The sequence below is a fragment of the Schistocerca piceifrons genome, chromosome 6 (genome assembly GCF_021461385.2).
Source record: "Schistocerca piceifrons isolate TAMUIC-IGC-003096 chromosome 6, iqSchPice1.1, whole genome shotgun sequence".
NCBI lineage: Eukaryota > Metazoa > Arthropoda > Insecta > Orthoptera > Acrididae > Schistocerca > Schistocerca piceifrons.
This window is the reverse complement of record NC_060143.1, coordinates 131,229,959-131,374,137: the sequence shown is the minus strand read 5'-3', so window position 1 is coordinate 131,374,137 and position 144,179 is coordinate 131,229,959. Positions and strand designations below refer to the sequence as shown.

General features: G+C 42.5%; 1 protein-coding gene across 1 annotated transcript; it reads right to left on the bottom strand.

Moving 5' to 3' along the window:
• Nucleotides 1–31,763: 31,763 nt before the first annotated feature.
• LOC124803188 (orexin receptor type 2-like) lies at nucleotides 31,764–99,203 on the bottom strand. Its single transcript, XM_047264371.1, has 6 exons — nucleotides 99,129–99,203; nucleotides 97,102–97,249; nucleotides 70,334–70,610; nucleotides 66,720–66,866; nucleotides 58,496–58,608; nucleotides 31,764–31,972 (listed from the first exon to the last, which is right to left on the bottom strand). The coding sequence occupies exons 1-6, from the start codon at nucleotides 99,201–99,203 to the stop codon at nucleotides 31,764–31,766; spliced, it is 969 nt and encodes a 322-aa protein (XP_047120327.1).
• Nucleotides 99,204–144,179: the final 44,976 nt, after the last annotated feature.

Below are 144,179 nucleotides of genomic sequence, written 5' to 3'. Positions count from 1 at the left end.
CGAAGTTGTCAGTGTCCATTGAACCTAAATCGTCGGCATCCCTTGAACCTAACCCTTCTAAGATCAGTGTTAAGCTTCCGGTTCAAAATGGTTCAAATGGCTCTGAGCACTATGGGACTCAACTGCTGTGGTCATAAGTCACCTAGAACTTAGAACTACTTAAACCTAACTAACCTAAGGACATCACACACATCCATGCCCGAGGCAGGATTCGAACCTGCGACCGTAGCGGTCGCGCGGTTCCAGACTGTAGCGCCTTTAACCGCGCGGCCACTCCGGCCGGCGTTAAGCTTCTGGAAAAATTATAAAATATTACTCTGATTACTTGGAAATCGGTTTTACGTTCACTGGACCTGAGCAACAGCCTAAACCTCAATGCTATGAAAGACCAAAACACCGGCGCCATCTTGAAACAAAGCACTGTGAGTACAAAAGTAAGTCGTTAGATTTTTCAAAAATAAATTAGGAGAGTTGAAAACATCTCTTAAAACAATTACCAAACACTGTGGTGCAAATTTAAATAAAAATGCAACCCTTGCGTCTTACGAGTTGGCTCAGCTTGTTGCTAGATGTGGGAAAAACCACACAATTGCTGAGGAACTTATACTGCCATCAGCAATAATACTTTGCAAGAAAACGTTAGGTGATGCAGCTCTCAGCCGCTCTCCAATAATACTGTTCAAAGACGAATTACTGATATGGCAGTTAACATCGAACAAACATTGCTGGCTAGACTTTGCATGGGTGACATGTAATCTCTACAATTGGATGAAAGCACGGACATATCAAAAAAAGCTATAATGTTGGTTTACGCACGGTTCTTGTGGGAGAACCAAGTTTTCGAAGATTTTCTTTTTTCGTGCCAACAACTTCATACAACAGCAGACGATATTTTTACTGCATTAAATAATTATCTCAATGAACACGATCTCACCTAGAAAAAATGGGTAGGCTTGTCGGCGGCTGGCAAAAAAAACAGGACTTCTAGCTCGTATCAAAGCAGCAGCCCCTGAGGTGAAATGGACTCACTGTTGTATCCATCGTGAACTCTTAGTAGCCAAAAGATTGCCTGAACCTTTGCAAAAGATACTTAACGAAGTAGTTGAAATCATCAACTACATTAAAACTCGACATCTGCAATTCAGATTATTTTCTTTGTTGTGTAAAGAGATCGGCAGTGAGCATGAGCAACTTCCTATTCATACGGAAGTAAGATGACTTTCTCGAGGTAGGATCTTGTCAAAATTTTTTGAACTTAGAGACGAGTTTTGTGTCTTCCTTCTTGACACAAAGTACGCGGATTTTCTTACTAACTTCTCTTGGCTTTGTTCATTTGCGTATTTAGCTGATGTGTTTGAACACTTGAATGTGTTAAACTTGAGTTTACAAGTAAAAACTGTAGACATGTTCAAAGCTGAGGATAAGATTAGTGATATCGTCAAAAAGTGTCAGATCCGGACGTCAAGGATAGAAAACGAATCACTAACTAACTTTTCTACTTTAAAACAATTCTTGGAGTTATCAGAGGAGAGTTTGCCTGACCAGATCAAGACCAATGTAGCCGAGCACATACGCCGACTAGCCACCACTTACAGAGAGTATTTCCCTGAACCTGACCCTGACGACAGATGGATTCGAAATCCCTTCAGCTGTGAAGAAATAGACAAAATCCAAGCTCCCTGAAGAAGAGCAAGATCAACTTGTGAATCTGTCCAACTGTAGTACGATGACAAACATTTTCATCGGTGATAAAATTGGCATCAGCACGCAAGGACTACAAGAAACTTGGAGATAACGCATGAAAAATATCCTTCAATTTGCAACACATATCGGTGTGAGCAAGCATTTTCTTCCATGTGTTTCATGAAAAACAAATATAGGAATCGGCTCGACATACGGTCAGATTTCAGAGTGAAAGATTCAAGTTTGGAACCTAATATTTCAGAAATAATGTACTCAAAGGTCAGATTGAACTCATCTTATTAAGAACTGAAAAATAAAACTAACTGTATACTGATGGAGTACTCTGTTGTAACTTTTTTTTTTCAAATTAATAATACCTTGTATGAAATTAGTGTTTTCTTATTTTTCACACATGTCTACTCAATGCAATCTCAAGTGTAGTACACTTGAAAGACCAACACACTCAGTTTTAATTTTTTCCTGTCATTTTCAGTTCATACTCAATTTTTATTTCTTTAAGGAGTTGGTTATACTAAGCACACAGATTTGAACAGAAAGATTTCAAGCAATAATCAAAAATTTAACAATAACAATGATGACTAAATTGAAAAAGTTTTAAGCTCAATATTTTTTCAATAATGAATATGTCAACGTTTTTTCTAAGTACCAACAATAGAAAACGTATAAAAAGACTCTTAATTTGGCTTTTTAGGTACTTGATACTGTGATATGACAAGGTACCAATCATGGTCGATGAGGGAGTCCTCGAGAAAATTTTGCTGGGAACCCCTGCTCTAAACTGAAGCTCAGCATATGAGAAGGATTCTCTTGTGGAGGTGTGAATAGGACACACATCGCTGGTGAGCGTTTCGAGACGTTGCCGGCAAGGTGTCAGTAAATAGTCTCATTATTAGATTTCATAAAGTGCTGATTTCACCACTAGGAACGCAGAATCGATTTTGTGCCTCATTTTGGAGACTGAGGCATTACAAAGTGCTTCTTTACGACCACATGCTGCTGTCAAGTCTCTGCTTCTGGCTTATGAGCAATTAGAAACCTTGATTCCAGTTTGACATTGTGATGAAGTAGTCTTCAACACTAGGAGTTTTTGGGCGCTATTTTACGTTCTCTGTGTAGTCAGAATTAGCAGCTATGCAACGCACTTCACCTGGATGACGGCCGGCAACACTGTAAAGATTGGCGTTACAAAATTGCACTTCCTAGCACTGAATTCGGCGATACACACACCACAGCTTGGCAGATAGAGAATCTTTAATATTCAATGCGTGATGTTCCATTTCCTTGATCTCTGAGTCTTTACTGTCAATGCCAGCCAGGGTGGATGCTTTCTTAACATCGATGCTAATCAGTACCAACTACTTTGGGCTTATATCGAGTAAACGGGGATGTGATTTCGAGTCAACTGATGGATGTCCTGCCGAACTCAAAGCAATATTAATAAGTTCTATGTGCAGAACCCGGTTGTTCAACTTTTCCTAGTGTTATATACCAAATATCGATCCTGATTAAGTCAGAGTAGAGTATTATCACTACTTGGGTACTTATTGACATGTTATTCCCAGTTACAGGTTGTCAGTAGCAGGGCTGATTTATTTCACTTTTAGGCGTGAGCACTGCAAGCACAATATAGAGGATCATCACATCCACACACACCATATGTACGACCACAATCGGAGTAGCGTTTGGTCATTTAAGGTGTAACACTGAGACGTCAATTTTTTTTTTTCTTGTTTTACTCTAGGCAGGTCATTTCCTCAAAGAAACTGTTACAAATCTCGCATTTAACATTACTAATTATCTCCTTTAATCAACACTACCACAAAGAGACCGTACACACACTCTAGCAATTGCAGCTCGCTAGCTAATTGGTAATGTGGCCGATTTCTGCAGGAAACACTCTGTTAGGTCTTGGTTCTAATCTCGCTACTTCTTCTTTTACAGAACTATAGCCGGCCGCGGTGGCCGAGCGGTTCTAGGCGCTTCAGTCCAGAACCACGCTGCTGCTATGGTCGCAGGTTCGAATCCTGCCTCGGGCATGGATGTGTGTGATGTCCTTAGGTTTAAGAAGTTTTAAGTCTAGGGAACTGATGACCTCAGATGTTAAGTTGCATAGTGCTTAGACCCATTTAAACCAATTTTACAGAACTATAAGCTTCCAGATTGAAAACCATTAAGGAAATCTTGACTTCACAACCTTAAACCTCATCACAATTTCGATGTCCTATGCCGTAGATCCAGAGGTAAAATAAATTAAGTAGTTGTCTTCTTGAATCCTTGTTAAAACCTATATTTGTTGCTTATAACGACACATATCATAGTTTTTTGTGAATACACAATTCGAGTGATCATGCATAGCGTTGAATAATTTTATAACTGGGTTCCTTTTTGGGTCTACTCTCGCTACGAGATTTATATATTTTCGGGGAAGTCCCGAAATACTTCTTGAGTAGAACACAGGAATAGGACACAGGAATTCACTAGACCCAGACAACATCAGGTTAAAAAGTGCGTAATATCTTGCCATTACGCGAGATTTGAAGAGGCACCTTTACAGATACTATTTGTTTAATTAAATTAGATTTTTATCATAAGGGTGTCCTGGTGTAAGCCATTTGTTTTAGAACAGATCAAATTTTTATAGAACTTCTCACTGGTTTACTGGATGTAACTGAAAATGTAAGAGACAAATTAATCATCAACAATACTTCCGCCCGCTATAAATAAAATATTGTGATGATTGTCAGGCACTTCTGGATTCCACGCCAATAGAAAGCTCCCGCTGTAACTAAAACTGTTTGATGATGATCAGGCAGTTCTGGATTTCACGCCTGAAGAAATCTATTGGTATGGAGATAAATATGTCGTCAATCCAAGTTTAATGTGGATTTTCATTCACAAAGAAATATCCTTGATTGTTATCCAACAAGGAGTGAGAAAAATAAACCTTTAAGGGCGCTAAATCATAAGAATAGGTGCGATAGGGATTACTTGTCAGCCTCGCTCCTGAGTAGGTTCTTTTGTGAAATCAGTAGAGTGTAGACGGGCTTTGTCACAGAGTAGCAACTCTGTATTTTGCGACCGTAAGACGCCTCACTTGCTGAAACAGATGCCAGCTGCGATAATCATACCAGTGGGATACATTTCTTAAAAAAGAACATCTTCTTCCTACTTTCTACAAAGTGCATAACGCTACATCTTAAGATCTGACGCTGGTCTATCACCTATGCTTCTGTGTTTCTTTCGTTTTTTTTTTCATTTTTTATGAACAAACCATAATTTCCTGTTTATAAAGTGAATATGCAACTGTTCAAATCCCCGTCTGACTGTCCTGATTTAGGTTTATGTTTGTTGGTCTGGCTACCTGTCCGTCGATTAAGACTTCTTTTTCTCAGGAACGGGTGGAGGTATTGAGTTGAAATTAATGTCAAATACTCATGTGTACGGTCCCTTGGAAGTGTAAAAAAAATTAACTTTCTAAGTCAAAGCAATCAAAAGACACGGCCATATGACACGTACTGCGACACTCGCAAAAACACTAATCCAAGCCTACAGGTAAACAATTACTGTAAATGTAAGACATGGTGTCTGGTGGTAAAGTGCGTGTCTGGAAACAGGTCATCGATTTTTCGGTCCTCGTTTGTAACGTAGCCTTCACCTCTCAACGCTGTGAGGAATAGCCAGAAGCAAAACAATATTCGGATTCCACGTTATCCCGAGCTGGGTAATAGGTGTATTTCGGGAAACAGAACTAATCAAGCTGGTGCCCAAAAGAAACGCTTGCACCAAAGGACTCTATCATTATTATCATCTGTGAATATATTTAAATTTGTAATGAACACTCAGTGCGCGAGTCTTACCCTCACTTGCCAGCTTTTTTAAGTAAACATCGCCCTGGAGGATCACATACATCAATATGCTTCACATAATATGCTGAATGACAAAAGGCCACTACTCCACAATCTATGTATAATAATTATATGAGGCGAAATGCGGTTTAAAAACGTAAAGATGAGTGTGTGCTCGATATCTGGACTTTGCGTTAATATGCACCGTACTTACGAGTAGACCATAAATACATACAACAGTACAGGATCACAATTGGAATGTAACACTTGCAGCAGAAATTTCGACATCGTATCCTATTGCCAGTTCGTCCAGCTAGCTCTTATTTGATTTTATGTCAGTGATTACAAAATCAAATCAAAAGCATGCATTGGTGGCCAAGGCAGCCAATGAATGTCGACGTGTACGAACAAGGAAATGAATGTTTCGAACAGTTGTCATCAATCTCCAAGGAATCATAATTCTCTTTCAGTGTGGAGCGTCCTCCTTTACGACGCAATCAGAAATCAATGCTCTGTGTATATTGGTGGTCCATTGAAATGATTCTAGCTACGAGTGCTTAACGTACAGGTTCGACTCACATATCGGGCAACAACTTTTTACAAGCGTAAAGAGGCTCTCTGCTCCTGTGTAGCGCAAACTTAGCAGCATAGGGTTTCAGGCTGGCTCAAAATCAACGTTAAATATGTCATCCCTTCACTACTTACCTTAGGAGTGTCGGTGTGGGTTGGGCCACGACAAAGGTGAAAGGCACGCCAGGTAAAAACATTCACCAGTTTGCTTTCCTAAAATGGTTCAAATGGCTCTGAGCACTATGGGACTTAGCATCTGAGGTCATCAGTCCCATAGACCTTAGACCTACATAAACCTAACCAACCTAAGGAATCACATACAGCCATGTCCGAGGCAGGATGCGAACCTGCGACCGTAGCGGTCGCGCGGTTCCAGACTGAAGCGCCTAGAACCTGTCGGCCACAGCGACCGGCTTTTGTTTCCCTACAAGAGACTTTTTTTATTAATAAGCCAATCGTCGTGTAAGGTCACAGGTAACTTATTTCTCATTGTATCTGAAACAGATGTTGAAAATACTGGTGCTGGAGTGAGATCCAAATTTAGATATCTCCTTTCGCTAATTCTGAACCCTTTTAGACGATGCAGTTCTATAGTTCCATTCTTTCCCCAGAATTCCTAACTCCCCAAGGTCTCCAAGAAGAATGTGTATCTCAGTTCGAATCCTGGTCTGGAGGAAAACTTTCCATCATATCCTTTCAAGTTGTAGCTAGAGCACACCAAACTACATGTGACAGATGGTTATGATTTTTAAATATCTCCGTACATTTTCAGCAATAACGATTGGTACCGTTTCGATTCACAGTCAGACGCAGGAATTTTCGTCGTATCATTTCCAGTTCAAACATTCCACTCTTAGTTACTGGTGAAAAAGAATTCGGTAGTGAAACTCGCAGTGTGTGTAGTCGACATCGATGCGGAGTTGTGATGGTCAGTTGGGATTATATCATATTGCACCACTTTACATTTCCACAGGGGCCAGTTAGCCACAAGTACTATCGAAACATTTTAATTTTTCTCGTGCAGCCACCGCTCATCTGATGTCTCTGACCTCAATAGTCCCCGAAGTGTTCCTCCAATTACTAGAGCAGCTTCATTTAATAAGTTTTCCTATTATTCAGATTTTTTGTGAGTGGGAATCTCTTGGTCGACAGATGTATTTTTAGGGGAGAATATTGTACCTTGGGACAATTTCCGCACATTCGGCTCAAGTCAACCCTGCATTAGAAGTTTAGTATACATATTTTTATTCCATGGTGATAACATTCACTTTATGTGTGTTCCATTCTTTTTTTGGTATTGCAAAAATTATCCTTGAAACGTACACATAGGAGATGAGTCATTGGTGGAACTGTCATTTGCACTTAGATGATTCGAGTGAAATAGTTTGCAACGTGATTATCGCCGCACGACGGAAATTAACAGACTTTGGACGCGGAATGGTAGTTGGAGTTAGATACGTGGAAAATTCCATTTCGGGAATCTTTAAGGAATTCAATAACCCGAGATACACAGTGTCCCGAGTGTGGAGAGAATACCAAATTTCAGGTGTTATCTCTCACCATGGACAACGCAGTGGCCAACGGCCTTCACTTAACGACCGCGAGCAGTGGCTCTGAGCTGAATTGCCATTTCTAATAGAAAAGCAACACCGAGTGAAATACCCGCAGAAATCAGTGGGGGACGTACGACAGACTTATCCGTAAAGACAGTGCGGCGAAATGTGGCGTCAATGGGCTACAGCAGCAGACGACCGACGCGAGTGCATTTGCTAACAGCACGACATCGCCTGCAGCATCTCTGCTGGGCTCGTAATCATATCGACTGGACCCTAGATGAATGGAAAACCGTGGTCTGGTCAAATGAGTCCCGTTTTCAGCTACTAAGAGCTAAAAGTTTGGTTTGAGGGTGATGAAGGCATGGACCCAAATTTTCAACAAGGTATTGTGCAAGCTAGCGGCGGGTCCATATTAGTGTGGGCCTTGTTTACAAGGAGAGAACTGTGTCCTTCGGTGCAATTGAACCGATAACTGACTGGAAATGGTTGAGTTCGGCTATTTGGAGACCATTTGAAGCCATTCATAAACTTCATGAGAAAGCGCCATGTCACCGAACTTCAGTTTATTCGTGGTTGGTTTAAAGAACAACCTGGAAAATTCAAGCCCGTGATTTGGCCACTTACATCGCCCGACACGAATACCCACAGAACATTTGTGGGACATAATCTGAAGTAGATTTCGTGCACAAAATCCTCGCCAATGCTCAGTATCCCAGCAGGAGATTTCCAATTACTTCTTCAATCCATACCGCGTCGAGTTTCTGCGCTACGCCGTGCAAAACGAGGTCCGACACGTTATCAGGTGATATCCCATGACATTTTTCTTCTCAATGTATGTCCAACTTTGGAAACTGTTCCAACATGCAACATGGACATTACAAGTACCAAAAAAATTTGCTATTCAAATTAACAAGGGTATCAGTCGAGTAAAACTTGTCAGTATTGTATACAAAAGCCTTACATAATTACTCTACTACAACCCAATAATCAGAAACTGAAGTCAAATTACTAAAAATTATTATAAAAAACCGATTAAAAGTTAAAAATATTTTTAATAGAAGCAGTTGGCAACTAACACAAATTTTCATATTCAAGAGACGGAAAATAGCAAAGACATTAAAAAGCTCAGCTTACTTGCAAATATCACTTATTCCGTGGTAGAAGACCTTCTTTCCCTTTACGGTCGACGAAATATGGCTCAACTGCCTACATATGATGTAACTAGTTTTAAAATTATGCAAGATATTACTCATTACAAAACCATGTAACTAAAGGATAACAATATCTTCCAAATAGCTTAAATACAGGGTTACAGTTATTGAACTAGATGAAAAAAGCGGAAACGAGGTTATTACATGTTCGGTATGCTTGCCATCATTAGCGATTATGTGGCCCAAACGAATAGCGAAATTCTGTATGACCCGCTGAAGGGTCGGAACATCGATGCTGCCGCTGACCTACTGAATGGTTGTTTTCAGCTCAGCAATGGTTCTGGTGTTACTTCTGTAGACCTTATACAGCCCCACAAAAGGGCTGGCATGTGTTCAGATTCGAAGAATATTGCGGCTAATCGGGGCTCATGCTGGTGACCTCTGGGTCCCCCACTGCGAGAATGCGGGGTTCAAAGTTCTCCTCCATGACACCATGGTCTCTGCTGCTTCGATGGGGTCGCGCTCCGTTTTGAATGTACCACGTCTTGCAGGAATCAGGGTGACTTTGGATAATGGGAATGAAACCATCTTCCAAAGCCTTCATGCACCATTCGGTACCCACCGTGCCATCAAGGAATGTGGCACCGATTATTTCGTGACTGGACACTGCTCACCAGATTGTCACCAATTGAGGTTTAAGAGACTTCTCTACTACGAAATGCGGATTCTCAGTCCCCCAGGTCCGCCAGTTTTTCTTATCCATCCAAATTAAATTGGGCTTCATCGCTAAACCAAGCCATATAACGCATACTAATTCCGGTTATGTTCCGCGGCCAACCGCGCAGTTTGAACGTGCTAACGCAAACCGTTCAGAAGGTATGACAATTTTATATCATATACTTCAATAAATGTCACTCTGTATATTACAGAGTTTCTAGTAAGCCTTCCTTTATATGATTCTAAATTCAGCCACTCGATTGGAACACCTTCAAGGAAACATCATGTTTTTCTAGTTACACTGTCCTCCAGTTACAACGTCCTGCCGTGCTTGAACGATACACTCACCTTTTTCGAGCTGGAGAACACAAAATGATAGTATTCATAATGTTGAAATTATTAAAGAATTGTAAACGAAAACCAATGCTCTATCGTTTCGATTAACGACGTGACTGTTAATTAGTGACACTTAACAATGTATAAATTTAATTAACATAAAAGATACAGTGGATTTTCACGTGGCACCTTTTCTGCTGCTCAGTAAGAACAAAGAATATATATATAGTAGCTCAACAATCTGTACTGTAGCTATTTTACATACAAGATGTTAGAACTGTAAGAGCAGATGTTGAGGTCTTTGGTACCGACTTCAGTGTGTTACTAGTTTCCTTTGAGTGTAACAGTCGTCCCACAAATGTGCCACATAATTTACTACCTGATGCTTTGTGCACTGTCGTAACTGCACACTAAGTGGACTACTCCTGTCAGTCTATACTGTCCGTTATGCGTCCATGTGTCAATATTTCTACACGTGAACTGCTGCCCGGGGGAAAGTAAGCATTAATGGCCTGGTTTTCCCACATGTTCTTGGATGTACTAACAACCCTAAAAACATACTGCTCCTAATAGCTATGACTATTATTCTGCAAATGAAGTAGATTTTAATGTCATGTTGTCCAGTATACTGTCCTGCCACCAACAAGAATATATCCCTAACACCCTGTAAGTAAAGCATTAAAACTTTTGGATTATTTGAGGATATTTGTATATTTAAAAGCTTATATCTGTAACCAGGCGTTATACTATCAGACTTCCGGTAAAACAGCATCCACATAATCCCGAAGAAAGCAAGACCCGTCATGTGCCAAAATTATTGGACGAGCAGCTTAACAGCTCATACAGCCAACTTGTTGACAAGAATAATATACAGGAAACTGGGAAAGAAAATTGAAGCTCTGTAACACGACGATCACTATGGCTTTAGGAAAAGTAGAGGCACTAAGAGGCTGTTCTGACATTGTGGTTGATAACGGAAGCAAGACAGAAGAAACATCAAGACACCTTCACAAGATTTGTTGAGCTGCAAAAGCGTTCAACGCTGTCGCATGGTGCATGATATTCGAAGTTCTGAAAAAAAAAATTGATTCAAATGGCTCTGAGCACTATGGGACTTAACATCTGAGGTCATCAGTCCCCTAGAACTTAGAACTACTTAAACCTAACTAACCTAAGAACATTACACACATCCATGCCCAAGGCAGGAATCGAACCTACGACGTAGCGGTCGCGCGGTTCCAGACAGAAGGGCCTAGAGCCGCTCGGCCACCACGGCCGGTGAAGTTCTGAGAAAAATAGGGGTAAACTATAGGGAAACACGGATATACAATACCTACAAGAACCAAGATGGAAGAATAAGTCTGGAAGACCAAGAATGTAGTGTTCAGATTAAAAACTGGTTAAGCAAGGGTGTAGTCTCTTGCCCCTGCTGTTCAATCTATATATCGAAGAAGCGACGACGGAAATAAGCAAAGATTGGGACTAAAATGCGAGGGAAAGGAGATCAATGACATCATTCGCTGACAACACTGCTACCTTCAGTGAGAGCGAAGAAGAATTACGTTATCTGTTGAATGAACGAACAGTCTAATGATACAGAATATGGACTGAGAGTAAGTCGAAGAAAGGCGAAAGTAACGATAAGTACCAGAAATGAGAAAAAGGCTGAAACTTTTCAGAATTTGGGATCACGAAGCGGACGAAGTTAAGTAATTCTGATAAGGTACGAAGTTCTGCTACCTAGGCAGCAAAATAACCCATGACGGACGAAGCAAGTGGGACGTGAAAACCAGACTAGAAGGGGAAAAAAGGGCATCCCTCGCCAAGGGAAGTTCGCTAGTATCAAACATGTCCTTATTTTGAGGAAGAAATTTCTGAGAATGTACGTCTGTGTGAAAACCGGAACACAAAAGAATCAAAGCTTTAGAGATGTGGTGCCATAGATGAATGTCGCAAACTACGTGGACGATTAGGTAAAGAACTGGGAAGTTCTCCGCAGAATCGGCAAGCAACGGATGGAAGTGTCAGTGATAGATTCATTTGTTTTTGCATAACATTTATAGCTTGAGGTTAATTCATGTCATGGTATTTTACTGTATGCTACTTGTATATACATAAAATCTGTGTGCCTTGATGAAACTTATGTGCGAACTTCACCGTTGGAGGGAAATCAACTAAATAAATGAACTGTCCAGGAAAGACCCGCTTCCATGTCCTGGCTTGTTACAGTTTTAATCAATCAGGAAGTATCACAACAGCAACCAACTTATTCTGAAACCATACACTGTACCAGTATGAAGATAATATAGCAACGGCGCGTGATACTTGTAACGAATGTTGTACACGAATAGAATTTGTTGTGTCCCATTTCCTTCAATGAGGATATCATTGAAGCCTACCACCGATCTTTTCATAAATATATTTAATGTTTGCACGAAATGTTCGAAGTATGCTAGCAGTATTCATAGTTGTGTCTTCAAGAGCTAAACGTTCACCGTTTAAATGTGTGTGAGTTGTCTTTCTTCAGTGTAGGTTTAGAAAATGGGAGCACTTCTTAAGTAATAACACTCCTTACAGTATATTATTTATCGATGACGATTTCCTAAACACAAAGAACGGTGTCAGCCTTTTGGGTAACTGTGGAATCGTGTCTCTTTATTAAGAAATGGAACGTACTTTTAGTATGGGTGATAAAATAGACTCGTAGCCGGTTGCTGTCGCTCGTTGTATTCCGCTTCAATTACCAGCGACTGCGAGGAACGAGGAGCTCAAATTGAATAATCCACTTCCCCGGCGATTCCAATCTCGTAAGATCTCTTCGCTGGTATCACTTGAGTTGTCAGTGTTCCGGAAATAGGGCACGGTTTATTTGAAAGGACGACATTTCAGTTCTCAAGTAGCAAACACTGAGACAGCTATCCGAAACTAAGTTTTAGAGTTTTTGTCGTTTCATTAACGGAAACTCGTAGCATATAAAACAGACTTCAGAATATGAATTTCGTTACAAGGTACACGCCAATCTTCGACTAGGCAACAAGCGCGCTGAATTCTATTGCAGCGTCGAATGATTCCCGAAGCAGTTTAACGTTACTTACTTAGAAGAGCTCCCCACACACGACGCATTTTAGAGCTCTTTCACCAAGAGCGATACATGTTCAGTATAGCACATATGTTATACGGAGTTGTATTGTAGTTGAGTACTTGCCTCACCTGACGTGTTGCGTTCACATTCCGACTATTTTCGTTAAAGTACTACATCCAAAGCCTGATTATTTACGGGCTATGATAGGGGAGATGAGTAGATGAGCCACAGCAACCCCAGCACCAAGAAGGAGTTGTGCGAGATAAAAGGAAGTTGGTAGTGGTGATTCCATATCTGAAAGATGACGCCTATTCAAATTTCGCGCCAGTTGTATAAGAGCGACGCAAGTAGCGCCACTATGAGTATGCAAATCAGGCACGCTTTAAATGAGATCATGAGCGTTACTTATCTTTGAGACTAGACGATGTGAATTGATGTTAGTCAAGAATGCCTTTAAGACGACGAAGACGCCATTATTGACCGATGTCGTGTAACAGCGTTACGAGAAGCTGGCTGTTCCATTCGCGATATTGCAGGAACGTAGCCACTGCACAGCGATTTCTGGCAGCGGCTGTCACGGGAAGAAACAGTCGAAAGAGGGCCATGCTCTGGACGACTACTTGGCACTACCGAGAGGGAATACCGTCGTGTTCGGCGTGGCGCATTGTTGCGTCTGCAACAGCAATTCTTGTAGCCAGAATGAGATTTTTCACTCTGTAGCGGAGTGTGCGCTGATATGAAACTTCCTGGCGGATTAAAACTGTGTGCTGACCGAGACTCGAACTCGGGACCTTTGCCTTTCGCGGGCAAGTGCTCTACCAACTGAGCTACCCAAGCATGACTCACGCCCCGTCCTGACAGCTTTACTTCTACCAGTACTTCGCCTCCTACCTTCCAGACTTTACAGAAGCTCTCCTGCGAACCTTACAAAACTAGCACTCCTGAAAGACCGGACCGAGAGCTGTGAGGACGGGGCGTGATTCGTATTTGGGTAGCTCAGTTGGTAGAGCACTTGCCCGCGAAAGGCAAAGGTCCCGAGTTCGGGTGTCGGTCCCGCATACAGTTTTAATCTGCCAGGAAGTTTCATATCGGCGCACACTCCGCTGCAGAGTGAAAATCTCATTCTGGAAACATCCCCCAGGTTGTGGCTAAGCCATGTCTCCGCAATATCCTTTCTTTCAGTAGTGCTAATTCTGCAGGGTTCGCAGGAGAGCTTCTGTAAAGTTTGGAAGATAGGAGGCGAGGTACTGGTAGAAGCAAAACTGTGAGGACGGGGCGTGAGTCGTGCTTGGGTAGCTGAATTGGTGGAGCACTTGCCCGCAAAAGGCAAAGGTCCCGAGTTCAAGTCTCGGTCCGGCACACAGTTTTAATCTGCCAGGAAGTTTCAATTCTTGTAGCATTTCGAATCGAAGTGACACTATGAATCGTTACAAATCGGTTACTTCAAGGACAGCTCCGATCCAGAAGCCCTGCACCGCACATTCCACTGACCCCAAACCGGCGCTGTTTGTGACTTCAGTGGTGTCAATCGAGACCTCATTGGAAGGCGTAGTGGAGGTGTGTTACTTTTTCTGATGAAAACCGGTTCTGTTTCGATGCCATTGATTGCCGCGTGTTGTTTAGTAGTAGGCCTGTCTGTTTGCGGCCTAGGCACACTGCTCCTATACCTGGAGTTCTGGTCTGGGGTGCGGTTTCGTATCACAGCAGGAGCGCTCTCGTGGCTATCCCGCGCACCTCCACTGCAAATTTGTTGGTCAGTCTGATGATTCGACCTGTTGTAATATCTTTCATGAACACCATTCCAGGGGCCACATACAGCTGTTGTAACCCAACATGGTGTAGAATGTGTCATCATGTCGCCTTGCCATCTCGACCACCAGATCTGTCTCCAGTCGAGCACGTAGGGAACCTCATCTGTCGACAACTCTAGCATCATCCACAGTCCGCATTAATCCCTGCACGGCCAAGTGCAAGGCATGGAACTTATCCCACAAACTGATACCTGTCATTTGTACGAGACAACAAATACACTTCCATTTGCTTTTATTCAACATTCTGGCTGTTACACCGGTTGCTAACGTACCGGCATTTCACATCTGCAATGGTGGCCTGTCACAAACTACCCATTTTCAGATGAGTCAGCTTCCTTTGAACCGTGGCTTCCGAAATCATTGTTCAATCGTCAGCTGAGCTTTATTTTTATATGGTGTTAATTTATGTTGAAGACCTATTTATTGTGTGGTTAAGAGATTCAAAATATCAAAGGTAGACGATAATAGTGTGTAGAATTTTTATGGGTTCCAATAAAGTTAGTGAGATACTGACTGGAAATGGTTAGCATGAGGACGGTAGTGTTAGAAATATAATAAATTTTTTATCATAATTTTATGAAAATAAAATTTTAATGGAATGTTGTGGTTGCGGATATCAAAGGATTGCTCAGAGAAAATTCGAATGTGCAACTGTATTTTATGTAGATAACGTATGTGGAATGTAATCGGAGTTCGTGTAACGATGTTTTAAGTCATAGTATTTACAATATCGACGTGCAGGTGTTTTAGATATCTGAAATTATTTTGACTTTCTTCGTATAAATTGTTTCAGCTATTTATATATATTTTAATTGTACTTGCGGACCACAAAAATATTTACAAATCAGGTTTTAGGTTTCACAGGTAATGACCCTCTTCAAACCTGACCGTGATTACAAACATTACGCTAATCATATCGAATCAACATTTTTTGATTTGTAAATATTTTTGTGATCCTCTACTAGAATAAAAATGTATTTTCTGTAATTTCTGTAATCATCGAGATAACTGAGAAGTAGAATACTTCTAAAGAGTTCTTAAAATCAATTTTTGCACTACTTTTGATACCAGCTTTGATGTGATTAGCTCATGGAAGCAGAAAACCGATTATTTAATTGTAATAAAAGATTCTCCTGACTGTCAATATAAGTTCACAATGTCAGGCACAATGTCTAGAAAGGAAAAAGAAAGTTAAATTGTGGATCATGTGTGGACAGCTGATTGTGCAAGCACGTTTAATGTCTTTGACATGAAGTAAATCAATTTCATGCGATCTTATGTTGTGGTCGAAAGTATGTGTTAAATTTAATATTTGAAAATTAGGTTAGGTAACAAAGATATCCCTCGCATTACCAAGCGGGGTATTCTGACTACGCAAGGTTGATTTTTTCCCTATAATAATGTTATCTGAAGGGGCACATGCCTGTGGTTTCATGACTTTGTACTAAAATGATTGACGTTGAATGCACACTCACGACTGTCTAATTTTTTTGGCTTTATCATGGTTATTCAAGTCATTTATTGGTGGGGTTGTGAGACTACCCCGCTTGGCATGAAACGTCTTATTTTCTTATTTGTAGAAGAAGATTTTTGGAAATATATCTGTCATTCATCTTGTTTGTTGAGTTTTGCCAAAGATCCAATGTTTGTAATTGTTGCTGGTTACTATTGTTGAGTTGAATTTGACGTTCACTGTTGAGCTGAAATTACACGAGTCAGTGTTTAATCTGCAAGTAAGGATGTCCAAATGACTTTCTAGCGAAGAGATCATGGAAATTCTATACAATTCTGATGCCAGTGACGATGAAAATGAATGGGACATTGATAACGAACTGAATGAATATATGGAACCTCTTGACAAAGACCATATCATAGCATCAGGTGAAGCTGATGATGAAATATCAGAAGACACTACACATTCACCTGAAGAAGAAGAAGAAGAGGATGAAGAAGAAGAAGAAGAAGAAGAGGATGATGATGTTGAAGAAGAAGAAGAAGACACTGTAGATTTTTTGTCTCTAGAAGTGGATTACAATTTTCTAGTGAACCACCAAAAGATGGACGGCGTCGACGTCGCACCATTTTGAACGTAACACCTGGCTCAGTGAATGATGGAGAAACAATCAAGACAAAAACAGAGTCATTTTTATTATTTATCTCACAGGAAATCGTGAGCATCATTGTAGAAGAAACGAACAGGGAAGCCAAATGAGAAATTTCTTTGTGGAATGCAACTCATTCTTCGAACAAAACGACATGTAGAGGTTTAAATGCAACTGAAGTGTACGCTGTATTAGCAATTCTAGTAGGAACTGGTCGAACTCATGGACATCGCACAAGTGCTTCCGATCTGTGGGGAGGTAATGTTGCCTTTCGTCAACCATTCTTTTCTGCTGCCATGTCAAGAAACCGATTATTGTCCACACTGAAATTCTTGCGATTTGACAACAGAGACACAAGAGCACAGAGAATTGAAGAAACCAAGGACAAGCTACAAGCCATCAGGGTAGAGTTCGACAAATTTCAATCTAACTTGTGCAAGAACATCTATCCTTGTGAATACGTGACTATTGATGAACGATTAGCAACGTACAGAGAAAACTGCCCTTTTATGGTTTATATGAAGAGCAAGTCTGGCAAGTACGGCATTAAAATTTGGGTTTGTGCTGATTGAAGACATCTTACTTATTACGGATCCAAATTCACACAGGAGTGGTAAGCAATACTCGGGAAGTGAATCAAAGACAGAGAGTTGTTTTGGATCTGACGGAATCATTTCTGAATAACGGTCATGGTGTAACAACTGATAATTTTTTCACTAGTTTTCGATTGGCTGCTGAACCACTGAAACGAATCACGACATTGCTTGGTACCTTGCCTTCCAATAAAAAAAGAGATTCCCAAGGAATTCTTGCCATACAGAAAGAGAGTACTCACTCTTCAATGTTTGGTTTCACAAATGACTTGACCCTAGTTTCCTATGTTCCAAAGAAGAAAAACTGGCTCTGAGCACTATGGGACTTAACTGCTGAGGTCACCAGTCCCCTAGAACTTAGAACTACTTAAACCTAACCATCCTAAGGACATCACACACATCCATGCCCGAGGCAGGATTCGAACCTGCGACCTAGACCCACTCGGCCACTCCGGCCGTCTCCAAAGAAGAGAAAGGCAGTAATACTGCTCTCTACTCAGCATAATGAGAGACAAGTGAGTGGTGAAGATAGTGAACTCAAACCGGAAATCAAACTGCACTACAACAAAACCAAAGTAGCTGTAGATAATGGGTACAAAATGAGAAGAGAATACACTTGTGTTAGAAGAACGAGGCGGTGGCCACTAAGAATCTTCATGGAAATGATAGATATTGCAGCACTGAATGCATATATTCTGTATACTCAAAGATTTCCTGAGTGGCAGATGAATAACCGAAGCCGACGTAAACTCTTCTCGACTGAACAGGCATTTGGACTCAGCAAAGGCAACATGGAAGAAAGAGCCAAAAGTATCAACGGTCTTCATGAAGATGTACAAGATGCACTGAAAGCTTGTGGTATTGCGATTCCTACTGCAGTGATCCAGACCTAGTGTTCAAAATTACCAACACAAAACGATGTCAATATTGCAAGAGAAACGAAGATCGGAAAACCAGATTTTGTTGTGTAAAGTGCAAGAAACCTATTTGTAATATACACAGAGAAGAAACTGTTACTGTGAAGTGCATGCAGTTCAAAAACGTACTTGACTGAAAAGCTGAAAAAAGCCTTGTGTTATTTTATTGCAGTGACAGTTGAGGTACATAGATTACTAATTTTCTGTTCGTTGAGTACTGATTAAATACTTCAAATAATCTGGAAACCTGTTTTTCAATGCTAAATAAACCCATTCAATGGAAATAATGAAATCTGAGAACAAATTTTACAATAAACCACAAAACTCTTTTGGGGTAGTCCAAATACCCCGCTTGATAAAATAGAGGTGTGAAAAAGCTCGGTAACGGGAGGGATATTTAAGTCGTAATTAATCTATAAAATATTGGTCCAGTGCTGCTATCTATGAATGTGAAAACAGTAGACGCATGGTAACTATATCATGAAGTATGCCTTTCAGATATTCTGCAAAGCAAAGTACGAGATCTGCGTGTCTTTACATCCACACACAACCGTCTGTAATATCCAATGATATCTTGACAAAATATGTACTCGTTTCACTTTATGAGACGGAAATTACGTTATCGTTTTACAGCTGGATGATATAATGAGAAGAAGAGAAAAGTGGAATGATTACTTGGGCTCAGCTGTACGTAAAGAAAATGGCAGAACTGTAGCTCACATACGAAAGAGAACACTCGCAACACACTTGTACAGTCCGTACTGTAATATTGCTGACGTGTTTGGGCTATGTATTTGTCCTTACTAACTATGATTGTTTATAGAATAGAGCGAAGCAAATGGCCACAGCTTCGTTTGACTGGCAGGAGAGAGTAAAAGGATTGCTCAAAGTACATAGCTGGCCGCCACTGGAAGGAATACATTGTGCAGTTCGTTAGAAATTGCTTCGAAAGTTCCATGAACCAGTTTTAACGCTAAGACAGCGAACATTTTACAGTACTCGACACATAGATCGCATACGGTCACTAAATAAAGTTAGGCTTATAAAAGCCTATAACTGTTCATCCATAACTTAAAATTCTTTTGTTCCAAGTAAGTCACGTAACTGTACAATATTGTTATTTATGGATGAGTGCAACCAGTCACAGACTTTAGTATCAATTAAGATAAAATTGTTTTACAGGCTGCGACGTAGCCTTGAGAAAAAACAGTGATTATGAAAGTATAGACCTTGTTTCTTTATTTTCCGTTTGATTACAAAAATTGTCGTCAGACGGTACGTGGTGGCCATCTTCTGATGTTTAAAACACAATCTCGTGAAGAGATATAAAATAATGCTTTGTTTTATATTTATAGACGATGTAGTGATATGTGGTTAGTGAATACAGCTGTCGTTAACCACTGAGTACTATATTGGGAGTAGATGTGCAATTGATCTCTATCACATTCCAGTGCGATTGTCTACTTTGGTTAAGAGGTCCAAAGATTTGAAATATGGGTTTAGTGACTGACAGCTGTCAGCTGCTCAATTCTTTGTTTTCCAATTAATTACCTAATTAACTTAATACGCAGGACTTCTCGGTTGCTACAGTTATTCCTCCTACATACACTTCAGTTTTTGTTAGCTGTCACTAAATTACTTTCTTTCTCTAATTCGCTATCTTCTTTCTACGCCACCAGGATCTGTTTTTTGTGTATTTCAAACAATGTTGCATTCGTGGTATACAATATCAGCTGAAACGAAGAAATTTCATTTATGATACAATTGGAAAACAAAGTAGTGCTTCAATATTACAATTAATGTAATTCATAAACATTTATTCGAGGTTAAAGAGATAACAGACATTAAAATACATCTGTTGATATGTTCAATTATAACGACACTTCAGCGTAATATCCCCAGATTGTATCTGTTCGATTTTGTGGGTGAAGAATGATGGCTCAATTGACTCAACATCGTTACAGAAAAGTAGTAACTACACCATCAGCTTTAAACATAAAATTAACTTTTACATAAGAAGGTTACACAGTACAACCATACATTAAATATGATCCACCACAGACACTGAACAACAACTATGTCATTATTGATATTAGTACATTAACAGCACGAAAAGTTTATATAATCTGTCAAACCGTGTCAGACTGTTTAGCAAAGATAACTCTTTCGGTTATCATACATGATTCATTCATTATCTTTCGACAGGTTCAGCTGTACTATGAGAAATATTGTTAAAGAAGAGTAATAATAATATGATAATTTAATAACAACTCTGTATAAAATTCATACCATTGATGTTTGAAGAGAAGGAAATCCTGCCTAGCGCACGATCGTTTTGAAGAGAGATTAGCTCGAAAATATTTTTATCAGTTATAAATTTTACAACAGCTCAGCACATACATTGTACACCGTAAACAGGAGTGTACGTTATAGAATAAGAGAAATGTACACACTCTTTTTCTTACGATAGTGCTAATAATAAAAATAAATTTAACGTCTTTGAACGACGTAGTTCTGATGAATAACGTATTTACATATAAAAATATTGATTGTTCGTAAAACTAAACATTAAATTATTTTCATTGTTTGCACATAAATTCTTAGCGATATTTCAATAAAACGACAACTACTGAGATAAGTATTCCAAGTGCATTAATCATTTCAATCAGTACGCAGAGATAGTTCTGCAACCATATTCTTTTCTTGAAAACTTTTATTATTAATAGAATAAACAACATCTGAGATTCAGTGCAAGCACTTCCGGAAAATAAATTTTTCGAACACACACGCACACACACACATCAGTCCTTTCCAAATAGTGATTTCTCCCCATATATTCTCGTCTTTCTAGTTTAATTTAGTTTCCAGTCTATTCTGATGCCGTTCTTATGGCACATTTGGAAAATAGCATAGCTCTGCAAAGCAGTTTAATACTGGTGATCATAGTTTATTAAAAATTATATATTCATTTCCACTCTGTGACAAATTTGGCAGTCAACAGGTTACTACATAGTAACTTATATTGCTAAGATATTTGTCAAACGTCACTTTGCGTAGCCAATACGGGATGATTTTAGTTTTGGTCATGTCTTCTGAAGAAAATACTGCACTGAGGTAGATAGCATAATGGAATAACACTCTGCTGCAATCTCGTTTCTTGTTAGTGAATAACCAATTTTATATGGATTCAAGACATCGTCGTCAAAAATCGTCCTGTTAATTTCCATCCCGTCGACAAGATTTTTAAGCTAAACACTGCAAGAACTCTCTGTGTTTTGAATCATTAATAGTCCTTTTACTAATTGTTTTAATTTAGCACTTTACTCACCGACCCAATTCGAACTTGTAACGTTAGATGTATCGTTAGAATGTATCTGATAGGATATGTCACGAACGATGTCAACTATCAGTTACAACCTTTTGTGAACCCCTGGACACCTCAACGTTTGTGTTCTCCTTCGCTGAAGGAGAATCGGAATATTGATTATTTGCGATAAAATAATGTAAGTCACTATCTTGTTAGAAACACATTTGTTTTATATTTCATTGTTAACACAAGGCGTGTTTGATATGGTGTAGTAGCCCACACAGAAAACGTTTGCTTTCATGTTCGTTACTTTCAGGATATATGTAGTGTTTACAAGCAATCCACTTGTGTAGAAAACACAAATTTTACCACCGTTTCATAAACTCAAAGCACACAAATCAGTAACTAGAAATGCTGCTACTGCACATTCCATTAACCAAAGACAATGTGGACTAGAAACTTCAGAAAGTAAAAATTATAAGGAATTTGTCGATGTATTCGTATTAGACGTAACAATAACTACGCATTTGATTTGTCTAACACATTTAAAAAAAAATGGGTTAAAATCATATCCTGGAGACTATCTCCAATAGTTTTCCTAGCGAAACAGAACTTAAACATCACAACTGAGTATAGTGACTCCCACTACTAACAGTACTTTCGTTCAGTGTTCTTGGAAATTAAGAATGTTTCAGGAAAACGTGTAAGAACGTAGAACGTGGAAGCTGGTAATGAGGAAAAAGGGAGGGTCCGGGAGCTGTGGTTGAAAAATGCTGTCGCTAACGGGCAGTGAAAGCCAAAGTTTAGCGCTCAAGTCCCAGTCTGGCACACCCATTTAATATGCCTGAAAATTTCAAGGATGTGGTATGCTTCTACACTGTTTCACTTTTTAACGTACCACGTTTTAGTACTTAGTTAATAATTTGCTGTCATAAATTTAAGAAGTTTACGGTTCTGAACGCCGTCTGCGATTCAGCTTTTAATGGATATTATACTATCCTGAATGAAAGTGAAGAAGAATTACATGAACTGCCGAACGGAATGAACGATCTAATGAGTACAGAGTACGGATTGAGAGTAAATCACAGAAAGAGGAAGGTAATGAGAAGTAGCAGAAATGAGAACAGCTAAAAACTTAACATCAGGATTGATGGTCACGAAGTAGATAAAGTTAAGGAATTCTGCTACCTAGGCAGTAAAAGAACTAATGACGGACGTAGCAAGGAGAACATCAAAAGGCGACTAGTAATAGCAAAAAGGGCATTCCTAGCCAAGAGAAGTCTACCAATATCAAATATCGGCCTTAATTTGAGGAAGAAATTTCTGAGACTGTTCGTCTGGAGTACAGCATTGCATGGTAGTCAAACATGGACGTGGGAAAACCGGAACGGAAGAGAATCGAAGCATTTGAGATGTGGTGCTACAGACGAATGTTGAAAATTAGGTGGACTGATGAAGTAAGGAATGAGAAGGTTCTGCGCAGAATCGGAGAGGAAAGGAATATGGGGAAACACTGATAAGTAGAAGAGACAGGATGATAGGACATCTGTTAAGACATCAGGGAATGACTTCCGTGGTACTATAGGGAGCTGTAGAGGGCAAAAAGTCTAGAGGAAGACAGAGAATGAAATACAACCAGCAAACAATTGGTGACATAGGTTGCAATTCGTACGCTGAGATGAAGAGGTTAGCAAAGGAGAGGAATTCGTGGCGGGCCATGTCAACCAGTCAGAAGACTGATAACACAAAAAAATTGCTTTTCTAAATACAAATATTAAATTAAGGATCCTGTAACTTAACCAAGTTGTTCATTTAGTAGCCTACATCATACAAAATGTCTACTGAAATGGAAACCTAGCCTGGAAACTGTAATTGTACCGAGTATGGTTTATTTCACAAAACCTTTTATTCTTATGTCTTGGACACGGAATTTATGTGCGATAACAATTTTTAGCGCTTGTCAATTTTTGAACGAGGTATTTCGGATGGTTACGAAGTCTTTCGCAATTGAGTCCTTGGATAAAAACTTCTTGTTTGCCATGTCACATTCGAATAACATCCCAAGCTTTCGGTGATTGCCTCCATCAACATCGCCAGAGAGTAAGTGAAGGGTACGAATAAATATTGGTAGCATTAAGCGAGATATGTAAAGTTCTGAAACTGCAGTAAAAGTATCTTATAAATCTTATAAACACAGGAATGGTACTGAGCTCTGGACCAACTATAGGCAATGGCATGTGCATAAAAATGGATGTGTGTACACAAACACACACACACACACACACACACACACACACACACACACACACACACACACAAGACAGTATTTCAGAAGAAAACTAGAGGCATCCTTATTTGTGAGGGTTGGGGGTGGTAAAATGGTAACATGTCACCACAGCTCTGGCGCGGTTGGAACAATTTCAATCGAACACGCCTTGTACTATTGACTAATTGGAAGCAAATACTGTTTGGACAAAACAAACCTAAAATTTTCAAGGGTGAGGTTCGGGTGTACAGGAGGTGATGTGTAAAAATTACCAAAACCGTGCGGTATTAGTGTCGCTAAATATTTAAAGATAATAACTGCTTCTAAAACACGCCACATTTACATAATCATTTCACGTATAGCGAACATGAAGTAAAACGAACGTGCCTAACGCACCTAAATATAGCAGATGGTTTCTCAACCTACTAACAACTTGCTGTTATGGGAAGTATCAGTGCTGTATTAAAAACGCTCTATTTCCTGAATTACCACTTGCATGACATTAAGCAGTATGTGTCCTCGGAGTCTTTCATAGAGGCATGTCTGAATAAAATCTTCTCGGTTTTTTATTCGAATTGACGCCGCTTGAAAACGGAGTAGATTTTAGTAATTAATCAGTACGCTTTTCAGAAATTCACTGCGCATTTGAGCGTGAGATGAAAAGAATCTGCCTGAAACTGTATGCTGGAATGGAACTCGAACTGGGACTCCTACCTTTGAAAATAAAACAGGGGTTCATCATTCCGTCGTAGACGATGTTACCGAGCACAATGTCCGATGGGGGGAGGAAGTAGACCGTGACTCTTTGATTGCAGCCATGCGGTTAAGTGACTTAGTCGAACTACGGAAACCACGGATAACATGAATGGGAAGGGCATGACGGGGATTTGAAACACGCTCCTCCCAAAGGACAACCCATTCAGAAAATTACGGAGCCACGTGGTATGGAGTTCATTTTTGTTACCTTTGCAAGTCCACACTCTATCATTTATTTTCATTGATGCCTGCCAAATATGCGTCATGTATACGTGGTACAAATAGTAATAAATTCCCATGAAGAAAACTGCAAGAGCATAAAACGCATAGTAGGTATAAATAAACAAAAAATTGATGTCATCCTCTCTAATGCAAGCTCAGCGTCTTACCCACCCAGCCACCTCTTTCTGTCTTGTGTTTGATGGGAAATTCATTAGTCACAGAGATACCCAGACATGTCTCACTGCTCGTCTTACAGCTTCAGTCCCTCGGTGTCCCTCCACTGCGTCCAGCACAGAAGTTCTCACACCCGCCTTCGTAGAAATCGAAAGGTAACAGCCGCCTCCCGTCTTGTCATGTCGTTTCTTCGTAGGTGAGTAATTTATATTTAATAGTAACAGACAGATTCTTTATTACTGCTCTTTAGTGAAATACGTGCGTTAAACTGCCACAAGTTGAAACGATGTGACAGAGAAGGGTTTGAAGTCGAATTCTCATGTGTACATTCAGTAACCATGCCCTTGTTGCTGATACTGTACTGAAGAAGCACTGAACATGGGGAAGGGAGGGTTCTCGATCCAGCAGGAAGCAGAGACATCTTTTCTAATCTTGGGAACCACTTCAGAGGATCGTGGTAAAGCAAAGAAGGAAGACTTGGATTTTTCTGTCGATGACAGGGCCATTAGGGAAGGAGGACAAGCTTGAATTGGTTAAGACTGAAGAATGAAACTGGTAGCGTCCTTTCAAGGAAACAACGTCAGTATTCAATTAAAACTATTGGAGAAACCATGGAATCGTACTGTGAATTCGTATGAAATATGCGACTCCAATAAGGTTTCGTGTATGAATGGAATGTCAACGAGCGCTATGTAGCACCCTCATATACCGATCTGACATACATATGGGGTAGTGCTGGTTAACTAACGAATTCGGTTACCTGACAAGTAAAAATTTGTAACTAAAGTACTAACTACAACCAAACTGAGTAGCCATTGTGACATGTTCATGATGTGACGTCATTCATACGCAGTACGTAGGTCTACGTTGTCAGCACTAAAAAACTACATCCGTTTGGCATCCTAAGTGAGCGGCAGTTGATCCCCATCGGTCGCTATCCACGTGCTTCGGTCTGATTTACTTCCAGGCGGGAGAAAACTCTGACTGCGACCTAACGAGCGCTTGACACCCAAAGGGAACATGGCGGATAGCTACGCAGCCCAAGTCCTACAGAACGGCTTCGAGCTTGTGCACACTGCGACTTTGTCGGGGCCCAACCGAAATACAGGGTCCGAAACGAACGTGTGACATCACGCTAATTGCCTTGCCCGCCATACTTCGCGAACGCTCGGCACCCTGGAGGGCCCAAGGGAAATCAACATGTCAACGATAAAATACCCAGTGAAAGTCCTTCCTTTGTCGTATGTCATCGAGCGCCAGCACGCATTTAAATGTGCAGTCAGGAGTTGCTAACCTTGTTTGAAATAGTTACTCGTTCCTCGACAGAGATTGCTGCTAGCATTACCAAGACTTGCAGCGTCACGCGCTGTGACGCACGCGTCGCAGCCTGTCTTTTTTGTTGGCATCGAACTTTGCGGCCTATGCGCATCTGCGAGACACCGCACTGTTATGCATGACGTGCAGGTGTCTCTCGGTCGATAGGCGAGGTAGTGTCGATCATCCTTGGTCATGTCTACTAAGCTGCGCGAAGTTTATACGCCCTGTCTTTCGGACAGCGAGCGGATCAGCCATGCACTTCCAGTGATCTAGTCGGAAAGCCGTTCCCCTGGCCGCTGTCGGTTTCACAGGCGTGGAATCCGCTATTTCTCATTCAGGTAGTTTCTCAGCTCTCATCACAAGAGAGAGGGGAAGCTATACTAGTCCTCCAACAAGGAAGCATCCACGACAGTACCTGCAAAGTGACCCCGTGTCCTCAGAATCGCAGTCAGAGGCGTTGACCACTCAGCTACGGAAGGGGACCCTTGCATTGCCTTCGTATATTGCCGGTACTTCCGTAGGAGTGAAGAAGAAGTCTCAGGCTCGACACAGCAAACAAAAAAGCTAATAATTTGACTGAATCAAATGTGGTTCACTCCGAAAGGTTAATTTTGATACTTTCGTGGGATGCTGTGAAGAAAGGCAATAGGCGCTCATTTGAAGAAAACATAGGAATGGACTATCATACTGCGTACCGAGGTATGGTTCACATACCACGTATGGAAGCACTCTCTCTGGGAAAACTATTCCGTTTGTAATCGAGAGTTGAATTATGTTTAGATATGCTAAAATTGGGAATTTAGAAGAAAAGGAATCTATCACTCAACTTTCCTAATGAATATATATATATATATATATATATATATATATATATATATATATATAGAGAGAGAGAGAGAGAGAGAGAGAGAAAGAGAGAGAGGGGGGGAGCAAGTTATGGCTTGGGTAAGCAGATTCAAGCTCGTGTAGGCTGGAGTAGTTACGCAGAGTTAGAGGATAAGCTGTCATGGAGACCTGCTTTGAGATGAAGACCACAACAACGACGTACCAGACATTCTGGCTAAATACCTTAGAGAGTAAGTGCCACACTACGAAGCCAAGGCTCTGGGCTTTTGCTTGAAGTCAATTCTATGATTTTTTTTACTGTCATTTGCACTTTCTTCATATTTGGAAATTATTTTGAGGTGAAAAAGTTCAATGCATAAAACATTCTCGGACTTCTTGTCACGTCAGTTCAGGGCAAAACCTTGAGCTTTGGACGATTACTTGCGTCGTCTTAATCAGGAGCAACTGGCAACCTGAATTGGTGCTGTGGTGGCCTTATGTAGCCCATACAAGGCTTCTGATTGGTCGGTAATTACATAATGCTGTCGCAGATGGTGTCAACGTCTACGCAAGCGGTGCCACCGCTCCAGTAGTACCGAAGAATGTCTCTGCTCCTTCTCTGCATCGAGGACTCGCTTGCATTGAAGCGGCTGAAGCTCTTTCCGCACATTCTTATTTCTGCAGCCTCTTTAATTACAGAAGTTCATTTGTAGAACCATGGTCCAAAACGTTTGTTTCGTCCAATAGTATTTTGTATTTTTTTCATAATCCTTTGCTCAGCAACTGCAGGTTTGCCCAATTCTCGATTTTTAATATGCCGTTGATTTTCTACACAGCGGGCAGAAATAGTAGGGATGGATAGACCGACGTAATTGCTTCAGCGTCCACAGGGATCCTGGTGCAGGAACTGTCCTTAACTTGGCGTTGCATCTCTTTTACCTTGTTAGGAAGTCGGAAAGTAGTTCATGCGCTGTCTTCCTAGAACTCTATCTATTTTGCTGAATGTAGCACCGTAGAAAGGAAGGAATACAATAGATATCTCATCACAAGAGTGTTGAATATTTTCACGTTTTCTCTTCTTGAAGAATGCTTACATCATATGACGTAAACCATAGCCGTTTTTTCGGAACTCGTACTTCACAGGAACGGCTATGGCTCACGTCATATGAAATCAGAGAAAACGTGAAAATGTTGAACAGTCACGTGATGAGCCACCGATTATATTCCTTTCTACGGCATTACATACAGCAAAATATGGCGAGTCATAGGAAGACGAGGTATGAGACCTATTTTACGACCTAAGAAGATAAAGGAGATGGTACGTCCTGCTAAGGACAATCTCGGCCTCAAGATCTTTGGGATTTACTTGTATAAAATCCCTTGTGAGTGCGGTATCAATTACATCGGCCATTCCATCGGTACCATTTCTGGTCACTGTGCAGACCATCAACGGGATATTAAAACTCAGGCACTGGAGAAATCTGCAGTTGCTAACCACAACCTTATGAATAAATAAAAAATACTGTTTGACGAAATAAAAGATTTTTCCCATAGTCCTAAGTATTTAAATTCTGTAAAGAGGCTATACAACTTTAAACATTGCTGTATGCAGCAACCGTAAAATAGTTTCTTTTTTCAGTCTAATGCCACCTGTTTCAGTATATACAAGCAGACCTTGGCGGCAATCTTGAATTTTTAACTAGAAATGACAGTAAAACTTTTACGTAGGATGTTTTATTATGTGACGTGGCCTTTTTGGTGTTAAAATTGTATGACGAGAGCAGCAATGCTGAGCCTAATATGTATGTAATTACAAATTCTGATGAAGACTCCCTTAGTTTAGGAGTCGAAACCATGGTCAATTCGACTATATGATCCATTGCAACCAGTGGGCTGTCTTTATTACAAAAATAAATAAATAAATAAAATAAAGAGGCTATAGAAATAACAAAATGCGAGAAGAACGTCAACCATCACAAAGGATATGATCTTTTGCAGCGCATGGAAACGAGTTCTCGATCCAGCAGGAAGCAGAGACATTCTTCGCGATGTTTCTGCTACTACGGTAACCGTCGCACCACCAGTGCAGACGTTGACACGATTGCGACAGCATTACGTAATTACTGACCAACCAGAAGCCGTCTATGGGCTACATAAGGTCAGCACAACAACAGTTTAGTCAGTTGATCCTAACTTTTCATGAGCATGAAAAGTTTGAGGTTTCATCGTGAACTGACGCGGCAAGAAGTCCGAGAGTGTTTTATCCGTCAGTGCCGTCGTGGAAGACTTCGTTCTCAAAATAGTTTTGTGATCAAAATGAACAGATGAGCTCGTCTCTCTTTTCTGAGGCGAGAGATTTGGAAGTGATCCTATTTTTAACTGTATTTTACATGCAAACGGTACATTTCCGAACATAGGTTTGTTGTAAGACTTCATCTACTAAGTCCGCTCTACAACCCTTACAAACCTGATGAACCTGAATATTTTCCCCCCTTCTCTTCCGGCTCTGTAACACTGACATAAAATTCTGCTGCAATCGAGGCGGACTAATTAAAAAAAAGTTACACAATTTCCTCAGTACTGAAGTTGTGGAACTACCATCTCGTGGCAGCACGCCTCGAATAAGCAACCTTAGGATCTGTACAACATCCTGTATAGTTTAACCGAAAGGTTGCGAAAGTTTAGTAAGTGCGTTGTCATTACCAAGCGACCTGGAGCAGTGTTAATGAAGTGCTCACTTAATCGTATCACGTTCGCAGATCTCCTACATGGCCTTGTGTTGCAATTTTGCCGATCAGGAATGTCCAGAAGACATGCTGGTGATGAGCCATGTCGGAAACGCCTCATTAATATTTTTGTAGCAAGTGGATTCTTATTATTTAGCTGTTGAGTGGTACTTAAGATAGGTAAATAAATTAGTGAAATCAATGTGAAGTGAAACAGAAATTAGAAAATAAATGAAAAACTTAGCTTAGTTTAGAAGAATTACACACTGGCAAACAGCGGTCAGAGGAGCAGTGACAGAAGAGCCAATGACCGTGAAGTCAGCACGTTCAAGAGAAGCCATCACCCTCCCCACATAAGCGGACGCTGTCGATTCAGCCGTCAGGGCATCGCCCGACCGGCTCACGTGTTTCTCAATTGTCACATGTGATCACAGGCCCTCGCCTACATTCCACGAGCCAATGACCGACGTTAAGAAGATTCTTGGAGCTTTTCAACGTGACAGAAGAGGCAATGACCGGCTCACGTATTTCTCAGTTGTCACATGTCATCAAAGGCCCTCGCCTACATTCCAAGAGCCAATGACCGACGTTAAGAAAATTCTTCGAGAAGCCTTTCAATGTGACAGAAGTGGCAATGACCGTGAAGTCGTTCACCTCCAGTAAACTGAAGTGAATAAATACGCGAGACGCAGTGGGCCCGAGAGGAGTAGTTTTCAGTTCAGTTTCGGTGCTGAAGACCGTCATGCAGGAAGAGATTACATCGTACACAGAAGCACCAAGTCCGTCGCTGTAATGGAATAGCAAGCAGCAGCCTCGCCGCCAGTAGACAGAAGTCAGAAGGTATTTGAACACTGATTGTTACGTACCCAGGTGACTCGTGAGGACGGGAACGAGACGGCCTCACATCAGCAGTCATCTGTGTGCTTGGATGAAGATCTGACGGCCGAAGACTGGCAAGCTGGAGTCCGTTGTTCGAGTCCGGGACACTGACCTTCCCCCGCCGCGCCGCTCCGCTGGCCGACGCACAACAGACGCGGCCGCTTAGAGAAGAGAAACACTGGGACGCCACATCCAAGGTATCACCATCCGATTCACGACTTCGTTCTCAATAATTAAACGGGCCACATCGCGATGCGCATCTCCAGTCAACTGGGCGAAACAGCGACACGACATATACGCCGCCGCTCACGCAGAAAGGCACAGCTGCCGCTCTCCCAGCCAGAACAATCCAGTAAGAAAACCGTTGTACAAATCTTCAATTAAAGTTATCTTATGTAAAAACGCTGTTTCATTCTACCTGATACCCGAGCCAGAGAAAAAGTAATTCATTTAGTGTTTTTTCGCCCTGACATAATGCTTTAGAATCAAATGCCCTATGCAGTAATGCCCATCCTGACAATTGACTAGCATCAATAGAGAAAACCCAGTTACATAGCGACCAGTGTGCTCAGTTCAACAGGTACTTACGTCACAAGCACTTAAAGGCTTAAGTACAGCGTAGAATGTTGTGATCGTGAAGGCCAGCTTATTTCAGCCGATCCAGTTTCTTGTAAGTTTCTATCCACGGCGATAAATTTCTTTCAGTTAGGTTGACGCCCGCCTGCTCTACAGTTCCCGGACGCTACAGCGCAGGAGAGTGGGCGGCGCCCCTCTGGCGCTACTCGTACTGCACGGAGCCGGCGGAGGCGGAGGTGGCCCACGTGAAGCGGTGCGGGTGCTGGAGAGGCGGCCGGTCGGCGGCGCACGCGCCCCAGCTCTGCAGCACTACGCGCCGCGGCGGGGGGTGTCAGGCGGCCGGCCGGTACAGCGAGCGCATCTCGAGGCCGGAGCCGGTGGCCGAGGGGCACGCCGTCGCCGACGCCGCCACCGAGGCCGAGACGCGGAGGCGGGCGCCGCCGCGGCGCAGCACCAGTGGCGCGGGCGCCGGCGAGTAGCGGCCGCCGCCGCCGTACGCGCACTTCCAGAACAGCCGCCTGAACTCCAGCCGGAACTTGCCTGCAACACGGACCGCGGATTTGTTACAGTCTCGCGCACTTCTCAACATTCAACACTAGCAATACCGAGGCATTTTCCGTAAGATGCATTACCAAGAGTTTGGGGGGCGTGGTATTTTATCCCAACCCCAAAAAGAAATTTAAAAAAATAGTAAATTGTTTTTGAATTACACTGAGGTGACCGAAGTCTTCGGGCATGTTCTAATATCAAAATATAGAGTTCCACAGCCGGAAATCTCATGTCCATTATAGTTATCTGGGCTGTTATGCCACGGTATGCTGTTGCGGAGCATGCTTTCCAGCCAGGGAACCATCATATTCGTTTCAAGGATATTATCAAAGGCTCTACAGGGAGGCAATCGAAATCGTTAAACACCCTAATAATTTCAATCGAAAGGAGGAGGGCGTGAAATTAAACGGTATATGGATGCCGGTTGTTGTGTACATAGTTCCGCGTAGTCAGTGCATACACAACTTTCCCACTAGAGCGCACCCTGCTAAGCACAACAGCGCAGGCGCAGCGCTCGTCCGTCTCCGCTCTACGAGATGGCGCTGCCTTAGAGACAGACCAAATTCTGCTTCTGCCGATCCGCGTATTAATATGTAACGCAGCCAATGAGATTGCTGCTAACGTAGAACCTTTTCTCCTCGCGGATCACACACGCGCAGTGATACCTGAACGTTCGAGGTATTATAACGAGTGTACAGACCTCCAATTAGTAAGTCTGCATTAGTCTGCATTTGTCTGTAGTCAAGTTTCAGTCTGCACCTAATAAGATTATCATATTACTGTACATAGCCATGAAGAGAAATGTATAGACACTCTGTCAAGTATCAGAGATATGTGAGAATAAGATTAACGTACCAAGACCAAAGGAACTTCAGATTGTCAATTGTAAATAGCATCCAGAATCAAGTTAAGTAAGGTTTATGCCACGATAAGACCACGAGACATATTGCTGACACTCGCCTACTTCGCTAGAGCGACAAGTCAAATAATCTGATGGTGTGTGTACCGAAGGTCCCGAAGGTCTTACACTGCACACACCACACCGGTGTTAAAGAAGATGTGTACCACCCGTCTACTAGTGGGTGATGGAAACGTCCATCGAGGGCAGCGGACAGCGGCCAATTGCACTGACGTTTCCAAAACCGTGACGTCACGCCGTGGCGTGGGAGCGTGCGGACACGGAATTTAGCGGCAGTCAGTAGCGAGCCAGTGGGTGTGTTGGACCTTCCATCGAGCTATAGACGCTCTTGAAGATGTCTCCCGCAGACGGGGACGAAACGTTGGGAAACAACACCGAAGTCATCAGCCGACCACGGCATAACAGCCCGGATAACTATAACGGACATGATCTCCTAATATCATGTCGCACCTCGTTTCGCCCGGCGTAGTGCAGCTTTCCAGTCGTCTAGGGTCCAACTGACGAGGTCATGAGCCCAGGGGGGACGCTGCAGGCGATGTCGTGCTGATAGGAAAGGCATTCGTGTCGGTCACAAGCTGCCATAGCCCATTATCGCCAAATTTCGCCGCACTGTCCCAACGGATAGGTTCGTCGCACGTCCCACATTGATTTTTGCAGTTATTTCACGCAGTGTTGCCTTGCTTTAACACTGATAACTATACGCGAACGCCACTGCTCTCAATTTCTCACCGAACAAGGTGGCGCAGTGGCCTCCGGGAGGACCCTGGTTCAATCCCCTGTACGACCGTCCTGATTTAGGTTTTCCATTATTTTCCTAAATCGCTTCAGGCAAATGCCGTGATGGCTACTTTGACAGGCCGACTTCCTTTCCCATCCTTCCATAATCCGATGAGACCAATGACCTCGCTGTTTGGTCTCATCCCACCAAATCAACCCAACCCCTCTCAATTTTTCAATTTTTAAGTGAATGCCGAAATGGAAAGTCCCATGCATCTAGCTCAAACTACCATTCAACGTTCAAAGGCTGTCAATTGCAGCCGTGCGACCATAATAACGTCGGAAACTTTTTCGAATGAGTCACTTGACTACAAATGACAGCTCCACCAATTCACTGCCCTTTTATTCCTTGTGTGCGTGATACTACTGTCATCGGTGTATGAGTGTATCGCCATTCCGTGACTTTTGTCACCTCGGTGTATATTAACAACATACATTTTAAAGAGCTATTGATCTGTAAGTTTGGTCCAGAATCTGAAAATACTTTTCAGCACATTCTTAGAATTCAAAGCATTTTCCGTAACCTACTTTATGAGAAACATAATTTTTTTTAAATGTAAATTCAGTTCCTTGTTGTTAACATGTACTGTTCAAAAATGTGTGAAATCTTATGGGACTTTACTGCTAAGGTCATCAGTCCCTAAGCTTACACACTAATTAACCTAAATTATCCTAAGGACAAACACACACACACACACACACCAATGCCCGAGGGACGACTCGAACCTCCGCCGGGATCAGCCGCACAGTCCATGACTGCAGCGCCCTAGAGCCGGCCGGTGTAGCCGTGCGGTTCTAGGCGCTACAGTCTGGAGCAGAGCGACCGCTACGGCCGCAGGTTCGAATCCTGCCTCGGGCATGGATGTGTGTGATGTCCTTAGGTTAGTTAGGTTTAATTAGTTCTAAGTTCTAGGCGACTGATGACCGCAGAAGTTAAGTCGCATAGTGCCCAGAGCCATTTGAACCATTTGTAGCGCTCTAGACCGCTCGGCTAATTAACATGTACTCTTAACATACTTTTAAAGAGAAATTGATATGTAAGTAAGGCCCTCAACCTGGAAAATTGAACTGAATACAACATTCATTGCGGAAAGTTAGATTTGCTATGGAGAGCTAAATTTTGGCGTTAAGTTTAAATGAAAATTTTAAAATACTTATGGAATGTGGTATAAAAATTTATCAAGAACAATAAATATTTTTTTCAGAATTGTAAAATATAAAGTAAGTGGCTAGATTACAACATTTTCAGACTTGGACGTAAAGTAGCCCTCCTCCCCGCAATCCCGCCTTGATATTGCGAGAGTTAAGGGTCAGCGCACAAGTTGTCTGGCGATGGCTCGACACCGACGTCGCATCGGCAAAGTACACTGGACAGGTTTGCAAGGAAAAGTGAGTCGAAATTGCTGCTAGATCAGACCGAGACAGGCATGAACTCGATATTTTACTGCTCATAGATGTTCAACAGTGAAGAAGTTATTGGACATTTCCAGTGTCATTGAAAAAAGAGAAGAAATATTAACATATAGAACATCAGTTCCGATCACTTCTACTATATTGGCAGGATATCTAAAAAGAGTTTCTATATTATGACTGACAAAGTGAAGGACATCATTCAGAGCTGCTTGCTGCCAAATGAGATAAAATTTATGACGATTATTACACAAAGCATTTATCCAGAGAGACAGAAATATTCCATTATCTAACCCCTCCATAAGAAAGGTTGTAGGAGAGATGTCAATAACTACCGGTCTGTTCCACTGCTGACATCATTCTCCGAATTTTTTGAGAAGCTGATGTATTCCAGTATAGTAACTAACCTGAGCAACAATAATAAAGTCAGCAAATCACAGTGAGAATTTCAGAAGAGCTGTTCTACTGAGAATACTAGTTACATTTGCACTCACGAAATTTTACAAGCGTTAAACAATTAAACGGTGCCAGTTGGTATTTTTTGTGATCTAAGACATTTGACTATGAAAATCACAATATTCTCCTCGATAAATTATAGGTTTATGGGATTGTTGGTCCAGCATTGTTGGTCTAGCCAACCAGTGGATAATGCCATATCTGACAAAAAGAATGCAGAAAGTTATACTTACTAATTCAACCAATGACGTCGGAGGAAACTATTCTGACTCGGGAGAAATCATGTATTGAATTTTCCTTCCATCTAACATACAACAAGCAAAACTCGTTCTTTTTACCCATGCCCCACGTATTGTAATTAATCGAAGCAGACATGAAGAAACAGAAGAAATTGTAAACAGTGTTATTAAAAGTATCCTTGACGATTTTCTGCGAATGGTCTCGCCCTGAATTTTGAAAAAAAAAAAAAAGACGTACTCCATTTCGCACATCTAGAGGTACTACACCAATCATAAGTGTAACACAGTGTGAGGAAATAACAAATAGGGTGGAAACTTCAAAATACTTAGATGTTCACATTGAAGAGAATTTAAACTGGAAAAAAGCACATTTTGTAGCTCCTAATATAGCTTAGTCCAACCACATTTGCACTTAGAATAATTGCAAAACTTAGGGAGAGACAAATCAGTAAGTTGACATATTTTTCATGTTTTTATTTAAAAGTGACTTGTGGAATAATGTACTGGGGCACTCATCTTGAAGAAAGGTCTTCATTGCTCAAAAACATGCTGTAAGAGTAATATCTAGTGCACGATTATCTTCTATTGGCATTACGACTACTGTTTCACAGTATATTTAATCCCTCATGAAGTTTGTTGTAATCAATCCACTACGGACAAAAGTAATAATGATGTACATAATTACAATACAATAAAGAAAAATGACATTCATTACTCCACACTAAGATTGTCTTTAACAAAAAATGCAGCAACAAAAATTTACAGAGATAGATAAAATCTCTTACAGATATAGAAGCAAATATTGAAAACAAACTTAAAAACTTTCTGCTTGACAATCCCTTCTCATCTATAGAAGAATTTCTGTTATTGTAATTTGGTGGGTAGGAAACACTAATATCTCATATTTTACAAGAAATTGAACGTACAGAATACAGAAATATTATAAAAATAAATTGCGTATGTAAAGTGACGCATTCCTCATGATTACGAATTATCACGCAAATGATCCGTGGCACATAAAAATAATACACTAAATAAACTACGCAGTGTGGAACAAGTCCAACTGTGTCGTCGGGCTGGACGGTAAACACACAAAAAATGATCGTACCTGGATGTTCGAGACGCCTCATCAAAATACACACGATTTTATTTTAGATATGTTGTTCACATTCACAGATGATTTACATTTGTAATAGTAGAGATAGCTGGATACGGAGTTTCATGGCTTCAACGATTAGTTCCGCTCTTCCGGGAGTTCTTCCAGACGAAAGAGTTCGGAGATTTTAATTTTTCCTCATATTTCCTACATGACACTTGTTATAACACTCCACATCTTCCTGGGTGTAGGCTGCCAGTTCTTATGCCGCACATTCTTGTGGAATTTCGGTATAGATCTTTAAGTTGACAACTTTTGCGAACGAATTGTCATTGAAGGTTTTTATCGCGTCGGTTTTAAGCTCTACAAACGGTTCTTCTGTTGCTAAGTGTATGACAACAAGCCCATCGCATTTCGATATAATTTATCCAGCCTTTTTAAGCTGATCCAAGGGGGAATGGAGTTTGAAAAACAGATTTTTCATGTGTCCTTTAACATAGAAAACGTGCTGCAATCTGCCGTTTTCGACCAGGACTCCAACATATGGCGACTTACCACTGATCTTTACAGTAAATGCTACTAATCTTGAATTCCCCACTCGTAGCCAGATATCTCTATACACTGTGTTTGGAGCTATACGTAAACCTGGCCTGCACATCTGCAATGGCCTCTTCCTTTCCCATTTGCTGCTTATGTTCTTCCTTTATGGCAGTAGTCTTCACCGTTTAGTCCTGTTTTCTCTTATTTAGTTCTATGTCCTCCGTTTCTAGCATCCTTTTCCGTGCACATAAAATATTAACTGTATTTAAAGGTGTAATTTCTTTAATGGGGAATGGCTTTAAGTCACTGTGATAAATTTACTCTTTTGCTTAGAACTTGTGGAATAATGCTTCTCGTGTCAACCAGACCCAATTATGCAATATCTATATCAGATGGTGTTGTGGAGAAGAATGTTTTGGACCGAGGAAAATAAGTTTTTCCTCCTTTGACATTAAACTTCTTTATAACAGTTATATCGTCTTTATTGGAGTCAGAGTTAAGAAACACCACGTAGTTTACAGGCGGATAATTAAAACTGTATGCAGACAGAACATTGGTGATAAGCTCTCTCGCTCTGGAGTGTCTGGAAGACTTCACTTGTACATCCGTCAATTTTCGGGTATTCTCATTGCCCCAGAACACAAACTTTAGTACATTATTAAACATAACACAACAATTGTTCTGTATATTATCCGTTAATTGATGCCACATGGAAGCGAGTGCTGGCCGGGGTGGCCGAGGGGTTCTAGGCGCTACAGTCTGGAACCGCGCGACCGCTACGGACGCAGGTTCAAATCCTGCCTCGGGCATGGATGTGTGTGATGTCCTTAGGTTAGTTAGGTTTAAGAAGTTCTAAGTTCTAGGGGACTGGTGACCTCAGGAGTTAAGTCCCATAGTGCTCAGAGCAATTTGAACCATTTTTCTTTTAAGCGAGTGGCACGGAGCAAAGTGGAGCACATTGTAAAGACTGTTAGTTGGTGTCTAACACACGTAAACACTCTTGCATGGGGTCGAATACACGATCCATTCTGTACTTGTATATTGTAGCCTCCAACTTGGTAGTGCTGTGCTGCTTAGCCAAGGAAGACCTAAAAGTTTCTCGTAGTCCCATGTCAGGACACTTTTATGAAATGTATAATGTGTTGTCAATATCTTTCTTCACTCCCAAACTTGTGATTTGACATATAGATTTGTTTCATATCTTTACTCCACAGTTGGGGCTTAACCACATTGGACAGTCTATTCCACCAGTCTTATCGCTATCCACAATCACATGGCTGTTTCCCCTCTTTATCTCCGTCCATGCAGAAGTCGTAGGTTGATGTTAAATAACCGCACATCTCCATTTTGGTAAAAATGCTCAGTATAGCTTTCTAGAGGTTTATAGCACCCACTGATCACACCTGAGCACGGTTCAGAAATTATACTATTCTCGTATCAGTCCTACAGAAAATGATCGTTAGTAACGAGGAATACCTCTTACAAGAAAATTGAGAAACGCATAGCGCCGGCGTTTGACATGCGAAGTTACACTTCATGCCACCAATGATTCCGTAAACAGGATGTCTGTCAAGCAGATGTATACACGAGGATTCTAGTACCTCACAAACACATGTCCCTAACTTAGAATCACCGCAGTTATGAAACTGAAGACTCTATTTTATGCCCAAGATGTGGGAGGGGATGGAGTACGTCGCATAAATCTTTGTTCGTCTAGAGAAAAGCGCCGAAACAGAATGGACATGTTTAATCACAAATGAGCTGGAAGTCCTCTGATGACTGAGAGGTTTGCTGTTAAAGACTGCAAACGCGAGTAGACATGCTCTAAGTCACACACATAAAAAGCAGTTGTATACGAGTGAAACGCAGGTTATTTCACACAACTGATGCATCTCAACAGCAACAACAGAAAAAATGGTGAAATGATCTGCAGACACATCTCCCTCTCTCTCTAGAAAGCATCCTCGGTCTACCATTAAATCACAGCTCGTTCCAACTCCATGTCAACCAATCACTCTAACCACTCTCGGTTATCATTTAATGCAGATGCAAGTAAGTTAAGAGGAAAATGCTTCTCTTTTTTCCAGGAAAGCATCAACGGCAGCAGTCACGTCGACGAAAAAATTTAGTGGTTTCCGGTGCTCTCATGTCAACGTTTTTCGTATTTCTCTTGCTGTCGCATACTCATCCCCATGTACAAGAACTGTTCTGTACCAAGCACAAGACACGCGAGTACTACCCCCATATCGACGTATTTTCCCTCAATTTATACATATTTTTCGTCATTATTCTCAATTTCGTCGATTTTATGTCACTTCTAGCCGTGCGATCATGACATCGCTTCTCATATAGGTACAAAAAGTGGGTTAATCTTATTTCAGATACCTAGTTTCAACTACTTTTCAAGGTCACACGGCTACCCACTGCTTTACAGAACATGTTGCCCTACCAAAAATTCATAAATAGTCTGCTATTTAGATAATCCATAAGCGTATTTTGCATTCTTGGTGTTCAAAATAGCAGAAAGTGGGTGGTCGGGTGACCTTGGAAAGTAGTTGAAACTAGATAGCCTAAAGTATAGTAACCAAGTTTTCGTATCTATATGATTGTTTTATTCAATCTGTTTGATTGCTTCAAGCTGTTAAACAATTAATTTGGAAGGGTAGTGCAAATGGCATAGGACGACAATTTCAAAGTTATCTGCAACAGCATTAACTGACCCTGTATTGACCGAACAAGTGCAACAGGCACGTAACTTCATCCCACAAACTGATATCTGGCACATGTACAACAACACATGCACGTCTACGTGCCTGCATTCAACATGATGGCGGTTACACTGGTTATTAATGTATCAACATTTCACATCTGCAGTGGCTTATGTCGAGCATACATTAACTTGCTATCTTGTAATGTTAATCATTTAAACCTTTTAGCTAGAGAAATGTATTCCCAAAATTTAATTGCTGTACATAATTACCTATTGGTGTTGCCATTTTTTTCGTCTGTGTATCGTTTACACGTGACACAAGTTATTCATAATATATTGTTAAAATGTGTTTACACCTGTTCGCCTTGTGGCTCGTCACCGTGCGGCTGCAGCTTGCCCCACATGACAGTTAAGGTACCCAGGGTGAACAGAGGCGTGAATAGAATCACTCGCACGTGCATGTTGAGGAAGAGGCATGCAGCTACACATGGGACACTATTTGCGAGTGGGGCAAGCACAGTACACGACGACGAGTTGCAGGGCGCACAGGTGTGAACACACTTTCAGTGTCGTAGAGAGCGACGTTGTCTGCTGCACTGCATTGTATACTCATTTCTTGTTTTGTGAGAATTCATTCTGGCAGTGGGTGGTCGATCTCATTTTGCTTTCGCTGATCCTTTCTTTATGCGACTATTTTATTTCATTTCTCTAGTGAGAAACAGTCGACCTTGGTTTATGTTTGTCGAAATGTTGATCGCATTGACAAGACCAAAGGATCATTTGCAGACTTCACTAGCTATAGCTTACAAACCATATGAGACGTACATTTGTGCATAGGCTTCAGCGGTCATTTTGCACATGCCCTATCGCGCAGTTGTCCTTTAAAAGGGAGTTCCCATCACGTACGTTGTCTCCTCCCCTACGTCGTCGTCCGTGCAGTGACACGTCAAGTATTTTACGTGCTTTTTATTTGTCGCGACAACATTGCTACCAAGTGCACACAGAAGTGGCGTGGCGCGGACATGTGGCAGAGTCGTTGCGGGTACGTGGCTTTGTTTCGAGTCACTGGCGTTTTAACGCAGTGTGCACAGAGGTGGCGTGGCGGCGACACGTCTCTTCGTCGTCTGCACCACAGCCGTTTGCAGTCACCGGTGGTGCCTGAAGCGACGTGTAGCGGACTCGTACAAGTAGCGCGCTGCTGTTTTCAGTCTCGGGTGAAATGGGGTGGCGCATGGTATGACGGATGTGTGGTGTGCGTACGGTAAGACCTTCGGTAAACACACCATCAGATTATTTGACTTGTCGCTCTAACGAAGTAGGCGAGTGTCAGCAATGTGACTCGTGGTGTTATTGTGACGTGTTTATCTTCTGCCGTTAGGTCAGACGATAGAAATGCCACTTGCACGCTCAGAGTAGCAGATTGACGGTGACCAACTTTAAACAAAACTTGATTAATTTTCACACACATTTATTAAAATAATAACAAGCCTAAAAATTACTTAACTTGGTTCTGGATGCTATTTACAATTGACAATCTGAAGTTCTTTTGTTAATCTTAGTCTCACATATCTCTGATACTTGACAAAGTGTCTATACATTTATCTATTTATCTTCATGACTATGTACAGGAATATGATAATCTTACTAGGCGCAGACTGAAAATTGACTATAGAGTGGTACAGACTAATGCAGACTGGTACAGACTGGTGCAGACAAATGCAGACTGACTAATTGGAGGTCTGTACACTTGTTATAAATACCTCGCGCGTTCAGGTATCACTGCGTGAGTGTGATCCGCAAGGAGAAAACCTTCTACATTAGCAGCAATCTCATTGGCTGCCTTACATATTAATACGCAGATCGGCGGAAGCAGAATTTGGTCTGTCTCTAAGGCAGCGCCATCTCATAGTGCGGAGACGGACGAGCGCTGCGCCTGCGCTGTTGTGCTTAGCGGGCCCGCTCTAGTGGGAAAGATGTGTACATGCTGACTACGCGGAACTATGTACACAACAGGATGATACCACTGAACAGAATCTTTTTTACTATAATTACGATCAGTTTCTTCATCCATGATACCGTCTGGCGCACACAGAGTTTATAAGTTACATACGCAGCTGAAACCATAAAACGTGTTTATCTGATAAAATCAGTTCTTATCAGACACATTTTACTCTAACACGCTGATATGTTGGTTGCAGGCCATCGACCAGCCTCCTTCTTAACCATCACTGGCATCGAAATACACTCCTGGAAATGGAAAAAAGAACACATTGACACCGGTGTGTCAGACCCACCATACTTGCTTCGGATACTGCGAGAGGGCTGTACAAGCAATGATCACACGCACGGCACAGCGGACACACCAGGAACCGCGCTGTTGGCCGTCGAATGGCGCTAGCTGCGCAGCATTTGTGCACCGCCGCCGTCAGTGTCAGCCAGTTTGCCGTGGCATACGGAGCTCCATCGTAGTCTTTAACACTGGTAGCATGCCGCGACAGCGTGGACGTGAACCGTATGTGCAGTTGACGGACTTTGAGCGAGGGCGTATAGTGGGCATGCGGGAGGCCAGGTGGACGTACCGCCGAATTGCTCAACACGTGGGGCGTGAGGTCTCCACAGTACATCGATGTTGTCGCCAGTGGTCGGCGGAAGGTGCACGTGCCCGTCGACCTGGGACCGGACCGCAGCGACGCACGGATGCACGCCAAGACCGTAGGATCCTACGCAGTGCCGTAGGGGACCGCACCGCTACTTCCCAGCAAATTAGGGACACTGTTGCTCCTGGGGTATCGGCGAGGACCATTCGCAACCGTCTCCATGAAGCTGGGCTACGGTCCCGCACACCGTTAGGCCGTCTTCCGCTCACGCCCCAACATCGTGCAGCCCGCCTCCAGTGGTGTCGCGACAGGCGTGAATGGAGGGACGAATGGAGACGTGTCGTCTTCAGCGATGAGAGTCGCTTCTGCCTTGGTGCCAATGATGGTCGTATGCGTGTTTGGCGCCGTGCAGGTGAGCGCCACAATCAGGACTGCATACGACCGAGGCACACAGGGCCAACACCCGGGGATCGTCGAGGGGACACTGAATAGTGCACGGTACATCCAAACCGTCATCGAACCCATCGTTCTACCATTCCTAGACCGGCAAGGGAACTTGCTGTTCCAACAGGACAATGCACGTCCGCATGTATCCCGTGCCACCCAACGTGCTCTAGAAGGTGTAAGTCAACTACCCTGGCCAGCAAGATCTCCGGATCTGTCCCCCATTGAGCATGTTTGGGACTGGATGAAGCGTCGTCTCACGCGGTCTGCACGTCCAGCACGAACGCTGGTCCAACTGAGGCGCCAGGTGGAAATGGCATGGCAAGCCGTTCCACAGGACTACATCCAGCATCTCTACGATCGTCTCCATGGGAGAATAGCAGCCTGCATTGCTGCGAAATGTGGATATACACTGTACTAGTGCCGACATTGTGCATGCTCTGTTGCCTGTGTCTATGTGCCTGTGGTTCTGTCAGTGTGATCATGTGATGTATCTGACCCCAGGAATGTGTCAATAAAGTTTCCCCTTCCTGGGACAATGAATTCACGGTGTTCTTATTTCAATTTCCAGGAGTGTAGAACCGGCTGTCATCAGAAAACACAACAAATCTTCATCCTCGTCTCCACACCACTTAAGTTGCAAATGGCAGTGGTTCGCGGTCCGTGGAAAGCGCGCTACAGGAAGCCTGGCTGGCAGCTGTTCTTGAAGTGACCGCTTTGGAACAGTTCGGTGTGACCGAGCGAGGTGGCGAAGTGGTTAGCACACTGGATTCGCATTCGGGAGGACGACGGCTCAATCCCGCGTCCGGCCGTCATGATTTAGGTTTTCTGTGATTTCCCTACATCGCTCCAGGCAAACGCCGGGATGGTTTCTTTGGAAGAGCATGGTCGACTTCCTTCCCCCTCCTTCCCTAATCCAATGAGAGAGACGACCTCGCTGTTTGGTCTCATCCCCTAAACAATCCAACCCCAACACAACAGTTTGTTGTGTCATTGCGGTGCCGACTGATGCTCAACTTGCTGAAGCATAAGCAGTGCGGTGCGCCGGAATCATACGCCGAACGCGATGGTCTTCCCTTTCGGTAGTACCACGTGGCCGTGCGGAGCCTGGTCGTCTCGCGACCGTGCATTCTCCTGGCCACAGCTGCCAGAATTCATGTACCGTGGCTACATTCCTGCCAAGTCTTCCTGCTTCTCTTAGCTCTATTACACGACATTTTCAAAGTCAGTGAGATGTTGATAATGGCGTCTTTGTCCACTTAAAGACATTCTCAACTAACATCAAGCCCACCACGTCCAGTCTCAAAGGTAACTAACGCTGACGACCGTTACCACCGCATCCTTGTAGTGGTGCTACTAGCGCAAATCTTATGCGACCTTTAATAGGCATCACCCTCAATGTAGAAACACGCCTACAAACTTTAGTTCATCTCGCACAACTCCTTCTAGGTGCAGAGTTTTCTTTCCGTCAGTCTGTTCCTGTCCCTTCTTCTTAGCCCAAGTCCCATAGTGCATAGAGCCATTTGAACAATCTCTTTATTAAGCAACTCAAGCAGCTCTCTCAAACCTCGTTGCTGATATTTTTGCTTCTTTTTCCGCCAAAAATGTGGAGGCTTTGCAACATAATCAAAGCGTTTGATAATGAACTTTCTGAGCCCCTATGCTGCGTGAAGACAGTGATGCCAGGCTATATAGTAAACAGATGGCAACGACAATGCTCGAAGGATGCAGATCGACAGGCGACAGGCAACGTGGCGGCTGCCCCTTTCAAACAGCGGATTGGAATCGGTCAGCGCTCACGACAAGAAATTGTTTCTGTGCCGGTGCCACATTATTTTGTGGGAGTTTCACTGCCTGCACGTAGCCGCCACGTCACTTCATTCTCCGTAGAGATAGAATAACCCTTTAAACTCTGTATATCTCACAAAAATCACATACAAACTCACAAACGATCTCTACAGTACACTAAGTGTGTCAAAAATCTACTCTTATTTTAAATAGAACCAACATATTTTAGGAACTTGTCAAATGTTACAGCCTAGGAAACAGCTTAAAATTTATATCATATCCTCAGAACAGTTCAACTCATGGAAATACTTTCACCGCCCCCCCCCCACCCCTCTCCCGTCCGATTATTACCACAATACCACCGTGCGCGGTAGTCGCGTGGTCAGGATGTTCTGGCAGTCGACTCAGCAGTCCACGATCTGGCATCCAAATCTGCGGCCTTTGCCTTGTGATGCCTCCAACATGTGTTGGGAGCCAACAAGACTCCCCGCAGTAGCTAGCCACGACGTGGCCCGCCACTGGCTGGCTGCGGACCCTGCATTGGTCTCAGAGAGTCGAACCAACGACCTGCCGTGCACTGGAATGTTGTCGCTCCATCTGCTGCCGCACGTAGCCGGTGGTGTGACACTCCCCGCCATCCAGGAGAGCTATGACGCTTGAATGCCTTTTTAGTAAATCGGTGCTTATTTATACGCAGCTGTGCACCTCTGTTTTGCTAATGCGTCGCTCCGAGTCACGAACTCATAACAGGTGGGTTGGGCCAGTGGGCCCTTGTGCCTGTAACTTGCGCCATGCAAACTGCTGCGTTTACTCTTTGCAGTGGGTCTATAGCCCTGTGGCCTCCATTCTACTTCGATGCCACTGGTAGCGTAACTTACTGTCAACAGGCCTGCACCTGGCTGTAAATTGTGCGCTCCAAAATATTGCACCGAAGCTAACCCTTTCCCATCTTAAACAGGTGCCGCTACACTTTGCTGTTTGAAGCATCGCCAAGCTCGAGGATAATGTCGCAGGGTATCCTGCCACACTTTTGCACCACTGCAGAAGAAGGACGTCGGCACCTTCGAGCGAAATTTCTGCAAATGTATGTGTAGCAGTGAGAGACAGTTGCAGAGTTTCTAAAAAGTAATACTTTTTTGTGTAATGTATTTATACATAGTCTGTTATTAAAGGTCCTACATATTACTAATTGTAAAAATAAAAGCATTTTAACTCTTTGACAGACGGAATAAGAGTAAGAGTACAAAAACATTAACTGCGTACTTTCAATCTCACAGGTAGCCAAGAGTAAGTATTCAGTGGGAAAAAGAATTCATAAATGATATTCTGCAGCAGTGGTCAAAGAGATAACAGATAACACCGTTCACCTTCCTAACTTGCACAGTCCTCGTTCCACTATTCTTTAAGTTTAACACTATCATATGGACACAGTTTTCTGCAGATTTATGAAAAAAATCATTGTTTCCACAATGAAGATATTTACATTTCCACATTTATAAATGCTCCTGTGGTCTAGGGGTAGCGTCTTCCATTAGTAAAGAAAATTTTCTGAGTCCCGAGTTCGAACATCACCAGTGCTTATAGTCTGAATAAAATCTATCATCAATGGTGGCCGAAGACTACCGGCAGAAGCTATCACCCTCGTTCTACCAACGGCGTTGTCAAAAGGGGTGGAGGAGCGAACTGAAGATCAGGACACTCTCTTGCTCTTAAAATGGGAAACTGCCCCTAAAAGGTGGAATAATCAACAATGATCAACGGCAAGAGGATGCAGAAGGCAATGCAAACCAGTGCATTAAAGACATATAATCTGCATCTACAGGATATATGGCATGTGCAAAAGTATCATGATCACTTCTTCATTGGCAAAAGATTCCGGACTAGTCCCTCATTCCAATGTCTGGGGAGGACTACCAAGGGGATGGTGCCCATGAGCAAAAGATAAAACAACCAAGGGAAGGGTAACGTTCTACATATAAGGCCATGAAAGCTACCAGTTTAAAGACGGTAAGGAAGCTAGAAATTCTGAAAAGGAAAACGTCAATCTTCTGTCTGGATATAGTAGGGGTCCGTAAAGTAATGTGAAAAGAATACAAGCTTTTCTCGACAAATGAGTATAGTGTAAAGCTAGCAGCAGCAGAAAATTATATAATGAGAGTAGGATTCGTTACGAATACGGAGGTAGAACGCAAAGAGAAATACTGAGAACAGTTCAGTGATAGGGTCGTTCTCATCGCAACTGACCTCAAACCGACACCACCAACGATAATTCAGATATCATGCCGACGTAGCAAGCAGACGATCAATTGATAAAGAATGTTTACGAGGATACTGAAAGGATAACTTTTAGTACTTAAAGGCAGACGAAAATCTAATAATTGTGAGGAACTGGAATGAAAGGAGTAGAAGAAAGGTTATGAGAGATTATGAGCTTGGTAGCAGAATCAGAGAGGAGAGAAACTGGTTCAGTTCTACAATAATTTTCAGATAGTAATAATGAATTATCTGTTCAAGAATCAGAAAGGGGGAAGTATGCCAGTAAAACTCCGAGATACGAGAAGATTCGAGTCAGATTACATCACGGTCAGGCAGAGATTCAGGATTCAGATACTGGACTATAAGGAGTACCCAGGAGCGGATATAAACCGAGATCACAACCTAGTATGAAGTTTGATTTGTTAGGAAGAATCAATGCGCAAGTAAGTGGGATATGGAAATACTCAGGATTGAAGAAAAACGCTTTAAGTTCTCTGAGGCTATAGATACTGCGACAGCGAATAGCTCAGTAGGCGGTCCAGTTGAACAGGAATGGGCATCTTTAAAACGGGCAGTCACAGGAGTTGGAAAGAAAAACATAGGTATAAAGAAGACAACTGCAAAGAAACTACAGATAACAGAAGAAATATTTCAGTTCATCGACGAAAGGAGGAAATGTAAAAATTTTCAGTGAAATTCAGGAACACAGAAGTACAAGTCACTTAGGAACGAAATAAATAGGAAGTGCAGGGAAGACAAGTCGAAATGGTTGCACAAAAAACGTGAGTAAATAGTAAAACAAATGATTGTCGGAAGGGCTGACTCAGCATACAGAAAGACCAAAACAGTGTTGAAAGTAAAGGCAAGGGCGGTGACATTAAGAGTACAATGGGTAGTCCACTTTCAAATGCAGAGGTGAGAGCGAATAGGTGGGAAGAGCACACTGAAGGTCTCTATGATGGGGAGGATGACGTGTTAGAAGAGAAAACAGGAGTCGATTTAGAGAAGATAGGGGACTCAGTACTAGAAGCAGAATTTAAAAGAGCATTGAACGACTTAAGATAAAGGAAGTCAGAGATGATAGATAACATTCCATCGAAATTACTAAAATCATTGGAGAAAGTGGCAACAAAACGACTGATTCTTCACGTTGGTCTCCATAATGTATGAATCTGACGAAATACCATCAGACTTTCACAGAAACATCACCCACACAATTTCGAAACAATTGCGAGAGTTACCACACAATCCGCTTAACAGCTGATGCAAGCAGGTTTCTAATAATAATATGCGGAGAACGGAAAATAAAATTAAGGATCTGTTAGACGATTATCAGTTTGGCTCCAGGAAAGGGAAAGGCACGAGAGAGGCGGTTCTCTGTAGTCATGAACTGTGCGGCTGGTCCCGGCGGTGGTTCGAGTCCTCCCTCGGGCATGGGTGTGTGTGTTTGTCCTTAGGGTAATTTAGGTTAAGTAGTGTGTAAGCTTAGGGACTGATGATCTTAGCAGTTAAGTCCCATAAGATTTCACACACATTTGAACATATGAGGCGGTTCTGGCGTTGCGTTTGATAATGGAAGCGAGACTGGAAAAAATAAAAACACGTTCATAGGGTTTCTCGACCTGGAAACAGCGTTCGGCAACGTAAAATGGTGAAAGGTGTTCGAAATTCTGAGAAAAATAGGGTGAGCGATAGAGAAAGAAAGGTAATTTACACAACGTACAAGAACCAAGACGGAACAATCAGACTGGAAGACCATGAACGAAGTTATCGGATTAAGAACTATGTAAGACAGGGATGTAATCTTTCGCCCCTAATGTTCAATCTGTGCATCGAAGAAACAATGATAAAAATAAAAGAAAGATTAAAGAGTGGGATTAAAATTCAAGTTGAAAAGATGTCTCTGACGAGACTCGCTGATGAAATTGCTACCCTCAACGAAAGTGGGAAGAATTAAGAGATGTGTTGTATGGAACGTACAGCCAGATGAGTACAGAAAGTAGACTGAGAGTAAACAGAAAAAAGACGATTGCAATAAGAAGTGGCACAAAAGAGAACAGCGAGAAACTTCGCATCAAAATTTGGGAACACCAAGTAGACAAAGTTAAGGAATTTTGCTACCTAGGCAGCAAAAGCGGACTAGGACTGGCAAAAAGGCCATTTCTGGTCAGGTGAAGTCTACTAGTATCAAATATTGGTCTTCATTTGAGGAAGACGTTTCTGAGAATGTACGTTTGGAGCGCAGCATTGTATAGTATTGAAATATGGCCCGTGGGAAAAGCAGAACAGATGAGAATCGAAGCATTTCAGATGTGGTTCTACAGGCGAATGTTGAAAATTAGATGGACTGGTAAGGCAAGACATGCGAAGATTATTCGCAGAATCGGTGTGGAAAGGAGTATATGGATAACACTGACAAGAAGCAGGGACAGGATGATAGGTCATCTGTTAAGATATCAGGGAATAGCTTCGAAGGTGATAGAGGAAGCGGTAGAGGGTAAAGGATGTAGAGAAAGACAGTTTGGAACACATTCGCAAATAACTGAGGGCGTTTGCTGCATTTCGTATCCTGAGATGAAACGGTTGTCACAGTAAAGGGTTTCTTTTTCTCTTCTTCCCTTCGGTTTCTCTTTCCCCTTCACTGTTTCTCTTCGAGAACATTCTTCACTGTCAATAAGGATTCCTCACGATCTGTTCATCCGCTTCCTTCTGTCATCTTTGCCAGTGAACATATCACATCGGGCATATGCGCTTGTCCATTTGCGTCAGATATGCCCAGCACTCACGTATTGGTTGCTGGATTGATTTCATTCGCTGGATAACTGATAGATGTTGGTATCTCCGATGATCTGCATTCTAGTCTCATGTAATTACACAAGAAGAAGAAAATCCTCCGCCGAATAAACATCAAGATTGTATGGACCATGAAATTCTTCTGCCGCCTTCTCAACTGTTCCTGTTCAACTGCAAGCACTTCTGAATAAACCATCACAGTGGTAGATACCCTTACCCGAAACTTCACTGGTTGAGAAATGTACATCTTACGTCTCCCGACACGACAGGCAGCTGCCATCGTGTGAAGACAGACTCAATAGCTAATTCAGTTAGTTAAAAAATAGTGACTGCTTAAAACTGCTTAAATTATGAACTTGTTACTTTTGAACTCATTAAAAATGTAAGAATAGTACAGCACCAGTATATGTTTCCTTAGGAAAGAAAGATTATAACGAAAGCAAGTTGCCTTCCTGATTGACGTACACCACAGTAACGTCATTCGGACATTTTTCCGCTGTCGTGAGACACAAATCTCTGAAATCCTGTCGCCAGTGGTCAACCACACGAGTACTGAAAATAACGGTAACAGTTCCGCTCCTCGAATGAGGCCTGGAATTAATAATTGGATGAGCTGACAAGAAAATAGAATTCTGCTTATTTTCTCTCTTTCATTTCGTTCTCGTGCAAAAAGGCGACCTTGAATTAAAAATCTAATAGACCGACCAGGTTCAAAATCAAATAACTCTAAGCACTATGGGACTTAACATCTGACTTACAGCTACTTAAACCTAACTAACCTAAGGACATCACACACAGCCATGCCCGAGGCGAGATTCGAACCTGCGACCACAGCAGCAGCGCGGTTCCGGACTGAAGCACCTAGAACCGCTCGGTCACAACGGCCGGCAGACTAACCAGGAAATCGAGCAAAAATGTACAATGAGTTTCTACAGAAATACGTAACATAGTTGTTGCATTCCTGCAGTTAGTGTGCAGTTGTCGTCTGACACAGCAGTCTGACACGGTATGGTGAACTTATAGTGTGACAAAAAGTGTTCGGACGCACCTACGTAATACAGAAGGGCGACTAGATGGTACGAAAGGCGGACCCAATATAAAAGGAAGCGAGAAGTGCTGTGTCGTCAGCATAGAATTTGTCACAACAGATTATGTCGGACAGAAGAGCTCAGCATAGAATTTGTCACAACAGATTATGTCGGACAGAAGAGCTCAATGACTTAGAACATGAACTAGGCACGAAGTGTCACCTGAGTAGTAATAAATCCGTCAGCGATATTTCAATCTTTCTGAAGCTGTCTATGGCGACTTCTGTGATGTGACCATGAAGTGGAAATGCAAGGAACAATCATAACTGAACCACGACCAGGCAGGCCTGATGGGCTGACGGACAGTGGCCGTTGAAAATTGTGGAGGCTAGTTGTAAAAAAATCGAATGAAATGAGCGAAAAAACCATTCGTGAGTTCCAAAATGCTGCCAGCAGCTCAACTAGCACAATGACTGTGTGTATGGGATGAAAAAGAATAGAATACAGTGGTCGAATAGCTCCTTATGAGTCACACATTTATATAGTCAACGTTAAACACCACTTGCAGTGGTGTAAAGAGCAACGGCACTGTACAGTCGATGACTGGAAACGAGTGATTTGGTGTCATGAGTCACGCTGTCACGCTATATCGTTAGGCAGTTCTGTGGAAGAGTCTGAAACTGGCGAATGCCTGAATATCGTTATTTGCAATCGCATGTAGTGCGAACTGTGAAGTACAGAGGTGATGGTGTTACCTTAGAACGCTATTTTTTGTGGTTGGTGTGTAGTTCTCTTACTGCGCCCGAGAAAACGTTAAATACAGAAGGATATGAACACATTTTACAGCAGTTTGTACCCCGAATAGTTCAGTAATATTCAGGCTTCAGTATGACAACGCATTCTCTCGTATAGCAGCTCATCTGACACAAATGACAAATCACAAATGGACAGTAACGTTGCTAAAACTGACTAGCCTGCCCCGAGTCCCAATCTGAACCCAATGGAATATCTTTGGGGTGAATTACTACGTCGACTTCGCTCGTACTGCCAAGATAGATACGAAGCCCACACCTACTACAGTAGTACAAGTTTATATGCCAACTAGCTCTGCAGATGACGAAGAAATTGAAGAAATGTATGATGAATTAAAAGAAATTATTCAGATTGTGAAGGGAGACGAAAATTTAATAGTCATGGGTGACTGGAATTCGAGTGTAGGAAAAGGGAGAGAAGGAAACATAGTAGGTGAATATGGATTGGGGGACAGAAATGAAAGAGGAAGCCGCCTGGTAGAATTCTGCACAGAGCACAACATAATCATAACTAACACTTGGTTTAAGAATCATGAAAGAAGGTTGTATACGTGGAAGAACCCTGGAGATAGTAAAAGGTATCAGATAGATTATATAATGGTAAGACAGAGATTTAGGAACCAGGTTTTAAATTGTGAGACATTTCCAGGGGCAGATATAGACTCTGACCACAATCTATTGGTTATGACCTGTAGATTAAAACTGAAGAAACTGCAAAAAGGTGGGAATTTAAGGAGATGGGACCTGGATAAACTGAAAGAACCAGAGATTGTACAGAGATTCAGGGAGAGCATAAGGGAGCAATTGACAGGAATGGGGGAAATAAATACAGTAGAAGAAGAATGGGTAGCTTTGAGGGATGAAGTAGTGAAGGCAGCAGAGGATCAAGTAGGTAAAAAGACGAGGGCTAGTAGAAATCGTTGGGTAACAGAAGAAATATTGAATTTAATTGATGAAAGGAGAAAATATAAAAATACAGTAAGTGAAACAGGCAAAAAGGAATACAAACGTATCAAAAATGAGATCGACAGGAAGTGCAAAATGGCTAAGCAGGGATGGCTAGAGGACAAATGTAAGGATGTAGAGGCCTATCTCACTAGGGGTAAGATAGATACCGCCTACAGGAAAATTAAAGAGACCTTTGGAGATAAGAGAACGACTTGTATGAATATCAAGAGCTCAGATGGAAACCCAGTTCTAAGCAAAGAAGGGAAAGCAGAAAGGTGGAAGGAGTATATAGAGGGTCTATACAAGGGCGATGTATTTGAGGACAATATTATGGAAATGGAAGAGGATGTAGATGAAGATGAAATAGGAGATATGATACTGCGTGAAGAGTTTGACAGAGCACTGAAAGACCTGAGTCGAAACAAGGCCCCGGAGTAGACAATATTCCATTGCAACTACTGACGGCCGTGGGAGAGCCAGTCCTGACAAAACTCTACCATCTGGTGAGCAACATGTATGAAACAGGCGAAATACCCTCAGACTTCAAGAAGAATATAATAATTCCAATCCCAAAGAAAGCAGGTGTTGACAGATGTGAAAATTACCGAACTATCAGCTTAATAAGTCACAGCTGCAAAATACTAACACGAATTCTTTACAGACGAATGGAAAAACTAGTAGAAGCCAACCTCGGGGAAGATCAGTTTGGATTCCGTAGAAACACTGGAACACGTGAGGCAATACTGACCTTACGACTTATCTTAGAAGAAAGATTAAGGAAAGGCAAACCTACGTTTCTAGCATTTGTAGACTTAGAAAAAGCTTTTGACAATGTTGACTGGAATACTCTCTTTCAAATTCTAAAGGTGGCAGGGGTAAAATACAGGGAGCGAAAGGCTATTTACAATTTGTACAGAAACCAGATGGCAGTTATAAGAGTCGAGGAACATGAAAGGGAAGCAGTGGTTGGGAAGGGAGTAAGACAGGGTTGTAGCCTCTCCCCGATGTTGTTCAATCTGTATATTGAGCAAGCAGTAAAGGAAACAAAAGAAAAATTCGGAGTAGGTATTAAAATTCAGGGAGAAGAAATAAAAACTTTGAGGTTCGCCGATGACATTGTAATTCTGTCAGAGACAGCAAAGGACTTGGAAGATCAGTTGAATGGAATGGACAGTGTCTTGAAAGGAGGATATAAGATGAACATCAACAAAAGCAAAACAAGGATAATGGAATGTAGTCTAATTAAGTCGGGTGATGCTGAGGGAATTAGATTAGGAAATGAGGCACTTAAAGTAGTAAAGGAGTTTTGCTATTTGGGGAGCAAAATAACTGATGATGGTCGAAGTAGAGAGGATATAAAATGTTGGCTGGCAATGGCAAGGAAAGCGTTTCTGAAGAAGAGTAATTTGTTAACATCCAGTATTGATTTAAGTGTCAGGAAGTCATTTCTGAAAGTATTCGTATGGAGTGTAGCCATGTATGGAAGTGAAACATGGACGATAAATAGTTTGGACAAGAAGAGAATAGAAGCTTTCGAAATGTGGTGCTACAGAAGAATGCTGAAGATTAGATGGGTAGATCACATAACTAATGAGGAAGTATTGAATAGGATTGGGGAGAAGAGAAGTTTGTGGCACAACTTGACCAGAAGAAGGGATCGGTTGGTAGGACATGTTCTGAGGCATCAAGGGATCACCAATTTAGTATTGGAGGGCAGCGTGGAGGGTAAAAATCGTAGAGGGAGACCAAGAGATGAATACACTAAGCAGATTCAGAAGGATGTAGGTTGCAGTAGGTACTGGGAGATGAAAAAGCTTGCACAGGATAGAGTAGCATGGGGAGCTGCATCAAACCAGTCTCAGGACTGAAGACCACAACAACAAACAATATTGTCTATTCTTTCTAAATGCTATTCCGATTTGCTTCTACATTCGTCCAGCATTACAAGAATTTGTAAATGGGATTCCGTACGTCCTGGCAAGGAGTGTGTGTCACAGAAGTGTACTAAAGAATTTCATTTCTTTGGCTATTAAATGACTGTGATCTTTAATGTCCACGATTCACTACCATTTAGAATAACCGGCACTGTCATCATATAGTACAGCTTCAATTGCGTTTCGGTCGGCTCTGTTCTCAGTTCTCCGCACATTGCCTGGTATCTTCTTACTGTGTTATTTACCTGCCCCTTGTAATTAAACGACATATTACAGCCTACATAATTATGATGTTTAAACTGTTCTAAAATTCTGTCATCCATAATGATCTTTGTTGTTAGTGAATGTCTGACCTGGAATGCTGTGATTACTGATTTTGAGCTAGAAATTTGAGACTTACATTCCTTACAAATATTATGTTGTAAATGAATAGCTCTTAGAAGACTATCTTACATTTTTGCATAATAACTAAGTCCTTAGCATGTGGCAGCGCATTTGAAGTGGTCCTTCTACCTTAAATCCAGGTGACGCCTGATCCTTCCAGCCATCCACACAAATGTTACAAAGCGTGTGTGACACCAGAAACCCTCGTCTTACTCACTGATTAATAATTAGATTTCCCCCACTAATTACTCGTATAGAAATTAAATCTGAAGCAGGTGCCTTTATATAAACTTTTTTTGCAGATTGCCTGACTTACTTCATCGAAAGCCTTCTCCAGATCTACAAAAATCACATAGGTGTGCAAATTGTATTCTCTTCTCTTGTCTGTTACCTGCTACGTAGTAAATACATTGTCAGTACCAGTTCTTTTACAGAACCCTTCGCCGGCCGAAGTGGCCGTGCGGTTAAAGGCGCTGCAGTCTGGAACCGCAAGGCCGCTACGGTCGCAGGTTCGAATCCTGCCTCGGGCATGGATGTTTGTGATGTCCTTAGGTTAGTTAGGTTTAACTAGTTCTAAGTTCTAGGGGACTAATGACCTCAGCAGTTGAGTCCCATAGTGCTCAGAGCCATTTGAACCATTTGAACAGAACCCTTCGGTTTTTGCAATAGTGCCTCTGTTATTGACTTTATTTAATTACCAGTGTATAGTTTATACGTTGAATTTAATATACTTATACCTCTGTAGTTTTTGAGTTTATTTAGAACAACAGAATTCCTGACTGATAGAACAAAATAAGTTTTATGGTCTGTTAATAACGAATTCGTTTCGCGTTCATATTTACAGACTGAACAGACTTACGAAAAAATTTTTAATTTCATTTCCAAATTAAAAACACTACATGATGCCTGGAAGATAATAAGGAATTTGAGAAAACTTAACGCCTAATGAGACACCACACAGGACAGCGAGCGTTTCAGGCAACTGATCAATACTACAAACTTTCCTGACCAACAACAAAATTTACAAACTAGGAGGGTGATGTCAAATGGACAGAGGCAGGTCATCAGCCAACGAACGAAGAAGTTCTGATAAGATTAAAAAATGTAGCTTTGTCTTAGGTTCCAAGCAGTCTACAATTGCGAAATTCCGTTATAGGAAAAAAGGAAGAATCATAACCCGTATCACCTACGTACCGTTGTGGGTTGACGCCTGACGACTGCTATTTTGACGATGATATCGTGAATATAAAAATCAGTATCAGTACAGGATGTAGTCTAGAAAGACACTAAAGTACTGGATGGTACCTGTAAATTCTACATTCTCAGCTACCTCATCTTGAAAGGGAGATACGGGTGTTTATTTTCCCTGTGAACCAGCTAATATTAGCAGACTATCTGGAGACACGCAGTTCCGTCGCCTGTGGACACAGTTTGCTATAATTATCCGCTGTTTTGCAGACCGCTACATGCGATACGACCGCGCTATCGTGACAGACCGTACAATTGCGTAGCTAAACTTAGGATGATCTGTGTATGTCCCGTTTTACTTGGGCCACGAGCCAAATGTCCAATCATTGCTCTGAAGTTTACACTGCCCTGAGCTCCGTCTGCTGGCTCCATCCTGTCTTAATCTAAGCTGCAAGTAAGGCTTAACTCTCATTACATTATCACTCTTTAATTTTGCTTTTATGAGTAATGTATTATTATTGTATTTATTCTATCGAAAGCCACCGATAGCTGTCTTCCCCCAGGACCGTATTACGAAGAAATTGCTCCGATGTCGTCATACAGTAGTTTCTAAGCGAGCTGCGGATTACAGTCATGTCCTTCGTGTCCAACCCATGCCTCATTATTCTCAAGGACTCCATTTACTGTAGTTCAGATGTTTCAACTCCTAGTGAGACCAATGGTACTAGCCCCCGTTGAATGTACCAAACCGTACTTGTCCTGCGTATCTCTGATGCTAATCGCCTCTTACGACCTACATCCCTCCTCTCGGCCTGTCCCAAAACGCACACCATATTCTCTCTTAATCCCTTCACCTGTAATCGAAATATTATCAGAAGCATAACGTACCGTCATCCTTATAATTCTGGATACAAGATACGCCACCATTTCATCGTTTTCATTTATTCAGTTATCTTATGTAAAGGCAGAAAATCGCTGCTCGCTGTCATCCCACCGACTTATTGTGTAAAAATCAGATAAGTAAAAAAATAAATCGAATCGTACACTCCTCAAGTTAGCCTTTGGGCCCTGTCATTCAGTGATCCCAATCAACTCTTACAATTTGACATCCGTCAGTAGCCAACTATACCAGCCCATCAAACATGCAAAAATCCAAGCAAGAATGTTAGGAAAAGATAACTCGTAAACTCGGTCCTCTAGACCTTTACCTCACAATTCACAGACGTCCACTCTAAAACAACTCGAACTGACACTCCATCAAAAATTATCTACACATATAACAGTATATGCCAATTTCGTACGTCTCCAAATACTCCAAATCCTATCCCAGGACTTACCCCATCTTCCAGATTAAAAGCCCTGAACCATATCTATCCTACCAATTAAAACTAAAACCTACTTCCACCTATCCTGCTTATATGAAATCTTACTAATTTCTATACAGCAACAATTAGATCAGTCATAAATCTATATCTATCTCCCATTCTTCATGTAACAGTCTCTCCTGTACTTACCATGTATTAATTTCTTATCTACAGTTACCAGGAACCATCACAGTATCATCTTGAGTGTTCAAGGTAAGGTTACAAAAAAATTCTGTTTGTGAATCGAAGGTGAAAATGTCGCCCTGTGTTACATCTTCTAAATCACAGCCATCTCACAAAACAAATAATTCCAAAATCTTCAGCACAACTATAACTGACAGTTCCCGTCCAAGCACCGCCTTATCAGTAGATAACCAGTATATCCAGAGCTACATCTATGCTCTAAAAGCCAGCTTACGATTTATATATGAGGCTACTTCCGCTCTCTAAACACTAACAGTTATCTTCTCCGTAATGCACAGCACTACTCTCGAAGCGTCTGCCATTGCTAGGAAAATCTCAAGAACTCCCGTGTTTGCTCCACGAATCTCCGACAAAACACGCAGCCCTTCGTTAGATCTTCTCTACGTACTCCATTAATCCCACCTGCAAAGGCAGCAACCAAGAATCAGTCTTCCAAACTTTTTTTAAGTCATTTCTTTCGTGGATGAGACACATGTCCTTAAGATTCTTCTAGCGAATCTCAGTCTGGCATTTCGTTTTCCTATAAACCGTAGTTGGTGAACTATAGAAAAATGCCAGAAATCACAAATACAGTAGGCCATTTCAGTTTGTGGGATGATGGGAAAGGCGAAAAAAGTTTGTACTCACCGCTCATGAAGTTGTAGATGATGGGGTTGACTGCTGAATTGGCGTAGCACAGCCAGTGGGACAGCATCGAAATGACGCTCGTCGCATCATTCTGCGGGATGTCCATGGTGTACCTGTGCGTGCAGAGAACCAGACTGAGTCATCTCTTCATACTGAACAACAGTTATTTCACTGGTACATACTGAGGGGGTAAATATTCTGAGTGAAGTTAAAAAATAGTAAGATGAAATTCTGTATTCGTATGCTCTTTTCTTTAATTGATGCACTTTTCTGAGATCACCAGGAATTTGAGAACAATTTCTGACCAATGTTCTAAGCAATAATCAAAAGTATCTCAAAATTCCAGGAATATATACACTAATCGAAATTTCAGTATACGTCAAAATTAGCACACATACTTTAAGGGATGAGCTGAATTTGCTAATTACCAAAGTAGTAAGAACAGATGTCTAAAAATATAGAAGGCTAATCCACTATAGATAGCATATCTGACAGTGTTCACCAACTGTGAAAATTACACAGATTGTACAGTTCATCTGAAAGTAAATAATCATCATTTTAACTTTTTGGAATGATCGTTGTTATGTAAAGAAATAATAGTGAACAACACTTAAGTAACAATTAAAAAATTCAGTATTCCGATGGTGAATTGAAATATTTTTTCAGTAAGTTACTACTGTACCAAAAGCGTTCTCCAGTACTCCTCCAGTCGACATTCAGGGAAGACGGTAACAGTTTAGCACAAATCGGTCTCATGATTACTTCTGCATGTGAGGTGAATCACATACCCCATGCCGCGCAGAATGGCCGAGCGGTTAGAAGCGCCATGTTACGGATTGCGCGGCGCCTCCCGCCGGAGGTCGAGTCGGGCATGGGTGTGTGTGTTGTTCTTAGCATAAGTTAGTTTACGTAGCGTGTGAGTCTAGGGACGATGACCTCAGCATTTGAACATATACACCAATACACCAATGATCGTCAACATTTTTTGTCCAAGAGCCGATACTGACATTGTGCGGCGGTATCTCGGGCCGTATATGTACCAATTTGATTATTATTTGGTAACCTCCAGAAATTGAGATATTATCAGCCCCAGTAGACTACCAACAGAAATGTGGCGATAAATTGGCTGCCGGCTCCCAAGTAAAATGTCAGCACTACTGGGAATAATTTTTGTCACCTTTTCACTACTTCTGAATGCTGCAACCCTCAGTGATCGCAAAGTTGTGGCACGGTAAGTGCCTGATGAAGTGTTGGTGTCTGTGTGAGTAGATGATTAATTGATTAATAATAGTAATTCACTTATATTTAAATGCATTATGGATTATGAAGCACGCTCACAAATGCTAACTAAACGACTTGAAAGTAATTCTTCTTTTAGCTCATTGCTTTTTATTGAAACTGCCTGAATTTAATTTCTATTCCTTGCTCCAAATGCACCGACGCAGAAAAAATCGCAACACAAAGAAGGAGTTGTGCGAGGTAACCGAAAAGTAGATAGGCCTGTTTTTACATCTGAAAGATGATGTCTATTCAGTTTTCTTGCCGGTCGCATAAGAGTGGCGCTAATAGTGCCACTATCAGGATGCAAACCAACTTCAAGTACACTCATGATCATAAATTAAGGATAATTGCAGAATGTAGTGCCACACAACGTGGCACTGCACAAAACTGGAGCTAATAGCGTAGGCACATAGGGAACACACATGACCCAGATCTGTAAGTCCACGGTATTAGTCATAAGTTGAGAAAACCGTCCAGAAACATATGTGCTGGAAAATGCCTCTGTTTCCTGGGCAAGTACCCCGACATTAATATGGGATATGATCACCATGCACACGTACACAGGCCGCTCAACGGGTTGGCATATTCTATATCAGTTGGTCGAACTGTTGCCGGGGTATAGCCTCCCATTCTTGCACCAGTGCCTGTCGGAGCTCCTGAAATGTCGTTGGGGTTTGAAAACGTGCAGTGATACGTCGACCGAGAGCATCCCAGACGTGCGCGATGGGGTTTAGGTCTGCAGGACAGGCAGGCCACTCCATTCGCCTGATATCTTCTGTTTCAAGGTACTCCTCCACGATGGCATCTCGGTGGGGCCGTGCGTTATGATCCATCAGGAGGAAGGTGGGACCCACTGCACCCCTGAAAAGGCGGACATACTGGTGCAAAATGACGTCCCGATACACCTGACATGTTAGAATACCTCTGTCAAAGACATGCAGGGGCGTACGTGCACCAATCATAATCCCACCCCACACCATCAAACTACGACCTTCATACAGGTCCCTTTCAAGGATTGGTATCTGGTTCCTGGTTCACGCCAGATGGAAACCCTGCGAGAATCACTGTTCAGACTATACCTGGGGTCACTGTTCCAATGACCATGTGCTGTGTTCTTGACACCAGGCTTTATGGGCTCTCCTGTGAGCACGGGTCAGTGGAATGGTCCTTGCAGGTCTCTGGGCGAATAGACCACATCTGTTCAGTCGTCCGTAGACTGTGTGTCTGGAGACACCTGTTCCAGTGGCTGCGGTAAGGTCCCGAGCAAGGCTACCTGCAGTACTCCGTGGCCGTCTGTGGGCATTGATGGTGAGATATCGGTCTTCTTGTGGTGTTGTACACTGTGGACGTCCCGTACTGTAGCGCCTGGACAAGTTTTCCTGTCTGCTGGAGTCGTTGCCATAATCTTGAGATCATACTTTGTGGCATACGGAGGGCCTGTGCTACGACCTGCTGTGTTTGACCAGCCTACAGTCGCCCTAGTAATCTACCCCTCATAACGTCATCAAATATGTGTTCTTTGAGCCATTTTCAGCACACAGTCACCATAGCAAGTCAGAAAGCGTCTGAAAACTTACCCGCTGCACCTTACTCTGACATGCACCAACACACATCTGCGTATGTGGACTGCTGCCAGCGCCACCCTGCGACGACCGTAGCTCAAACGCACGGCATGGTCATACCCCGAGGTGATTTAAACCCGCAAACCGCCCACCAGAGCGTTGTTTCATCATGTATCAGCATTATCTTTAATTTATGAGCATGAGTGTATATGCCGTAACTGCCGTGAGCGTTAGTTTCCTATGACATTAGACTTGGTGAGTTGATGTTAGTCATGAATGCTTTTAAGGTGGCAATGACACCATTATCAGCATCGCACTGAATTCAACAAGGTCGAGAAACTGGATGTTCCCTCTGCCTTACTGCAGAAAAACTCGGCAGAAATGTAGCCACTGTACATGACTGCTGGCATTACCGAGAGTGAAGACCATCTTGTTCGCCGTATGGCTATGGCGCATCGTACTGCGTCTCCATCAGCAACCTGAGCAGGAGTTGGCACCACAGTGACACAACGAACTGTTGCAAATCGGTCACTTCAAAGCACAGCTCCGAGATAGTCGCCCTATAGAGTGCATTCCACTGACCACAAACCACCGCCATTTGTAACTTCACGTGATGTTAACCGAGATCTCACTGAAGGACAGTATGGAGATCTATTATGATTTCTGATGAAAGCTGGATCTGCCTTTATGGCAGTTATGATTGTGTGTTGTTTGGAAGAAGGCCAGTTGACGGCTTGCAACCAACCTGTCTGTGTGCTAGCCACACTGGACCTACACCTAAAGTTATGGTCTGGCGTGCGATTTTGTATGACGGTAGGAGTCCTCTCGTGGTTATCCCACGCACCCAGACGTCAAAATTGTAGGTCAGTCTGATGATTCGGCCTATTGAGCTTTTTGGTGACGTTCATGAACAGAATTCCAGGAGTGTGTTTTCCAACAGGATAACGCTCTCCCACACAGCGCTGTTTTAACCAACATGCTCTACAGAGTGTCGATATGTGGCCTATGTCTGCTCGATCAATGGATCTGTCTCCAGTCCATCACATGTGGGACATTATCAGACGGTAACTCCAGGGTCATCCGCAAACAGCAGCAACCGTCCTTGTACTGACCTACAGTACAAAAGGCATCGACCTACATCCCACAACCTGACACTCGGCACCTGTACGACACAGTGCACGCACGTTTGCTTGTGGTATCAAGTACTGATACCACCCCACTGGCGTCATAGCAACGGAAGTGCAAGTTTACTTGAAACTCCAGTAACGGTCTTGCGGGATCCGGCAGATCCAATGGAGCACGCCCGCTGGCCCACTCCTCTAACGGCTCGGTACAACGACCGCCCTCTGCTGCCGTAATATAGGATGATCGACGGCAGCGTGTCACGCCCACTCGCTCTCGGAGACGCTCCGCAAAGTGATGCTACCCAGACCCCGCCTGCTCGCGGCTACTTCATCACCGTCTGTACTTTAGGGCAGGGATACTTCGTCTTGTGTACATTGTGATAGCGGGACTCTGTTTCTTGCTGCCCTATTTGCACTGAGTTTTCCTTCAATTGAAGAAATACAAGTGAATCTTCTGTTTGCCGTGTCACTTATTCGCTAATAATTTCTGCTCCTGTTCAGCTTTACTACGATGAAAGTTGCCGCACAGCTCTGTACCCCATCACTCCTCACCGTTGTGTAAGAAGTCGTACTCAACGTCGTTACCTTGCATTCAACTTTCTGGTGGTTACACCAATTATTATTGTACCAGCATTTCACATTTGCAATGGCTTATTTTGGACTTAACATTACCCTGTGATCTTGCAATGTTGATCATTTAAACGTGGTACCTACACAAATGTATATTCCAAATTTCATTACTCTACATAATTCGATTTTTTTTGTTTCGTTTTTTTCTCGTCAGTGTATGTACAGTATTTGAAGAGGACCATCTATATAATACGCATTCAAGAATCCCCATTACTTCCATTTTAAATTTGTACCATAGCAGTTGTAGGTGAAAGTCGCATATGCCCATGAGTTGTTCGCTATTGAAGAACAAAAAAAAGTAAGTTCTCCTACTGACGTCGACTAATCTCTCAGTGGATGCGCTGCTTACCCTTCTGCCCCTGAGATAAGCGACCAACCCTACTTACCTCACTAACATCAAATAAAATTAAGCACATCTTAAAATATTACTGTCTCTGCATTCTTGTTCATCCTGAGCAGGAACCCACGCTCCTAAGAAGCTCTTGATGTTTTCGGGTTCCAATATTTATTATAAAATACGGCTGATAACCACGAACCGCACTAAAAGTTAACTCTGGCCGTTTTGATATACGAGTACACTATCAGATTAAAAGGAGACGGACATCTATTAGTTACATTCTGATGGGGATACGCTCACCCTTCAACTTTACGATGACTTTTATTTTTCTGGGGACACTTTCAATGAGGTATCTAAACGCCTCTGGAGTAATGGCAGCCCATCCTTCCTCAAGAGCCAAAACTAGATAAGGTAGTGATTTTGGGCAGAGATGTCCTGAGCTAAATCGACATTCTAACTCACCTCAGAGGTGTTCCAGTGGGTTTGTGCAAGGACTCTGTGCAGACCAGTCCATTTCAGGTCTATTAGTATCCACAAACTATTGCCTAATAGATGCTTCCTTATTACAGGGTGTATTGTCATGTTACTACGAACAGACATCGTCTTCGAACTATTTCTTAACTGTCCACATTACACAATGCTGTAAATTGTGTTCATATCTATCTCCATTCAGTGTTTTGTGAACACATTTGTATAACAAATAAATGGTTCAAAACAACGTTTTACGAAGGTACATTATTCAGGTTATCCATCGATCGGAACGCTGCTATTATGAAAAGTACAACCCAGATCAGGTTAGCACTCGACTCGTGTTGTCTCTGCAAGTCCACCTTAGAACAAAGTGGATGAGCCGTGTGCAGCTCGCGTTCATGCCTTTTGATCTTTGGCATTTTGTCACATCGAGTGGCGTCTTGTTTATTCCTTACTGGCGCAACGACGTTGCTGGCTTGCCTCCTTTAGTGGCAGCAGCTGCGCTTATCGACACTAGTACTGTCGTACTATCAGTGGTGGGACCGCTAGTATTTCCGGGTGGTGTTGGTGTGTGTGGCAGTCAGTCGGTAGGGACGGAGCAGCGAGGAACTCTCGGCGGCGCAAGGCCAGGCCAGGACCGCTGGCGGCGTGCATGCGCTGTCGAATCGTGAGGCGCTAGCTGCAAGAGCTACAAAGTTTGTTGGTGCTCAGTTAACCTGTTATGAAGCCTCAACTATTGTGACACCTCTTCGTTCATTTGCGGGTTGTTGGTTCCCGGGCTGTTCGGGCTAGCAGCAACGTATGATGTGTTGGGGTCAGTGAAATCTTGCAGCTGTCTTCCTATATTGTCATTAATTATTAAATTGAGTGTTACTTACCAGTGAAGTGCACCGGCGGTATTTTCTGCTCTGTGGCCGTTAACGCCCTTGTTACCTGCCCTGGTCGTTAGCGTACATTTCCGGCAGTGTGCCTTTCCTTGTCGTGTTGGTGCTGTCCGGCACGGCGTGTAGTTCCACAGCTTTTTAAGTTGTTTCGTTTACATTTGCTTAGAGTGTTTATTGTTCCCTTGGCTGTTTTTAAACGGCAATTTCTGAAGACCTAGTGCTGTTCGTATCCTCGTCCTCGGCCAATATTTTCGATCGTTGTACCGTTGGTCGGATGAGAGGAATTGGTTAAATTGTTGGTCGGTCCTTGGGCCATCCCTAGTTTTGGTTGCCATCCGATTATTTAGCTTCAACTTTTGGCTGCCTGTCTCACCTCACATTACGTTTGAGCTGCCTTCTCAGGCCGACCCTTGGAACACTTCTGAGCGCCACTTGTTCTGTTCGTTTCAGATTGTGATTTTCATTTTAGTTTGAAGTATTGTGCGAGTCCTTCGGCCGTGTATTAATTCACTTCTTTTATATTTTACATAAAGGCCTTCAGCCGTGTTAAATTAAAATTTTGAAGATTGATTTTCTTTAAAAAACTTTTTCCTTAAAATTTGTTCTATCTGAAATTGCTTGTAATCCAGGCCCTAACCCGTTAGTTGATCGATGTGCTCTGAGCCTTGAGCCGTGTGTATTCTTTAAAGGGGTTTATTTGAAATTGTTTGTCTGACTTGTGGTTCAGGCCTTCAGCAGTTGTTTCAAATTTGTTTGTGGTCTTCAGCCGTACAATAAGTTAATATTTCCTTAATTAGGCTTTTGACCGTTCTGTTGTAAGTTTAAAAAGAAATTTCTTGGTTAGAAAATTGTTTATTAATGTGTTTTAATTATGGTTGTCCTTCAGACGTGTAGTGTAGGGCTTCAGTCGTATTTGTTTTCAATTTGATGTTTTTTATTTTAATTTTACCTTCTATTTGTAATTGCTTTTGATATTTGAGCCAGGCCTTCAGCCACTCTTGTTTTTGTTGTGGTTTTGGGCCTTCAGCCCAGAAAGCATCTCAAGTTCTTTAACTAGGCCTTCAGCCGTATTGTTTAGTTGTGATCTTTTAAAGCACTGTGTAAATGAGTGGTTCTTACAAAAATAAAGTTGTGTGTTTGATTGTGCAAGTCGCAGTAACTGTTTACGGCCCCATCCACAATCATAACCTTATCCTGTGCGCTCTCTGAGTAGCTACCAACCTGGTTCCAATGGTTGAGGGACAATGTAAAATTATGAAGACCTTCAGCTATCTCTGTTTCGAATGCTATTTATTTGATGGTAGGTTTCGAGGTTCCACTACGCCATTTTCGGGCCCACTGACCAACGTGCAGGAGAAATCCAACCTGATGTGCAGTCTAAATTGGGGCTATCTTCAAGTAATCGGTACTCGTAGTGTTCTGATTTCAACAATCGACCTCTTTGTTCATCAGTTGAAGATTGCTCTTCAGTTAACAGACGAAGAGAACGAGACGGTGGAATGCGCTTTCAGTTCTCAGTTTCATAGCCAGAATTGCTATGACCAGCCCGGCCCTCGTGGCGCTGTGTGTTGCACTCTGCTCGCCACGAGAGGATTGGGCGACGCTGAAGCAGCACCGAGCACCACCCTACTCTGCAGACGTACCTGAGGATGAAACTTCCTGGCAGATTAAAACTGAGCTACCCAAGCACGACTCACGCCCCGTCCTCACAGCTGTACTTCTGCCAGTATCTCGTCTACCTTCCAAACTTTACAGAAGATCTCCTGCGAAGACCCGGAACGTGAGTCGTGCTTGGGTAGCTCAGATGGTAAAGCACTTGCTCGTGAAAGGCAAAGGTCCCGAGTTCGAGTCTCGGTCCGGCACACAGTTTTAATCTGCCAGGAAGTTTCATATCAGCGCACACTCCGCTGTAGAGTGAATGTCTCATTCTGGTACCTGAGTATGTTGAGCAGGTGGACGGGCAGGTAGCAGAGCGCGAACATGACGACGACGGCGACCAGCATCTTGGCCGCCTTGCGGCGAGACCGCAGCTGCACCTCGGTGGCCGCGTTGCTGCTGACCGTGCTGCGCCGGCTGCTGCAGCTCGCGGACGACGGGAGCGCTGCAAAGAGGCGACCGCCCACACCTGAATCCATTCTGAATGTGTGATTGTATACAGTACTCAACATTTGTTCTTACAACGGAACCTCCCCATCGCACCACCTTCAGATTTACGTAGTTATAAGTTGGCACAGTGGGTAGGCCTTGAAAAACTGAACAGAGATCAATCGAGAGAACAGGAAGGAGTTGTGTGGAACTATGACAAAAAAGCAAAATATACAAACTGAGTAGTCCATGCTCAAGATACGCAACATCAAGGATTGTGTCAGCTCCGGAGCGCCGTTGTCCCGTGGTAAGGAGCGCCGTGGTCCCGTTGTTAGCGTGAGCAGTTGCGGAACGAGAGGTCTTTGATTAAAGTCTTCCCTTAAGTGAAAAGTTTATGATGCAAAAAAATTTTTAAAAATAAAAAATAAAAAAAAAGATTGATGTGCGAAGGATCAATGCCCGTCTGCAGTATGTGAGGAAATTTTTCCTCGAAGCAAGTTATCTTAGTGACGAAATCAGAAGCAACATATGTATCACAGCGCGCGACATCATACTTGAAAGAAAGTTAAATGAGGGCAGAAACAAAACTGAAACGAAATTCCCTAATTGTGATTGGAAAGCTGTATGGCGGAACATCAACTATGCCGAGCTATCTACAGATGCTATTTCCGCATGGTACAAAACAGTTATCAATGTCATCAGCAGCAACGAGAGACTATATGGCGTCGGTTTAAACCAGACACACCTTTGTGCAAAATGCAATCTGGTGCATACACTCATCCACAGATTCACCTGTGGCGGCAATGTGAATAACTGGAATTGGATCAGGCAACAAATCGCCTTTCTCACCAGATCCTTGACGGCATTTACAGGGTGTTACAAAAAGGTACGGCCATACTTTCACGAAACATTCCTCACACGCAAATAAAGAAAAGATGTTATGTGGACATGTGTCCGGAAACGCTTAATTTCCATGTTAGAGCTCATTTTAGTATCGTCCACCTGCGCTCAATGGAGCACGTTATCATGATTTCATACAGGATACTCTACCTGTGCTGCTAGAACATGTCCTTGTACAAGTACGGCACAACATGTGGTTCATGTGCGATGGAGCTCCTGCACATTTCAGTCGAAGTGTTCGTACGCTTCCCAACAACAGATTCGGTGACCGATGGATTGGTAGATGCGGACCAATTCCATGGCCTCCACGCTCTCCTGACCTCAACCCTCTTGACTTTCATTTATGGGGGCATTTGAAAGCTCTTGTCTACGCAACCCCGGTACCAAATGTAGAGACTCTTCGTGCTTGTGTTGTGGACGGCTGTGATACAATACGCCATTCTCCAGGGCTCCATCAGCGCATCAGGGATTCCATGCGACGGAGGGTGGATGCATGTATCCTCGCTAACGGAGGACATTTGGTACATTTCCTGTAACAAAGTGTTTGAAGTGACGCTGGTACGTTCTGTTGCTGTGTGTTTCCTTTCCATGATTAATGTGATTTGAAGAGAAGTAATAAAATGAGCTCTAATATGGAAAGTAAGCGTTTCCGGAGGCATGTTCACATAACATATTTTCTTTCTTTGTGTGTGAGATACGTTTCTTGAAAGTTTGGCCGTACCTTTTTGTAACACCCTGTATAACGCCATCACTCCCCCTGAGACCAGACATGACATACTTTCCGAAATTAAAAACGAACGCCATTAACTGGTTACTGGGAAAATACGTTAGTTATGTCATCAACAAATTTGGGTCGGACAACGAGATAGAATTCCGCTTTTACATGAAGTGTGAATATGCAAAACTCAGCACGTATCGCAACCACAAGAAGCACTACGGCAACATGCTGAAGATCATTTTTGAAAGAATGGGTGTCGGTTAAATATGTGGAACCACTACAACACTTCGAACGAGAACGAACAGAAGAAAATTAAAAGTCACTTGTGTTCTTATTATTATTTACTATTACCTTGCTTCCGGAACTTCTATGCTACACGAAGAGTTTTTTCAAAAAATCTTGTTCAGAATTACTCGTGTTCGACTTACAAAGTATTTGTGTGATTCAACAAGAATTGTTAAGTTTTATCTGTGTTCAGTTTCTACTCAGAGAAGAGGTTTCTTTGTCTTTCTTACATCATAGAATGGGAGTTCTGTGTAAAAAAAAGTGATTAACGTGAGCAGCTGCGGCACGAGAGGTCCTTGGTTCAAATCTTCCCTCGAGTGAAAATTTTATTTTTTTATTTTCAGACAATTATTGTCCGTCCGTCCGATGCGAGGTAACTGCGCCGTAGTATGGGGACACATAATCAACATCGCTCTCCAAAATTCCAAGACATGTTCAAATTTGCTTGGACATATGCAGGATTTGACGGTCTACACACAGAAAAATTTGAAAACGTTAAAAACATATGTTTTGACAGAACACAGGGAAAACTGTGCGACTGTGAAAGTGTTGCATTCATTTGTTGCAGTTTATGTGACACTCTCTTATGTTTTCATCACTATTTTGGGAGTGATTATCACATCCACAAGAAAACCAAAATCGGGCAAGGCAGAAGAATCTTTTTATCCATTCGCCAAGTGTAAAAGTTAGGTCGGTCGACAACACATTCCTGTCATGTGACGCACATGCCGTCACCAGTGTCGTATAGAATATCTCAGACGTGTTTTCCTGTGGAGGAATCGGTTGACCTGTGACCTTGCGATCAAATGTTTTCGGTTCCCATTGGAGAGGCACGTCCTTTAGTCTACTAATCGCACGGTTTTGCGGTGCGGTCGCAAAACACAGACACTAAACTTATTACAGTGAACGGAGACGTCAATGGTTCAAATGGCTCTGAGCGCTATGGGACTCAACATCTGAGGTCATCAGTCCGCTAGAACTTAGAACTACTTAAACCTAACTAACCTAAGGACATCACACACATCCATGCCCGAGGCAGGATTCGAACCTGCGACCGTAGCGGTCGCGCGGTTCCAGACTGAAGCGCCTAGAACCGCTCGGCCACACCTGCCCGGTGAGACGTCAATGAACGAACGGACAGATCATAACTTTGCGAAAATAAAGGAAGTAAACTCAAGGGAAGACTTGAACCAAAGACCTCTCGTTCCGCAACTGCTCACGCTAACCGCGGGACCACGGCGCTCCTAAACTCACAGACTCCTTGATTTTGCCTATCTTGCGCATGGACTAATCAGTTCCACACAACTTCTTCCTGTTTTCTCGATTGATCTGTGTTCAGTTTTTCAAGGCGTATCCCTTTTCCAACTTATAACTAAATCTGAGGGGGTTGCGGTGGGGAGGTTCCCTAGTTAGAGCTTACAAGCATGCACGTGTTCGGTTACATTTCTCTTGTGTCAACAGAGTTTTTGAAATGCAGCTGTACACTCCCACTTCCCTCAGCGGTGGCGTAGTGTCTTGTTCAACAAACAGTAAGTGTATTCACTTGTCAGACAGTTAGGACGTACCGTAGGGATTGGTGCTCCGGCCGTTGGCGCTGACACTTCGCCGACTGGACGTCTCCTGAGCCTGTCCGGGGATGGTGTCTGAGCGCCAGAGGACGCGCACGATCTGGTAGTAGGCGACCGACATGAAGAGCAGCGGCAGCGTGTACAGCAGCAAGCTCTTGGCGCCGTGGAACACCATCTCGGAGTCGTAGCTCCAGGTGCTCTCGCACTGCGTCAGCAGCACAGAGTCCCAGTCGCGGCCGCGGGCCCTCAGCACCACCAGCTCCGGGATGTCTGCGAGCAAAGAGTTATCGGCCAGAGTCATATAATCAGCTGATTCAGGCATGCCTAGTATCATATTGGAGCCCCATTCGAGATGCTGATGATGCCCAGTCATCGAAACGTGCATTCCATATTAAAAGCTTCTGATAGCCAATCTGATTCCTGACCTCTAAGATGCCACCTAAACTAATGAGGATTGGTGGAAGATGGGTAAGCCCATTGAGCCGTGGTGCGCCTTTTCCGGCACAGCAGCTCTTTGCCACGTCACTATCGATTACCCGCCTGTACTACAATCTTTGCCCCTGTTGTGATCTGGGGGCTGTTTTGCCGTCGCGGCTGTTGGGGTCGGACTCGCCACGAGGCGGAAGGACGGAGGAGGAAAACACGCGGGCTCGGCCAGCAGCGGCGCGGCCGGTCTACCTTGCAAGACGGTCGCGAGTTTGTGGTGGACCTGCCTTATGTCAACTCCGGGCGCTGTTCGTCGCATTGCCTTGGTGCCTGTTTTCTCGGAGAGACCCATCCCTCGAGACCATCTCGAACAATGCTCTCCATCGAAGGTGTAATTCATTTTGTTGCCTTCGTTTCATTGAACGAGTTGCGTTGCAGCGAGTGTACTTGTTGGTTGGTTGCCATAACGTACGTGTTGCTGAAGTAAGAGGAGCCAGCAAGGTATGTGACCGCATGGACAACAGCAGTCACTACTTCCTTTAAAAAATCAGTGTTCCCAAATGAGGTAGTAACTGTAAGGTTGTTGTTGTTGTGGTCTTCAGTCCTGAGACTGGTTTGGTGCAGCTCTCCATGCTACTCTATCCTGTGCAAGCTTCTTCATTTCCCAGTACCTGCTGCAGCCTACATCCTTCTGAATCTGCTTAGTGTATTCATCTCTTGGTCTCCCTCTACGATTTTTACCCTCCACGCTGCCCTCCAATACTAAATTGGTGATCCCTCGATGTCTCAGAACATGTCCTACCAACCGAGCCCGTCTTCTAGTCAAGTTGTGCCACAAGCTCCTCTTCTCTCCAATTCTGTTCAATGCCTCCTCATTAGTTATATGATCTACCCATCCAATCTTCAGCATTCTTCTGTAGCACCACATTTCGAAAGCTTCCATTCTGTTCTTGTCCAAAGTATTTATCGTCCATTTTTCACTTTCATACATGGCTACACTCCATACAAATACTTTCAGAAACGACTTCCTGACATTTAAATCTATACTCGATGTTAACAAATTTTTCTTCTTCAGAAACGCTTTCCTTGCCATTGCCAGTCTACATTTTATATCCTCTCTACTTCGACCATCATCAGTTATTTCGTTCCCCAAATAGCAAAACTCCTTTACTACTTTAAGTGTCTCATTTCCTAATCTAATTCCCTCAGCATCACCCGACTTAATTCGACTACATTCCATTATCCTCGTTTTCCTTTTGTTGATGTTCATCTTATACCCTCCTTTCAATTCACTATCCATTCCGTTCAACTGCTCTTCAAATGGTTCAAATGGCTCTGAGCACTATGGGACTTAACATCTCTGGCCATCAGTCCCCTAGAACTTAGAACTACTTAAACCTAACTAACCTAAGGACATCACACAACACCCAGTCATCACGAGGCAGAGAAAATCACTGACCCCGCCCGGAAGCGAACCCGGGAACCCGGGCGTGGGAAGCGAGAACGCTACCGCACGACCACGAGCTGCGGACAACTGCTCTTCCAAGTCCTTTGCTGTCTCTAACAGAATTACAATGTCATCGGCGAACATCAAAGTTTTTATTTCCTCTCCATTGATTTTAATACCTACTCCGAACATTTCTTTTCTTTCCTTTATTCCTTGCTCAATATACAGATTGAATAACATCGGGGATAGGCTACAACCCTGTCTCACTCCCTTCCCAATCAGTGCTTCCCTTTCATACCCCTCGACTCTTATAACTGCCATCTGGTTTCTGTACATATTGTAAATAGCCTTTCGCTCCCTTTAAGGTATAGAAGCTATTAGGTCATAGGCTTGTAATTTTCTGCATACCAAGCTTACACAATTGTCGGCTACATTGCAGACTTATGCAACCAAATTAAAGTGCACAAAACCTAGTATCGTTGTGAAGTTGCGCATTTGAATAAAATGATATTATCTTGAAATTTTTTCCATTTCATCTTTGAACACATTATCAGCCTTAATCATATGTGCAAATATTGTTTGGCAAACTATCAGAGTGTAAAAGTCTGATACTATATTTTCAGCATTGGATTTGTGTACAGTTCTTAGTTTTACAGCGTTGATTTTGCTGTAAAACTTGTCACTTCTATTGAAAGAATTTATTGGTTCTTCGTTTATATTGTTGTTTATTGATCTCTTAACTTATATTAATTGATGTTTGCTTGGTGTTTGCCGTGTCTTCTGCGGTCTGTTTGTGTTCCAGTTTTCTGCGTGTTGGGGTGTGTGATAGCGGCGCCACGTTCTGCTTTGGTGCACAGAAGGTGTGACGTGTCGGCTAATGGGAAGTGACTCCCGGTTGAGCCCCGGCGTTTAGGTGTTGTTTTGGACGGCTGGTCTGCTTCTTCCGGTGTTTTAAGTTAAGCCACCTTTTTCCCGGGGCGGCCTGGCGTCACTGCCCGTGTGGTAGACATTTAACCTGTGATGTGTATTTAAAAAAAGAGGTTTTTAATTTGCTTGTGAATCAATTCTGTTAATTAACTTGTTGTGCCCCTTGTGTTATTTTGGTTCGTAACGAACTGGTGTGCTTGTAAATCGCTTTCATATTGCAGATTATTGCCTTAAAACAAAACAAAAAAAGTTCCTGTGCTACCTTTTAAAATCCCTTCAATTTTAATATATGTTTCTTAAGTACTGAAATCTCCGAGTCTCATCTTTTAAGTCATGTGATTATATATTTGATATTGCCTTAAACACGGCCACGTGTTGATTGCCTCTTATCTGTTTTATAAAAGCTTGTTTTGAATAAATTGTCAATTATTGATTAGCTAGTTGTTGTGTTAAGGGGTGACATAGTAGGGACCTTGACCTTCAATGCTAACTGTACCCCTCATCCCGACTTCCTAAGTCACATCCATCTCACTAGAGGGTATCCAGTAGGGTCAAGAGCAGGTGACCTGGTGAACAGGTAGGCGACTCTCACGCATTTAGAGTGTTCCTCAAGCTATTCTGGCTCTATTTGGGAGAGGTAAGGGATGTGTACCGTCTTTGTGAATTTACAGAGTGCCACTGATCAATTAGATGTTCATGAGAGACAATAGGCCTCTATAGGCTTAAGGAAATAACTGCAGAGACTCGTCTTTTGCGATGAACCAAGTTTGGTTGCACCATGAGCGGTTTCAATGCATCTATAAATATTTCACTTCAAGGTCACTCCACAAGCGCATTAAAGTTGTCAGTATTACAGAAAACCCGTTGACGCTATCACATTTGCTGTTTTATGTAAACATTGCGTGTTAGTGTGCGACCGCCTACTTCTTTACAGTTGTGCTGTGTTACCTCCTGACTACAGTTTCTGTTTATTAAAGAGTGTTACCAAAACGACGTCGTTTACCATGTGCGTCATATAGCGCCGTTAAATAAACAGAGGCTTTCAAATTACTACAAAAGACGCCTGAGTTTAATATGTAAGGAAATGAAGTAGTTTCTGTTCATGGGACTGCGTCGATTCCCACTGATGAAGCTTCTGAACGCACCTCGAAAACCGTAGGACTTAGTCAAAGAACTGTTATAAGGAAAGGGGTACTACTTTAAGATTTGCAAGATACTAAAGTAAACCTTGTGAAACAAAGTCTCTGTGGAGGAAACGGTGATATTTAAGTACTCCTAGAAATAAGGAAAACCGCCTAGTCCAGTTACAGAGCTTGATTCGCTCCAAAACGGTACAGTTACTCGACAAATTCACGGATATTGTGGCAGGAAAGAATGTGAGCTTCTCCAGCGGGAAGATGTCACTAAAAGTGGTATTAAAAAGTTGGGCTTCCGCTTTAAAAAGTTAGACGATGGAAACTGTTGCTCGAAAAAGCCTATGTCATTGCGGCTAGTAATATTTTCTGACATAAAACTGTAGGCAAAGACATAAATTCTGTTATATGCTTAGATGAAACCAGGGACAACGCTGGGGAAGCAATTGATAAATGCTGGACAAATGATACTCCGCATAACAGCGGTCATCAGCCAACGGGAAGAGAGCCCCGATTAATTGTGGCCCATGTATCTTCTTCAAACGGTGATGTTGGTGAAGGACTTTTAGTTTTTCGATCGAGAAAGACCTGTGACTGCCATGAGGATATGGGCCACCCACAATTTCTGCAGTGATCAAAAAATTTGTTACTTCAGTTTAGTGTTTCGATAGTGTTTTAAGTGGATAATAAACCCTACCGTATTGTGGTGTTAGAACTCCAATAACTAGTGACCGCAAAGAAAGTACGGTGCTGTGGTTACAAGAAAGAGACATTGCTGCGGCCATGATCATGATGAAGCTGGTGTTATATTCACTTGTAAAACAAAATAAGCCTGTGACTCCTACATATGTTGTAGATGAAACTGCAAAGGAACAGGGTCATATGGTAATTTCGCTACCGCCTTATCATTGCCATTTTAATCCAAATTAATTGGTCTGGACTGATGACTAGGCTAAAATTCGAAATAATAACAACGGAAGAGGAAAAACTGCCACGTGAAGGTCTTGTTACTGTAGACGCCACCTCATAGAGGAAGAAAGTAAGACTATGTTGTTAAGCTTATTAGAGAAGCACGGACTATAGGCGGAATTACAAATGAGAGGAAACGGTTAATAATTTCCCTTTATGATGACGATGGCGATGAATACAGTTTTTGCGCCGATTCTGATGATAGTGAAGAAGAATTGGATGGAATTGTACCACTGATATCGTAAATTGGTGAATGTAAAAGTATACAGAATTAATTCTTTCTGTCCGCAAGCGAAAAGGCTAAGCCTCTTTTTCATTATTTCGTTGTATGATTGTGGATAACGTGTTCCTTGTTATGCTTAGGTGTGCATTATAATACGACGTTTTACATACGGCTTTTATGGAAAAAATTCGGAACGACTTCTCATAGAGATTGTCATTAACTTCGGGTATTATTTATTTCCCGATTTCATATACTATCAAACGCTGTTTCTCCGTAGTAGTTCCCTGCATTGTTAGAAAAACATTTTTTCCTGTACTTAAATATACATTATGATGCGACGCCTTTTATACATGTTGATTGTAGCCTATATTACCAAAAGATACTTCGGAGCCATCAGCTGTGGGCGTGTGCATTGGCAGCTATTAAAACCTTGCAATCGCAGTGTAGCCAACTACACGCGAGCTGTCAAGTGACATGTTTATAGGACCGGGTGTATCAAATCGTACTCAAATCTACACACGTTTAATGATTGTTCATAGTATTATATTGTATTGTATTATGGCTGTGGTAAGATAGAAAAAACTGAATGTGGTGAGGTATCAGGTATTATTTACTTCATAAGATCGGGGTTTAATCCTGGTACACACATCATTCTGAGAAACATAATTTATTTTTTCCTGATATGTCAAATGCTCAACACTAAACAAGGTTTACCTACAGCAAACAGCTTCACCGTGCTATACAGGATGTAAACAAACCAAAGAGCATGACTATAGTTAATGTTTAAAGATTAGCGTTGTAGCAGAGCTCTTTTTCAACAGTTGCATTTTGAATTAGACATAAAAACTTAACACGCTGTTGGCTTACGTTGATAGCAATGTTATGTGGGGAAAGGTGCAGAAAGAGTTTGAGAATGCAAGGGGTGGGAGGGGTGTTCTGAGGTGGTGTTGATTTAAGATGATATGCGGTGATGTGTGGTTATGAATGAAAATCTCTTTGTTCCAAAAGGTCTTTATTCCCTTGTCTACACTGTGTAGGATGTGAAGGTTGGTTTTTATGTTTGTAATGGAGTTATGTGGCAGGTGGGAACAAAACTGGATTTATTTAGAGTTTTAAAATGGAGTGCATCAATATGTTCTTTGTTTTGAATTTCAAAGTTTCTTCCACTTCGCCTTATGCGGTAGCTGGAGTAGCTGTCACAAGTTAGCTTATATATACCAGACTTGTGAATAACTGGGTTGGCTGCTTTAGTGTTAAGAACTATTTTGTTTTGTTTCTTTCTTTTTTGCAAAAACTTATTTTGACTTTGTATGGAGCGAGGTAGGACAACATATTACCGAAAAAAGGGATACTGACGTATTTAATTTGCTCTGCTGCTGAGGACTGGTTTGTTGATTATGTTTGCGTGGTTTTAACATCTAATTTGTCAACTATGAATGGGTCATAAGAAGAACTGCAATATATTGTTGAGTTGTTTAGATTTTGTAGCGGATACATATAGTGTTGAAATCAAAAAAATTATCTCCATATCATGTTTGTTGTTCAACTGCAAACTGCTTCTTTGGATGCGTATTATTATTTTCTTCTGCTAAGTTCTCTACTTCAGTGGTTGTATTATAATGCAGCAAGACGTCATCAATGTAATATTTATAATAAATGATTGAGTTCTTTTCTGTCTAGTTTGATATAAGAAATCTGTTGCTTCATCATTAATATAGACGTCAGAAAGTAGGCCAACTAAGCACTGCGCTTTGTTAAACCAGCATTCAGATATAGATTTTGTTATGAAAGGTAAATAAATTGAAGGTAATACTGAAATAGTACTAACTCGAGCAAATTCAAAATCAGTACTTCATAGATTTCTACACTACTTTTTATGATGCAGTAAGTTAATTTTTATTAGTCTGAGCGTGTGTGTTGTACATATATTGGTGCATAGGTAAACTACGTCGCAGAATGTAAATCTTGCTAATCTGGATATTGTGATGTTTCTGGCCCTGTGAATCACTAAATCACTACTGTTTATGGTACCTGATATCTCTGATCCTATGAATCAATGTTCTTTATGGAGTAGTTGTTTGTAAATTTGTACAATTTACTGAAATTTTAATGAAGTTTTGTAGTGATTTTGTTCTTAGGAAGCCGCGGGATTAGCCGAGCGGTCTGAGGCGCTGCAGTCATTGACTGCGCAGCTGCTCCCGGAGGAGGTTCGAGTCCTCCTTCGGACATTGGTGTGTGTGTGTTTGTCCTTAGGATAATTTAAGTAGTGTGTAAGCTTAGGGACTGATGACCTTAGCCGTTAGGTTCCATAAGATTTCACACACATTTGAACCTTTGTACCTAAGACTACGTACTAAATTGGCACCTTGGTGTATTGGGTGTCCAGGTTCATGAATTTTCGGCTGATCTTAGCTTTGGGGCTGTTGGAATCATTATTATGCAGTGTTTTGTCTCTGTGGATGCTGGAAGGAAATTGCAGTTCTTTAATAGGATTTTCCCCTTATTTTAGGCTCCTGCATCATTCTCCGGTGAACGTTTATGATAAACATCAGAGTTCCTTACGTTCAGTTTCATTCTAGGCAAACATTCCAATTCCACATGCAGTACTAGATTTTTGTTCGAGTTCTCATTTTCCTTAGAACTTGTGAGGATCAATATCCAATTTCTGTTCTATCATCTCAGTTCACAAGCTGTTCATCGAACTGCTTTTCCAGTCACTAAAAATACTATGAACATTAATGTGAATATAAGATGATTTCGTGATGTCTTTGTAAATTTATAGTGATGTAAACACACGTGGTTCGTTGAAAGGAACTTGTATGTAACACATGAGATTTCATTTTCGGCACAATAGCATTGTATATACGCAGTGTTCATACAATATGGGTCTTTAAGAAGTTACTTTTCGCTCCTGTTTAAGAACTACACTGTGCAACTCAGTTAAAGGCTCACTTTCTTGGAACCCCCTGCGACTGCCTGCAACCTTCCTCCGTAACAGTGCAAAAGCATGGAACTCAACTCGTGGACGACGCTTCAAACATGAAGGTGTTGAGACGTGCGAAAAAAGGGTCAGACCTCAAACGTTCATGTATCTTGTAACGTGGGTTCATGATGTCACATTGGCACCAAATTTTGCCAAAATGTTGTCCAACGCCGCCGTTCATGTGTCACACGAGGTGAAGGTAACCACAGACCCTCTCATCCACATTCCACCTCATTTATGGCGCCTTTGTCATGGAAGTCAGAACCGCGACGCGTAGAGTTGAAATCGCGATTTTCTTGTGGGTGACCGAGGAAAATATTTCAGAGAACGTCATTCAGAAGCGACAAGAAATGGTCTCCAGACGTGGTTTATAGGGCATTGGGCGTTGGTTCCCGCTTATTATTTCTTGATAACTACTTTGGACACTGCTGACACCTCCCCTCCCCCCCTCCTCCCCCCGGAACGTTTAAACGCGTCTCTAAGGACACTGGGGGCTGCCTGCATTCCAATCGCAGCGCGCCCACCGTTTTTGCTCTCGTGTACTGATTGGAACTACTAGAGACCATTTACAACCATTTGCCGAATCAGAAAAGGGTGCTTCAGCATTTTCAGCCCTCTTGTTTCCCATCCGACTGTGGCGTGATCATGGGTAGGGAGGAGGGTTGCGACGTTGACAATTTCGTTAAAAAACGGCAAAGTGCTCCTCTAAGACCGCCCAGTTCGACAAGACACTCAGTGGCATCCACATTCCTCTACTGAGAATTTTAAAAATTTATCTGTACTGAAATAAACTGTGTAGTGGTCCTAGGCGTCTGCCAGCTGGTATCTGAGATCGGAGGGGTCGCCTGTCTGCTGGCAGCTAGGTCCACTACACAGATTGTCTCAGTACAGATACATATTTTTTAAATTCTCAGTGAAGTTGAGTGGGTGCTACCGAGGATGTTCTGAGATCTTAGCGAAACCCTTTGTCTGTTTATTCAGGGATGTGTCGATGTCGTAACCTGCCACCCACCTTATGATCACGCCAGAGCAGGGTGAGGAACAGGAGGGCTGAAAATGCGCAAGCATCGTTTGCTTTTTCGGATCACGTTCAGATTTCGACGAATGGTTATAAATAATCCCTAGTGATCCCAATCTGTACGTGAGGTCAAAAATTGTAGTCTTGCTACACTTCGCAGGATTCCATGCTTTTGCACCCTTACAGAGGAAAGCTATAAGAACTTTTGAGCCAAATTTCAAACTTCTGTGTAGAAATGGGAGACAATTGCGGGGTTAACAAAAAAGTTATTCTGCTGTGTTGTTTATAAGGAGCAGTCAAATGCAAATACGACAGGTGGAAAAAGGGGCGGATCACTTTCGTTGGGAATGCAGCCCAGAATGCTGGGGCTTTCAGCCGTGTCAAAGATTATCAACAATGTCGTAATTTTGTTTATCGCACTGGCAACTGTCGTTTCCTACCGCGAAATGTGTGGGAATCAGTACTACAAGGAAAGGGGTGGTTTCATTTACGTTCTTTGTGTCACCCCATGAGACCTTTACTTGTCGATTCTGAACGGCTGTGTGACTGAAATATATTCCTCGGCCACAAATAAGATTCAACGCTGGGTGTCTGGACGTCGCAGATCTGACTTGCATCGCAGATACGTCAAAAGGAGCGGTTTAATGTGAATGACAAGGACTGTGAGGAACGTCTCATCGTATTGCTCGTCTATGGCGCGGTCGGGGAGGTTTTTGGTGAAATCTGGTAGCAATCCGACATCGTGAATCCACGTACATGACACATGAACTTCTGAAGTCTGACTTGTTTTTCGGTTGTATCGATACCTTTCTGTCCGAAGTGTATTCGAGCTCAAGGGTGACGTCGAAGGGTACCACGTTTTTGTAAAGTTATGTAATGTTACACAAGAGTGTCGTTGGTACCTTTGCGCCAAATTTCAAATTTCTGCCTCGGAATGGGCGTCAATTAAGGGGCATCGAGAAAGCTCATTTAATTCTGTTGCGAAGTTTATGAGAGGAAGTCAAGTTCAAAAGAGATAGATGGAAAAAAGTAAGGAAAATGATTATAAATTCAAACGTAAGCCCCTTAGCTGTTAATACATTTATTTCTCTGTGAGACTGTTAATACATTTATTTCACTCTGAGAATATACAGTCAGGTCTTCGTAGAAAAATGCTTTCGATTGCCCACGCAACCATGATTGTATCCAGGTTGCACCTTTTTGTTCGAAATAAATCGATGGCCAATTATGTCTTCATTCAGGTCCTCAAGATATATATATCTGATGGAGAGACATCGGGACTGTATGGAGGATGTGGGAGGGCCCACGTATTGCCAAGGTTGTTTGATCACCCTGGAAAATGTGAGCTGGAGAGGCCTCACACATCCTCTATACAGAAACAATTTGTCTCCACGCGATTTCCAAGTTTCTGGAGTCCTGCAGAGGCACATTCGTGGCCGTCAACTTGCTTCGGGCGTAGGGGTGCACGCCTGGATACAACCGTGTTTCCGTAGGCAACCACAAACATGAAGCATGAGATACTGGCAGAAGTAAAGCTGTGAGGACCGGGCGTGAGTCGTGCTTCGGTAGCTCAGATGGTAGAGCACTTGCCCACGAAAGGCAAATGTCCCGAGTTCGAGTCTCGGTCGGACACACAGTTTTAATCTGCCAGGAAGTTTCATGAAGGCATTGACTGTCTTGTTTCAGAATGAGATGGATGTATTAACAGTAACTTACTTTTCTCGCGTGTTTCTTTTTCACTTGACTGCCCCTTATATGTTCTCGTACGAGTTACGTTGCATTTAAAGCGATGAAGAAAATAAACTTCCTTCAGCAGTAAGAGTACTCTCCTGTTATTCTTGGATGAGATATTCAGCTAATTAGGTAAGTTTACATTGCAATGGGACTTGAAGACTTGTGGCAGCAGACGGAGACTTGGATATTTTGCTATCAAACTAGCTCAAATTAAGTACTGTAGGATATACACAACATATACATGAGCATTGCACAGATTACACCTATAAGATGTAACTCGAATAGACAGATGGCGAGTAGCTACAGGAGATCAGTTGTAAAGATAATAGCTCAAGCGTTGACTTGGTTTAGCTTATGTTAAACCTCCTTCAACAATTTCTGGCGCTGTGAGAAAGTCCATGTCACCGCGAAATACACAATAAACTTGGACGGAATGCGTTTTTGTTCACGGATGCATCAGAATTCACATAAACAGGAAGTTTTCACGGCAATGATACAGGTGATCATAGTTGGTTATGAACTTACATGTTACAAAATAAAGTAGCGAGAGGCTTTTATAATAAGCGATGACAAGAATTTCAGTCCATCAGACTGAGGTAATGATACATCTACGAATGCATTTGGCTCAAAGAACTGTAATTTGGCCTAGACTTTTTGTTTTTAAGTGGGTCAAGCCACAGTACACCAAGCAAAAGCAGATAAACATTTTTGGATCCCATTCACCGCTCTACTTGCATGGGTTCGACCTCCAAAGGTATAATTTACTTTTGATTTACCGGTACTCACACCCGTAATCGTAGGTCAAAATCCCAGAGACTGCGCATTTCCAAAATGCCTGGGGGATGATTGTTTCTCACATCCGCAGTTTTAAACCTATTAGTTATTCTGAAGGCGTTCTCTTGGTAGTGCTAAACGAGCAAAGAAATACTGTAAACTAGACAGTCCTCGAGATCTACTGGTAAATTTTACATCACACATCAGAATACGAATGAGTCGACCAATGATTCTCAGAACTATTTACCTATAAAACTAGGTCAATGTTTAAAAGTTTGTCAGTAGAAGAGCGAAAATTTGTCAGTAGTACAGCGAAATTCCAAGTGCTGCACAAGACCTTAGTTTATAATGGAGGAATCAATAGACTACATTCGTGGCGTGGATATTAGTTCGCAAATTGACACAGTTGTAAATATTTTCTGTGATATAACCGTACGCTAAAGAAGTGGAAATCCAAGTTTCCATCCCACATATATTCCCTTTCCATGTGCGGCAACTGCTCCCTCCAACATCTCTCATCAGTTACACTTCCAGAAGCAGAGTCCGTTTTGTTTGCAGATGACACAAGTATAGCAATAAATAGTATGTCGAGTGTAGTTCTAGAAAGATCTGCTAATGATATTTTCATGGATATTAATAAATGGTTTAAAGCCAACTCACTGACATTAAACTTCTAAAAGACTCACTATATGCAATCCAGAACCTGTAAAAGGTTTCCACCCAGCATATGCAAAAAGTATGAAGAAGAGATCAGATAGAAGAGGTTGACAGTCTTAAATTCCTGGGATTACAACTTGATAATAAATTCAGTTGGGAGGAGCACACCACAGAACTGCAGAAACGCCTTAACAAATCTGTATTTGCAATTCGAGTGTTAGCAGACATAGACGACATAAAACTGAAAAAGCTTGCATACTTTGCCTACTTTCATTCCATAATGTCATATGGTATAATATATTGGGGGTAACTCTTCAAGTCAAACAAAAGTTTTCAGAGTCCAAAAGCGTGTAATACGTATTATTTGTGGAGTAAATTCACGGACGTCCTGTAGAAACCTCTTCAAAGAACGGGGTACACTAACTACTGCCTCTCAGTATATTTACTCCTTAATGAAATTTGTCCTAAACAATATATCTCTTTTTCCAACAAACAGCTCAGTTCATACATACAATACCAGGAACAAAGTGATTTGCGCAAGGACTTAAAAGCACTTACTTTAGTTCAAAAATGGGTCCACTACTCAGGAACTCTCATCTTCAATAATTTGCCAGCAAACATAAAAAATTTAGTTACAAATAAAGATCAGTTTAAAAGAAGCCTGAAAGACTTACTAGTGGCCAACTCCTTCTACTCCATTGACGAATTTTTTAACAGAAACAAATGATGTATTGTATATATAATCATACTATTCTAGTCCACTGACGAATTTTTTTAATAGAAACAAATGATGTATATATATTCATACTATTACTATTGTTACTTTAGCTTTTTATTTTAAAAAATTGACATGTTCCACATCCACGAGGATCTCCTCAGCACGGATCTATAGAACGAAAAACTAATCTAATCTAATCTAACATCAATACGTTTAAGTGCAGATAACCACACGCCACTATTTTCTATGTCATTGCCATTCTTTTGCTTTCTTGAACTAGTTTGTCGACTGTGAAATGTGAGACTTACAGCTTAATATCTTCGTTGAGAGGACTGAAACCTCACAGTATGAACTAAAATTGCCACTTGTTTTTCTTCGAACACAGAGTTTGGAAGATTCAGGACAAATATTTAATTCTTCTACATTCGGGTGATCTGTCCTGTTATACAGAAGGATGGAAAAGACGTTGTAACACCATAGAAGATCTTCTGCAAACATAAGCAGTCTGAAAACCGGTTAAACTTCAGGCCGATTACGTTGTCGAGTTTTACAACAAAAACGTTGACCCATGAAAACAAAACAAAAATGTGGTAGGTGATCCCACTGATATTTCAAAATGGAAGATTGCGTTTACGAATACACAGACGCAAGGCAGTGAAGAAAATGTCATTTCAAAAGCTTTTTATACTAACAAATTACATAAGACTAGTAAATCAGATGTGTGGTAAGGTGGAAACTGTATCAGGTCTGGAGACTTTTAACAGTCGAGAATTTACTGCTTATCGCACATTTCAGATATGTGAGGCATATAACAGAGATAGAGGTTCATCTTATTACATGTCTACAATGCCGTTGGTGCTTAGGACGAGGAACCGTCGTAAAGTAAATGAATCAGAGTCTGTGTCAGTATGGGTTAAAGGTGCACTTAACTGTGCTAAGACTTAAGTTGTTGGCGAACTCACGCATTAGAACAAGTGCTGTAAAGAGGAAACTGGAAATACTCTTCCGCTCGTTTGGTCACCCTCCATAACTGCTGGTAAGAGTCCAACAAAATGTTAGAATTAATACCAGTAAGCCTCCCAACCCCCTTCCACCCTTGATCCATATAAGAGTCGAACTCTCATCTATAAAACATGTTCTAACACATGATTTCCTTACAAATGTGTATAGTGTGGATTTGCGCTCCGGTTTTAAGAGCAGTTAGGTTTTTGACGCGTCGCAATTTTTATGACGTTATATCTCCAGAACTACTTTCGTATAACGATATAATTTTGCAGATACGTTCATTGGTGTATGTGGAGACTATCTGAAAAATGTGTTGGAACTAGAGTTAGTAGTACAGAAGAAATGAATTAAAACGTCAAGCCTGACGATGAAGTTTTACGCAAGAAGGGCGAAAATGTGAGCGGTAATCTGTTTTTTTTTTCTTTTACTTTCTTATGGGGATGTATGAGGAAGAAAGAGTTTCGAATAGGTTTGAAATAATGTGCGAAGTTGGTTGGAAATTGCGAGACACTCTCATTCTCAAATACCGGAGGAATACAGTGTGCATAATTTGCGTTCCGTGAGTTACGCTTCTCAAGACATAAGTTTCTAACTTTAATATGGGATTCATTGTGTTAAACTTTTGACGTAGGACTATACCTCTCAGTGAGTGAACTATGACAGCATTTTAAAATTTTTAAATTCGGTAAAACTGAAAACGTTGTTTGGCTCTGGAAGCCGTTAGATAGGTAACCTGGAACTGGAATAGGGTGACCATTTTAGCCGTTTTGTAATATAGATAGTATGCACAGAGGGGGTATGATCAATAACGTAATGAAAAATTTGCCCTTAAAGTTCAGGTTTTAATTATTATTGGCCTCGAATTAAGATAAAAATTAGGGTTATGCACAGTCGCTCTTGGATAAACTCATCACACGAGGCCTGAAGGAGACACTGTATTGCACATACGTTGGTAGTTACATCATGGACGACATGTTAACCTACATGACTATGTCTATCCATGAAAGCAAACGTTCAAGGACAGAAAATCCTATCACAACACTCCTTGTTAGTAAAAATGTTTCAGCGAATTGATAATGGGAGAGTAACACATGTGCCAAAAAAAAGACGAAAATGGACAAGTTCAAAAAGCATATTCTGCAGAGTACATCTATGAGCGTAATAATAGGATTTTCATGTCTGATGCATAAATGAAAAGAGTTATTTGTAAGTGCTCTAGAAGTACAGCTGTCATAAAATAGGCTGTAAGGAGTGTAGAATAACATTTCAAGGAGCAGAAACATCAGCCTGGCAATGTTAATCGTGGTAATAACAACGAATGACAGAGGGTTATAACATCGGCAGTACAAGCGTGAGTATAGTTCATTCGTTAGTTTCAATAATGGAAAAAAAATCATACGTATTTTGTCCGACAGATGTCTAATGGTGTAATGAGACCCATCAAGGCGTTCGATACTTCTGGCGTATTTACGCATGACTCTCTCATTTCTGTGATGTGGAGAAGGGGAGAGAAATTTATTGCCAGTCTCCGAGAGAAGTCCATATTTATACGGATTGCTGCGGAACCTCTGCTGTTTAGCACAAAATGTCGAATCGAAACACGTTTCAGTTGTCTAAATTTCCGATTGTTATTCCCTATGACCAACCAGTTTCGGCGCTACATTACGTCGTTACATGTCGATCAGACGGCTTGAAGATGGCGTAATGTAGGGCCGAAACTGGTTGCTCAAATAGAATAACAATCGGAAATTTAGACAACTGAAAGATGTTTTGATTCGAAATTTTATAGGTCTATGCAGGATGTAACAATAGTGTATGGCTAAATTTAAAGGCAACATTCCTCATACACAGAGTAGTAAAATATGTTATATTACCATGGGTCTCGAAATGCTTATTTATTTATTTAGCGTATGACTACATCACAAAAAATAATATTACAATTACCTCAGACGAGAAACTAATATCCAGGCCACCAGTATACATTGTAGATCCCTCCGTTATCACCATTAAATCTGCTGGAGCGCCAGGGAAAGATCTTAGAGGACATTATGGAATTACGTAGCAGACAGTCTGCTTTTCAGCGCCACAGTCACAGCTTGGAGAAGTTATTTTCTTCTATTGTGCAAAGAGTCGGTACACCTTCCGGCGATGGTTCTTATTCATCAAGTATCGACCAGATCACTTTGGCATGTGTGTTTCCAGCAGCCGACAGTATTGAAATCGTTTCCAACTAACGTTCTGGCGGTTTCCAGGTGTGGATGACGAGAGCGAGGCCTACCTTTGCTCACGCTTGAAATATCTGCGGAAACAGGGATGTTAGGATATTTTTGTAGTTCATTGCATTCCCGTAGAAGTGCACTTTGCCGCCGCAGAGATGGAGGTGGTATGTGGCTAAGTAAGGGTAGACAGGTGTGGGTCTGATAGTACCAACTGTAGGACACATGGTGTGGTTGACCTTTGTGTCAACAAGTTTTGTGTGAGCACTATTCATCCAGGCTGTTGAGCAGTATTGCGCAACGGGGTACACCAATTCCAGAGCTGGAGTACGGACTGTATATGCAGTTGACCCACATGATGTGCCACGAAGTTTCTAAAGCATGTTATTTCGAATTTTGTTTTGACAGCGGTTTTTAATAGACGTCATTTGCAACTGAGCGTTCTATCACGCGTGACCCCTAGACATTACGGATTTCTGATATGTCTGAGTAATCTTTCCGTGACAGTGCTCAATTTCTACTTCTCTTCATAAACACATTAATCGTGGGAAACACAAAGGAACAGAACGTACCAGCGTTCGATTACATCAGTAGCCGGCATTCCTGCACAGATACACGTCTACGAACCCTCCAGTCGACAGCGTGTCGAGCTTCACTTTGCAAATGTGCTGTTCACCTATGACCCTTTGTTTCAACATAATTAGATTGTACATTTTCACAATCATAAAGTATGGACTGTTGATAATCCTCGCGAAATTGTGCGATGTCGTCATCAACAACGTTTTTGTGTCAACGTTTGTAGCGGCTTCGTTGAGGGGTGTCATACCATGCTTTCTTAGCTAATACTATGTTTTGCTAGAATAAATGTTTTTACGAGTGCGACGAAACATGTACTTCAGGTACAGTCGTGGACAAGACGAGCGGGACCCCTCGCCTTTTCGTTATGCTGATACGCACGGCTTTAAAGTCTATTACACAGTATATCAGGCAAGGCGACGAAGTGCTACCAACATACTATGCACGGGCGTGAAATTGACAAACTATCCAAACTTTGTCAGACTGTTTTCAGTCATATGTAAGACTATACGGGGGTTGGAACTTAAATAGTGGCAACTATTTATTCACAACCGATACGAAAGAGTTACATGTTTGCACCTATTACTGTCCTTCAAAGTAGTCACCAGCGTTGAATAGAACCCGTTGCCGTTACTCGCTAATAGGAGTATTTTGTTATTTCGATAAACATCCCGAATGATTGACATAAAGGCAGAAAATTCATGTTTTAGAGTCCAGAAAGCTCTATGCAACAGAAACTGCAGATCATTTTGCCATTTTCATTGTGAAATTGCTTGCTTATTCATGTCTGGGGTAATAACAGAGGGCTTTTTGCCTGGGTTGCCTTCTAGCGTAGTGAAAGGTGTTTACTACTGCAAGGGAGGTCTGGTTTGTTTTCCGTTCTAATCTCGATGGAGGCAGATAGACTATCAGTAAAGCAATTTTAAGAAATTCTCGCGCCCCCAAACCGTTTTATTTCTACCTTTATTCTGTTCTGGTGCCCTGTGGATGTCAATATGAAACTCATGTAGAATTTCATACTTGTTCCTGCCTTCCTTTTTCCGCTTCTATCAATACCTGAATTGACTTACGTGTGGGACTGAATGATTTTTAACTGAATTTCGTTATGAATGTTCACGCATTGCTAAATTTTCACACTTTCATGGTAGGTCAGCAACGGTAATCCCCTATGACTGGTCTGAAAGTTGACATAAACCGTTTCGCGGCCGAATGCGCATAATATTTTGCCAATTCGTAACGATCTGGGGAACTTTGTCTTACTAGAACAGTTGTGTTATCTCGATAAGCTGAAATTCATTTTTATTAGTACAGTTCATACTAATTAGCGTTTCTTCTTTCACTTATATCTTAAATTTACGTGTTGTGTTTAACACACTAATCAGTATTAATATAGTCTTACACATGATTGAAAACAGTCTGACAAAGTTCGGATAGTTTGTCAGTTTCACGCCTGTGCATAGTATGTTGGTAGCACTTCGTCGCCTTGACTGTTATGCTGTGTAGCAGACTTTACAGCTGTGTGGATCAGCATAACGAAAAGGCGAGGGGTCTCGCTCGTTTTGTCCACGACTGTACAATGGATTTCCTCCTCGTTCTGTTCTTAATGCTCGTAGGCTTCTAAATAACATATTCCGTTACAGAAGTATAGGTACATGTGGGCCAATTCCTTGGCCTCCACCCTCTGATGACCTAAATCAAGCAGATTTTTATTTGTGAGGGCATTTCTATTGTGCCCGTATTAAGGAAGACTACGAAACCATAAGCAATTCTCCAGAGACACATAAGCGGAACAGGGATTCAACACGATAGCGAGCTGATGCATGTATCTTAGATAAAGAAGGGAATTTTGAACATTTCATTTGATAAAAGTATTTCATTTTGTGCTTATATGCTCTTTTCCTGTATGTTTCCCATGATTAATGTGTTGAAGAGTTATAGAAACTGAGCTCTACCATGAGAACAAAGTGTTTCCTGACAGGTGTCCTTATAACATATATTCTTACTCCACGTGCGAGGAATTTTTCATGAGAATTCCGCCATACGCTTTTGTTACATCCACTACTGGGTAGTGTTTCTCAATAAACAAGTCATTTTGAACGCTTCAGTGATTTGGGACCTTGAACCGAATGACATAGGTACACAAAAGAGTATCCTACAACTTCGAAAAAAGTGGATCGCGTCGTGTAAGCAGGTGGATCGGCTCTTCATCAGTGGTGTCTGTTCCGCTCTCAGTTACAGCGAAAGGCATCAAAAGTTCCTCAATTCCCTTTGCAGCTATGTATGCAGTTCCTGAAGGGGAGCCATGCTGTCTAACAGCCAGGCATCAGCCCCACTTCAACGGGATTCCAATAAGGATGAGACACGACGGTCTGCTGCAGCCCTTTAGGAGTGGGTGTCTCACGTCCCACGTTCTGTCGGTATCTGCATCCGAGCTTATTCGCTCTATAATAGCTTCAACCCAAGTGTAGCATAGAGCACTTTGGAGTGTTTCTTTCACTAACTTACGTCACCAGATGTATCAGACACTACACACAGAAATAAAACAGTGAACAGTATTAATCAAATTTTCAGCTTAAATTTGAGTACAACACCAACCACTCTAACTTGAGGAGGATGGATATCGATTCTGTGTGATATATATTTTTCACGAACATGTCTAAGAAAAAAGGGGGCATGGAAGTACAGCACTTCTTGGAAGGCGAACTTACATCGGCGTTTCTTAATCTGATAGATTCAAATGGCAACCAACATCTGGATGGCAACGAAAGGACTGTGGATATACTACATGGATTATGAACTCGCTGAATAACTAACAAAAACCAATAGTCTCACAAAGGAAATGCAATTTTCTGGAAAGATAATACCATTAGAAGACTTTAAGGATAAATGAAGTGGGATGTTTTCATTTCTGACCTGGAGGATTTTTTAAGATCTGTAGGAACTTTCTGTCAATGCAATTCATGCGGAGTGTAACACTGCAACAAACTCGTAGCATGATAAGCGTTTGACACTTCGAGTACAAGAATTTTTCCTAACAGATCCGATTAGTAGTTCTTAAAATGTAATATAATGCAATTTTTCTTCCAGTAAGTTCACATATTAAACCTGCAAGAACTTACTATCATGGACCAGACTCTCATAGATAGGTAATAAGACTTCAACACAAATTACAGTACTGTGATGACCTAAAAAGCAGACAGATACTTCATTACTTTACGACAGAGTCAGAGTGTGGAACAAATCAAAATCAAATGTTTCTCTTGAAAGATGGGATCGCTCAATATCACTACATTTAATATGGAGGAATATTATTATGTTCATGGAATACACTTCACTTAAGTCGTTTGGCAGTTATGGTGAATACGCATCCCCATGCAACACGAACACACTGTCTCATCAAAAGTATCGAGACAACACTATGTAATGCAGAATTGATCAACAGATGTCATGAGAGGCGGACTCGACTGTAAAAAGGAGGTGCGGAGTATTGTGTTGTCAGTAGAGCAGCACTAACAGCGGTGTGGGTCAGCCAGGAGAGCTCAGTGACTTTGAACGTTGACCAGTCGGTGGATGTCACTTCAGTAATAAATTGTAAGGTTGAGCCAGATAGTATTGGATTTTACTTTATTTTTATTTTCTTTCAAAAGTTACCTTATTCTCTCGCTACGGTCAAGCAGTAGCCGGCAGCTTTGGCTGCCTGTAATTTTCCCGTCCCACGGTCCGGCAACAGCAAGTCAGCAATGGGAAAGCAATCCGATCACGCGCCTCCCTCGTGTGCTGACGAGGTAACACCATCTATGCGCCCGCATCTCGTGGTCGTGCGGTAGCGTTCTCGCTTCCCACGCCCGGGTTCCCGGGTTCGATTCCCCGCGGGGTCAGGGATTTTCTCTGCCTCGTGATGGCTGGGTGTTGTGTGATGTCCTTAGGTTAGTTAGGTTTAAGTAGTTCTAAGTTCTAGGGGACTGATGACCATAGATGTTAAGTCCCATAGTGCTCAGAGCCATTTGAGCCAGCCATCTATGCGATGTTGAGCAGGTCACGCTCTGGAAATTGCCATACCGCCCCTGTAGGTCTCTTGGCTTCTGATCAATCAGGGCGGAGGATGCTGCGTGGCTGTGCTGGACGTACTCTGCCACCCTCCGCCGGGGCTCTTTCTCTCGGTCGCGCACCATGTAGCAGTAAACACCTCCTGCCCTTTCCAGTATTGCGGCACTGTGGACTTTATTTTCAGTAGCTGCCATGCCAGTCGGACTTGTCCAAATAGCAGACACTGCTTTTCCTTAACTTGGGAAACTACGTTTCGCCCATGACTATGCTCTGGCTCACCCTCGCCTCCATTGGCCTGACTTAAGTGTCCCTTTTGAATGCAGTTGTTGTTAATTAAAGTCCTAGTAACTAAAACCGACCTAATGGTTTACTCCCACCCACCGCCTCCCTCTCCGGTTATCCTGCTCAAAATACATCAGGGCCGTTCAACCCTTCTAAAAACCCCAAGTCGATTGTTGATGGTATGTTTATGAATTTTCAACGTGAAGGAACAACCGCAGCTGAGCCAAGACTAGGCAGATTCATATACTGACTGAACAGGGACGGTTGAGCATTGCAGAGAGTATTTGTAAGAAATCACATGAAATCATCGCAAGGACTCACAAGACAAATCCAAAGTGCTACCAGCAGTTCACTCAGCACATGACTGTGCGCAGCGATTTAAAATGAACGTATTACAATGGTCCAGCACTCTTCATTGACTCACTGTCCCTGTCAGTTTAAGCTACACTTGGATCAGTTTAAAGAGCATCGCCACTGGACAGTGTATGACTGGAGATGAGTGCTCTGGCGTGGCGCATCAAGGTACACCCTTAGGCAATCCGATGGAAGTGTTTGAGTTTAACTACTGCCTGGAGAACCTTATCTGCCATTATGTGTAGTGCCAACAGCGAAGTACAGAGAGGGTGATAGGAGTGTTAATCATACTTAGGGGCCTTGTAAACAGTTCGGCGATAGGGTTCCTTCTATCAGAATCGAAAGCTAACCAAAACCGACAACGGTAGTTCAGGTATACATGGTGGCATTGCAAGCTGAAGATCAAGAGACAGAGAAAGTATATGAGGATATTGAATGGGTAATACTGCAGGTGAAGAGAGATGAAAATCTAATAGTAATGGGGGACTGCGAAGTGGGGAAGGAGTAGAGGGAAGGAGTAGGACCAAAGGTTACAGGAGACTATGCGCTTGGGACAAGGAATGAGAGAGAAGACAGACTAATTGAGTCCTGTAATAAATTTCAGCTAGTAATAGCGAACACTCCATTGAAGAACCAAAAAGGAGGAGGTACTCTTGGAAAAGTATTCACTTAGATTACATCATAGATACAAATTCCTAAATCACATACTGGATTTAGGGAGTACCCAGGAGTAGATATAGACTCAGATCACAATGTAGTAGTGATGAAGAGTAGGCTGTAGTTTAAGAGATTAGTCAGAAAGAATCAGTTCACAAAGAAGTGGGATACGGAAGTACTAGGACTTTAAATACAGCAATAAGGAATAGCGCAGTAGGCAGCACAGTTGAAGAGGAATGTACATCTCTAAAAAAGGCCATCACAGAAGTTGGAAAGAAAAATATACACTCCTGGAAATGGAAAAAAGAACACATTGACACCGGTGTGTCAGACCCACCATACTTGCTCCGGACACTGCGAGAGGGCTGTACAGGCAATGATCACACGCACGGCACAGCGGACACACCAGGAACCGCGGTGTTGGCCGTCGAATGGCGCTAGCTGCGCAGCATTTGTGCACCGCCGCCGTCAGTGTCAGCCAGTTTGCCGTGGCATACGGAGCTCCATCGCAGTCTTTAACACTGGTAGCATGCCGCGACAGCGTGGACGTGAACCGTATGTGCAGTTGACGGACTTTGAGCGAGGGCGTATAGTGGGCATGCGGGAGGCCGGGTGGACGTACCGCCGAATTGCTCAACACGTGGGGCGTGAGGTCTCCACAGTACATCGATGTTGTCGCCAGTGGTCGGCGGAAGGTGCACGTGCCCGTCGACCTGGGACCGGACCGCAGCGACGCACGGATGCACGCCAAGACCGTAGGATCCTACGCAGTGCCGTAGGGGACCGCACCGCCACTTCCCAGCAAATTAGGGACACTGTTGCTCCTGGGGTATCGGCGAGGACCATTAGCAACCGTCTCCATGAAGCTGGGCTACGGTCCCGCACACCGTTAGGCGATCTTCTTCTCACGCCCCAACATCGTGCAGCCCGCCTCCAGTGGTGTCGCGACAGGCGTGAATGGAGGGACGAATGGAGACGTGTCGTCTTCAGCGATGAGAGTCGCTTCTGCCTTGGTGCCAATGATGGTCGTATGCGTGTTTGGCGCCGTGCAGGTGAGCGCCACAATCAGGACTGCATACGACCGAGGCACACAGGGCCAACACCCGGCATCATGGTGTGGGGAGCGATCTCCTACACTAGCCGTACACCACTGGTGATCGTCGAGGGGACACTGAATAGTGCACGGTACATCCAAACCGTCATCGAACCCATCGTTCTACCATTCCTAGACCGGCAAGGGAACTTGCTGTTCCAACAGGACAATGCACGTCCGCATGTATCCCGTGCCACCCAACGTGCTCTAGAAGGTGTAAGTCAACTACCCTGGCCAGCAAGATCTCCGGATCTGTCCCCCATTGAGCATGTTTGGGACTGGATGAAGCGTCGTCTCACGCGGTCTGCACGTCCAGCACGAACGCTGGTCCAACTGAGGCGCCAGGTGGAAATGGCATGGCAAGCCGTTCCACAGGACTACATCCAGCATCTCTACGATCGTCTCCATGGGAGAATAGCAGCCTGCATTGCTGCGAAATGTGGATATACACTGTACTAGTGCCGACATTGTGCATGCTCTGTTGCCTGTGTCTATGTGCCTGTGGTTCTGTCAGTGTGATCATGTGATGTATCTGACCCCAGGAATGTGTCAATAAAGTTTCCCCTTCCTGGGACAATGAATTCACGGTGTTCTTATTTCAATTTCCAGGAGTGTAGGTACAAAGAAGGTAACTGCGAATAAAGCATTGTTAACAGGATAAATACGTCAGTTGATTGATGAAAGAAGGAACTGCAGAATGTGTAAGGAAATTCAGGAATACAGAAATACAAGTTGGTGAGAACTGAAATAAACAAGAAGTGCAGGGAAGCTAAGACGAAAGGGCTGCAGGAAAAATGTGAAGAAATCTAAAGGACTGACTCAGCATATGGGAAATTCAAAACAACCTTCAGTGAAATTAAAAGCAAGTGTGGCAACGGTAAGAGTGCAGTAGGAATTCCAATGCTAAACGTAGAGGAGAGAGCAGATAGATGGAAAGAGTACAGTGAAGGCCTCCACGAGGGGGGAGATTTATCTGATCTGATAGATGAAGAAACAGGAGAGGATTTAGAAGAGATATGGGATCCATTATTAGTGTCAGAATTCGAGACAGCTTTGGAGGACTTCAGATCAAATAAGGCGGAAGGTATAGATAACATTCCAGGAGAATTTCTAAAATCATTGGGGGAAGTGGCAACAAAACGACCATTCAAGTTGGAGTATAGGATGTATGGCTCCAGCGACATACCATCTGGCTTCCGGAAAAATATCATCCACACAAGTCCGAAGACTGCAATAGTTGAAAACTGCGACCACGCGGCTCGATGTGACTCTTTACAAATTAATTCTGCTTCTTCTTATCCCAGAAACCTGTCACTTAGTGAGAAAGCTTCCTCTTCTTCTATCCATTTCGGACTGCTGGTTGCTGTGCTCTTTTTGCTGGTAAGGGACAGTGGAAACATCCCTCGTACAGTGACCTACCGGGATTTGGATCGGTTCTGTACGGTTTCCAATTTCATGTTGCTCCAGGCACGCATGATTGCACATAACTTACACAGCACATAAAATATTACAACATCAGACTCCGTATGTGTTCCTGGAATGCAGTCGTAGCGTTTACTCCTTACCCCGAAGATGTGTACCTTCTCTGGTTTCTTAATGTGATACTCTGCGTGCTTTTATTTGGATAGTATGTAAACATGTTACTAGCAAGATCTTTCATACCATAATATTTTAGTTTCAGTCAGTATATGTTTCAGCTCCAATGCCTTAAAAAATTTTACACGAATAAAACAGCTTCAAAAGTCTGATTTCTTTATAAATGAGTTAATGTGTTATGTATTTGACGTTAAGCACATAAGCGAGAAAAATTTAGTAAAGGTTTGAAATTGTGTTTAAAGTTTATCGGAAGTCGCCAAATGCTCTGATTATCAAATACTGGGTCAGTATACTATGGGAAATTTGCACTCCGTTTTAAACAATAATTATTCGCATATCTCAATGCTTATGACGTCATATATCCAGAACTGTGTCACAAAACGTTATAATTTTGCAAGTATACTCAGTGGTATACGTATGGTATGTGGATATTGTCTGCAAACTGTGTTGCGAATAGAGTTAGTAGTAAAGAAGTAATAATTTAAAATGTCATACCAGAAGCTGGAGTTTCACTGTATGAAGAACGAAAGTGTAGTTAGCGATAAACATATTTCACCTGTTTATGGGGTTGTCACCAGAACAAAAGTTTCCATAAGGCTTGAAATTACGTGTTGAGTTGTTGGAAGACGCAAAGTGCTCTCGTTCTCAGATATGGGATGAATAAATAAATAAAGTTTCGTAAACGTTTGAAATTTAATGTTTGTTGGAAGCCTCAAAATGCTCAAATATTGCATGAGCAAAGTCTGGGTAATTTGGGCGCCATGAGTTACGCTGCCTCGCAACATACGCAGGGTTTCTAAGTGTGATACCAGCCACACTGTGTTAAATCCTTAACGTAAGATCTCATCTCTTAATGAGTGGATTATGACAGTATTTTAAATTTTTATATTCGGCCAATAGTTGTATGAAATACTGGAAAACCAATTTTTTTTGTCCATGTAAGTCATTAGACATGTAACCTGCAAGTGGCACCGTGCGTCGTGTACCGGGTTAGATATTGTGGTCGGCTCAATCAAAAGCCTTTGATGCGTCGCAGGAAATATGGATTGACGATAATATGTCATCTAAATACTGTGTAATATGATTAGTGGATTCCAAAAATTTCACTTTCTGTTTGCAAATACCACTTTTTGATATAAATTGTAGCTGATTATGTGTGTTATTATGTTACTATAGCATAAATGTTACTGATTTTTCCTACATTACCCTTTGTGTATAACCAAATTTATAAGTAATAAAATGTTCGGGGTTATTATGCCGTGCTCGAATGGATCTCACATTTAAACCCAACGTTTCGTCCCCATCTGCGGAGGAAGATTTCAAAGTGCGTCGTAGCTTCTTTGGGTGTCCGATTCGCTCCCTAGCTCCCTACTGACTGCAGCAAAATTCCATTTACGCGTGCTTATGCGCAGCGGTGTGACGTCACTTGTTTTGAATACCAGGGCGTAATTGGCCGTTGTCGATTTCCGTCGTCCGCCATTACTGTGACCCCATGATAGAAGATTGGTAAACGTCTATTCAGCACCTGGATCCAAATGTCATTCAGTTTCACGGCCTCCTCCCCCTATTGAAATTCCTGTTGTGTTTTACAATCTCTATGGCCTCTTTGTACAGCCTTTCATGGTATCTGCTTGTGGCTGCCGGTACTTGAGTCCTATCAAAATGAATGTGATGGTCTCCAGGCTGCAAAGTAAATTCCACAGCAGCTGATTTGATGGGGACGAAACGTTGGGCTTAAATGGGAAATCCGTAACACCACAGCATAGTAGTCCAGAACATTTTATTAATCGTGACTTTTCCGACCGTGAAAGCTTGCATTTTACATAACCAAACGGTTTCTTTATTCCAGTAATTAGACCAGTGTACTTTCTGTAGGAGGTATGACATAAATAGTTCAACTTGACATTGTGGTTGAGAGTTGCTTACCGAAGGCGAGCGACACAAACCAAATGATGCCGATGGCTGTCTTGGCGCGGTTGGTGGTGGAGTTGAAGCGAAGCGGGAAGCAGATGGCGTACCAGCGGTCGATGCTGATGAACGTCAACGTCAGCACCGACACCGCCACTGACACCGTCTGCAACACACAGTTGCGGGCCCCCCAGTCAGTCAGCGCTAACACAGAAAATTATATATCCCAAGGAAGAGTTATTGGCCTAATCTATATAAAAGATTTAGGAGACAATCTGAAGAGTTCTCTCTGATTTTTTGTAGATGACGCTTTCAATTACGGTCTTATAAAGTCATCAGACGATCAAAACCAATTGGATAATGATTTAGGCATGATATCTGTATGGTGTCAAAAGTGGAAATTGACGCTAAGTAATGAAAAGTGTGAAGTCATCCACGTCAGTACTAAAAGTAATATACTAAATTTTGGTTACAGGATATATCGCATAAATCTAAAGGTTTTTCATATGAAAGGTTCCTTTTAACAGAAAAGATGGTTCAAATGGCTCTGAGCACTATGAGACTTAACTGCTGATGTCATCAGCCCCCTAGAACTTAGAATTACTTAAACCTAACTAACCTAAGGACATCACACACAACCATACCCGAGGCAGGATTCGAACCTGCGACCGTAGCGGTCGCGCGGTTCCAGACTGTAGCGCCTACAACCGCTCGGCCACCTCGGTCAGCTAAAGGTTGTCAATTCAAAAATACTTAGGGTTATACTTACGAATAACTTAAACTAGAAAGTTCACACAAATACTTATTAACGGAACACTTAGAACAGGCCTACAAAAGTGAGCGCTTACGCTACGCTTGTCTGCCCTCTTCTGGAGTGCAGCTGTGCAGTGTGGGATCCACATCAGACAGGATTGGCAGAGGACCTTTTCCTTTTTTATAGTAAAATAACGGTGAGAGCGTCACGTATATACTACGAGACATAGTATGACAATGATTAAAACAGGGAATTTTCACGAAATCTCACTCATCAACTTTCTCCTCCGAATACGAAAATATTTTGTTGCGCCAACCTACATAGGGAGAAATGATCATTGTAGTAAATTATTAGAAATCGGAGCTCACACGGAATGATTTAAATGTTCGTTATTCCCGCACTCTGTTCGAGAGGGCGGAATAGCTTGAACGTGGTTCGATGAACCCTCTGCAGGGCACTTTACTTTGAATTGCAGAGTAGTCATGTAGACGTAGACATGTAGATCAGCCATCACCTCATGAGTGACCTCTCGCAAACTGTGTGCTGTCTATCGAGGGCGTTCTCAGAGACAGGCAGCGAAAGGGGACAGCTGCCCCACCTAACCCCCCCCCCCCCCCCACCCAGAAGTTAAAACCCCAGCACACAGTTAACCAGTTCAGTATCAATCTGAAGAAAGTGAGAACATGTAATGTACATTGGATAATAGCACCTGTACCCAGACCCATTTATAGTGAAATCTTAAACTGTTTCGTCTATCGCCACCATTCCTCTTGCTACTGAAAATACCAGATGTCTCTAAGCTCTTAATGCGTTCAGTAGCGTCATACCCTTAATTCGTGACGTTTGCTCTCGTTTTACCACTTGACATTGAATATATTCACGTGTATCTAAACGGCACTAGCCTGACAGCAAAATAAGAGTAAATTAAAAAAAAAAAAAAAGTACTGTTTTAGTTGAAACGCAGTAGGTGCTACAAAGTGATAAGATTAGAAACTCATATCTTTTTTAGTTTTTACGAAACTGTGCTTTGTCTACTCACTTAATCATCCCCTCCACGGATTTTTTTACAATCCACAACTTCTACGGAAACCTAAGAACACCCTACATTACCATTTAATGTAGATGTGAACAAATAAAGCAAAATTTAGAGTCATCAGCTAACCAATCATTGGGTACGTAAACTCCTTCAAGGTGTAACGAGGCCAGTAACTACAGAAATTCTATTCTGCTGTCTTGTTTGTTTGCTAAGTAACTTGGAACAGGATTCTCCAAAAGAGCCTTGGTTGCTTACCTGTGCTCTCAGGTGGAAGCTAAGATTTGCATTGTACTGTTTAAGTAGTTTTCTGTGTAAGCATCCATTACTCATTCGCTGAAAATTTGATATACCAGTACTTCAACACACGAGCAATGCCACAAATACGAGAGTTGGAACTTTAATAGTGGCAAATACTTATTTGAAGCTTTTACAAAAAAGATACGTTTTCAGAGTTTTACTGACCTTCAAAGTAGTCATCAGAATTGTGTATAACCCGTTGCCAATGTGGAAGTCGTAGGATACTCTTAGCAGTGCCAGTTGTGTTGACAGTTCGAGTGGTGCAGTCTATTGCCCAACGAATTTGTAGCAGTTCTGAAGCAAACGCCGTGAAGTGTTTCCTTCAGTTTAGAAATCGAGTTGAACTCACGAGGGCTTAAGCCAGGGAAGTACAGTAGGTGGTATAGCACTTAGCAGGCTCATCAGTCAAACAAATCAGCTACTGCTTGCACTGTACGTGCTTGAGAACTGTCCTGCAAAATGATGGTCAGGTCCTGCAGAAAGTGGCATCACTTATGTCTCTATGCTGTTCATTTTTGCAACACAGCCTATGACCAGCATAGAGACAGAAGTGTTGCCACTTTCTGCAGGACCTGATCATCATTTTGCAGTACAATGCACGGCTTCAGAACATTTTTTTAGACAATATGGCTGTGGAGATAAAGCAGCGATTAGTGTGATTAATCAATTATTCAAAAACCGTCTTAATCGCATTTATTATTATTATACCGCCAACCGGTTTCAATCCGACATAAGGGTCATCTTCTGGGCGTTTACACCATTGGTCGACTGCTGGTGGTGTCACTCCTGTCTACAAAACGGCAGGAAACTAATTTGAATAATCTCTTCAGAACTGCTACAAATTCGTCGGGCGATAGACCGCGCCACTCGAACTGTGAACATAACTGGCACTGCTAAGAGTATCCTAAGACTTCCACATCGCTGGCAACGGGTTGTACGCAATGCTGGTAACTACTTTGAAGGTCAGTAAAACTTTGAAACACATATCTATTTTGTACGAACTGTAAATAAATAGTTCCACTATTAAAGTTCTAACCCTGGTACATTGTCGTGGCTGTTAAGATTTATTAATATAAGAAGTCAAAAGTTAATACAAACAACCCTGTGTTCCAGGCATCTGCACCTGTGGTAACACGTCTTTCAGAAAGAATACCACATATGGCTTTGTCATAATCTTTAATAGGACGTGACTGCTTTCGTGGCCCGCAGTTACATCCTCGCCAATACATACACTGAGATGACAAAAGTCATTGGATAGCGATATGCACATATGCAGATGGTGGTAGTATCGCGTACACGTGGTATAAAAAGTCAGACCTATCATTTGTACTCAGGTGATTCAAGTGAGAAGGTTTCCGACGTGATTATGGGAGCACAATAGGAATTAAGACACTTTGGATGGAGAGTGGTAGTTGGAGCTAGATGTACCGGACATTTCATTTCTGAAATACTTAGGGAATGCAATATTTCGATATCCACAATGTCAAGAGTGTGCCGAGAATACCCAATCTGAGGCATTACGTCTCTCCACGTACGCAGTGGCAAACGGTCTTCAGTTGACTAGCGAGAGTAGAGGCGTTTGCTTAGAGCTGTCAGTGCTAACAGACAAGCAACACTGTACGAAATAACCACAAAGATTAATGTGGAACGTACGATGACCGTATCCGTTAGGAGAGTGCGGAAAATTTGGCGTTAATGGGCAATGGCAGCAGAAGACCGACGGGACTGCCTTCGCTAACAGCACGACATCACCTGCAGCACCTCTCCTCGGTTCGTGACCTCATCGCTTGGCCCCTTTATGAAGGGAAAACCGTGTCCTGGTCGGACAAGCCCCCGGTATTAGTTGATAAGAGCTGCTTTTAGGGTTCGGGTGTGGCGCAGATCCCACGAACCCATAAGAGGGCACTATGTAAGCTGGTGGTGCCATCATAATGATGTGGGCTGAGTTTGCATGGAGTGAACTGTGTCCTCTGATCTAATTTAACCAATCACTGAGTGGAAGTGGTTGCTTTCGGCTACTTGGACACTCTCTGCACCCTTTCATTAACTTACGTTCGCGAACATCGGTGAAATTTTTGTGGATGAAATTGCGCCATTTCACTGGGCCACACATGTTTGCGAATAGTTTGAAGAACATTTTGACCAGTTCGAGTGAATAATTTAGCCATCCAGACCGCCCGACAAGAATCCCATCGAACATTTCCGGGACATAATCGAATGCTCAATTCATGAAGAACATTCTTCACTGGCAACACTGTCGCAATTATGAACGGCAGGGGACTTCCAAAGAATTGCTCAGTCCATGAAACGTCGATATGCACTACACCGGGAAAAACGAGTTGCGACACGATATTGAGAGGTATCCCGTGATTTTTGTCATGTCATTGTAATACTTTGTCATTCAATGCATTGATTTATCAAAGAAGGGGGACCCAGCGTTTTCTGGTAGCGGTTCTAGGCGCTTCAGTCTCGAACCGCGCGACCGCTACGGTAGCAGGTTCGAATGCTGCTTCGAGCATGGATGTGTATGCTGCCCTTAGGTTAGTTTGGTTTAAGTAGTTCTAAGTTCTAGGGGACTGATGACCTCAGATGTTAAGTCCCATAGCACTCAGAGCCATTTGAACCATTTGAATCTTTACTAGTAAAACGGCATTAAAATTGGCAGGCAATGCTGTTTTACCAGTGAAGGTTGGGTCTCTCGTGTTTCTTACGTCGATGTCTTTAATGACCTAAAGTATTAAAGTATTATGTACACCTGAGGATTTGTCTATAAGCCACGAAACTGGTCATCTCCCGTTAAAGATGCAGCTGTACTTGATGTTATTTCTGCAAGATGTCAAATGTTATTGATATAAGATGTGGCATGGACGATACGAAAGGAATGAAAACTTTATTAACTAGCAAGGCATGATGCTGGAGAGACACACTGCATATAGCCAACATTAAACAGCGAAGCGAGCGCAACGATTAGCAGACTCCAGGGGAAAGTGGTACGCCGCTGCAGTCGCGGTCGTTGCCGGGCATAACTTCCTGTTAAAAATGGAAATAGCCACAGACAGCTGCCCGAGGCCGAAAGAAGGAATGCTGGCTCACATAAAGCGTTTCTAGACTGTTCAAGGTGGTCTAAGATGTTTTTGGAAACATTTTGGTCATTAAAACGATCTTCAATAGAAGCAAGGCAAAGCAACACTGTCATGGAAAACTCCAATACCTTAAAAAAGCAGTATGTAAACGGCAGTCGGAGGCAGTCTCAGCAGTAGCAAATGAGTTAAGCAGTGAGAGAGTTAGCGGGTGAGTCACACTGTCAGAGCCGCAGTCATCACGAGGGAGGAGCTGAGTCGTTGGGCACGACAGTTCGATTATGCTGCAGTAAACAGTGAGAAGACTACATACATTCAAACGAGGCGCTAATTTTCCGATATACATCCAGCCGCAGTTCTTACACCGAGTTTCATACTATTTAGTAAAGAATAGTTCTGCGGAGTTTGTCTGTAGAAGTAGCAAAGAGTAAAAGTATTTCTGTGTGTCAGGTTCTATAGAAGAACACGTGCCGCCTTACACTTGTCTCCTAGTGTCTAGTTGCACGTGTGCAATGAAAGACCGAGCAGTGCCTCTCACTACCTCTTAACTCGATTCGAGTATCTGATGGTATCATCAGGACGATTCACAAGCAAAGCACTCGTTTCTGACGGTAAAAGATACTCAGGAACTGGGCATTGCTAGATTAGTAGGGTGTAAGCTTTGATGGATAAAAATCCATTGTAAGACACGTCTCCAAGTGAGAATAAATTAATTAAAAATGGAGGCTCTTAATTTATGTAGGGAAGTATCTGCACCCTCTTTCACTTCCTACAAACTTCTCTAATCCGTTTCCGCATCACCTCTGCCAAATATCCTAGGAGACAATCTCACTCTCAGTCCATTAGAGGGAAATTAGCAGATCTCAACCCAAGATGTCTTCAGCATCCAGACTGCAACCACTTAGGCAACATCTCCCTTAAAGACTGGTGGGTCGTGACAATATCAAAGAAACAATAACGGAATCTGTTTCGACGGGTACTCTAAATCATCAATACAGACGTAATAATACGGAATGAAATATACAATTTAGTGTAAGCACAGGCAAACAGCACACACTTCGATCTCTCATAAGATTTTTGTACCATGAAGATTCGAACATACGATAACTTGATGACCCTTGCAAACAGTACATTTATGAGTATCGTAAACGTGGTTTAGACCCATCTTGGACATTCTTCATTGTGAGAACAGCAGTGCGAAAATATGATACGAGTTAGGTGGGTAGGAAGTTACATGTTCCATAGATTATTAGCATGATTGTATCGAAACGATGTGGAAAAGATCAGTTTATGGGCTACATATACATGATCTGTTTGCGTGGCGCGAAGCTGGTCGTATACAGGCCGCGAAATAGCGTATTAGCTTACATTTAAGAAAAATGAACGTGTTAGTCTTAAATACGAATCATAAGACTAACAATAAGCTTAATTTTTATTATCTTTTAGGTGCTCATACTAACACTAACCCAAGGAAATTCTGGTCTTACGTAAAATCGGTAAGCGGGTCGAAGGCTTCCATGCAGTCACTCACTGATCAGTCTGGTCTGGCAACGGAAGACAGCAAAACGAAAGCTGAAATTTTAAATTTAGCATTTGAGAAATCTTTCACGCAAACATACCGCTGTTTGAGTCTCGTACAGATTCCCGTATGAAGGACATAGTGATAGCCATCCCCGCGGTTGTGAAGCAGCAGAATGGGTTGAAAATAAATAAATCTTGAGGTCCTGATGGGATTCCAATTCGGTTTCACAGAGAGTACTCTACTGCATTGGCTCCTTACTTAGCTTGCATTTATCGCGAATCTCTTGCCCAACGTAAAGTCCCGAGCGACTGGAAAAAAGAACAGGTGACGCCTGTACATAAGAAGGGTAGAAGGACGGATCCTCAAAATTACAGACCAATATCCTTAACATCGGTTTGTTGCAGGATTCTCGAACATATTCTCAGTTCGAATATAATGAATTTCCCTGAGACAGAGAAGTTGCTTTGGAAAGCATCGCTCCTGCGAAACGCAACTCGCCCTTTTTTCACATGATATCTTGCGAACCATGGATGAAGGGTAACAGACGGATTCCATATTCCTTGATTTCCGGGAAGCGTTTGACTCGGTGCCCCACTTCAGACTCCTAACTAAGGTACGAGCAAATGGGATTGATTCCCAAGTATGTGAGTGGCTCGAAGATTTCTTAAGTAATAGAACCCAGTACGTTGTCCCCGATGGTGAGTGTTCTTCAGAGGTCAGGGTATCAACTGGAGTGCCCCAGGGAAGTACGGTAGGTCCGCTGTTTCCGCTGTTGTTTTCTATGTACGTAAATGATCTTTTGGGTAGGGTGGACAGCAGTGTGCGGCTGTTTGCTGATGATTCTGTGGTGTACGGGGAGGTGTCGTCATTGAGTGACTGTAGGAGGATACAAGATGACTTGGACAGGATTTGTGATTGGTGTAAAGAATGGCAGCTAACTCTAAATATAGATAAATGTAAATTGATGCAGATGAACAGGAACAAGAATCCCGTAATGTCTGAATACTCCATTAGTAGTGTAGCGCTTGACACAGTCACGTCGATTAAATATTTGGGCGTAGCATTGCACACCGATATGAAGTGGGACAAGCATGTAATGGCAGTTGTGGGGAAGGCGGATGGTCGTCTTCGGTTCATTGGTAGAATTTTGGGAAGATGTGGTTCATCTGTAAAGGGGACAGCTTATAGAACGCTGCTGTGACCTATTCTTGAGTACTGCTCGAGCGTTTGGGTGACCTATCAGGTCGGATTGAGGAGGACATAGAAGCGATTCAGAGGCGGGCAGGTTTGATCATCATGTGAGTGTTACGGAAATGCTTCAGGAACTCGGGTGGGATTCTCTAGAGGAAAGGAGGCGTTCTTTTAGTGAATCGCTGGTGAGGAAATTTAGAGAACCAGCATTTGAGGCTGACTGCAGTACAATTTTACTGCTGCCAACTTACATTTCACGGAAAGATCACAAAGATAAGAGAGATTAGGGCTCGTACTGAGGCATATAGGCAATCATTTTCCCTCGTTCTGTTTGGGAGTGGATCAGGGAGAGAAGATGCTAGTTGTGGTACGAGGTACCCTCCGCCACGCACCGTATGGTGGATTGCCGAGTATGTATGTAGTTGTAGATGTAGAATCAAAAATTGATATCTGGAACACAAACTGAATAAAATAAATGATTTTAAGCTAGTTTTAATATTTGCTTTGCTACCAGTGATACATATTTTGTTACTGAACAAAAACGATGAAAGATGCTTTTGGCTAAAAATTGGACATCTTTCCAAGCCGTTCATTTTTTCTTCTAGTCTTGTAATGTAGAATATCTTTATCTTTAGTCTTGTGATATTATGATGGACTATTTCTTACTAAACATTTATTAGGAAGGAGACGCTAAAATGCCTAGCTCCTAGAGGCATCTTCAATATGACTGTGGGCGAACAGTACACATTATTCTGACTCTCCATCTTTTGCAACCACTAATCACTACAGTACTAATAATAACTGAATGAAATGTTCTCGGTTTTCAAACCACATCGGTTGAGACAAAATTCCAGTAAGTATTTCAATTAAGGTGGCTGAAAAACCGACAACATTTTATCAAGATGTTGATGTATTCCTTCCCAAGACTAGCACTTATACGAAGAACTACCTACGCTATTTACTAACACATGATTGAGTTACATTAATTGTTTGTGTTATTCGGTTTGTTGTACATAAATGAACATATGCTGTTTCTTCCATTCTCGGATAACTACTTTATAATTATTTGAAACACGTTGATAACAACTTCTATAATTCTTTTTCCAGGTAACTGAAAAGAGCCTTCGTTTAGGACTTCAATGCCATTAATATATGGAACTTGATAAAATAGTAACAATATAACAGTGTCACAAACCACTTCTACGCCTTCAGCAGAAGCGATCCCACAAACGTCTCCGCCAACTTACCAAATGTAAGGAGACACGTAACACAACAACGATTCGTGTGTTTACCTGTGTGATTGAGCCTCTTCAGTCTCTGTGAGACTGTGGTATTGATGAGAATATTTGCTCTTGAAGCTGTTCAGATTTTTACAATATATACGACAGCCGAAAATCGGATACATTTTTATTTTATGCCGAATGTCGCTAAACTCTTAGATCAGCGGCACGATTCTATGCTGAAATATATTTTGATCCCGTCAAGCTCTCGCGATGAGAGGAATGCAAGTAACATATCAGCAGAGCTAAAACACAGCTGACATGTCACTAGGAGACAGCTTGAATGTGTGAGCGGGACCAGCCAAAGGAATGTCCCAACGCACTTCATACTTTCCACATTTCGTCCCGTTAACAGTTTCAGAATTATTTACTGCTACGAAAATTGGAAACTGATGTTTTATAACTCAAGATTATGTTATAAACCATGGTAAAAACAGTCCCTACAATTTGCACTACTGTTCAGTTGAAAATCCACGCTGCCTGAGAGAAGTGGGTAAGCAACGACATCGTTCTCTCAGAGGGTGTTTTGTGTATTTCAAGGACCTTTTCACTTAACCCCTTTTGACGATAAAAGTCTTATTAAAATAAATCATCTATAATTCCTAACAGATGCGAAGTCGCCGTTATTGGAAAGCATAACCGTGGGCATAAGGCAATGCATGTGGTAGAAACATCCTCTGCATTCGGGACAGATAATTACAGACCTTCTTAATAGATCATTTGGAGATCGTTCGACGGTTATTTCAGAAAACACAGAATCGCCTTCGTGCTGACCACACTTAAACATCTTTCGCGAAACACCGATGAGACATAAACAATGTCTCTGCCGGGATGTTCTGAAATGAAACGTGAATTATTTTGTCTCTAATAACGTTATAGTGCTTACGATCACCATTTTCAGTGGCTGATAGTATAGTCATAACAATAAACACAAGAATCGTACCTGAGTTGTGCATTTATTTACATTTGGTGCAGTAGAACAAATGCTTGTGATACTGCTTCTGATTGAGGGACAGAGGATAGCGGCACTGTTATCTCGTTATAATTTAATCACATTCTACACATGATATTAGAATCAGTCCAGCGTTTATAAAGTACTGAAAACGTCTAAACACTGGGAAACGGATCTTCTGTTGGGCGTACTTTCTCCATATCGCATGAACTTTTCCGTAGCTGCAAGCTTAGTATTTGAACAAAACAGTGCTTATCATTGTGTAATTTTCATTGAATGCCAAGCCGTTTGAAGACACATGCATTTTATCTGAATTTGCCCTATGTTCTACAAGAGGGAAAGTGCTGTTGATGGAGCACGAAAAAGCGAATATGCTCCTATTTAAAACACTCCGACTGCAAAGTGGGGTACTAGCTGCCTCATTTTACCTTCCTCATCACAAACTCCCCTCACTGTACTTCACCCACACCACTAGTCCATCGCTGTAGGTCGCTCATGCCAATATACACCCACTTCCCCACACTCACTCACTCACTCAGTCCAACTCATCGTCACTATCTCATTGTTCCTCTCTGTCAGTGTCTCCTGTATCACAGCAGCAGTCTCCTTCGTTCTGTCCTACTACTCCCTTCTCTCATTGTCACTGTATCTCTCTTCCTTATTGCTTTATTGCTGCTGTCTCGTTCACTCCTTCCCACTGCTGGTGTCTCTTCTCACTGTCATTTTCTCTCTCTCTCTCCCTCTCTCTCTCTCTCTCTCTCTCTCTCTCTCTCTCTCTCTCTTTTTCTCTGTCGTTGTCACTATAATAGACTCTGTCTCTCATTATCACGGGTTTTACCTCATTTCCACATTCTCCTCCTCTCTATTCCTCTCCCAGTGGCCCTATCTCCTTCACTCTTTCCCTAGCACTGCTCTATCAACTATGTTCCACTGCCACTGTGTCCCTCTCTTTCTCTCACACTGTTGTTGTTTCCTTCGGTCTTTCTGATTTGTTGGCAGATGAGCCAACACCGTGTTGCTAGAGGAGGCCGAAATGCACGCTTTTAGCTCACGCGGACTGGCGTGAGGTCTGGAACATTACAAGGAAATGAGAACTTAGAAAAACGGACGCAGTTGCTGTAATACTTAACTTTAATCCATAATTGTAGAACATCGCTCTTGTTGATACATTCTTCAAGATAAATATCAAATGTTATGGCGCCTTGCTAGGTCGTAGCAAATGACGTAGCTGAAGGCTATGCTAACTATCGTCTCGACAAATGAGAGCGTATTTGTCAGTGAACCATTGCTATTAACGTCGGCTGTACAACTCGGGCGAGTGCTAGTAAGTCTCTCTAGACCTGCCGTGTGGTGGCGCTCGGTCTGCAATCACTGACAGTGGCGACACGCGGGTCCGACGTATACTAACGGACCGCGGCCGATTTAAAGGCTACCACCTAGCAAGTGTGGTGTCTGGCGGTGATACCACACTTTCTATACCACAAACACAGTGCACTATCTTCCAGTTTTTATTAGTCTCCTTCTCCCTCAGCATAAAGAAGCGCAAAAATGTTTGCAAGTCAAAAATTTTGGAAAATTTTTAAAGGTGCTGAGGAAGGTAGAATGAGGCAGCTGGTACCCTATTTTTCAGCCAGACTGTCAAACAAGAGCATATTCACCTTTCTTGTGCTCTGGTAGGAGCGTTTTTCAGCTAGTTCCCTTCTTCCCCTGCTACAGTAGGACATGACACTCATATGAAAACAGCTTTATGAGCCAGTACAGTTTTAAGAGTTTATTTTTGTGATACTTAAATAGAACAAAACTAATTTTACAACTCAGTGCACAAAAATTTTGCATGTGCTTGAGTACCACTGTGTATGGGTTCTCAGAACCCTTCTGATAATAACAGTGACACTTCGCAGCATATTTCTTCTTGCTGCGTCACTTCATAAATTACGTTTCCGCCTCACACCGGATTTTACGTGGGTATTATTCGTGTGCAAATAAGTTAAATTTGAACCTCTGTATCTCGTAAACGGATAAAAATATCAAGAAACTTTTCAAGGTTTCATCAAAATGCTGCGCATAGCTCTCTTGGAATCTGCGCCTCGATTTCGATACCCAGAAACCAAGTTTTGAGGAATTTCTCGATAACGGATAAATACGTATGGAAATGGGAAGACGGCACTTCTAGATAAATTCCTAGAGAATGTACCGTTAAAATATTAACCATTTTCTGGTATTAGTTATTTAGTTATCCGATGCTGACGGCGAAAACATGGCGAAAAACGCTTTTTTCGGATTTTCGCAGGAACCGCCTATGAACTAAACGGTGCCGCCATAAGCCACTTAATGCGCACCGTACACCACATCAAATTCAAAAAGGACCAACCGACTTGCTCCACCTGGAGATGGAGGAACAGTGTAATATTCAGACTTCCATCTGTACTGTAAGGTATTTACATTAAGACGATCCTTATCTTGGGTATACTGATGGTGCCAAGCCCAACAGGTATCCAAAACAATTTACCTTACCTTTCAATAACCAATAAAACCCGAGGTATAAGCTCTGGAAAATTCCTGTTTTTATGCGAGGCTTCTTGGAACATTTTGGTAGCGCTTATTGTGGCACACTCACCTATCAAAAAGAAACCGCGATCGGAAATTTAACTACTGGACTTCAGATCGAACCATCAAGGTATGAACTTCACTAAATGCTTCCGAGCGTCTTTTCTTCCAGGGTAAGTGAGGTTAGTGACCTCAGGAGGAAGAATGGCATCCCGCTAGGCACATCGGCGAAAAGTTTAACGAACTAAGTTGATTCCAAATCAACAATTGTTCACTTGATGGAACGTTCTTGTCAACTTCACTGCCATTTAACAATTATAAAATCCAAACACTTTGGTTCTGTAAGGTGAAACTGTTTCCCACTATATTAATCATCCTTATTTAGTGAGGATTAGGTTAACTAAGGAATGCAACATGGACGCTCATGTGCTCACACCCAAAGATTCAAACATTCAAGAATAACCGAAAGCACAATTCATCACTTTCTCGTGAAGCTTGGCTTATTGCTCACAACGAAGACAAGCACGAAACATAATTAGGTTCACGACGCATGAGCATGAGGTGCATCGTAACCAGATAAAGTACAAAGTCTACGACAGCAAAGTTATAACATGCAAAATGCCAATAATGCTTCTGAAAAATGACTTTAAAAATTACAGAAAATTCCTGATTCGAAAATCTGATCTAACTCCCATCGAAAATCACCTTGCAATTAGGCACAAATGTCATAAAATACGAGACATAACGCCCGGTTCCATTGCTAAAAGTATTCCATGGTGTCACACCCAGCTTCGAGAACTTAACAGGCGTTCTCAGGCCCTGCTATAAATCTGAATGGGAAAAGTCTACCTAAATTTATCAATGTGCTAGCGTTCGCGATTACAGTCACATTCATAAGATCTAGTAATCATCCACACGTACGAAAGGTGGTTAAAGGCGCATGTGATGCCGAATATAAACTGTCATAAAAATGAAGGTGAAAATCAGGCAATAAAGTTCCAAGTGTGATCTCCTAGCCCGCCTTCTCTGGGATGACAGAAGTATGAGAAAAACAGGCAGCGAAAAGACACTCTACAGAAAGTGATAGAAATACAAAACCACATGCATCGTGTATTCATTGCCACCTTTCAATATGACGCTGCTCTTAGTATGCTCTTTCAACTGTTCATTAAAGAAAAGTTTGAATGGGGTTATCCTGTTTGTCATGACGATTTTCAGGAAGTTTTGACCGTTAAGTGTGAATCTGATACATGTACTCAACCTCTGTAATATCAATATAATCAAATTATTTGTAAGACTGTCTTGGAGATCAGAGCTGATGATCACAGTAAATCAGAGAGTAGTAGTAGCATGTGTGTTAGATAGTATAAGAATGTACTTGGTTTAAAAAGGATGGAAGCTGGGCTGCTGTGTAATACAGGGAGCATTATTATAAAAAAGGTTTTTGTAGCGATGTTTTGAGAAAATGTATTGAGCAAATGAGATTATATCAATGGAAGAATGATAAATGTCAACTTTTAAAGTAATCTACTCTTTTTATATTTGAAAGTGTGTAGCTTCTTATTGTTAGAACATTGATGTAGAAATTTTGTAATGAAGCACATGCCCTTGTCTTATAGCTGAAACAATTGTCGAGGAAGGCAGTTGCACACAAGAGAGTTATTAAGAAACATTCTGGTAACATGTCTAGGTGTGAGAACTTCAAGAAAATGTGTATTGTTGTCATGGCTTGATGAAACATTGATGAACTTGGAGTCTTTGTTCTCAGTTATCAATCACATTAGTTCCCCCATTTTCATTTTACTTTCAGTAAATCTGTTTGCACTCTCGCATTGCACATCGCGAGTTGAGTACTGAGAAGCATTTATGAAAATCGTTAAGATAACGTACATATCAAGTACGTCAAATGAAATTTTATTTTTGATAGTCACATTATTATTCCTAATAGTAACAAGTTGTAGAGCAGACGAGCGTTCCATGCGCACAGCTAGGCCAATAAGTATAATTAGCATCGAAGTTCATGTGCGCTGTAAGGCACAGCGATTGTCAGAGAATATCTGTGAAAAAATATCATATCACTTCAGAGACTTATACCAGTAGAAGACTTCAGTAAAGCACTATCTTGTGAATTTTCAAGCAGTTTTGTCAGAAAGTCAGAATTATTGATTTTTTTTACCCTTCATCTGTTGTGTAATTACAGCAACAGTTCTGATACAAATATTGTTTGCAATACTAAAGTTAAACATTAGCTATATTCAAGGCCAACGTTTTATTTTGAGTTATCTTGTTTTTTCAGTCAGATGGCATATATATGTATATATATTATTGAAAACGGATTGCTTTCTCGCAGACGAACTGTTTGTTACACCAGCTAGTCCGGATTTCGCATCGTGTAGCGAGATTTCTCAGAAACCAAGTTGACACTTACGAACACGAGTTTAAGAATATAAGAAACTTTCAAGTTGATGTCATAATTTGGCAGCTGAAACTATTAGCCTACTTCACGCTTTGTCTGTTATGATACAGCGAAGACTGCAGCCAGTTATATTTAATCGTTTTGGGTGTATTAGAGGTACCTGTCCTAGCTGACTCACCTAGAAGAGGACGTGCATTGCAGAAACGAAAACACCGGGGCACGATAACAGTCAAATAAGGTGAAAGATTGGTAGCTCTAAATAAATTAGAAACAACTGTTTTAAAGTCATGAGCCTTTCAAATGTTTTAATACAGACCTCCATCTTTCCTCATCTTGTGCTAACCTTTCTAGGCATTGACAACACTAAATCCATCATAGTCTGTTATGCATGTAGAAAGAATGATCAAAAGTTTACATCTGAGATAGTTGCTGCAGCGTATGCGTAGCGCGACTCCGAAGCTGGTATATAAGCACCGACACGTAGGTAATGGTTTAGTGTGTTATTCATGTGTTTCCGAAGTGTGTGCGGTAAATGCGGAAACGTGAACTATGGAAACGTTATTACCCAATTCGCCCAAACTGGACCAGTGTGCTGTTATTCTTTTCTTAGCTGTCGAAGAAGAAACACCGGTAAACATCCATCGTGGAACGAAGTACATGTATGGAGCACCATATCTGTCAGAAACCATCGTTGTGGAACGATGTGCCAAGCTCCGTGCTCGTTGCGAGTCGGTAAAAACCGCCAGTCAATCTGTCAGGCCAGCCTCACCTATTACGGACCATCTCGAGTATAAGATATTTGAACAGCCACTCTGTAGTCCTGATATCTCCCCATGCGATTATCACGCCTTCAGACCCATAAAAAAGGTCTTTAAGTGTCAACGATTCCTGTCTGACGAGAATGTGCAGGAGGCAGTTACGGAATTCTTCTTCGTCCAGCAGCACATGGTGTTTTTTTTTTTTTTTTAAACAGGATGGGATGACTGCCACAATGCTGACGGTGATTTTGCCTGAATGGCATACCGATTCTGGACTGTACGGCCTTCAGACGGAAATTTTTAATGACCCTTCTTTTTTTTTTGCCTATTCCTACCATTCTTTCCCCTCTGCTGCTTCTTCCAGTGTGTAGTTAACCATTCTCATATTCCGTATCACATGTGCCTTAACCTGCCTCTTGCTGGTAAGGAACTTCAGGGGTCTTCTATCCTTACCTGTTCTTTTTAGTATTTTTTCATTTCGCATTTTATGTTGCTGCAATTTATTTTATATTATTATTACTTAATTTTTAGCCCTCCCGGTTAGCCGTGCAGTCTAACGCGCTGCTTCCCGAACAGGTAGGCATGCCGCACGCCGGCACTAATCCGCCACGCGGATTAGTCTGGAGGTCCGATGTGCCGGCCAGCCTGTGTATGGTTTTTAAGGCGGTTTTCCATTTCCCTCGACGAATGCGGGCTGGTTACCCGTATTCCGCCTCAGTTACACTATGTCGGCGATTGCTGCGCAAACACTGTCTCCACGTACGCGTACACCATAATTACTCTACCACGCAAACATTTGTGGTACATTCGTCTGGTATGAGACGTTCCCAGTGGGGTCCACTGGGGCCGAACCGAACAATAAACCTGGGGTCGGTGTGGGGTGGACTGCTGTGGCCTGTTGTGGGGATGTGAACCATTGAGGGCTACGGCGGGACGAAGCCTCTCTGTCTTTTCTAGGTCCCCGGTTGAATGCAATGCAATGCTCTTAATTTTTAATGTTATGCGATGGCATGACATTTCTGATGCTTCCAATTTCGGCTTTTCTTGAGTTCTGATGGTCGACAGCTCACTTCCATCAATGAATCAAAAGTATGCGGACACCCTTATGAAATGTCTTCGTACATCCATAGTTGGAATGGAGGACAGTGGGACGTCAGCTGGTATAAATTTATATTAAAAATGATGAAATTCCTCCAGACGTATTTAAGGTGTCGATTTTATTTTGGCAACTAGTTTCAACGTTGTAACAACGTCATCTTCAGGCCCATACACTTGTTGACGTCAACTGCGTGCGGCTGATACTAGAAGTCAGTGGTGAGATACGGACGTGCTCTGTGTGGAAGGTGGTCAGTAATCAGTATGAAATGTGGAATTGACCACTAGATGCCGTAAGAAACAGAACTGGCAGTATGAAAGTAGGGGGCCGTATTGTCAGTAGACAAGCAGGAACAGGACAAAGGGTCAGTCTGGAGAGTTCAGTGACTTAGATCGTGGACTCGTCATTGCATGTTATTTGAGTAAAAAATATATCGTTTCAACCCTTCTAAAGCCACCAATGTCGACTGGTTGCGATGCGATTGTGAAATGGAAACGGGAAGGTACAAGCATAGTTAAGCCAAAATGATTACAAAAGTAAATAAATAAATCTGCATGAAATGGGCAGAAGGGATCACTCGAGAGTTTCAAAATACTACCAGCGGTCCAGCTGTCCCAATGGCTGTGCGTAGTGAATTAATAAATATGGGGTACTACGGTCGAGCAGTTCCCCATAGCGGCTGGTTCCGGCGGAGGTTCGAGTCCTCCCTCGGGCATGGGCATGTGAGTTAGTCCTTAGGATAATTTCGGTTAGGTAGTGTGTAAGCTTAGGGACTGATGACCTTAGCAGTAAAGTCCCATAAGATTTCACACACATTTGAACATTTTTGAAGTTCCCCGTTAGCCATACGCTTCTGTAGTCAGCAATAAGCCACGGTTCATGAGGTGTGAAGAGCAACACCACTGTTCACTGGATGACTGGAAACGAGTGATTTAGAATGATGAATCACGCTATATCTGTGCCAAACAGATGGCAGTGCCAACAGTGAAGTATGCTAAATGCGGGAGGATATGAATACATTTTACAGAACTGTGTTCTACACACAGCAGAGAAGCAGGTGGGAGGCAACATTTGCTTGTTATCACCTTGGCAGAGCAACTTGTCATAAAGCAACATTGTGAAGCAATTATGTGGACAATAATATTCTCGGAACGTACTGATATGTTTAGAGTCCCCAGACGAACCAAATAGAACACTTTTGGGATGAGATAGAACGTCAGCTTTGCTCTAGACCCCAGTGTCAAAATCAAACTTCGGCTCTAGAGCAATAATGGGATGCCATTCCTCCACAGATACCAGACACCTGCCTGGAGCCGCGCGGGATTAGCCGTACGGTCTAAGGCGCTGAAGTCATGGACTGTGCGGCTGATCCCGGCGGAGGTTCGAGTCCTCCCTCGGGCATGGGTGTGTGTGTGTTTGTCCTTAGGATAATTTAGGTTAAGTAGTGTGTAAGCTTAGGGACTGATGATCTTAGCAGTTAAGTCCCATAAGGTTTCACACACATTTTTGAACCTGCCTGGAAGTCCTCCAAACAGAGTTCAAGCCACCATGAAGGCAAACGGTGGAACATTCCATGTTAATGCCCGCAATAGGTGTGCGAATACTTTTGATCATTGATCTTCCTTGCTCTGGTCATCCTGGATAACTTTGCTTCGTAGATGCGGTAACTCCATCACTTCTTCCGTTCCCACATTCGGTGCTAAGCAAGACTTCCTTCTCAAAAAATCTGTCTCACAGAAGTAGTTCGGTGTCATTGGAAAGGTGTAAGAACTCGAAAGTGGTAATTCTACCCACTCGCCCCGCAGTGCCGGCACCCGTAACTAAATCGTCACAACAAAGCGCTGGACTGTTCGTGGCGTCGCAAGCGCGGCGCTCGAGATACGGAAGCCGCAGAGGACGGATCCGAAAGCGATTCGGCGAGTAAACACGGCGCCTGTCGCCTTTGTGGAGTTGTTTGCTTGCTCAGCGGCAGTTGCCGGCACTGCGATGTCCGGTCGCGCGGCCGCGCGACATCAAAGCGCCGGCGCGGACCTGGGGCCTGTTCTGCGGTTTATCGGTCCTCCGCGTCTCTTCTCGCCACCTTGCGCTGGTTTGCTGCGTACCTGCTTACGGCAGGGCTTATCTCAGTATTTTTAAATACTTAAACTGCAAATATTGCATACTTCGAAACAATGCGTGTTGGGAAACAAGAGCGCCTTTAAGTAAAATTCTTAAATCAATTAAAGCTATATGTACAAAATGTTGGAACTTACAAAAATATTTATACCTCTTGAGATTTGCTTATTAAGAAACTATAAGGTATGGCTCAATAAGAAGGAGACTACAGCTGTATTAAGCTGGTGCAGAAGTTCGTAGCGTTTTATCGGTAAGTTTAATAAACACAGCAGATACACATAACAAAGACTTTACTCATCACCAGTACATTCTCCTTCACTATTTAAAACAGTATGCCAACGGTGATGTAACTTTTCCATTCCGCCTGTAGAAATCACGTCGTTTTGAGGCGAAAAACTCTTCGACCTGTGTGAAATTTAAAATTATCCCTGCGAATTAAATGTTCAAAGAGATTTTGGGATTGCAGCCGATCGTCGCAAACTTTACTCCACGATGTTTCAACTGGACGCATACCAGGCATCTTCAGGCCACTGAAAACTGACAATGACGTTCTCCGCTCCGCAGAAACCATCCAGCGGTTAAGACCGTATGGCAGAGTACTGCCAAGACTGTATGGTCTTTCTAAAGTGCACAAAGAAGGTTTTCCTTACGGCCTATAATGAGTAATATTGATGCCCTCACATATGGTTTAGCCAAATATCTTGCTTCCTTGCTGAGACAGTTGGCTGGCAAATGCCCCCATCACATATGGAACTCAGCCGATTTTTATCAACGGACCGGAAGCTCTCCATCTAAGTAGTTCGGATCTTTTAGTGATTTTTGATGTAGTATCTCCTTTTACAAAGGTACATCTTGATGAATACTTGGCACTAATTGGTAAACTGTTTCAGTTTGGCATCACTGTTTTGTTTCGGCCAAGAATATTTTGAACAGACTGACGGCGTCGCCCCTGGTGGCTGCGTTTTTTATGGAGGATTTTGAGGGAAGAGCACTTGAACCAGTGGTTCTTGAACAAACTGTTTCTTTAGAGGTATGTGAATGATACTTTCATAGTTTGGCCCCGCAGAGAAGATAAGTTAATGGAATTTTTACATCATCTTAATTACATTCATGAGAACATTCGATTTACTTTTGAATTGGAGAAAGATGGTTGTTTCCCATTTCTGGATGTTTTGTTTAGACTGAAGAGTGACGGCTCTCTGGGACATTGTGTTTATCGTAAGCCCACTCACATTGATTTGCACTTGCACTATTCACGTTGCCATCAGCCATCTCAAACCATGAGTGTGCTTAAAATCCCTGTACACAGGGCCCATGCAGCGTCGGCTGCAGATAGTTTGCCTAAAGAGCTTGCACGTTTGAGGACAGTATTCAGAGACGCTGGATACTCGACCCAGCAAATTAACGGGCCATTCTCGAATAAAACTAAGAACAGGGAAGCGGATAAAGAGGAGAACGCGCCAGCAAAGTCCTTAGCTTCTGTTCCCACCGTTGGAAATATTTCCTTCAAAATAGCAAGAATCCTCAGTAATATTCAGGTGAAAGTGATTTCTAGTCCACCATCTAAGATTTAGGACCCGCTGCGATCAGTGAAGGATAACTTGTTATTGCAGAAGGCTGGAAATTACAAAATACGTTGCCTGTGTCGTATGGTCTGTATCGGACAAACAACACGAGCAATAGAAGAACATTGCACAGGATATAAACGTTGCACTCGCCTTCTGCAACCCAGCAAGTCTGCAATTGCGGAATATTGTATCTTCAACAGACATTCAATGAAGTATGACAAAGCATTAATTTGGGCCACAGCAACATCTGATACGTGATACTTACTGCAATTAAAGAAAATTCGAAAAGGACTGTAACACTTATATCGATTAGTGGCAGGTTTATATTATGTAACTGTGTATCTGTAATTAGGAAGCGTGTATTCCAAAGAAAAACAATTTGTTAAAATAATGAAATTTTATAATATATGTATGTTTATAAAGAAAAACATTGTATATTGGGAACTGGTTCATGCTTAGGAAACCTGTATTGTAAAATATAAAAGTGGTAGGGGAGCCCCTCCGCAACGGAAGTGGCTTGGCGCGAGGTCAAAGGTGGTTTTGTCGGTCGAACTGGGCGGCTACTTGGAGGGAAAGGTACGCATTCAGTGGCTAGCCGTTGCACGGTACACATCGACGGTGCCAAGGGAGCAATTGGAAGCCGATTTGCAAGGAATTTTGCTTCGGATGTGAATTTGGCTGTTCCATGATACTCTCGGTAATAAGGAATGGCTCTAACACATTAAGAATCCGTCGCCAAGAAGAAATTGTACAGAGCATTCAAACATCAAGAGCAGTGAGTACAGTTAGCCGCCACATCGCATGCCACCACTACTTCGCCACTGCTCTACCAACATCATGCATACAGATATGATCAGAGCATTGACCAATTAATTTATGTGAGTGATTATAATAATAATTCAAGTGCTATAAACCTGTGTTTAGAACCATAACTTTTATCCTGATTAAGAACCTATGCAGGATCCCCTCCTAAGTGTTTATAAAACCGAATATCCTGTTTCAAATGCACTATTATCGTTTATTTATGTTTGACAGATGTGCAAGGATCATTAAAAGTGAAGGTAGTTAGAATTTTACTAAACCTCAACTTATTACAGAGTATCGTTTTGCAAAAAATGCAGTGCCATATGTGTAAATGTTACTGTCTAAAATACCTGCTTCACAAGTGATGAAAAAAGGCAAATAAGTTATACTCATCTGAACCGTAATTTAGCTTTGATTACTATCATGAACGAATTTTTGAAGTTAATTGAGCTCAGAGTTGAATAATTTGCCTTGAAAATTAAAAACATAAACTATTCCAAGTGAAGCTAAGAATTAAATTTAACTGAATTGTATTTTGCTACTGAAATAATCGTAGAGTTTGACTACTAATACAATATCAGTTTACAGATCCCCAACATATTCTTCTCATATTAGAAAGGTAATTGGAATATTATTGCTACGAAGGAAATCTGATACATTTCTATAAATGGGAGTATAAACAGTGTAATTGTGGTATTATTTATTTTTATTTGTGGTGTTTATATGTCAGTTAAGTCAGAACCCCCTCCTGGCCAAATTTAGTGCTGCACTTCTTGCAGTAACATTTCAGTACTGATCCAAGTAATAATCTTGAGTGTAGCTCTTACTAGTCTGAGTTTGGAACAAATTTTGCTTCCTATGATTCCTAGTACGTGCAGCATTGGTGACTACTGCAACACACAGCTCAGAGTGCCCTATGTCCGTTTGTATCCTGTGTACTATTCAAATGGAAATATTAATTAAAGTAACTCCAGTAACTAATATATAACTTTCTTAAACATATATTTCCAAATTCTTGTGATTAATTGGGCTGGCGACCGTTCATTTTTTCATTCGTATATGAAATTCACTATTTTTATTAAACCCCAAAGTTTAAAGCCTGTTTAGTTCTTCTGTTAAATACACCATATTCAAAATTACTGTCCGATACTTTTACCCGTCAGACACATACGCACGGTCAAAATTATAAATCCTCCCAGAGGGTAACATTAGTTTGTGTCACGACAGGTTAGTGTTATACGTGACTATTCCCGTGACGGGACTTGAGGTTAGGTTGTTACATTCTTTTCACTTTAAACCTTAAGTTGAATAAGGTTTTAATCTTTGTAAAAGAAATCTGAGGTGCTGTACTGCAAAATATCAAACAATATGACAATGATTACAAAACGGCAGGACCTGCAGCCCGCCATTATCGGGTGAAACAGCGGTGTTTATTGCCACGCTGGACACATTCTGTCTTATTAAATGCCCTTCTGCAACACATGAAAACTACATAAGCAGCAGTGATGACAAGAGCTGTTCAGTTACTCAAAACAAATGGCTAACCTTTTAATTTGAAAGCTGTATGTCGAAAGGTTCGGGGTTAAGATGAGCACCTGTGCCTAAAGGTTAAACAGATTAGCAAACAATATGACAATGAGAAGGTTTACTTCAAAGCAACCAACCTCTTAATTTCAATGGGTAACCAAGGGGCGACTGGATCCCATCCCGTCTCTTTTGACGATTGACTACAGCTCTGGTGACAGCTGGCTATTAATATTTTCAAGGTTAAACTGATCGTCAGTTATTAAGACCGCTCTGAAAAAACGTCTTAAAACATCACTTGTGAACACTTATTACAAGAGAACTCATTCGATGGAACCACAAGATCCAGCTAAAATACACCAATAATTACCGGTTTTTTTTTTAAAAAAAAAAGAGGCACGAGCAGCTTAGTACAACAAGTTGTTCAGATTATAACTAATGTCTGAGAAATGTAGTTATAGTCAAAGAACTGAACCCGTTAACAGCTAAACCTAACCACAAGGTCCCTTTTTTGTCTAATGGCGCCGGCCGTGGTGGCCGAGCGGTTCTAGGCGCTACAGTCTGGAACCGCGCGACCGCTACGGTCGCGGGTTCGAATCCTGCCTCTGGCATGGATGTGTGTGATGTCCTTAGGTCATATAGGTTTAAGTAGTTCTAAGTTGTAGGGGACTGATGACCTTAGAAGTTACGTCCCATAGTGCTCAGAGCCATTTGAACCATTCTTCTGTCTAATGGCAACCTGTGCCTTAGTACAATTGTTTCGGCTGTATTTATGGCCTAGAGCTGATTAATTAGAACACTGATGATCATGTACAAATCAGAAAGGAAAGGCAATATAATAGTGAGACTAATTTTCAAACAACAACTAGTGTCTTAGTACGATAATACTGCCTACATCTAGGACTAAGGAACCGACCGAGTAAAGCTCTGAGCGTTGGGTACAGACCAGAAAATAATAAGGAGGGCAGGTAGACAATGACACCAATCACCACGAGGATTACAGAATGTTACTCCCCTTTATCAGCAAGCAGTTCCATGGATCCACGGTGCGTCGCCGCGGTTACTGAGTGGTGCCTATGAAAGCCAGGTTGAAGAGGGGAGCCAGGCCACGAGCGGTCGTCCGACACGAATGTTGCCAACCAACCGACAGGATGTTAGCCTGCTGCTTGCGGTCGGCGCTGACCCTGGCGAAGTACACCGGTATCTTCGCTCTGAGCACGCCCTCCTTGCGCAGCTCGTGGCTTCGGCCACTCAGAGCTCGTGACGCTACCGCCAGTCCGCACGTTTCGTGCCTCCCGCTCGGGCCAGCGAACCCCGTATGTATATCGGCAAGCAAAGACCTTCTAAGGACACAACCCACAGGTACCAACTCTTCCTCATGGATCTTGGCAATGGGGCCGCAAGAGGGATAGTCGATACTACACCTGAGCCAGTGGCGCCAGACAGAACAGTCTACTAACTCAATGGCGCCACAACTCTTTTACGGATTCTATTATGAAAGAATTGAGGAAAATTTGCTGAAGAGTGACAACGGATACCAATTGGATAATGCGTGGAATCCCATCATCTCCGAGATTTTCTGCAGGCAAAGACACCAGAATACTCCGATGACTGCAGCGAGCAGCAACGCCGAAGACAGCTGATGCTTGCAGCTCCATCAGCGAGGACGCTGCCGCTGGGCGGCTGTCACGGTGACTGACTCTCCGCCTCCTGTAGCGCGCTGAGAGTATTGACGTATGTTCGGCAATACCGTCAGCGCGCTATGGAAGGCGGAGCGGCAGTCTTCGTCATTCTTCTATGGCTCATCTGAAGATGACTAGCAGGTGTCCAGTTGAAATATCGTGGAGTGGCTGTTGTAACCGCGACCGGAACGGTCGCAGGGTTGCCGAGAATGAAAGTGCAGCGGGTCCGAACGGGGCCGGCCTGCGAACAAACAAAACGGATAATGGGAAAGGACGGACAGGAACAACGACTGACGACCGAGCAAGACCCTACGAACAACAACATACAAGAAGTAACGGGGTCACAAGCGAAAAACCTCACGAATCAACAACGTCCACTCGTACACGGAAACAAGCAAAGTAAACGCGCTGTCTGTAGGCGAGATGTCGATAGACTCACGCGAATATCAGACTGCCTCGCTGAGCTTTTTTTTTTTTCCTTTATTGAATTTCGATTCCCCCCCGAAGGGGGCGGGCTGGCAGCAGCTTAGTATGCCGCTTTTCAGCCTACAGACTATGTATTAAAAAAAGGAGAAGATAATATATAATAAGAAACAGGCGACAAAATCGGAGACAAAGGGTAACATGGCGAAAAAATCGTGGAACTTAAAACATAGAACAAAGGGGTGATGATGCTAATAAAATAAATATGAAGCAGACAGGTAAAATAATAGACAGACAATTAAAAAAACACGGCGACAGTCTGGTTTCTGTTCGCAAAACACATAAAATTCACACCCAGCGACAGCATGGTTTCTGTTCTCAACACGGGAAAAGACGAAACAGCACTGAACAGTCACTCGAACACTGCACTAAAATGTGACATACCACAGCCGAGAGCAGGTGGGGGGAAACTAGACGGATGATGGGAGCCTCGCTGAGCGAGAGGCAGGTGCTTAAATGCGTCGCTAATGGCCGCTGGGGCCATGTGCTCCAAGGTGGCGCCCTCACATTATATGCGGGCCCGGAGCGCGCGCAGCCACGGCTTACGGCGCGACGGCTGTAGAGACCTTTAGTGGTATTGGAGGCCCATGCCATCTAGTGGGTATTCGAAACCCGCGGCGCTCGGTACCAGAGTGACGTTTACGATGACCGGATGCAATCCCGAAATATCTTCGAACATGATCGAGCTATGTCCAAAGAGCATTTTTATCTGGTAAGGAAGTTCCTTGAAGGCTGTTCATTAGAGAGCGGAAAAGGTGAAATCTGGGGTCGCAAGTTCAGGTGAATGAAGTGGATGCAGAATAACCCCCACAATCCAACACGTTATTGTGTTTTTTGTCAGTCTAGCAGAATTTGAATGGGAGTTATCGTGAAATAGCATCACTTCACGCAGTTTTACTGGTAGTTGTTCTTGAATTATGTCACAACACATCTCAGTTGTTGACAATAAATGTCAGCAGTGATGGTTACATCTTGAGGAAGCAATTCATTGTACACCACACTGTCGCTGTTCCGCAAGGTTCATAACGTTACTTTTTGTGGATGCGCACAGATCTTTGTACGGGAAGTTGCTGCTTCGTTTCGGCTCAGCCATTCCTTTCTTATGTTAGCATGTTGTTGTTCTATTGTAGCAGGCGTGAGCTTCGTGTCTGTCTTGGCCACAATAATGCGTTCACTATGCTGTTTGTAGTAGCTTACCAGCACTCCTATTTTTTTATTCATTATTAAACCTACTCCTGCATTACCCCTATTTGATTTTGTATTTATAACCCTATATTCACCTGACCAAAAGTCTTGTTCCTCTTGCCACGGAACTTCACTAATTCCCACTTTATCTAACTTTATCCATTTCCCTTTTTTAATTTTCTAACCTACCTGCCCGATTAAGGGATCTGACATTCCACGCTCCGATCCGTAGAACGCCAGTTTTCTTTCTCCTGATAACGACGTCCTCTTGAGTAGTCTCCACCCGGAGATCCGAATTGGGGACTATTTTACCTCCGGAATATTTTACCCAAGAGGACGCCATCATCATTTAACCATACAGTAAAGCTGCATGCCCTCTGGAAAAGTTACGGCTGAAATTTCCCCTTGCTTTCAGCCGTTCGCAGTACCAGCACAGCAAGGCCGTTTTGGTTAGTGTTACAAGGCCATATCAGTCAATCATCCATACTGTTGCCCTGCGACTACTGAAAAGGCTGCTGCCCCTCTTCAGGAACCACACGTTTGTCTGGCCTCTCAATTGATACCCCTCCGTTGTGGTTGCACCTACGGTACGGCCATCTGTATCACTGAGGCACGCAAGCCTCCCCACCAACGGCAAGGTCCATGGTTCATGGGAGGAGGATGTTAAATTAAAAACACCATTTCTCATCACCATTAACGATACGGGATAGGAAAGGTTGGTGTTGTTCAAGAACCAATTAATGGCGAGCAACCAGAGATTCGCATATGACGACACGCTGATTTTTGCGATTTTGGCTTAGAGCATGCTGTACTCATACGCCTTCCATTTTGCATGCAAATGTCGCACGATGGTGAAATGACCACAGTTCACCACAGCTTCCAGTTCTCGAATACATTGATGTGGATCATTGTGGATTAATGAATTTAAAGATCTTCATCAAACTCCGAAGCTCTTTCTGAACGTAGAGTCACTAATGGCAAAGCCATCCTCCTTAAAACGAGAAAACCATTTTATTGCCGTGCTCTGTCCATTTACATTATTCCCATACAAGGAGCAAAAGTTTCTGGCTGCCTCCGCTGTTGTTACCCCTCTACTGAACTCATACAGAAAAATACTTAGGAAATGTTCCGTTTTATTCACTTGGCACTCTATTTTTTACCGGGCACTGTTCCACTCAGAATCTCCAAACAACAAAATGATAGTCTCAAGCAGCAACAGTGAACTACAAATAAAAAGCATTGGTAAATAAATCGTTAGTAACCGGAATACCAACAAGCGAAACAAAAACGCTGCGAACCCATGCACCAAACTAATACATATGGAAATTTTAATAGCAGTCTTATAACCAGAATTCATGTGGAACAGTACTACTAGATATGTCATTGACATTGATACACTGATCCCAGTACCTAGGAAGGAAGCGGATGGTGTCACTGTAAAAACTTCTGGATTGTTGATGAAGCCAGTTTCCATGATGTACTGCCCTTCCTTGTCACAAGTGGCCCTCTGGCCTTTCAGAGATTGTTTTAAGAGGATAAAGATATGTGAGTCACATGGGGAGATACCGAGACTGTAAGGAGGACGCCCCTGGACCTCCCATCACAAGTTTTGAAGGAGCTCGAGGGTTTTCTTAGCCATCTGTGGCCAAGCCTTGTCCTGCAGAAGAACTATCCCTTCGAGAGCTTGCCCCTGCGCTTTTTGTTGGTGGCCTGTTTGACCCTCAGCAACATGTGGCAATACTGATCAGCATTAACGGTTGCACCCAATGGCAGCTAGTCAATCAGTAGAGGCCCTTCTTCGTCGAAAACGAATCTGGGCACCACTTTTCCGGTCTTCAGGACAGAATGGGCTTCTTCTTAGGACGAGGGATACCGCGACTCCATGGTCATCCTTTTGGAGGCAGTGTCGAAGTGGTCACACTGTGTTTCATCACATGTGAGAATCTGAGCAATGAAATCCATTTTTTGGTCCGCGTATCTCAACAAAAGGATTAGGGAAAGATCCAGTAAATCTCCTGATTCACTGAAAGATGTTTGACACCCAATGCGCACGAACTTTGCCGTGGTGAAGCTTCCCATGATGGACAGTTCCTCTGCTTATCGACAGTCCAACAGCAGTGACACTCGTGGTGATCCGATGATTCGTCCATATAAGCTACTCCACAGACGAAATCTTGGCACCGGTGGTGAGAAAGTGCGCCCGCCCAGGGTGTGGCATGCCTTTGACGTTTACACATAACACCTCATGTCATTTACAACACCGAAATAATGTGCACGATGCGAGACAATGCTCTCCGCATACTTCTTTCATCCTGCGATGAATTTGTGAAGCGTGCTCACCTTCTTCGTTAAGAAATTCGACAACCAGGAGGGACCGGGAGAAATCCACCATTCAACGAACTGCGAAAATAACTCTGCAGAAATGAAGATATTTCTGCGAGGCTATTAATTCCACTTGTGTAACTGGCCATCTCTCGGCACATACATTCGTCCACTGGAGTTACACACAACACCCCAACATGGGAGGTCCCGTTTTCTCTTGTACAGACCTTATGTAACAATTTTTGTAAAGGAAAAGCATAAAGATCTGGGCATTCTACAGTTTTCATTTAGTTAACCGGTCATCACATTACTAGGCCATCATCATACTGTTATTATCGTAGTCAGTGTCATCTACCAGTCAATGTAAATGACCCAACTAGTATTGTTTTCCTGGTCTTGACAGAGCGCATGCAACGCTGCTTCTACCTCTAGTACCCGCCTCCGTAGCCGAGGTCGTTAACGCAACTCTCTGTACTGTGACACTCGAGTCGGAGGTTTGAATCTGCGTGGTGGATGGAAGTTTCAGTGTCAGTATTTCGCCAACAAGAGGAGGAGAAGTCGTGGCCTAAGGTTCTTGATCACTGGACATAGTGCCAATGTCCTGGATTAAATTCCGGACCTTCCTACCGCATTTCATGAACTGAAGGCATGTGACATTTTAGGTCACCAACCTTCCTTCCGTCGGATGGGGTCGTTAAGACTGGCTCTTATACTCGTGCTTTTCTAGAGGAGTACTTTATGTATCGGATCAGGGCTACACTCTATCCCTTCTCCCATCATCATCATCATCATCATAATCATCCTACAACAAACTTAACTCTACACAGCAGACACGTCCACACACTCTACAAATACACAAGCAGAATACCACACACATATCCCCAACGAGAGGGAACAATGTGAGAGAGGTATGAACACCGTTTTTGACAGCCGGCTGAACCCACCCCGTGGGATATCCCAGCCAAAACGTCATCCAACATTTACATATTTTGAAGACCGTTTAAATAATTTATATTGCACTGGTAATACGCAATCAGACATACTTTTGTGATGTCAGAAAGCATGGAGATGGGACAGCATACAAGCGGAAAGCTATGAGTGATCAGTCCTGTTGGACTTACGGAGCCAGCGGGATCTGGTTTTCGGAATCAACAGCCTCAGTTGCAAAGTTTACCTATATTTACCTAGGTTTCAGTCGGGATTACCCAACCTTCTTCAGAATAAAAGTAACTACCGTTTGGCCATAGTGGACGTCGTCAAGCTAAAACTACAAATCCATAAATTATCGTCAGACTGTAAAAACTTATCTGAATCTGCCTCGGCCCCACTTAGTGCTGTACTGGAACTGTTCGTGGTTGCGAAGTGGGGCGAGGCAGTTTCAGATAACTTTTTACAGTCTGACGATAATTTATGGATTTGTAGTTTTAGTTTGACGATGTCCACTATGAACAAACGGTAGTTACTTTTATTCTGAAGAAGGTTGGGCTATCCCGACTGAAACACAGGTAAATCTAGCTAAACTTTGCAACTGAGGCTGTTGGTTTTTTAAAATTAAAATTAATATTTATGCAGTTGCTGACAGGGCCGCGAAAGGTTGAAAATATTTTATCGAAGCTGTTCACCAGTATTGTATCCTCTTTGATCACGATAGTCAGTTTGATGACCTTGGAAGCTGAAAATCAGTTAACTAAATAAACTGTTGAACGTACCCATTTTTGTGTTTTTCGTTTTCAAAAAGGGAACTATTTAATTAGGTACTAAATGTCAAGCAGATTTTTCGTTATACATAAATCCAACATTTGGAACACTACAGCCATGAATGACTCATTGTCTTATGAATTTTTCTTATCTGCGCCATGGTGTCCCTGCTGCTCAAGGTGAAAGCGTAATATATATATATCCTCAGTCTCTTTAAGGTGTTATATTTTTTATAAATATACATTACACACAATATTAAACACAGTACGTAAAACGTGATATCTGCTGTTGAAACAGCATTACTTTGATCCGTTAGTAGTGACCCCACTTTCAAAGTAAAATAAACTTGGCTCATCGTGTCATAAATGTAGTGGGAGTACTTGAATTTTAATGGATCCCATCCAGAAAAGTAATCATAAACAGGACGTGTAGGAATAGCGGGCACCCCCACTTCTTCGCAGCTTCAGCTGACGCACTAGGCTGCAGTTCGTCAGGCTCTAAACAGGAGACCTCGTTTCTGGGACTCACTCAGCCGTCTCTCTCTGTGATTATTTCCGTAGAATTAACTTGCCGACGCTCTCTCAAGGGCGGCGGTTTGAATTACAACGGAGAAACAGATTCCATCGTTGTTCGTCTTCCTGGAGCAACCGTTGGTGAAGTATCAGTGCAGCAGCTGTGCAGCAGCGAATCGCATATTTAGCTTTCATATTTGTTTTGTAGTTTGCTTCCTAATTTCTTTCCGAGTGTTTGTGCGCTTGCATATTTAATTACATAAAATCCTTGCGTATTCTCGTATTTGAGAGGAGTAATATTGCTTATTGATAGCCGTAGAGTATAAATTCGCAGAGTCGTTAGATATTAGCAGTAGGATGGATAGGGTGTGTGCGTGCTGTGTGCGGGTGCAGGAGGAACTGGCCGCGGTTCGCGAGCAGCTGAACGTGCTGTTGGACAGGGTCAGGCGCCTACAGACTGCTGCCTCGAGGTGCAGCGACGGCGGAGGGTCTGGCGCGTCGCTTGAGACACCGCAGGTGTCGCTTGCTGGGTCCGCTAACTCAGCCACCGAGGCACCTTCTAGTGTACCCGGCGCGTTGGGGCCGCCATCACCTCAGGGTGAGTGGCGGACTGCAACGCGTTCGCGTCGCTCGAGGCGGAGCGCCATTGTAGAGGCTGGCCGGCTGGCCTCGCCCGTTCATCCTGTCAGTGGGCAGGTGGCCGCTCCTTCAGCAGGGCCCGAGCAGGCACACGGGGCAAAGTCTTGCTGGTTATTGGGAGCTCCAACGTTAGTCGGGTGATGGATCTCCTTAGGGAAATAGCGTACAGGCTGGAAAGAAATCCAACGTGCACTCGGCATCCAAGATGTGGAGGCGACCTTGCCTCCGGCTATCGAGCGTACGGGGTGCAGTCGTCTGCAAGTAGTTGCCCACGTCGGCACCAATGATGCCTGTCGCTTGGGTTCTGAGGCGATCCTCAGTTCGTACAGGCGGCTGGCGGAATTGACGAAGACTGCTGGCCTCACATGCGGGGTGCAAGCAGAGTTCTCTATTTGCAGCATCGTTCCCAGTGTGGATCGAGGTCCTTTGGTTTGGAGCCGAGTGGAGGGTCTCAACCAGAGGCTTCGTCGATTCTGTGACGATATGGCTGCAGATTTCTAGACTTGCGCTATTGGGTGGGGAATTGTAGGACGACCCTAGATAGGTCAGGGGTGCACTACATAAAGGAAGCGGCTACTCGGGTAGCAGAGTACTTGCGTCTAGGCAGTAGTGCGAGGTGTCCTGGTGAACACTCACCAGTCGACGTGCAGGCAGGGAGATCAGGATGGGCTCAGTGTAAAGACACTTCAGCTATCAAGATATTAGCAGTAAATATTCAGAGTGTTCGGAATAAAGTTCCTGAATTTACTGCCCTCCAGGAAGCGTGTGAAGCGCAAATTCTCGGGACTGAGACCTGGCTAAACGCTGAGATAGGAAGTTCTGAAATATTTAGTGAGGGTTGGAACGTGTATCGGAAAGACAGATTAGACACCGTAGGAGGTGGTGTCTTCATTGCAGTTGACAAAAATATTGTGTCTACTGAGGTCGAAGTAGAGTGTGATTGAGAAGTTATCTGGACACTTTTAACAGGGCTAGGGGAAATAAAGTTAATTGTGGGGTGTTATTACCGGCCACCAGGTTCCACCGTGACAGTTCTAGAATCATTCAAAGGGAGTCTACATTATGTATCGCAGAAGTACCTGGATCATGCTATATTAGTCGGAGGCGACTTCAACCAAACCTAGTATAGACTGGGATGTCTATGGATCCATTACAGGTGGTACAGACAAGCCGTCGTGTGAATTACTTTTGAACACATTATCCGAAAACTGTCTTGAGCAGCTACATCGACAGCCAACGCGTAAAGGAAACATTTTAGATCTGGTAGCCACGACCAGACCAGACCTCATCGACGGTGTCAGTGTTGAGACAGGGATTAGTGATCATGATGTTGTCATTACGACCATGCTTACGAAAGTTAAAAAGTCGATCAAGAAGGCTAGGAGAGTATTCTTACTAGAAAGAGCAGATAAGCAGTTGTTAGCATCCCACTTAGTAAATGAATCGACTTCATTTACTTCCGGTACAATGGACGTGTGCCGGCCGGAGTGGCCGTGCGGTTCTAGGCGCTACAGTCTGGAACCGAGCGACCTCTACGGTCGCAGGTTCGAATCCTGCCTCGGGCATGGATGTGTGTGATGTCCTTAGGTTAGTTAGGTTTAATTAGTTCTAAGTTCTAGGCGACTGATGACCTCAGCAGTTAAGTCGCATAGTGCTCAGAGCCATTTGAACAATGGACGTGGAAGAACCATAGGCAAATTTTAAACACATTGTAAATCACGCATTGGACAAGTATGTGCCGAAATAGTGGGTTACTGACGGAAAAGACCCACCGTGGTTTAACAGCGCAATTCGGAGAATGCTCAGGAAGCAAAGGCAGTTGCACTCGCGGTACAAGAAAGACCGGGAGAATGAGGGCAGACAATAGTTAGTAGAGATTCGTGCTGCTGCAGAAAGAGCGATGCGCGAAGCATTCAACCACAACCACCGTCATTTCTTAGCAAAACATCTTGCTGAAAACACAAGGAAATTCGGATCTTACGTGAAATCGGTAAGCTCGTCGAAGGCTTCCATTAAGTCACTCACTGATCAGTCTGGCCTGACAATGGAAGACAGCAAAACGAAAGCTGAAATATTAAATTTAGCATTTGAGAAATCATTCACACAGGAGGATCGTACAAATATACCGCCGTTTGAGTCTCGTACACATTCCCCTATGGAGGACATAGTGATAGACATCCCTGAGATTGTGAAGCAGCTGAATGGGTTGAAAATAAATAAATCGCCAGGTCCTGATGGGATGCCAATTCGGTTTTACAAGGAGTACTCTACTGCATTGGCTCCTTACTTAGCTTGCATTAATCGCGAATCTCTTGCCCAACGTAACGTCCCGAGCGACTGGAAAAAAGCACAGGTGAGTCTTGTATATAAGAAGGGTAGAAGGACGGATCCTCAAAATTACAGACCAATATCCTTAACATCAGTTTGTTGCAGGATTCTCGAACATATTCTCAGCTCGAATACAATGAATTTCCTTGAGACAGAGAAGTTGCTGTCCATGCATCAGCAGGGCTTTAGAAAGCATCGTTCCTGCGACACGCAACTCGCCTTTTTTCACATGATATCTTGCGATCCATGGATGAAGGGTATCAGACGGATGCCATATTTCTTGACTTCCGGAAAGCGTTTGACTCGGTGCCCCACTGCAGACTCCTGTCTAAGGTACGGGCATGTTCCCAAGTATGTAAGTGGCTCGAAGACTTCTTAAGTAATAGAACCCAGTACGTAGTCCTCGATAGTGAGTGTTCATCGGAGGTGAGGGTATCATCTGGAGTGCCCCAGTGAAGTGTGGTAGGTCCGCTGTTGTTTTCTACCTACATAAATGATCTTTTGGATAGGGTGGATAGCAATGTGCGGCTGTTTGCTGATGATGCTGTGGTGTACGGGAAGGTGTCGTCGTTGAGTGACTGTAGCCTAACTTGGACAGGATTTGTGATTGATGTAAAGAATGGCAGCTAACTCTGAATATAGATAAATGTAAATTAATGCAGATGAATAGGAAAAAGAATCCTGTAATGTTTGAATCCTCCATTAGTAGTGTGGCGCTTGACACAGTCACGTCGATTAAATATTTGGGCGTAACATTGCAGACCGATATGAAGTGCGACAAGCATGTAATGGCAGTTGTGGGGAAGGCGGATAGTCGTCTTCGGTTCAATGGTAGAATTTTGGGAAGATGTGGTTCATCTGTAAAGGAGACCGCTTATAGAACGCTGGTGCGACCTATTCTTGAGTACTGCTCGAGCGTTTGGGTGACCTATCAGGTCGGATTGAGGGAAGACATAGAAGCAATTCAGAGGCGGGCTGCTAGATTTGTTACTGGTACGTTTGATCATCACGCGAGTGTTACGGAAATGCTTCAGGAACTCGGGTGGGAATCTCTGGAGGAAAGGAGGCGTTCTTTCCGTGAATTGCTACTGAGGAAATTTATAGAACCAGCATTTGAGGCTGAGCAAACTATTTGTGGTATTACTTAGTAGTGTGTGTACTTCAGTGACTGTGACTTACATTAAAATGAAATTTTGGAATTTCTATTTTGGAATACATTAAATTAAAAGAAGGTATTATCTTCTTGTCGTGGACGATTTTAACCTGTCTTAAAATCCAGGTTAAAACACAGTTTGGTCGACAATCATAATTAACAGTAGGCAGCAGGGAAATAAGAACGTAAGATTTGCTTTTGAAAAATATGGTGTGCAGTCAAGACGGTTGGGTCGAGCTAAAGGTCAAAAGTACGTGCAAAGTTAAAACGGTCCTTCCTAGATATTCAAGACCACATATGTTGCGTATGAACTTTACTATATGGCTATCCCTGTTCGTGGTCCGTTGTGGTCCATGCCTATCTGACAGCTTCCAGGGGGAAAAAAATTATATTTCAACATTTCGCATGATTATTGACCGAATTTAAAAATTCATAAAGTGCTGTTGTAACCTACTCATTAAGAGGATCAATCTTATGTCAAAGGTTTAGCCCAATAAGAAAAGTATTACAGTTATAAACTATGTAAGAGGCGTATTAGGAAAGTAAGGTCCCATTACGCGCGAAACGAAACCCACTGTGAAAATCCGATGGTACTTTGCACATAAATAAAAATATGGCGTTACAGTCTTTGATCGCTATTCTTTATTTTCAGTTATGACAGCGAACCGATTGTTCTGTACTGACAAGTTACTCTGTAACTGCAATATATTATCTGAAGATGGGCAGCTAGCCCAAAACCGGTAATTGAAAATAAAGAATAGCGATCAAAGACTGAAACGCCATATTTTTATTTAATGAACAATCGCGGAATTCCCATTAAGACAATCATGTCTAGTTTTGGTAAACTTTGCACATATGTGTTGGGAAACGTCTTTAGTGAGCCTGTCGATCGCTTCACGTCGCCCTTTTCAGTTCAGAGCGCAAAGTGATCACGCAGAAATGCTTAAAACAACAGTGTCTCCTGCCACTTATGTGCATCTGGTGAGAGATTTCGCCTGAGGCTATGCAGCCCATGCTTTTCTTTCTTCAACACAATTTTCAGCCGCATTCTTCAGGGGCATTTAAGATGCTCCTTTAGTGTTTTCGGTGGGAAGTGTCTGATCACCAACAATACAGTCCTTAATTTGCTCCCTCCGTTCAAAAAATGGTTCAAATGGCTCTGAGCACTATGGGACTATACAGCTGAGGTCATCAGTCCCCTAAAACTGAGAACTACTTAAACCTAACTAACCTAAGGACATCACACACATCCATGCCCGAGGCAGGATTCGAACCTGCGACCGTAGTGGTCGCGCGGTTCCAGACTGTAGCGCCTAGAACCGATCGGCCACACAGGCCAGCGAGCGCAAATACCCACATTATAGCCGGCGGGGGTGGCCGAGCGGTTCTAAGCGCTACAGTCTAGAACCGCGCGACCGCTGCGGTCGCAGGTTCGAATCTTGCCTCGGGCATGGATGTGTGTGCTGTCCTTAGGTTAGTTAGGTTTAAGTAGTTCTAAGTTCTAGGGGACTGATGACCTTAGCAGTTAAGTCCCATAGTGCTCAGAGCCATTTGAACCCATATTATATTCTTTCAATATTTGGAAATGAGAGCACTTAGACTTGCTATAAAATTTACACATAATTTCAAACCTTTACGAAACTTCTCACTGACCCCGCGCCACCTAACACAAAATGATGACTGTTTGGGCTTACTAAATTTTCGCTGTTCATGCAGTAAGACTGTCGCATCACGTATGACTATTTAATGTATTACTTCTCTGATGCTATCACTACTCGTAACACATCTTGCAGACAGTATCAACGTACAGCACTGAATGTACCTGCAAAAATATATCGTTGTGTGACAAATACCGGGTGTTCAAAAAGTTAGTATTAATTTGAAAACTTAATAAACCACGGAATAATGTAGATAGAGATGTAAAAATTGACACACATACTTGGAATGAGATGGGGTTTTATTAGAACAAAAAAAAATGTTCATAAAATGTACGACAGATGGCGCTGGACAGCAATTGTTATTTATCGTATGGCAATACATACACATAAGAAAGAAACAAACAAATCACTAATATAACAAACGTTAATAATTGCAAACAAACATTACTAATATAACAAAGTTTAAGGATTACAAACAAACATCAAGTCTATTAATATAATCTATCGACTCTAGAGTTGCGAGCAGCAAGTCGTCGAGGCTCCCATTATGGGGTGTAAAGCTAGTTCGCGTCCGTAGTATAACACTGCACGTGCACCCTGAGTAACGCTAAATGTACTGTCACATACTGGCAGTCAGATAATCTGAGGATCTCCTTACTATAAGACACTTTCCGTCAGAGTTATGTCACCAGACAGACCAAATCGTGTATAAAAGGAGCTGTAATGAAGAGAGAGAATCAGATGCGCCAACAGTTGCAGCATGTTGACGTTACCTGAAAAGGCGCTTTTAGTGAGGCTGTTTTATCAGAATGGGGAATGTGCTAGTTCAGCGTTACGATCCTATCGCCATAGGAAGGGGATTCGAATGGGTAAAGGTCCGTTGACAAATGCAGCTGTGGCGAGAATTATTTCGAAGTTCGAAGCCACGGGTTCTTTAGACGATAGACCCCGTAGTGGCCGACCGAGCACAAGGCGTAATGCTGCTGAGACAGTTCAGGAAGAAATGGAGACTGTAGCGGGTTCGTCTATGCACGGGGAAGTCAGCGCTCGTGCAGTCGCACCGGCATTCCGTACACTACTGTTTGGTTGGCACTTAGGCGTACCCGCCGATGCTATCCGTACAAAATCCATCGGCATCATGAACTGTTACCTGGCGATTTAGTGAAGCGGAGGGCATTTGTGGTGTGGGCGTTTCAAAAGATGGCGGAAGATGACGATTGCTTGAGTAACGTGTTGTGGACCGACGAAGCTCATTTCACGCTCCGAGGGTCTGTCAACGCCCACAACTGCAGAATCTGGGCTACCGAAAATCCTAGAACTGTCGTGGAAGCTCCATTTCACGACGAGAAAGTCACGGTATGGGTTGGATTTACCGCATCTACTGTTATCTGGCCTTTTATCTTCGAGGAAGTGCGTGATTCTGGTTTTGTAATTGCTACAGTGACGGGTGAGAGGTACGCTGATATGTTACAGAATCGCATCATCCCCAGCTTGGCTGATAAACACCTGCTGGAACGTACGATGTTTATGCAGGATGGCGCTCCACCCCATATTGCTAGACGCATGAAAGATCTCTTGTGCTCTTCGTTTGGTGATGATCGTGTGCTCAGCCGCCACTTTCGTCATGCTTGGCCTCCCAGGTCCCCAGACCTCAGTCCGTGCGATTATTGGTTTTGGGGTTACCTGAAGTCGCAAGTGTATTGTGATCGACCGACATGTCTAGGGATGCTGAAAGACAATATCCGACGCCAATACCTCACCATAACTCCGGACGTGCTTTACAGTGCTGTTCACAACATTGTTCCTCGACTACAGCTATTGTTGAGAAATGATGGTGGACATATTGAGCATTTCTTGTAAAGAACATCGTCTTTGCTTTGCCTTACTTTGTATTTTTTGTGGTTCTTATAAAACCCCATCTCATTCCAAGCATGTGTGTCAATTTGTACCTTTCTATCTACATTATTCCGTGATTTATTTAGTTTTCATATTTATACTGACTTTTTGATCACCCGATACTTCAGGAGATATGACCTCACAAACGTTGACATGCGTGAAAAACTAGCGTTTGCTTAAAAGGGAAGGCAAACTTCCCAGACCATACTCGTCAAGCGTTTTATAATGAGAGCATTTAGCAACTACCAACAAACTTTAAACATAATTTCAAACCTTCTCTAAACTTTTCGTCGCTTACATGCTTAACAACAAATATTAAACACATTAGCCCATTAGTAAAGAAATCAGAGGTTCCAAGTTCTTTGTTATACGTGGGAGATCGATTCTTCAAGGAATCAGGGGTTTACTGGTTAGTCACTAAACAGGCGATCCCGGTTTCGATCCAAGGCGACAAATTCAAGGCAACAGTCATACATTCTTCAGGTGATTTACAGCTTATTCTTCTTCCAATGAATCTTGACTTGATAACTTCTACTTCTACAACTACTTTTATACGATCGTTTCACGGCAGATGGCTGCACCTGGATAATTCCAGATGATTTAGGTTTGCTACTATTTCCAGTGATTTATCAGTGGTAAGTTAATCAAAGAACAGTACACGCAATACCTTACATTTATTTATGATGAGAGCCAATTGCTAGTCCCTGCATCAAGCGGCGACCGTCTAAAGGTCATTCTACATTTCGCTGCAGTTTTGGGGTGTTGCGACTTTCTTATACAAAACAGTAACATTCAAAAACAGCCTCACAGCGTACATCACACACAAACTCAAAGAAAAAAATGACGCATCGTGAAAGAGTTATCCGAATAGGACTAAAATCGGTAGATGTGACGTACATGTACAGTTAAACAAATGATTACAATTTCAGAAAAACTGGATAATTTATTCCAGCGAAACAACTTCACAGATTGAGCAACTCAATAACCCGTTGGTTCACCTCTGGGTCTTATGCATTCTTATGCGGTCTGGAATTAATTGACAAAGTTGCTGGATGTTCTCCTGAAGAATATCGCCGCAAATTTTCTCCAATTGGCGCGTTAGAGCATCGTTGCCCATAAAGCTTCAAACCTCCTCAATTGGGGAGTGATCCGACGATCTCGCTGGCTAAGCTAGACTCTGTCAAGAACGAAGACAAGCAGTAGAAACTCTGATCGTATGTGGGAGGGCATTATCTTGCCGAAATGTAATACCAGTATAGCATCTGATGAAGAGCAACGAAACGAGGAGTAGAAATTCGTCGACGTACCAGTGAGCTGTATAGTTGCCGCGGATAACAAGCACAGATGTCCTGCTATTAAGTGAAATTGCATCATAGACCATCCCTCCTGACGGGCGACAGTGAGGTCGGTACCCCACCACAGACGGGAGCGTCTCCCGGCATGTCTTCAGCCTGTAATGTCACTGACTGGAGTAGAAATGTCTTCATTGACGAGCCCCGCTTTGAACTGAGCCACGACAACCATCTAAGACGTCTGTGGAGGTGCCCCAGACAGCGGTGGAAGACCAACCCGACCATCGCCCGCCATACTGGGAGTCATGGTCCGGGCTGCCATTCCATTTCATAGAAGGACCCGTTTGGTTATCATCTGAGGCACCCTAATAACACAACAACAAAGTTCGAGAAGTCACGAGATATTGAATTCTGAACATGTAGAGGTACTCAACCAATGATAATTGTAACTCATGACGAGGAAATAAAGACTAGTTTGGAAATTTCAAAATGGTCAGGTGTCACACATATAGACTGGTAAACACACATTTTGGATCTCCTAAAACAACTTAGTTCTATCAAATTTGCATTTCTTATCTATGCAAGTCTAGGAAAAACGTGCTCTAACAATAATACGTTGTGTTTCAAATGTTTTATTCTAATATTATTGATTTCCTCGCTACTACCCTCATCTTCAGTTGCACCTGATACATATACATCACATAGGCGTGTGGTATCTGTTTCTTTCGACCACTTGTTATTGTCGTCAATTGCTGCTGTAAGAAGCACTGCCAAACCAGGATTTACAACAGAACTCATGAAATTACACATGGATTTGATGTATATCTATCACGTACATACGAATATGAGGCTTATAAATCAATCATGTAATAGCAAAAGAGATTGGACGTCGATTAACTACAGTCTGAGCCAAATTCACACTTACTCTCAACCTATCACGACAGCGCTCCCAAGGTTCCGTCAACTAAAGAAAGAATAGAAATTATTTAATTATTGTACTATTTCCATTACTTTTAAAGTAGATAAATACATATTTCTTTCGTCACCACGGTAGATGTCAATATGACTTGCTCTTAACTTCCAAAAAGACTATTTTCCCCAAGGCACTCCTGTTCTACGAGAAGTATTTAGTTTTTCGAATATTTAAGCCCTAAGCCAATCATTTGCGCAGGGGCATTTCATCACTTACACAGACCTATGGAAAAGCTACTACAAACGGTTGTTTCTCTAGTTTGGACTAACAACAAAGAAGCGTTTACGGTGAGCACCAAACGTAGTTGTAAAGAAGAAGGGATGCTCCATAAAAAATGAAAAAAAGAAAATATGAAAACAATACTACATCTGCTTTCCAACTTCGCGGATCTATGGATGTATCAAAGTGGGACAAACGAAGTAAGTTACTCATAAATATTAATAATTTTGTTTCCTACTTCCTAAACTTTCTCAGTTATAATTTGTATGGAATTTACTTCAGGCTTGTCCGTTATCGGAAGCTAAAGCCATGTGTCAGATTTAGCGAACAACGGCCGTTTTAGTCCAGACCACGTTTTTGAGGCCTTATCAACCACGCTGGAAACGTCGTCCACGTTCACGTGTGAGAATGCTTTGTACTTAATGCGTAAGAGATTTTTAGCGACGGAAAGTGATAGATATCCTTGGCATTTGGCAACTGAGATTCTCTCTGTGGGCCTTCCAGCCAACTGTTTGATATGATTATAACTTTTCTCTGAATTGAAAGCTTTCTAAGACGTTGGTGCTGCATTTATATTAAGCCAGTGATAACCCAAGGCTTAAATCACGCAATTCTTCTTCAACAGATAATTATCCGAGAGGCTTGTTTCGGAAGAACGGTGGTTCAAACTCCAGCCTGCCCATCCACGTTTACGTTTCCCGTTGCTTCTTTAAATTGCGCAAGGCAGATAGCGGAATCATTCCTTAGAAAAGGACCGGCTGATTTCCTCTCCCATCTGAGGTTCTGCTAACACTCTAATGATCTCGTCGTCGACGGACTGTTAAAATTTTGTCTTCCTCCCATTATAAGAGCGCCCCCTTCTCTGCTTATTTGCTCTAATAATTTTACTGCTCTCTTAAAGTGGAACACACCGCCCAACCAAGTGTCCCTCACACCGTAGCTCATTGTTATTTATGGACCATCCGCTCCCTCGCACTCGATCAGTTACGATCTGTTTGCTCGGTTCTGTATGGGCAACCATAAAGATTCTATTACAGTGTTCAAACACTTAGCTGAGATCGATTCGGTACCGGACTGTGGTTTGTGGAGTCATAATACAGCAAATGTTATGTGGCATGTACATCTTACATCACTCAGTAAAAAGTGTCGCAAATCTTTCGATTTTAATGTGCGACTAAAGGCTGACTGAGAATCATGTAAACGTGTGCTGAACAATGAGTACAATGAGTTTCCATGTTTTCATTAGCAGTAAGTAATTTCGAAGACAGGTTTTGACATAATGATTTTTGTAAATAACTGCTATAAGTATTTTACTTTTATAATGAAGTTAATGTCTAACGAGATCAAAATAGTTCCCGTTTCATCATTATTAGTGTCATATACAATATTTAATCCGTCAATACCTACATTTCACCATCAAACGCTATGTATATTATAAAAACAATATTTAAATTGTTTTATGTCCATATGTTGGATCAATTTAGAAAATAATGTAATACAGATCAGAAGTTGTTACTTGGAAACCTTAGAGCTCCAAATGCCGCAGTTATAATTTCTCTTTTCAGTAACAGACGCTTAGGAGAGAGTGGTTCTCAGTTGGTTGTGATACCTTTCTGTTTGTTGCTCTATTGATTCAAGTGTGCCAAGTTGTCCACAGTAAACTGATGTGTTCCCTTGAAGGAAATTCAGTTACAACAAACTTGCTCCCTGATTTTTTCCCGAATCTGCAAAAGGGCATACTTCCATTTAACAGTTCATCAGTCTTATGACTGGTTCGTTACGGCCCTTCCACGACTTTCGTCCCGTGCCAAACTTTTCATCTCAGGGTAACTCTTACACTGAAGATATAAGATCAGAAGCCAGAAGACTTTTGCTGGTTTTATATGTTAGCGGATAATTAATTGAAACCCTCAGCTGCCGACAGGTGTTGATGACATACCTTGATGGGGGCAGCTGAAAATGTATGCCCGACCGGAACTCGAACCCGGGATCTCCTGCTTACATAGCAGACGCTCTATGCATCTGAGCCACCGAGGAAACAGATGAATAGCGCAACTGCAGGGACTTATCCGTTACATGCTCCCCATGAGACCCATGAGACCCATATTCCCAACTACCCACAATCTACATACGTAATGTTCCTAATAGATACTTTGCCCATCCACTCATTACTCGCTCCCACTACGTTGACGATTCCCGTAAGAGTTCGGGCAACCTGTGAGCATTTGCACAGATGAAGGTCAATGAGCGGGTAGCCATTTAACTATATATGAAGATAGTAACTGTTCTCGAAAGGGCAGGTACCATTGATGACAGTGCAGCTTCTCTAGAAGAAATGATAATTAATAGTATCATATAAATGATAATCAGTGATGTCTGTTCTTTCGAGAACAGTTATTATCTTCATATATAGTTAAATGGCTACCCGGACATTGACCTGCGTCTGTGCGAATGCGCACAGGTTGCCCGAACTCTTACGGGAATCGTCACCTTAGTGGGAGCCAATAATGAGTGGATGGGCAAAGTATCTATTAGGAACATTACGTATGTAGATTGTGGACAGTTGGGAATATGGGTCTCATGGGTCTCATGGGGAGCGTGTAACGGATAAGTCCCTGCAGTCGCGCTATTCATCTGTGTCCTCGGTGGCTCAGATGCATAGAGCGTCTGCTATGTAAGCAGGAGATCCCGGGTTCGAGTCGCGGTCGGAGCACACATTGTCAGCTGCCCCCATCAAGGTATGTCATCAACACCTGTCGGCAGCTGAGGGTTTCAATTAATTATCATTTATTCTACAGAAGCTGCACGGTCATCAATGGTATGTGTTCTTTCGAGAACGCTTTGACCGACCGTTTAACATGGACGAGTTATATTCAGTAACTACGGTGCTCTAGAATGGAGAGCTGCATCAGACCAGTCTCAGGACTGAAGACCACAACAACAACAACAACATGGTGCTCTAACCAACATTGTACTTAGATGCCGATTCTTTAGTAATCATTATCTGCGGGTGATTGTCAGTCGATCGAATCCAGTTGTAATCGTATTTTTATGAGGCGTTTACTGTATATATCCTGGTCTCTGTTTTCCCTTGTAGTTTTGCTCTCTGAGGTCCCCTCTAGCACCATGGAAGGTGTTGCTTCATGTGTTCCCATTTGCAACCATCCCTTACTTTCCTTAGTTACTGTTTTCTGTGTCTTTTTATTTTTAACTGGTCGATTCTGAGGAGGACCTCCTTATCCCTTATGAGTTCACTTAATTTTCAGAATGTTTCCCTAGCACCGTATATCAGACTATTCAATAGTCGTCACTGTCAACTTTCTCAAAGTCCAGACGTACATTCTCAAAAATTTCTTCCTCGTGTTCAATGATGAATAGTTAATATGTAAATTAAAGATGCAGAGGGGTGGAAATCAAAGGAAAGGGAGGGTACTGCTGATGTTAGCCACATCGGGTCATTGCGCTGAATCAGCGGCGACGAACTAAAATGTGTACCAGACGGGGATTCGAACCCGGGATCTCCTGCAGTGTCAGCGCAGCTGTGTGGATTATCTCTGCCCTCCTCACAGGTGACATACATTCCCACCGAGCGCCACTTGTCCTCAGTCCCTGTCCATTACCTCCATGCTCGCTACTCTGTGATTCCCACACGAGGTCGTACGTACTTGTGCATCCACAGTGAAGAAGGTGGACCCATTACCCATCTAGGCGAATCAGTTACATGAATTCGTGTTTTCTGTTCTTTCGGACATGACCGAATGTGAATATTTTCTTTCCTGTGTTAGACTGTTTCCCATTCTGTTTTCTTCCACGACGGCAGAATTCCTTAACCGACTACGTGACTCGTACTCTGACGTTAAATTTATTGCTAATCTAATCTGTGGCACCCCTCATTAGCTTCATTTTTCTTGCTTTACTCTCCATCCACATTTTGTGCCGAGTAGACTGTTTATCCCATTCAACAGGACCTATAATATCAGTCCTCACTTTCATTGGGGATAGCGTTGTCGTCACCGAAGTTACCTTGAATGTATCCAGCCATCACGAACTTTCTCTTCGTTCATCATATCGTCTTCGAAGTGTAGATTGGACGCTAGAGGGGGAAAACTACGTCCTTTCTTCAAGCATCATTTAGAACACTTGCTTCTTGTTTTCGCAATCTTATTGTGCTCTCACGCTTGTTCCTGGGAATGCCATACATCATGGCCATTTGACAATGTCGAATATTTTATCTACCTAGACAAATCTTATGAAAGTCTCATATGCATCATCAAGCGCATGAAGCGCAAGAATGGATGTATCTGTCTGGGGCTTTTACCTTTCCTAATTACAATTTGTACAGAAACCAGATAGCAGTTATAAGAGTCGAGGGACATGAAAGGGAAGCAGTGGTTGGGAAGGGTGTAAGACAGGGTTGTAGCCTCTCCCCGATGTTGTTCAATCTGTATATTGAGCAAGCAGTAAAGGAAACAAAAGAAAAATTCGGAGTAGGTATTAAAATTCATGGAGAAGAAATAAAAATTTTGAGGTTCGCCGATGATATTGTAATTCTGTCAGAGACAGCAAAGGACTTGGAAGAGCAGTTGAATGGAATGGACAGTGTCTTGAAAGGAGGATATAAGATGAACATCAACAAAAGCAAAATGAGGATAAAGGAATGTAGTCCAATTAAGTCGGGTGATGCTGAGGGAATTAGATTAGGAAATGAGGCACTTAAAGTAGTAAAGGAGTTTTGCTATTTGGGGAGCAAAATAACTGATGATGGTTGAAGTAGAGAGGATATAAAATGTAGGCTGGCAATGGCAAGGAAAGCGTTTCTGAAGAAGAGAAATTTGTTAACATCCAGTATTGATTTAAGTGTCAGGAAGTCATCTATGAAAGTATTCGTATGGAGTGTAGCCATGTATGGAAGTGAAACATGGACGATAAATAGTTTGGACAAGAAGAGAATAGAAGCTTTCGAAATGTGGTGCTACAGAAGAATGCTGAAGATTAGATGGGTAGATCACATAACTAATGAGGAAGTATTGAATAGGATTGGGGAGAAGAGAAGTTTGTGGCACAACTTGACCAGAAGAAGGGATCGGTTGGTAGGACATGTTCTGAGGCATCAAGGGATCACCAATTTAGTATTGGAGGGCAGAGTGGAGGGTAAAAATCGTAGAGGGAGACCAAGAGATGAATACACTAAGCAGATTCAGAAGGATGTAGGTTGCAGTAGGTACTGGGAGATGAAAAAGCTTGCACAGGATAGAGTAGCATGGAGAGCTGCATCAAACGAGTCTCAGGACTGAAGACCACAACAGCAACAAAAAATGAAACTGAGCTTCAGCTAAGAGATCCTCAGTTTTATATTCCACTTCCGTACATATTATTCTTGTCAAAAAAAAAATGGAATCATGAGTAATCATCAGATTTCTTTAAAACGAAAAAAAGGATGGTAAAATAATAGGAAACTAAATTACAAATCAAATTATCATCTACAGACAACTATGCATTCCTGAGTGCTTTGTATAGCAACTCACAAAATGAATAATCCAAGAGAGGATTGCTGGAGCTGAAGATTACACTTCACTACCTTATAATATTAGGTTGATAAATCTTAAATCGGAAGTACACGAGAGTTTGCTGAAAGATAATGCCTCTGGATGTTTTATGTGAAAACTCTTAAAGCTTTTAAAATAAAACGCAGGTTATTAATATTCTACGTCTTTATTCCTCTTGTCTCCATATTCAAGCACTCTGCCACTAGAGGGTTCCGAATCGTAGCGTGTAACATGGCGGTGAGTAACGTAACTCTGTCGATGTGTGAGAAACAGCGTGCTTTAATAGTGTTTCGAATTCGAAGAATTCGTCCGCACATGGAGTATCCTCCACTTCAGCATGACATTGCGAGACCACATACGAGTACTGAAACATCTGCAGCAATCCAACATCTTAGGTTCACCGTTCATATAGTCCCGACTTGGCCCCATCCGATTTTTATCTTTTCCAAAAATTAAAGAATACCTCTGAGTACTTCACTTTGGTAGTGACGAAGCCGTGCAAGAGAAGGTGAAGTTGCGGCTCCGTCAACAAAGTCAAACATTCTACAGAGACGGTATCAGCAAACTGTC

Coding starts and splice junctions, on each gene's coding strand:
- LOC124803188 (XM_047264371.1), bottom strand. CDS start 99,203: ATGAGTAATGGATGCTTACACAGAAAACTACTTAAACAGTACAATGCA. Junction 97,250..99,128: donor GCTTCCACCTGAGAGCACAG/GTAAGCAACCAA, acceptor TGTGTGTTGCAG/ACGGTGTCAGTGGCGGTGTC. Junction 31,973..58,495: donor CATCTACAACTTCATGAGCG/GTGAGTACAAAC, acceptor TCCGTGTTGCAG/GCAAGTTCCGGCTGGAGTTC.